This window comes from Heterocephalus glaber, unplaced genomic scaffold (assembly GCF_053883595.1).
Source record: "Heterocephalus glaber isolate CG9 unplaced genomic scaffold, H.glaber_assembly_v1.0 deba00001463, whole genome shotgun sequence".
Taxonomy (NCBI): Eukaryota; Metazoa; Chordata; class Mammalia; order Rodentia; family Bathyergidae; genus Heterocephalus; species Heterocephalus glaber.
The window spans coordinates 6,444,578-6,588,756 of NW_028258310.1; the positions used below are offsets into that span (position 1 = coordinate 6,444,578).

The 144,179-nt window shown below is 37.5% G+C and overlaps 1 long non-coding RNA gene across 1 annotated transcript; it reads right to left on the bottom strand.

Moving 5' to 3' along the window:
* Positions 1-48,886: 48,886 nt before the first annotated feature.
* LOC147826647 (uncharacterized) lies at positions 48,887-119,252 on the bottom strand. The gene is made up of 3 exons (XR_015438825.1): positions 116,926-119,252; positions 52,473-52,666; positions 48,887-51,258 (listed from the first exon to the last, which is right to left on the bottom strand). It is a non-coding gene; the product is annotated as an uncharacterized LOC147826647 (long non-coding RNA).
* Positions 119,253-144,179: the final 24,927 nt, after the last annotated feature.

Here is a 144,179-nt window from a genome sequence, read left to right on the forward strand (position 1 = left end):
CATGTCTCAGATGACCAGTGATGTTTATTTATTTTTTTCTTATGTTTATTTGCTATTTCTGCTTCCTTGAGAAATGTCTGTTCATTTCAGATGCCCATTTTTTTGGATTGAGTCTTTAAATTGGGGAGCTCTGATTTTTTTAAGTTCTTTATATATTATGGATAGTAGTCCTTTGTCTGAGGAACAGCAGGTGATAATTTTTTCCCACATTGTCGGTTGTCTCTTCATACTGTTGGTGGTTTCTCTTGCTGTTCAGCAGTTTTTTAATAAGAAGAGATCCCACTTGTTGATTGTTTGTGCTAGTTCACGTGCACCTCAGGTGCTGTTCATGAAATTGCTTTTGTGAAATAGGAAGAAAAGGTCCAAAGGGGACGGGGAAGTGTGTGTGTGTGGGGGGGGGATTGGGGAAAGGAAAGAAGAGAATGGAATTAACATCAGAAAATGAAAAAATGGAAACAAAGACTTTGTAAACAGGGAAGGATGGAAGGGTTGAAGGGAGGGCAGGGGAATGGGGAAAAATAAGAACCAAGATAGATCATGTCAAGGTACATATTTCCAATGATAAGGTCATTATATTGTATACCTGAAATGTACCAATAAAATTAATTTTAAAAAAAGAAAATCAATTGCCTATGATCTTCGCCTCCAGTTCTTTTTTTATGCTGTTAACAACAGTTCTCATGTGGGTCTTCCATACCCATACCACGCTAATTCAGTTCAGCCAGTCATTTCAAGTTGACCATCAGTTAATCCACACAATGGACTTTTCTAGTTTGATGACATCTAATTTCATTTGAAGTTGAGCAGTGCTCATCTAGTTTGCTTTAGCTTGGCTCCCCTCTTGTTTGAGCTACCCGAGATGCCCCCAATTTCATGTTCATGTATTCACTCATTCAAGACATACTTAATGAGTGCCACTGCTTTATGCACTGGGACTACAGCAATGAACACAACTAATAAAGCCCCTGACCTCATAACAATTACATTTATCATACTCTCCTGAGAAGCTGTACTTCCTGAAGCTGTATTTCCTGTACTACAGCATTGTTCTCTTGACTAGTTTTGAATCTTCATGTAAGCTCTTGTTTATGGAGACCCAACACCAGCTAGCTTTTTTAATAGAAGTTTGAGACATTCTTTAATTTATAGCACCCTTTAACAATTACCTGGTAGTCATTTGACACATAACCAAGACAACTAGATTATTCCATAGTCTTGGTTAGAAAAACACGGACACGTGAAAGAAAGGCCTTAATCCATTCAATAGAGGGAAGTATTCGCTGTATATCTCATTCAGTTTTTCTGTTGCTATAATAGAACTAGTTAGAGACTAGGTAATTAATAAAGAAAAAGCTCACAGTTCTGGAAGCAGAGAAGTCCAAGACCAGGTGACTGCATTTAATGAGGGCCTCATGCTGCTTCAACTCAGAGGAAGTAGAAATGGGCACATGCAAAAGACCATGAGCTTGAGGGATGTACTTGCTTTATAACAACCTACCCTTGAACCAGGTATGGAGGTATATGCTTGAATCTCAGGTACTCAGGCTGATGATGTGGGAGAATTATGAATTCAAGGTCAGCCTGGCAACATAGTAAGACCCCTGTGTCAATAAAAGAAAAAAACCACACTCCACTCTCATGGTGACTATTCCAGTTCTGTGCAAGCAAGAAGTCATTCATAAAAGAAAGTCATTAATCCATTCACAAGGGCTCCACTCTATAACCCAAACACCTCCCACTAGGCCCCACCTTCCAACACTATGGCACTGAGAAATTAAATTTTCAGCACATGAATTTGAATTTGGAGAATATACTCAAACCAGGACTATACATACCTTTCTCCCTCGTGTACTCTTCCATGGCATTTAACAGTGCTCTTCATACCAAAAGTTTTAATGTATTACATTTTATCAGCTAATAGACATTCTTGAGTATCATTTCTTATCCAGCATCCAACTAGACCATGCAGATTAGTAAATACAACCAATTTACTTTTTAAAAACTGGAAAAATAAAAATTATCAAAAGTACATATATAATCATATTTCCATGCTTCAGCCATCTTGACTTATCTTTATTCTAGCATAAATTCTGAATTGGAAGAAAGTCCATATTTCCTAGGTGAATGCAGCCAGGAAATAAATATATTGTCAAAACAACAATTACGAAAGAGTATTTCGTGACACTGCCCCCAGTCAGCCTTAGTTCTTCCCATTAAGTATGGGGATTTTCAAGCACCTTCTCTTTGGAATTCCACAAACTAATCTTAGTGAATACTATTAGTGCTCTTCTTCTGCCCATAGAGTGATATTTCCTCCTATGATGGACATCAAAGGCAGTAGCCATCACCAATGCCTAGTAATGACATAATGGCTTATGTTGACAGCATAGCGCTGTGGGTCAAAGCCACCAACAACTGAAACTGCCAGTCCCATTTCTAGCAAGGACACTGGAACTATTATATATTTATACCAAGGAGTAGTCTGAGTATTAAGGATTAATTTGAGGGGGTAGCCACAATGTCACTTTTCTCTAGTCCAAGATTTTCTTTCCAGGAATGAATTTTGTCCTTAAGACTCATGAATATAACTTATCCCTTACCTTCTCTGCAAATTTCAGACTCACTCACATGGAGCTCAATGCTGGTTCAACTTGGCTTAGGCTTATGCTAAAACTCTTGTTTTAAAGGTGTTCTAAGAAAACTAGTTTTGGAGTCAGATTAACCAGTGTACTTCCAGAATAACAATTATTTTTAAAAGTCACTTGATAATTTAAATTAGAAAAGGTCTATAAACCGAAAATTTAATTCATTAATCTACCCCACATGAATTCCTATCTTCAACATTTTCACTTCAGCTTTTAATTTTCAACAAGAGCCACATACATTTATTATTTTATTCACTCAATAGGTTATTTTTATTTATTTATTTATTTATTGGTACCTGGGATCGAACTAAGGACCTCTTGCTTGCCAGGCAGGCACTGTGCCACTGAGCTACATCTCAGGACCTCAATAGGGTAAATCTTAGCAAGTCTTTGAATTACAGCATTATGGCAAATTCAGCCCATTATGAAAGAGAAAGAAAAATCTTTGGTTCAGAGAAATGGTTCAGAGAAAAACCTTTGGCTCAAACTGAATTTTTTGCAGTTGCTAGGCATTTTGTTGCTGTTATGTTCAGCTTTTAATTAAAGCAACAAAAATAGGTCCTTTTGTGGTTTAGAGAGTAAAGGGGCTTTAGCTAAATAGTTAAGTTTGTAATCTTTTTTGGGGGGGATCGAACTCAGGACCTTCCACTTGTGAGGCAGGCGCCAGCACCACTGAGCTAAATCCCTAGGCCAAGACTGCAATCTTAAGCGGCATTCACAACTTTGTCTTTCCTTCACCCTGCTTAGTTATTATTTGGGTGTGTTCTGTTTTTTTCCTTAAGGTTATATTTTATAAGACATTTTTTTCTATTCAAATAAATGTTGAATTAAATACATTGGAAGATAGGATAAATTAATTAAGAAAATTAGTTGAAATGTATATCCCAGAGCCATGAAAAAGAAAACATGGGAATAGATGTAAAATGGAGCTGAGCATATTTCAACCATACAAACAAAAAAAAATAAGGGGTATACCTGGTCTTATAATATGAGATAAGTGATTTAGATGACCAATTCTGCATTTTCTTTTCAAAAAGATCTGTAATTTGTATGCCATGTTGATCTGAAATTTGGCTTTTTAAAACTAGACTTTATAGGCTCACAACATTTATATTCATATAAATATGCATGTATTCATATAGATTATATTCATACATACATATATTCATCTTTAGATAATGAAGTAATAAATATATACAGTAAAGGAAAAATAAATCTTGAAAAAGTAATGAAAAATTGCAATGCAAAGCTTTTTTGTTGATTATTTCAGGGTGAAGGAAAAGGTACTTTTTTCAGTATTGGGGATCAAATCCAAGGTCTTACGCATGATAGGCAAGTACTTTACCACTGAACTGGAAAGGGTAATTTTTGCTTCCTTCCTTATATCTTTCAACACTACATGATTTTCTGTAACAAAGAGATTTTGCATTAGAGGGAAGTTTTTTTTTAATTAAATTCTTTTATTGGTACATTGTAGGTATACAACACAATTACATTTCTCATTGGGAATTGTACCTTTACATAATACATCTTGGTTCTTATTTTTTCCCCATACCTACCCCTCCCTTCATGCCCTCCACCCTTCCCTATTTACAAAGACTTTATTTCCATTTTTTCCATTTCTCATCATTTTTCCTTCCCCTCTTTCCTTTCCCCAGCCCCTCCCACTACCCTACCCCTTTGGACTTTTTCTTCCTATTTTACATCTTTGATTATTCATTCTAATCAATGGTACATTTTAGGTATACAATATAATGACATTCATCATTGGAAATTTGCACCTTTACATAGTCTCTCTTGGTTCTTATTTTTCACCCTTGCCCAGCCCTTCCTTCAACCCCTCCATTCCTCCCTATTTACAAAGATTTTGTTCCTATTTTTCCATTTTCTCATATTAATCCCATCCCCTTCTATCCTTTCCTCTAGCCCTCCCACTTCCTTCCCCTTTGCCCCTTTTCTTTAGAGGGGAGTTTTTTAAAAAAGGAGGAGGAAGACAATACTTGCCCAGCCCACATGTGCTTTTGTCCCTTCCCTTTGGAAGAATGCTGCACTAACTAGCTCACTGAAAACTAGTTTACTTAAGCTCTGATTAAACAAGTGGTGACACTGTATTTCTGTGTCTTAAATGACACACACCTAAGTGCCAGGAATAATCATACAGACTATTCTGTTAGTCTTGTGCATTAACAAGTGCTACAAACAAGTGACACTTTCATTAGTCCCTTTTTAATCAATGGAAGGTGACAGTCATGGTGAGAATGTAGTAAGGAAAGTCTGGCTTTAATCTTGATTTTCTAAAAAGAAAGAGCCAGAATGCCAGAATGGATGAAAGTAAGTGGAAAGCAATATTCAAATGCAACAAATATCTTCCCCAGAATGTGGGGTTTGGGGTGGGCATTTCTGTGAGTAAAGATCTATATAGTGTATTTTTTCAGAACACTTTCATTTTTATTTAGTGTCCCATCTTTGAGTCCTTGGGTTCAGAATACTGCCTCGTGGTTCACTAGTTTAATCTCTCTGGCTCCAAATAGAAAGAGAATATGGATTCACTGAATTACTCTGGAAGGAGAAAAAAAATCTATGTTCAGGCCTTTTCTATGTAGATGTAAATAATAGGATAAAAGAGCAGAGAATGTATGGGATTATTTCAGTGGTTTACAGACATTAAGGAAAGTAAATTTGCAATTAGGTGATTAGCACAAGAGCCAGTGGTAATAAGCAATGTGTTCTTATTCCAAACATCTCTGTTACAAATTACTGCTAAAAGCTTCGCCCTACATTCTCTTTGTCTTTTGGCTGTGTGGTGATGATTTAAGGTAACTGCACAGAACTGCAGAATGCTGCATGTTATTTCATGCAAGCCATTTAGTTACTATGCCAGGTAACCTTAGAGGAAACCTTTTTAACTATATAAGAGAATAGCTTGCACTACCCAGCTGCATTCTCTCTGGTTAACCTTGAGCTATTGGTTCATTTCTGAAGTTTTCATTTGCTCCAAGTTGTGCTTTGCCAGTTGCCAAGGGCTGAATGCTCCTGCAGCTTGAGGCACCAGCATACAGAGATGTTCTCTCCAGTCTTTCCATGCTAGGTACAAAGAGTTTAGCTGCAATTGCTGCTTGGATCCACCTGATTCTTGTTAGCAATGCTCCCAAGATTCTGCTCTTCCCAGATTCTATGAAGAAAGTAAAAAGTATAATTATTGATGACTCAGCTCACACTAAGGAATAAACTAAACAGAGATTTCTTAGCTAATTTAACCAAATGTATGCATGCATACATATAGTCAATGTAAGGAATGAACAATTTGGAACTATTCTCTTTCAACATTCAAATTTTTCCTCATAAGAGAATGGTGACTCATTTAGCTAAATGTAGCTAAGAATGGTGTAGCCACTGTGGTCTTTCTTGTACCTTATTTCATCATCCTGGTTTACATATTATCTGTTGATATTCCTGTTTTTATGTAGTTCCACTACCTACTTTAGTATGTATCAAAGCTGTTCTTTCCTTTAACAAGTCTGACATGCTAATTAGTACTGCATAGTCAGTATCTTTGATAGAAACTGTTCAAAATTCAATTTCCAAATATACATAATGAATTGTGTTTATTGTTGCAGCTATCATTGTTCCTAATTTGTCATGGTATAAATCCTGAAACATAGGAAAAGACACTCTTCTTTCCCAAGTCCTCTAAAAATACTTGTTTCTATAATGACACTCCCCCCCACCCTGTGTCCTAGCTTTTGACAGTATGAGAGTGACTGACTTCCAGGCTGAAAGCTCCTGTGAAGGAGAAACCAGATCCTGTTGTGAAGAAATTGGATCACCTTATCTAGTGTTTTCTCTTGCTACAGATACTAGAAGCTCAATGGTTAACACTTTCATGACTGCTGTTAGGTGTAGAAAAAGTCATGATGTTTTGTATAACCCCCATGAGGTTTGGAAGCATGATCAGTGATAAAAAGTATAAGTGGAATTTTTAAATCAACATTTAAAAATATTTTATTTGAAAATTGCACTTTAAAAGTTCATGAGATTACACACAATATTTAACGTTACAGAGAACTTTTAGGTTGCCACTAAAATTCCAAAAATTTTCAATACTTCTTTCTTTCTTGAGAGCCTTCTGTGTACTAAGCATGCACTCTACCACTGAGTTACACCCCAACCTTTTCTAAAGATCTGGTATTAAAAGCAGTAAAATGTTTTAAAATATCTGCTCACTTGCTAAAGTTTGATGCTTATTCTTACCACAACCAGGACAGTGCTATGATAGTAGAACTCTTCGTGATTATGAACTATTAGTTACAATCTCAACTGGTATCATGATGGAAGAAATAATGACCTCAGAAATTTATCTTTGTTGAATTAAATCCAGTTTGCCTCACCAATCAAATCTTTTGAATCATGGAATCACAGTTGATGGAAAAACTGGGGTCATCACTCTAGTCCAGCAACAAAATAGTCATTATCTCCATACCTTGCATTTCATTCCAACTAAAAATGTCTTTATTATTCCCTCCTACTCTTTTACTCAGCTGTCATAAAAGGCTTCTAAATATGATTTCATCCTTTTTATTCTCTTTTGTTGGGCTGAATACTCTCCATTCTTTTTCAGTTGTTCTACAGCAGTGGTTCTACAAATGTTTCTGAAAAAACGCTATCAGAATTATCTAGAATGTACTGAAAAATCAGATTTGGAGGCTCCATCCCATAGCTATTGAATCAAAAATATTAAGTACTGCTACCTGTAGCAAGTCCTTCAGGTAATTCTGATACAAAAGATTCATCTCAAATGCTACAATATAAAATTATTCCTGATCTCTTTCCCCACTAAAACCTCAGAACACTGTGTACCATCCCTTAGCATTTACCTTCTCTATTTTGCCTTATTGCTATGTGTATATTCATTAATTTCCCCCCTCTCACCCTTGCTAAACCATTAATACTTTGCAAGAAAGAACTTCACTCAGTAATTTTCAAATAGGAAGCAGGGCTGACTACATTTGAATCAAAGAATCTGTGGGTCTCAAGTTATTAGAGACTAAAGAATTACAGATAGAAAACTTTATTTTTAATATTGATTAAAAACTTCCATTCTGGAAAATTCAGTAGCAACATGGATTAACTGATTTAAGTTCTTAACTGAAAGCAGAGTTTCAAGAAATGCAAAGAAGCTGAATCTACATCCTTAAAGCCATCTTTTCATTTTTGATCCTGTATTATGAAAAAAGTTTTAAACATAACCCTCTAAATACATAATGATGGATGTGGAATGTAAATAAAATAAATACATAAAGCTGATTTCTCTATAAAAGGATTTCCTATTTCATCTGCTTACAAAAGATATATACAAGGTTATTTATGTTTCCATTGCTTAAATAAGTTTGAACTTGGAAATGAAGTCAAGTTTGACTCATTAAATTGAAAATCCAGTAAAAACAACACTTAGTTTCTATTCTTCCTGAGTCCATGAAGTTTGTCATATCCAAAAGAATAACATGAATACTAATTTTTAAAACATCATTTATTACTAATAATTGCATATTAGTACTAATAAGAAATTTTGTAAAAGTAGAAAAAAAGGAACTAGTAGCTAGACTTTGTCAAATCATGTGATATATATATATATATCAATGAGATCATCATGAACAAAAACCACTTTTTGATTAATTGAATACTTGATATCATCCAACTTATAGTTGGCAGTAGTTGAGCACAAGCCTTATTTTCAAGCAGTGTACAATTTAGGTGTGACTTTCCAGTGATGTCAACTATTGTCGTTGGATTTCTCTTGAGCTAATGGTTTGCCTCTACAACCTATTTTACTTGAAGGCAACTTTAACTTCTCCACAATTTTAATAAATTGATACAGGGCCTGAACTCATAGACAATCACAAGCTACAATACTTCTTAGCATGTGTATAAAAAATTGTTGATTTTCTCCTTTTGGCAGAGATTCATGTACTGCAGCCATATCAGAAAAGCCAATGGCTTATGAAGCAAAATAACAGTTAAAGATGATTTAAAGACCCTCCCGTTTACTTAACTTTTTCACAATCCTAGTATCTACCTGTTTTCTTCACTGAGAAAAACGTTAGTGACAGAATGCTAAAGAGACAGTTGCCTAGTAGATAAAAGTCCAAGGAATGTAGCTTCTGAAAGGTATTTTGTTTCCTACAAAGGTCCTCAGCTTTGAGGATTACTACTAGAAATATCAGTACAGAGGCTTCTTATAGAAATTCTAAAAGACACCTAAAATGCTTTGGGAAAACCCTACTTGCTGTGGCTGGATAAGGAACAAGATGACAGCAGAGATTTCAGTGACACCCTATACATGAGTCACAGAATGAACAATAAGTGCAAAAAATTCCATTCACTTGCTAGTTAAATTATTCTGATTCTATAACTCCATGGTATGTGCGATCAGTAGTTTTAAAAAGAAGATCATCATCATGAAATAAAAAGAAGAGTTTTTATTTTGGAAAGGGCTCTAGAGAAAGTGCAAGCATGATTGCAGAAATTAAAGATTATAAAAGCAAGCAGGCATGAACCTTGAAAACATGGTAAGTGAAGTGAGTCAAGCCTGAAACAAAAGGACAATTATTATGGGATTTCATTTGTCTGAGGCCTAGAATGAACAAATTCATAGAGAATTTCAGGACCTAAGGAAGGAATAGAATAAGAAATCATTCTCAATGGGTAGAGTTTTTGTTTGTTATTACAGAAGCTAGAAATGGATAGCACAATAATATAAATGCACTTAATACCACCTAACTGCACACTTTCAAAAGATTAGCCAGGTAAGCTTTATGTTATGTACATGTTACCTGAATTTAAAAAAGCATACACTAAAAACAAACAAAAACAGCAAGTAGAGAGACTCTGTGATGGAAAAGTGACTGATGTTAACATGTCACAGCACTGCAGAAGAGAAAAAAAGACTCTCATAAGAATAAATAAAATCATATTACCATAGATGAAAACATAAGACCAAATAATAAAACAGAAAGCCAGCTAGCACTGAGTAGCGATATTTCTGAGAAGAGAGGCGCTAATAAGTAGGAGTGATTATATTATCCTATCCATTCACAGTGCTTTTATTGAAGTTAGTGTGTTTGGCAGGTTACCATCCTTACCTATGAAGAAGAAAAGCAAGGTAAAGGATGGCCTGCTACTAATACACATCTGGCTGGAAAGGATAACTAAATCTTTACCACAAATTTCAGAGATACTAAGGTGAACCACAGAGGGTAAAGTTGAATTTAAAGCATAATAGGCAGGAAGGAGAGGACAACACAAGAAAATTTGACCCTATAAGGTAAGGACCAGCCCTTGAGATTCTAAGCTTGCCATCTGAGATCTTTAAAAACATTTTAAATAATCAGTCTCTAGCAGTGAGAAGTGATTAGTGAATGTATTCCAGGATCACAGCAAAGGATCCAGTTGTGTTAGTGACTATAAAAAATGCCTGTACTACAGCTATTCTTCACAGGTGATACCCAGACTTGTAGCAACAGTGTTTGCAGGGGACAAGCTACAAATGCACATACCTGGGCCCCACCCATACCTATAAAACCAGAAATCCTGGGGTTTCAGGAGGTGTCCCATTTTTAACAAACCTTCTAAATGACCCTGGCACTAGCTAAAGTTTGAGAGTCCCCAGTTTGGTAGAATTAGTAGAGAGGTAGTTAGTAAGGACCCAAGGTGATTAGCCAGACTTCGTTGGCTCTAGGGAACCACAGGCAGGCCTCTTGCTAGAGGCAGTGCTGGGGAAGGTAGGGACAGCCCTGAAGCCCTCCCCACCAGGGAGGATATTATTCTCCTTTTCCAGGAGGGTTTCTTCTGTGGCTCAGGGGAACTGCTGGTCTGTTGCCTGTGTTAGGAAACCAGTACTGTAGGGAACTCTGGAAGTGATTCTGTTCAGGAGACAGTGTGGAGACTCTTCTTGCTTTCAGAGTGTGTAGCTTCCACACCTTTCCTCGCTCTTCTGCTTACTGGGACCATAGCTCCAATGTATGCTGTTGATTCCTTCAAATCTTTCAGAATTTATATTCATATATCACTACTGCCAAGACCTTTCAAGTTAGCCCTAACTGGTAGCACTATCCAAGTATTTCTATAAGAAAAGTTGGAAGTTAAGGGAGTCTCATTAAAAGTATTTTCTTTCTTTTTTGGTTAAAACTATCCTTATTTTTTTTTCTGTGAAGGAATACCTGGGAACAAGGACCATGTGTAAGCTGGTGATAAAACTCTGTCCATATTTATGCTATGGTTATGAACACCTCCCCACACTTTAACACCTTACCAAATTTTGCCTTTTTCTCTTTTTTTGGTACTAGGGATAGAACTCAGGACGTTCTGCTTGCAAGGCAGGCGGGGTGCCACTGAGCTAAATCCCCGGCCCCAAATTTTACCATTTTAAAAATCCATGTGCATACATTTCTTTTATAATATTGTCATTGTCAATATTAACATGTTTCCTTTATTTAAAAAGCATTAGTTTTCTCTGGCTAATTAATTCCACATCTGTAAGTTCCTCTACCTTCTACCTTCCTATTTCTTGTCCAGGTATACAGGCAACAGTCACAAGGCACAAGGTCCAGCACCTTTTCTTCATTCAGGGCCTACTTTCCAAGCCATTACTTTTTAACCTCCTGAACTATAGTCTTATTACTTGTCTGATAGTTCACACCAGTTTCTAGTTTCTAACTTGGCATTGGTATTATTTCTTTGGTACTAGCCCCTTGCTTTAGTTTGCCCTGTTGAATTATGTCTCCTTCTAGAAGCCCCAGATAACAATTGCACAGGATCCAGAAAACAGCAGATCAAGGTAGCATTTGCATTGCTCTTTCCAAAGAGAACAATTCAAATGGACTCATATTTAGTTATCACACTTAAAAAGTGGTTAGAGGTTTTCCATACAGTTTAAGTAATGGTTCCTGCAAGAATAAACACACACATTCATTCTATACCAGTACCTGCTAATGCCTAAACTGAATATGACCTACGCCAGCGAACTAGCCAAGAACCAGTGATTATTGAATTTATTTCTACTGAGAAAGACAGTGAATAAAACACTAATTAGATTTTTAAGGTTTACAGAACTATCAAGTCATTAAAATTTAGAAAGGAGAGGGCCGAGGATTTAGCTCAGTGGTTTTGCCGCCTGCTGTGCAAGCGCAAGGACCTGAGTTCGATCCCCAGTATCAAAAAAAAAAATTTAGAAAGAAGAAAACATTTCTAAAACTTTGATGGAAAGCAACATTGTTTTTTGAGGACTGAAACAAATGCTTATGTTTTATTCATGCTGGAAGTACTGGCTTTGTCTTTAATATTAAAATAAGCATAATTTTGTGACCTCTGAAAATTCTTTTTTTTCATCAAGTTTATTGGTACATTTTAGATATATAATATGATGACATTTATCATTGGGAATTTACACATTTACATGAGATGTCTTGGTTCCTATTTTTTCCCCATCCCCCTGCCCTCCCTTCAATTCCCCCATTCCTCCCTATTTACAAAGACTTTGCTTCCCTTTTTCCTTTTCTCATTTTTTTTTTCAAAAATTAATTTTCACTGGTACATTTTAGGTATACAATATAATGACATTCATCATGGGAAATTTGCACCTTTACCTAATCTCTCTTGGTTCTAATTTTTCCCCCATTCCCCTGCTCTCCCTTCAACAACTCCATCCCTCCCTATATACAAAGACTTTGTTTCCATTTTTTCATTTTCTCATATTAATTCCATTTGCTTTTCCTTTGCTCCACCCCTCCCACTTCCCCTTCCCCTCTGCCCCTTTTCTTCCTATTTCACATTATCTAGTATACCTTTTAGCCCTTCTTTGCACTTTCAGTTTCTCACACCAGAGAAACTATTTGGTATTTATACATGTGTGTCCTATTTATTTCACTTAAGAGAATCACCTCCATGTGCATCCACTTAGCTATAAATGTCTCTAATTTCTCATTTTTTATGGCTGAGTAGTACTCCATTTTATTAAAAAAAACACATTTTCTTTATCCAGTCTCCAGTTGATGGGCATTTGGGCTGTTTCCAAGTTTTAGCTATCACAAACTGTGCTGCTATAAACATGGGCACACATATATCACTGTGCTATGATTCTTTTAATTCTTTGAGGAAGATCTCCAGCAGTGGAATAGCCAGATCAAATGGGACTTCCAGTCCTAGTTCTTTGAGGTATCTCCATACTGATTTCCACAGTGGTTGTACCAGTCTACACTCCCACCAGCAGTGGAGCAGAGTTCCTCTTTCTCCACAGCCCTTCTAGCATTTGTTATTGGTTGATTTCATGATAGCAGCCATTCTTTCTGGGGTGAGATGGAATCTCAGCGTTGTTTTCATTTGCATCTCTTGAATGGCCAGTGATGTTGAACATTTTTTCATGTACTTATTTGCTATTTCTACTTCTTTGTGCGAGAAACGTCTGCTCATTTCAGATGCCCATTTTTGGATTGGGTCTTTAAATTTGGGAGGTCTGATCTTTTTAAGTTCTTTATAGATTCGAGATACTAGGCCTTTGTCTGAGGAACAGCAGGTGAAGGTTTTTCCCACATGGTTGTCTCTTCATGCTGTTGGTGGTTTCTCTTGCTGTACAGAAGCTTTTTAATAAAAAGAGACCCCACTTTTGTATTCTTTGTGTAAATTCATGGTCAACTGAGGATTTGTTCATAAAATCTTTTGCTACACTAGTATCTTCCAGAGTTCTACCTAACCTCTATTCCAGCTGGTTTACTGTTTCTGTCTTAATATTTAGACCTTTAATCCATTTCAATTTTAGTTTAGCGTATAGTGAGAAAAATAGGTCATTTTAATCTTTGGCAAGTTGAAACTCAATTTTTCCAACATCATTTATTAAAGAAGCTATTTTTCTTCCAGTGAGGGTGTTTGGCTCCTTTGTCAAAGATGAGGTGGCTGAGTGTCTGGAGTTGTTTCTGCATCTTCTAATCTGTTCCACTGGTCCTCAGGTCTGTTTCTTTGCCAGTACCATGCTGTTTTTATCACAGAAGCTTTGTAGTATAGTTGCAAGTCAAGGGTTGGGATACCCCCTGCCATTTCTCTGTTGTCTAGAATTGCTTTTGCTATTCTAGGTCTCTTCTTGTTCCAAATGAATTTTTGGATTGTCTTCTCAAGGTCCATGAAGTATGCTGCTGGGATTTCAATTGGGATTGCATTGAATCTATATAGCAATTTTGAAAGTACGGTCATTTTCACTACATTGATCCTTCCTACCTAGGAGCAAGCGATGTCTTTCCATTTTCTGATATCATCTTCAATCTCTCTTTTCAGAGTGCTATAGTTTTCAGAGAAGAGGTCTTTGATTTCTTTCATTAGGTTGATTCCTAGGTATTTCAGTTTTTTGGATGCTATTGTGAAAGGAATTATTTGCCCTATTTCTCTCTCAGTGAGTATGTTGTTCATGTAGAGGAAAGCTATTGATTTTTGTGTGTTGACTTTGTATCCAACTACTTTACTGAATTTGGTTATTAGGTCTAGTTTTTGGGTGGAGTTCTTGGAGTCTTCTATATAGAGTATCATGTCACCTGCAAATAATGACAATTTGACTTCTTCATTTCCTATCTTTATTCCTTTTATTTCTTTCTCTTGTCTAATTGCCATGGCCAATGTTTCCAAAACTGTATTGAACAGGAGTGGCAATAGTGGACATCCTTGTCTTGTTCCTGATTTTAGTGTGTAGGATTTCAGTTCTTGACCATTTAAACTGATATTGGCTGTTGGTTTTTCATAGATGGTTTTTATGAGATTGAGGTAGAGACTATTCCACTCTTTTGTAGGTTTTTATCATAAATGCATGCTGGATTTTGTTGAACACTTTTTCTGCACCTATTGAGATGGTCATCTGATTTTTGTCCTTGGCTCTATTAATATACTGTATTACATTTATTGTATGCAACATATTGTTGGATCTTGCTTCTTGACCCATTCTGTCAGTCTATTTCTTTTGATTGGTGAGTTGAGACCATTAACATTGATGGTTATAACTGATATGTATTGAGTCATCATTGTCATGACTTATTTTTTTGTCTGATCCTCTACCTTTGCTTTTAATTTCTTGTCATGCCTGGCAGAATAATTCTGCTGGGCTTCCTGGGGTTGTGATCCCCATTGTCTTTTCCTAGGATTTTGCCTAAAATTTTTTGGAGTGCTGGTTTGGTATTCATGAAGTTCCTAAGGTGCTCTTTGTCATGAAAATATCTTATTTCCCCATCAATTTTGAAAGATAGTTTTGCAGGGTACATCAATCTGGGTTGAAGGTTGTTTTCCTTTAGGGCTTGAAATACTTCAATCCAAGCTGTTCTTGGTTTGAGGGGTTTTTTTTATTAAATTATTTTATTGGTACATTCTAGGTATACAACACAATTACATTTCTCATTGGGAATTGTACCTTTACATAATGCATCTTGGTTCTTATTTTTTCCCCATTCCTACCCCTCCCTTAATGCCCTGCACCCTTCCCTATTTAAAAAGACTTTATTTCCATTTTTTCCATTTCTCAGCATTTTTCCTTTCATTTCTTTCCTTTCCCCTGCCCCTCCCACTACCCCTACCCCTTTGGACCTTTTCTTCCTATTTTGCATTATCGATTATTCATTCTAATCATTGGTACATTTTAGGTATACAATATAATGACATTCATCATTGGAAATCTGCACCTTTACATAGTCTCTCTTGGTTTTTATGTTTCACTCTTGCCTAGCCCTCCCTTCAACCCTTCCATTTCTCCCTATTTACAAAGATTTTGTTCCTTTTTTTCCATTTTCTCATATTAATCCTATTCCCTTCTATCCTTTCCCCTAGCCCTCCCACTTCCTTCCCCTTTGCCCCTTTTCTTCCTATTTCACATTACCTATTATACATTTTAGTCCTGACTTACACTTTCAGTTTCTCACACCAGAGAAACTATTTGGTATTTATACATGTGTGTCCTATTTATTTCACTTAAGAGTATTGCCTCAATGTGCATTCATTTAGCTATAAATGTCTCTAATTTCTCATTTTTTATGGCTGAGTAGTACTCCATTTTATTAAAAAAACACATTTTCTTTATCCAGTTTCCAGTTGATGGGCATTTGGGCTGTTTCCAAGTTTTAGCTATTACAAACTGTGCTGCTATGAACATGGGTGCACATATATCACTATGGTATGATTCTTTTAATTCTTTGAGGAAGATACCCAGCAGGGGAATAGTGGGGACAAATGGAACTTCCAGTCCTAGTTCTTTGAGGTATCTCCATACTGATTTCCACAGTGCTTGCACCAGTCTACACTCCCACCAGCAGTGGAGCAGGGTTCCTCTTTCCCCACAGTCCCGCCAGCATTTGTTATTGGTTGATTTCATGATAGTAGCCATTCTTTCTGGTGTGAAGAGGAATCTCAGCGTTGTTTTCATTTGCATCTCTCAAATGACCAGTGATGTTGAACATTTTTTCATGTATTTATTTGCTATTTCTACTTCTTTGTCTGAGAAATGTCTGTTCTTTTCAGATGCCTATTTTTGGATTGGGTCTTTAAATTTGGGAGGTCTGATCTTTTTAAGTTCTTTATAGATTCTAGATAGTAGACCTCTGTCTGAGGAACAGCAGGTGAAGATTTTTTCCCACATTGTGGGTTGTCTCTTCACACTGCTGGTGGTTTCTCTTGCTGTGCAGAAGCCTTTTAATAAGAAGAGATCCCACTTGTTGATTGTTTGTGCTAGGTCACGGGAAACTGAGGTTTTGTTCATAAAATCTTTTCCAACACCAGTGTCTTCAAGGGTTCTACCTAACCTCTGTTCCAACTGGTTCAGAGTTTCTATTTTAATATTTAGATCTTTAATCCATTTTGATTTTAATTTAGTGCATAGTGAGAGTTATAGGTCTAATTTTAATCTTTGGCAAGTTGAAGCCCAATTTTTCCAGCACCATTTATTAAAGAGGCTATCTTTCCTCCAGTGAGGGTGTTTGGCTCCTTTGTCAAAGATGAGATGGCTGAGTGTGTCTGGGGTTGTTTCTGCATCTTCTAATCTGTTCCACTGGTCCTCAGGTCTGTTTCTTTGCCAGTACCATGCTGTTTTTATCACAGTAGCTTTGTAGTAGAGTTGCAGGTTGGGGATTGTGATACCCCTGCCATGTCTCTGTTACTCAGAACTGCTTTTGCTATTCTGGGTCTCTTCTTGTTCCAAATGAATTTTTGGATTCTTTTCTCAAGGTCCATGAAGTATGCTGCTGGGATCTCAATTGAAATTGCATTGAATCTACATAGCAGTTTTGGAAGTATGGCCATTTTCACTATATTAATCCTTCCTACCCAGGAGCAGGGGATGTCTGTCCATTTTCTGATATCATCTTCAATCTCTCTTTTCAGAGTGCCATAGTTTTCAGAGAAGAGGTCTTTGATTTCTTTCATTAGGTTGATTCCTAGGTATTTCAATTTTTTGGATGCTACTGTGAAAGGAATTCTCTGCCCTATTTCTCTCTCAGTGAGTCTGTCATTTGTGTAGAGGAAAGCTATTCATTTTTGTGTGTTGACCTTCTAACCAGCTACTTGACTGAATTTGGTTATTAAGTCTAGAAGACTTTTGGTGGAGTTCTTGGGGTCTTCTATGTAGAGTATTATGTCATCTGCAAATAATGACAATTTGACTTCTTCATTTCCTATCTTTATTCCTTTTATTTCTTTCTCTTGTCTAATTGCCATGGCTAATGTTTCCAGAACTATATTGAACAAGAGTGGTGATAGTGGACATCCTTGTCATGTTCCTGATTTAAGTGTGAAGGATTTCAGTTTTTGACCATTTAGTATGATATTGGCTGTTGGTTTTTCATAGATGGCTTCTATCAGTTTGAGGTAGAGACTATCTATTCCAATTTTTTGTAGGGTTTTTATCATAAATGCATGTTGGTTTTTGTCAAATGCTTTTTCTGCATCTATGGAGATAATCATATGGTTTTTGTCCTTGGCTCTATTGATATAGTGTATTACATTGATTGATTTGGGTATATTGAACAATCGCTGCATCTCTGGGACGAATCTGACTTGATCAGGGTGTATGATCTTCTTGATGATCTTCTGCATTCTGTTTGCCATTACCTTATTAAGGATTTTTGCATCTATGTTCATAAGTGAGATTGGCCTGTAGTTCTCCTTTTCGGTTGGATTTTTCTCTGCTTTGGGGATGAAGGTGATGCTTGCTTCCAGGAATGAATTTGGGAGGATTGCTTCCCTTTCAATTTCATTAAAGAGTTTAAACAGTAGTGGCAGCAGTTCCTCTCTAAATGTCTTGTAGAATTCAGCAGTGAAGCCATCAGGGCCTGGGCTTTTCTTAGGTGATAAGTTTTTAATTACATTTTCAATTTCATTGGCTGATATTGGGTTGTTCAGAATTTTTAGGTCTTCTTCGTTCAACTTTGGTAATTCATAGGTATCTAGAAATCTGTCCATTTCTTCTGTGTTGTCCATCTTATTGGCGTGTAGGTTCTCGAAGTAGGTATTGATGAACTTCTGGATTTCTGCTGGGTCAGTTGTAATTTCACCCTTTTCATTCCTAATTGCATGGATTTGGGCCTTTTCTTTCCTTTTTCTGACAAGGTTGGCTAAAGGTTTGTCAATTTTGTTGATTCTTTTGAAGAACCAACTCTTGGCTTCATTGATTTTTTGTATCATTCTCTTAGTCTCCATTGCATTGATTTCTCCTCTGATCTTTATAATTTCCTCCCTTGTAAGAGCTCTGAGGTTATCCCGCTCTTCTTTTTCTAGAAGCTTGAGATTCAGCATCAGGTTGTTTAATTGGGCTCATTCTGTTTTCCTAATATGTGTATTCACTGCTATGAATTTCCCTCATAAGACTGCTTTCATTGTGTCCCATAGATTCTGATATGTTGTATTGTCATTGTCATTTAATTGAAGGAACTGTCTGATTTCTTCTTTCATTTCCTCTGTGACCCATTGGTTATTCAGAAGTGTGTTCTTCAATTTGCACGTGTTTATGAAATTTTTTAGTTTCTTTTGCTATGGATCTCCCATTTCATCACACTAGGGTCTGATAATATACAGGGGATAACTTCAATTCCTTTGCACTTACTTAAACATGTTCTGTGTGTGAGTATTTGGTCTATTTTGGAGAATGACCCATGTGCAGCTGAGAAGAATGTGTATTCTGATTTTGTGGGGTGGAAGAAGCTGTAAACATCTGTTCAGTTCATTTGTTCAAGAGTTCAATTGAGTTCTAGTATTTCATTACTTATTTTTAGTCTAGTTAATCTATCTATTTGTGACAGTGGGGAGTTGAGGTCCCCCACTACAATTGTATTAGTGCATATATGACTTTTCATGTCTGTTAGTATTTGTTTTATATAGTTGGGTGCACTAGTGTTTGGTGCATAGATATTTATGATTGTCATCTCTTCCTCTTGGATTCTTCCCTTTACAAGGATGTAGTGTCCTTCTTCATCTCTCTTAATTAGTGTTGGTTTGAAATCTACTTGATCTGCCAAGAGGGTAGCTACTCCTGCTTTTTTGGGGGTTCCTGTTGCATGGAGTATTGTTTTCCACCCTTTAACTTTCAGTCTATGAGTTTCCTTTTGAATTAAGTGTGTTTCTTGTATTCAGCATATTGTTGGATTTTGCTTCTTGACCCATTCTAACAGTCTATTTCTTTTGAGTGGTGAATTGAGACCATTAACATTGATGGTTATAACTGAAACGTATTGACTTGTCATTGCCATGACTTTTTCTTTTTGTTGGGTTCTCCCCTTTTGCATTTAATTTCTTGTCATGCCAGATGGGTTCATTCTGCTTTGGTTCCTGGGGTTGTGATTCTCAATGTCTCTTCCTAGGATATTTTGTAAAATTCCTTGGAGTGCTGGTTTGGTATTCATGAAGTTCCTCAGGTGTTCTTTGTCATGAAAGTATCTTATTTCTCCATCAATTTTGAAAGATAGTTTTGTAGGGTACATCAATCTGGGTTGGAGGCTCTTTTCTTTTAGGGCTTGGAATACATCACTCCAAGCTCTTCTTGCCTTGATGGTTTGTGTTGAGAAGTCTGCTGTGATTCTGATGGGCTTTCCTTTGTATGTGATTTGTTTCTTTTCTCTAACTGCTTGTAGAACTTTGTTCTCCTGTTGAGTTTCTGGAATCTTAACAATTATATGCCTGTGTGTAGATTTTTTTTTTTGAACAAGGCTAGTTGGAGTTCTATATGCCTCACTTATCTGTATGTCAAGTTCTTTTCCCCTCCTTGGGAAGTTTTCTGCTATCACTTCTGTGAACAGTTTTTGTATGTCATCTCCACTCTCTCCTGTTTCTTCATTGAATCCAGTCAGTGTTGTGTTATTCTTCTTTGCATCATCTAGCAGCTGCTGGATTGATTTCTCATGGGCCCTTACAATTTTAAAGCAATTTTTCTTTTCCTGGTCCCTCATTGCAATCTTATCTTCTATAGCTGAAATTCTGTCCTCACATTGGCTCCTTCTGCTGTGTAGACTTTCTAATTCTTTTTTTTTTTTGTACTGGGAATCAAACTCAGGTCCTTATGCTTGCGAGGCAGGTGGTAAAACCACTGAGCTAAATCCCCAGCCTGCTATGTAGACTTTCAATGGAGTTTTTCATGTCCTGGAAATCTATTTGCATCTGTTTTATGGATTCCATTTGTTTCCTATGTTGGGATTCCATCATGTTCCTGAGCTCCTCCCTAGATTTATTAATCATGTCTTGCACTAGGAGCACAATTTCTCCTGTTATCTAAGAAATTATTTCTTATTTCATTTTTTCCAGATCCCCTTTTGTTGCCAGTTCAGTAGGTCCAGGTGGTTGAGTATCAGTGTATTCCATCTCATTTCCCTTTGGGGTTGCTGCAGGTGATCTGGAAGTCTGGTTTTGAGACTTATGTACATGATTTCTCATTTCAAATGGGGGGGGGCCTGTTGGCGCCTGCACTGAGTACCTCCTCTGAGCTGGGAGAGGTGGGACAGGGGCCGGGAGCAGCAGTAGGGATGGTGGCCCAAAAGCCCTTTCCTGTGGGTTGGGAGCAGCGGGAGGGATGGTGGCCAGGTAGCCCCTTCCTCTGGTCCAGGAGCAGTGTGATAGTGGCTCAGAAGCCCCTACCTCTAGCCCGGGAGCGGTGGGAGGGATGGTAGCCCAGAAGCTCCTTCCTCTGCACCAGGAGTGGTGGGACAGTAGGTGGCCCAAAATCCCTTTCCTCTGGGCTGGAAGCAGCAGGTGGGATGGTGGCTGGGAAGCCTCTTCCTCTGGGCCAGGAGCAGTGGGATTGTGGCTCAGAAGCCCCTACCTCTGGGCCAGGAGCAGCAGGACTCAGCACCATGGTCTGGTGGTCCTGTGTCCTCTGTGTCTTTGTAGTGTGGAAGCAGGTGGCTGTGCAGAGGAGCATGGGGGAGGGTCCAGTGGATTGTTGCCAGGGCACAGGCTGATTCAGCGTGTTCCACGTGACTCGGAACCTTGGTAGGGTGTCCGCAGACCTGCCTGTCTGCAGCGGGCTGATTCGGCGTGTTCTGCGTGATTCCAGGTTTGTGTTGAGAAGTCTGTTGTGATTCTGATGGGCTTTCCTTTGTATGTGATTTGTTTCTTTAACTGTTTGTAGAATTTTGTTCTTCTGTTGGGTTACTGGAATCTTAACAATTATATGCCTATGTGTAGCTATTTTTTGATCAAGGCTATTTGGAGTCCTATATGCCTCACTTATCTGTATGTCAAGTTCTTTTCCCCTGCTTCGGAAATTTTCTGCCATCACTTCTGTGAACAATTTTTGTATGTCATCTGCACTCTCTCCTGTTTCTTCTTTGACTCCAATCAGTCTTACGTTATTCTTTGCATTTTCTAGCCGCTGCTGGGTTGCTGTCTTATGGTGCCTCATTATTTTAAAGAAATTTTTCTTTTCCTGGTCACTAATTGCAATCTTATCTTCTATATCTGAAATTCTGTCCTCACATTGGCTCATTCTACTGCATAAACTTTCTGTGGACCTCCTCTATTTTTTAAATCTGTGTCTGCTCCAGATTTATTCATCATATCTTGCAGTATGGACACAATCTCTGCTGTTATCTGAGAAATTATTTCTGATTTCATTTTTTCCAGATCCACTTTTGTTGCCAGTTCATGGAGTCCAGGTGGTTGACTATCAGATTATTCCATCTTGTTTCCCTTTGGGGTTCCTGTAGGTGATCTGGAAGTCTGGTTTTGAGACTTGTTTACTTTTCTTCTCATTTCAGCAGATGCAGCCTGCTGTGCCTTTGTTGAGGCAAGATTTTGCTCACCCAGTGGTCTTCAATTCTCAGCAAGCCACCAAGCAGCCTTTTCTCTGCTGTTTGCAAGTACGTTAATTCCTGAATGGTGGCTTTCTGGATCCCTGAGCTGACCTTTTGTCCGGGTGTGCTTCTGGCTGTGGCCTGTGCACACTTAGGATGGCATCAAGTTGTGCCTCTGGCTAGGGCCTCTATGTAGCTGTTGTGTGGGAGGGCCTTTGGCTGGGGGCTGTGCATCCCAGTTCCTGTTGTATGAACAGGCTTCTGGCTAGGGTCTCACGCACTTACTGATGGTATTGGGGTGAACCTCTGGCTGTTGCTTGTGTGCCTGTGCAGGTCTTTTCCAGGTGGGCCCTTGGCTTGGGCCATTGTACTCGAGCCTTTGGGTTTGGAGGGGAGCCCTGGCTGGGATCTGCTTGCAGCCCCACTGCTCTGGTCCACCCCACTGCTCCCCCAACTAAGATGGTCTGATGTGCCTTTATTGCAGAGATTTTCTTCACTTTTCCAGTGGGCTTCAGTTTTCATCAAGGAGCCTCAGAGAGTCCCTGTTTCTGTTGTTCACTTCTGCTCTATCTTCTGGAGCTCAGAACAATGTCCTTTATGACCCCTGGAACTCTGGGGTGTGGATCCAGGTAATGGCTCAGCACAGCCACAGTGGGGGGAGGAGGTGCTGCTGGCACCTGAGAGACTCACCTCCTGGGCACTGGAGGGGAGTCTGCTCCTCAGCACTTGGGGGTGGTGGTACAATGGCACAAGAGGCTCACCTCCTCAGTACTGGGATGGGGGCTCTTCTCATATTTTTTCCTTCCCCTTCTTTCCTTTCCCCTACCCCTTCCAGTTCCCCTTCCCCTTTAGACCTTTTCTTCATATTTCACATTATCTGTTACACATTTTGATCCTTATTTACACTTTCAATTTCTCACAACAGAGAAACTATTCAGTATTTACACATGTGTGTCCTATTTATTTCATTTAAGAATGTGGCTTCAATGTGGATCCATTTAGCTATAAATGTCTCTAGTTTCTTATTTTTTTATGGGTGAGTAGTACTCCATTTTATATAAAAAAAAACCAAAACCCACATCTTTATCCAGTCTCCAGCTGATGGGCAATTGGGGTGTTTCCATGTTTTAGCATTTACAAACTGTGCCACTATAAACACGGGTGTGCATATATTACTGTGGTATCGTCCCAAAAGAATTAAAAGCAACCTTATTTTTTTAAGTCATTAAAATATGCATTGACTCATAGTCACAGTTTCAAAGAAATAATGTAGCCTGAATAAAGAGGATAAGCTGATGAGCCAAATGGAAAATTTAATACATTTTGCTTTCCTTCCTATTTTGTTTTAATTAAACCTTCCTGGAATCTATGTTTGTGGAAGAACTAAAAGTTGTATTTACAACAGGGATATTTTTTCTGTCCCCATTACTGAGGGTATGAGTCATTACTCTAGCTCTGTATATCAATAACAGTACCAAAGTTTGTGAGAACTGATCAACTCAATGCTAATGATAATGACAGAAAAACAATAATAATGACTGGGAATGTTAGATAATCTGCAGTAACCACATAAATCCACGTCAAAGCCACACACACAATCAAATTTTATTTATGTTCACACAAATCAAATATAGTCCAGAAGCGCTCCTAAGAAGAGTTCCTTTGATAGTGACTCGAGGATCCAAGCTCTTTGCATATTTTAGCCACTTCATTACCAAGGTTATTGCTTTAGAGATAGAAAGAAGGAAATTAGGAAAAACATCATTTTGGCCTATAAATGCCACTTTCCTGTCAGATTTCATTGACCAGAGCTAGTCACATGACTAACCTAACAGCAAGGTAGTTTATAAGGTATGGAAGTGCACAAAAAATTTAGTAAGTTCTAAGAGCCTTTCCCATAAGCAGTAATGATTTCTTGATCCACGTTACCTGTACTCCAAGCTCTGCACTAATTAATTTACATATGTTACCTCCAATCTTCAAAACAACCTTTCAACATGTGTTAATTTCATTATAAATAAGTAAACCAAAGCTCACAAAATAACTCATTTATATGTAATTATCTGATTCTCTCAGAAACCTTCAAAGGCATGTATAATTCCAACTTGTAATTGAGGCTCATAAACATAATCCAAATGACAAATGGCAAAAGTGGGATTTGAACTATAAAAGGAGCCCATCTGCTTGATTTTCCCACATGCTGTGTACCAAGCACTAGGGGTGTTGTAGTCAGAAGGATTCATCAAGAAAATACATTAAATAGAGGACACATAACATAAGGTTATTTTATTAATTCCCCAAAAAGAGTCAAATGCAAAGGAGTGCAAGAGATTAACAGCACACTAGAAGCCCAAAGGAGGACCTAGATCCCAGAAGTTTCCCACACAAGTCTAGCTGAAGGCCTAGAGTCCAAGGCAATCTCAAGTCCAGCCAGTGCCCTAGAGCCCACTGCAATGTCGCATGCTTGTTGGTATTGAGGATCTGCACCTAGAAGGCCCAAAGGTCAGTGGTGGAAGCCAGAAAATCTACACTGGTGAGATGGAGAATTTCTGCCACCAAGCTGAGGGATCTACATTGGAGCCAGGAAGTGATGCTCATGGTGAAGATCAGAGATCCCCTGATGAAAACAGCAGCCATTCCCAGCAACAGTGAGGCCCTGAGCTTCTCCTCTGATGAGAACATCCTAGTTTGCATCAGGAAAACCATCTGCAGCAAGCTTCTCCTAGCGAATCAACAGTTAAAGATCTTCCCATCCAGTTCTCTTTTTATGGCTATTGGTAACAATCTTCAGGTGGATCCTCCATGTCCAGACCATGCTGATTCAGTTCAGTTGGGTGTTACAAGTTGACCATTTGTCAATCCACCACAAGGGGATACAACAACCAAGATGAAACATGGAGAGGGGGAAGGAAAGGGGTCTATTTCTTGATTCAGGATCTACTCCCAAATCATTCAGTATAACATACTACTTCTCAACCTCCTAAACTATGGTCTTATCACTTCTTTAACCCTCTGATGTCTCAAGGAGGTAATCTTACCTGGACCAGGGATAGAAAAAACAGTATTTCCAAAAAAAAAAAACCAGGCACTTGATCAGAATTAGGTTTTCTGTAAAGCTAATTTAGCTTAAAGTCTAGAATCTAAAAGCATTTTCCAAAAGACCATGGAATAAACCCTGTTATAAATAAAGAATATGATATTTCTTTAAAATATGAAAAGCTCAAGACCATTTCAATAGCAGTTAGTTAAGATTACTGTCTCTTTCCACTCCTGTGCCCTGACTGCCTATTACCTTTTGGTAGTGGTAATGGTAAACTGTAGGTATTTTAAGTTTCCACTAAGGGGAAACTGAATAGAATATATATTTAGTACAGTTTTAATGAGATATACTTATGTGACTCACAGTCTCTTCCTTGTGTAAGCCATTGCTAGCAATCTTGTGTAAGGAATGGCTGTCAGGGGTGACCCTGCTGTCCCCTGGGCTGACATGCTTGGCATCATGAATGTGCAGAATGAGGGTGTGTGCTGTGATATGAACATGCCCATGGCATCCAGCCACAGAAATATGTTGGTGAAGATGGAAACAAAGAGAGGCAGATGCTCATCAGTGGAAAACTCTCCCAGTCATCAGATGTGTAAAATTGCAAGTAAATGACACAGTTTCCATAAACGTAGTTCTGCTTCTGTCAGGAACAAACTCAGTGATGCAGCATGTACAATTAGAAATCCAACATAATTTTTATGGCAACTGTATGAAATCAAATAGCATACATCCAAAAATATTAGGAAAGAGGCAGTCTAACTTCATCAATTTAAGTTAATGTGTGGTGTTTGTCAGTCCTTTTAAATCTGTGAGTATGTGATTTTTTTTTTCTAGAAATATATCACCATCATAACACTTTCTATTCTTTTCCTTTAAGAATCAGCTAGGACCCACCCTTGTGTTGGCACAAACTGGCAGGTAAAAAATTGCCCTTCTAACTGACCTACGAGAACTTCAGTTGATGTAACATCTGAAAACCATTTTAAAAAGAGAAACAGTAAAGGATCTAGATGCCAATAACATGGTTAGTTCCCATGCCGGTCATTTCAAAGCAAAATAAGTTTTTGATATTTTAAATTATTCATTGAAGAAGATAAGTATTTAATCAACAAAGATATGGGGATTTGAAACAACACTGCCAAAGATAAAGAACAGAGTCTCCAGATTGTTAATAGTTATATCTCCATGCAGATTACATTTATCAGTCATGAGTACTATCCAACATTAAAGGTTGCCTGTGGCTCATCTAGGCCAGAGAATAAAGGTCCTTGGGTAAAAGCACCTTTATAAAAGTAAGAAATGTCCCTATGATCCACTTTGCATAAAATGAAACAATCTCAACTCTCTAGAGAGAATTCAAATTTCTAACTGGCACAAAGTGAAATCACCCTTTTGTTAATGGATATACAATACCTTTAATCACCAAGATACAAAAAGAAATTGGATAGTGCCCAGAAAAAAAGATGCTAACTATGTGAAATTTAATAAATAATGTTAATGCTTATGCTCAATAAATTGCTGGCAGGTTTTTAAAAAAATGTTGCTACAGTTGAGATTTTGAAAACTTCTCCTTGGGAAACAGAAATAGCATTTCTCATATTGAATGCTTTTAGCATGAAGAAGAAAATGAGACCAAAATAATATACTGTGCTTATCACTTTTTATCAGACTACCTCAAAACATTTTACAGAATTTAACTTGGTAACCCTTAAATTCTAGATAATTCTGAAATAGTACCATTGTACCTTAGTTGGGCCACTTATAGTTTAGGGAAATAAACTAATTTGTTGAAGGTAAGTAATAAATAAAGTATAAAAATAAAAGGAAGAAGGGAGGAATGTAGAAATTTGAATCATATGCACAAATTCCCAGACTAATGCAGTCCAGGTAGAAAATGTACTATTCTGTCTCTTATGGATACACCAAGTCATTGTTTTCAATAAACTAATATAATTCCACAGATTTGGGCAGGGAGGGGAGTAGGTGCTGGTACTGAACCCAATGTATGCTAGGCATGCTAGGAAAATGCTCAACCACACTTTTTTATTTTAGTTTCAGAACAGGGTCTTGCTAAGTTGCCCAGACTACCCTCAAACTTATGATCATCTTATCTCAGCCTCCTGAGTAGCTTGGCCCATAGAAACATTTAATGATCAATCTGAGAATCATTTAAGTGAATCTAATTCTATTCCCATGTTCTACATATATCAGACAATTTTGAAGAATTTGAAGATTCCCACAAAGTACAGAAACACAAATCAATGGAGAATGTGGTTTTGGCAGAAAAATCTTCTCATATAAAAATAGTTCTGCTCACACTTTGTACCTCCTCCAAACTTGAGTTCACTCAAATTCTGAGAAATCAGAAAAAATAACATACACATTTTTTAATTGGTGTGTGTGTGTGTGTGTGTGTGTGTGTGTGTGTTAAATATCATCTAGTTGCTTGGTCAGCTTACTTGTTCTATAGACCCTAGATGTTTGAATAATTTGTCTGAAAGAATCATTTAGTTAGCAGCAGAGCTAGGGACCGGAAACCAGATCTTATCCTTACTACTATAGGATCATCATATATCACCACTGCTTCTTCCCAATCTTCTGCCCACTCCCAAAAGAAAATAAAATTTTCAGTGGATGATGACACTGAAAAATTGTTTAAAATTATGTTATTTAGAATTTCTAAGAGTTTAATTTTTTTAAAAAATTCCTGTTAAACAAGATAAACTCAATAGTACCCAAGGACAGGCATCGAGAATGTTATTTGGCTTTTGAGGTTGAGAATGGTGACACCAAAGTGGTAAAAGAAAGAGGAAACTATACTCAGTAACCCTAGTGTGAGCCACATGCTGGATGTGGACAAAAAGGAAATGAAAAGCTTTGAAATGCAGCTATCCCACTTCCTACTCTTTCCAGCTAAACCCAATTATCTTTCCACCAGGATCCAACACATGTATGGTGATATGTGGAAACAAGGTGAGCTCATAACCCATGGGAATAGAGAGTCCAGCATTCCCAGAACAGCACCCTGAAAGTTTGGTAAGTGTGGAAGAAGCCCCACTGATGGAAAAACCCACATCAGAGAGAAAAAAGAAAGCCAAAAACTAACACAGATACCTGACTGCCATTTATTAATAATGACAGCAGAAAAAAATTCAGGATCTAAAATGAGTCTAACTGGAAAATGTCTTTATTCATCAGACATCAAGGAACTCTTTTGTAAAAATGGAAGATACTGGCACCAAAACTCATAATTGATAAAGGTTAACTAAAAGCAGATACTATGTGATATGAGAATATAGAGAAAGGAGCGCCTAATTCTGCAGGTCTTGATGTTTTACCAAAAGAAATCTCCCATCTGAAGTCTGGGCATGACAAAGCTAGTGTCATACAATGGAAAGAAGACTTCTTTTCTTATTCTGTCTTTATATATTTCTACTACTGCAGTATTAACATTTTAAATTGAATATTTAAATAACCATTATGATATGAACCACATTATTGGGAAGGCCAGGCTCAGTAGATAACCTTAAATAAGGTGATTGATTACTGCCTTGTTCTAGATAATTTGGTTTTGTGGTATATCCTTCTTCACCAAGGTATTAAGGTCTGGTTTGAATTAAATCTGTAGCATACTCAGATCTGTGAGGGTAACTGGAAGGACTTGTTTGCAGCCAATGGCCAAAAAGCTTTTTTGGTAGTACACAGTGTATTCACTTAACTGTTTATTTATTTGATGACCATTTATTGACCCCATTTACCTGATGCCAAGTATGGTGTTAAGCATAGATATAAAACATAATGAAGTTTTAAGGCTTACCTTTGCCAATATTTATATTCCAGTGGGTCATGATAGTTAACTCCTCTGAGCCTCTGTTCCTCTTAGGTTTACTATAAGAACTAAATGAAGTAATATATAAAATATCCAATAAATTATGGTTTCTAAATAACAGTCTCTGTGCTTGAGTATATTGGCTTGAAAATATAAATGTATATAAATAACTAAAATGCAATATATTTGCCACAAAAGAGTAGATACCATGTAACATTAGAATACAGAATGCCAATTCTTTTCACATTGGGGCTGGGAGGAAGTCATCAATAGATGATCAGAGAGAAAGTGACTTTAAAAGATGAGTATAAAGGGGCAAGGAGAGACATACAGAAAAGCTAAGATTGAATCCATCAGGACTTTGGAGAGTAAGAAACCCTCTCAATACAGCAGAAAAGTTTATCCCATCCCCTCTTGCTAGAAAGTCTGATATTCTTGGAATCTGGAGTTTTTCTCAGGTGCAGAACATTCCAGCTTCACCTCCCACCCCTAACACACACACACACACACACACACACACACACACACACACACTCACTAGCCCTAATGGCATTTCTTCCCACTCCCAAAAGCATGCACTATGCCTCTAAGGCAACAATTTATGAAAAGAAGAGGGAAAAATCAGCAAATGAGTCATAGAGGAAGTGGAGGGGGAAACTACTGGATAAAAGCAGAGTTAAAAAATAAAATACTTAGGGTAGCATAATACACTCAGTGTACTTAGGACTTGATATGAACTGCTGTGAGAGGCATGGCAGGTGCTACAGCTGGTAAAAAGAATTTATCAATCGTCAAAGGATATACAAAAGTTAAGAGTTTATTGATACATGGTAAGAGAGCAGTGGGCAAGTCCAAGAGAATACTGAGCCATCAAGTTGAAAGGCTGAGATTGTTATATTTGATTGTAATATGAAAGGGGATCTGGAAGAGTCTTCCAGGAATGCTTTCAGCAGGTCATGGTGGTTCTATTTTCCATTCATCTCAATTCAGGAAAGCCAGGTGTTGTTTGAAGACTGACATAATGTTTTATTCAACAAGGTCCACTGGTCTTAGTGTTGCTAGAAACAGTCCTTCTGGGTAAAATTAACTGACAAATGTGTATAGGCTAATTAGGATTAGTGATCAAGGGAATCATAATAAAATACATATAAGTTATATATAATTGTATTTGAAAGGGCTTTTTGATATACTGAGATGGAGAAAAGAAAAGTGGTTAGATCATCTAGGGATGCCTCTTGAGAGCAGCTTACAAGGTGGAAAGTTAATGTTTTACTACAGCTTCCATTCAGCTACAGTGCAGGCTTTAAAGAAACAATGGTAAAATAACCAAGATTCCTCATTTGCATCCTATTAGTTTTCTGGTAGCAAAAACCTACTGGTAGAAATCTAATCACCAAAGTGTTGGAGCGGCTATTTCTTCTAACATGTAAGTAAAGTGTTTCTGCAGTGACATAACAATAAATATATCACTAATGAAGCAATGACCTAGTGTAGAGATGGCTAACAGAAGATACTTTTGCCCACTCCTCTCCTTCCCCACCCAGGCAGACATAATAAATAAATTATGACATACTTTCCCATTGAGCATGGACACAACCTCAGAATCTTGGTTTTCACTGCCATCCCTCAAATAGTAACTTTATACAGAATTTCTAAAAGCACAACAAAGAACATGGGTGTATTGTACTGACAGAAAGAGTAGGGCTGCAGTCTTATTAGTGTGATTAGGAGAATCAAACAAACAAAGTTCAGTTTGTTTCTATACATTTAGTGTGAAACAGCTGAGACACTGTTGAATATTGTGGATTGATTTCCTTTATATTTGTGCCAACTCCTTTCTAGCATGCAGAAATTGGAAAGCTAAGAAAATAGGGACAAATGTACTTCTTGATCTATTTAAATTCAGGGTTTCAGATTTTTTTTTGTATTAAATTCTTTTATTGGTACATTGTAGGTATACAACACAATTACATTTCTCATTGGGAATTGTACCTTTATATAATGCATCTTGGTTCTTATTTTTTCCCCATTCCTAGCCCTCCCTTCACACCCTCCACCCTTCCCTATTTACAAAGACTTTATTTCCCTTTTTTCCATTTCTCATCATTTTTTCCTTTCCCTTCTTTCCTTTCCCTTGTGCCTCCCACTACCCCTACCCCTTTGGACCTTTTATTCCTATTTTACATTATCGATTATTCATTCTAATAATTGGTACATTTTAGGTATACAATATAATGACATTCATCATTGGAAATTTGCACCTTTACATAGTCTCTCTTGGTTGTTTTTTCACCCTTGCCCAGCCCTCCCTTCAACCCCTCCAGTCCCCCCTATTTACAAAAATTTTGTTCCTGTTTTTCCATTTTCTCATATTAATCCCGTTCCCTTCTATCCTTTCCCTTAGCCCTCCCACTTCCTTCCCCTTTGCCCCTTTTCTTCCTATTTCACATGACCTATTATACATTTAGTCCTTATTTACACTTTCAGTTTCTCACACCAGAGAAACTGTTCAGTATTTACACATCTGTGTCCTATTTATTTCACTTAAGAGTATTGCCTCAATGTGCATCCACTTAGCTATAAATGTCTCTAATTTCTCATTTTTTATGGCTGAGTAGTACTCCATTTTATAAAAAAAAACACATTTTCTTTATCCAGTCTCCAGTTGATGGGCATTTGGGCTGTTTCCAAGTTTTAGCTATTACAAACTGTGCTGCTATGAACATGGGCGCACATATAACACTGTGGTATGATTCTTTTAATTCTTTGGGGAAGATCCCCAGCAGTGGAATAGCAGGGTCAAATGGGATTTCCAGTCCTAGTTCTTTGAGGTATCTCCATACTGATTTCCACAGTGGTTGCACCAGTCTACACTCCCACCAGCAGTGGAGCAGGGTTCCTCTTTCCCCACAGCCCCACCAGCATTTGTTATTGGTTGATTTCATGATAGCAGCCATTCTTTCTGGAGTGAAGTGGAATCTCAGTGTTGTTTTCATTTGCATCTCTCGAGGGTTTCAGATTTTGATTTAGAAGGACTCACATGGAGAGAAAGGCAGGACTTCTATCACTGGGATCCTCTTGATCCAGGGACTTCCTGGCCCTGGTGGGGAAGGCTGTTGCAGCTCACCTGGAGGCTAGTTCTGGAATGAGGTTTAGGGAGTCAATCCTAGAAAGTCACCCTTAGTCTGTTTCTTCAGTTTCTTCCTCAATGATTTCACAAACCTTTTAATAGCCAAATATCTTTTTACTTAGGCTAGACTCTACTGCCTACAATTTAACCCTGACTTATGGTAAAGGTATGAAAAAATTTACTTTGAATCATATTAACAAAAAAACCTGTCAAAAGTAGTTCTAAAACACAAATTTTTTAATGAGAGCTCATATTTGTGTAGCTTTAGCTATTAACTCTATGAAAATGAATTCTAAATTTACATTTGTACCACTAAATTTTGACCTTTTCTCAGACCATTTTCTGGACTTCTACACCTGGATATTTCACCATTACCAGGAATTCATATATCAATAATTTCATTTTTCTCCTTTTCTTTCATAACCCTGATCACCTGGGCTCAAAATCTCTGCATAATTTCACTCTTTTCTCCTTAACTAAGGCCTAACAATTATTCTTTTACATAATCTCTTTTCAACACTGTTCCATTGCCACCATTATCCATCTAGCTCAGGCCTTGTTCATCTCATGCTTACACGGTGATAATATTCTATCTGACTTCCCTGTTTTCAGGATTTTCCAACCCCTTTTGCCCTCCAATTTATTCTAGTATGACAACCAGATTAGTACTTCTAAAAATCATTCTCATTTAATGCTTTCAAGAGACTTCCAATGCCTTAAATATAAGATGCAAACAACTTAACTTGATGCTCAGGATTTCCACAATTTGATTTCCAACTATCTATCTAAGATGATTTCTCACTACTTCCCCTCTTAAACCAACACTACAGCAAACTACAGGCAAACTAGCCTCTGCATTACATTTTCTTACACACAATTTTGAGAAACTATATCTTATATATAATTTTTCCTTCCTGCATATTGCCCTTTCTTGCTTTTCTGCATTTCACATAATGTTACCTAGCAAAACCATAATTACTCCCCTATTACTAGGGAAGGGGAGGGCTTCAGGAACTATCTAAATGAAATAGAAAAGGATTCACTAAATGAAGAAAACAGCATTTTAGATTTTTTGATTGTTTTAACCAGTTGACTATTGTAAGACGGGGGCCCTTACCAAACGCTCCGAGGAGCTGACTGTAGTGAAGCACACCCAGGAATCCCAGCGGTGCCTCCAGAATGTAAGACCAAGAGCCTTACCAAACGCTCCGAGGAGCTGACTGCAGCAAAGAACACCCGGGAAGGAACACACCAGACAAGTTGGAAAGTAAAACAGACCTTTATTAGTCTGGCCAGATGGCACTCCCAAAGCAAAATAACTTAGAGAGGCAGCTGGCTCAGAGTCTGAGGCTGTTTTTATAGGGGGTTGAGGGGGAAGTCAACATATAGAATTAAAGAAAAGGGGACAAAGGTTAGTGGTCGACTGTAATGTATTGATGGTCAGCAGACATTTGCAGCTTGTTCTAAAATTTGTGGTGTCTGGAACATCAGTTCTGGGCAAACAAGGAGTTGAGTAGTTTACTTTGGGACTTTAGGTCTGTTACAGATTTTTATCTAGTGTCCCAAAACTAACAAGCATCTTTATCCATTAACTCACGTTTAATCACAATGGGGCTGGAGAAAAGGAACAAAGGTTAAGCAGTCCCACACTATCAGACAAGACATAAGATTACTTAAATTCTGGGGGAGTTGCAACCTATTGTTAGTCATATAGCTTTCCAGGTAGAATATACAGTTCAAATGGGTTGAAGGTATCAAATTTATACACATTGGATGACAAATAGTACAACTGGCCTGTAGAATTTACTGTTTTGGGTGACTATAATTGTGAATAAGTCCAGACAAGAACTGGTTAACTTTAGCCAAGGCATCCAAGCCAAGTAGTCATCACAAGATAGTTGAAACTCTCTATTACCACCTTATATTTTCTCTGTGACAATTTCAGAATCTGCATGAAGACTACATTATTAATTTTATCAATATCATCAGATGAACTGGATGGAATCCTTTTATTTTCCTTCATCCTCTGTCCTGCTCTGTAGTGGACTGCAGTAGCAGGAAAAAGGATTTCTTCCCATATGTAGCATCTTGACACAAATTACCTCTCTCTGCCCTGTCACTACTCTAGTCAAGGGCTCTGGCACATCTGAAGTTTTGCTTACTGATAATGATCTCCTGTTTATATTGTTCAACCTGTTTGCTATGTCTATATCACATAAGGGATAGATGTGTAAGGCTTCAAGTGCCATTTTTAGTTCCCCTATCAATTTTTACTTGTCAAAACCTGAGAAGCTTCCATAAATTTCATGTCAACAAGCTTTTCCACAATGGTGAATCTTGGTGTTTGTCTTTGTCCTATCTTCACATCCAGCATATTCAGAGCATAGCATGCAACACCAGGTGAATATATTCTCCATTTTAATTAGATATGATTCACCCAACTTAAAATGTATTTTCCTATTAATTGCAACAATGATTTGAAGACTGGATCTTATTTTCATAACCAGTTTTCATGTTTTAAGTCTTACACTCATCCAAAGTCACAGAACTTAATTGGAAAAAGTGAATGACAATTTTTGTATGCCTTAAATCTGTCAGTTTTTCTTGCCCAAACACACTTCCAAAACCATTCATTTTCCAATTAATGGACTCAACAAATCTTTTACACTTTCCATCTCAACTGATGTACAAGGCCAAAACAAGCCATAGGCCACAACAAATCTGTATAAAGTCACATGAGAATCACAAGTCCCATTTTTTTATCCAAAAGATTAGTGTTCACACAATACTTAATTTACTCTGTGATGAAGCATAATTCTTCCCAGGTCAGTTTTTTACCTTGCCTGTGTTTGTTTCCTTCTCTGTCTGTACTCTTTACTCTCCTTTCATAGAAGCATATATTGGTTCTTGGAGAATTCATTGTTGTTTTCAGGAGTGTGTGTGCTTTTTCTTCTCTAAGAAAGTCTAGACTGTTACACATTTCTCAGTATGAAGAGGTTCACATATGGTTACGTCTTAAAATAGATTTTCATCTCCTTTTCCTTTTATCATAGTCCTCCACTTTTATTCTCCTGACTCATGATTTAATTTTTTCCACCTTGTTTCAGTCCTGTATATCCTGGTTTTCTTACTTGCCCAATTTTTTAGAGCTTTTGATGTTTCCACCCCCCACCCCCATTCCCCAGACTGCTTTACACTCTGCTTCAGTTAGACTGCATTTAGTTCCCACTTGTCTGGTTCTTGCCTCAGGCAAGAAGATAAACAGATCACATTCTCTGACTTCCCCTAAGCTTCATTTCTCTTCCTCCCAGGACTGGAATCTGAAATGGAATTCTCATACTCTGTGACTCTTCATAACTCCATTGGTTTACAAAATGGTTAGTCACACATTTCCCTGCCAAAGAAACAGATGCCTGCTCTGGAAATTTCCCCATTGAACTTCATTCACTGTTTTAGAAGGCTTAGCCCATTTAAACTTAGGAGTAAGATTTGCCTTGGGACCCTTCATCTGTGTAAAACACTCTTCTCTTTCATTTTGTGAACTATAATGATTAAGAGCTTGGATTTCATCATTCACTGGGCCTGGCTAGGTACCCCTTTTATGTGGGAGGAACCTATGCCTCTTCTTCAAGACCTCTTCTCTGTTATTCTTATTTATGTAGTTGTCTGCTTAACATCTGAATTCTTAACACTGACCATCACCCTTCAATTTTCCACTTGTCACTCAAAATATGTATAGCAGACAGTAGTTTTCACAATCACTATACCAATATTCAGCAGTATATGGAGAGCAGCAGAGGCAAATGAGAATGACAATGTACTTTGTAGGCAGGTGCTCCAAATGCAGTTGGGGTGACAGTCTGTAGGCATTGTGCAATGCAAATGAAGCATGGGCTGCAGAAAATCATAAATATCCTTGTTCATGCCAGAACCTCCTGGGCAACAGAACCACAGGAGACCTCTCAGTGGAAAAGGCTGCTTGGCTTCAGATCTAATAACCTGAACACATGCAGCCAATTAGTCCCAGGCTATGGGCTCTAGGGCTTGTTTTTGGTCACCTTGCAATAGGATTGCTTTTCTCCTGTGATCCTTTGCAACCCTGCACCACTGGGCCATCCATGTGCTCCCCTTCTTCAGGAAATATCAAGTCTCTCTTCTCCTGCCCCAAACTATACCATATTAAACAATTTTTCTACTGATCATTTAGCAACTTTTTGTACCTTCTTATAAATGCTTTTTGTATTTGTTATGGAAATCAGAAATAGAAAAAGTAAAAATATCCTAGGACAAAAGAGAACTAAAATCTAATCTTGACACTGCTACTGTCTGGCATTTATCTTGAGTTAGGCACATTGCTGGTTTTCTTTCTTCAGCTGTTGAATAAGGCAGCCGTTTGCATTAGGGTTTGATTTTTTTTTTTACTCTTTCCTAGGGTAGACAGTTTAGCATAGAATTTTAAAAACTAGGACTACAATCTTTTAATTGGCAATAAAAACAATTTTTTAATGGAATGGAGTACATAAGAGAACATTGCACAGAACAAAAGTATTGCTCTACAAACTTTATGGCCACATATGTACCTATGAATTGAGTTGAGTGTTAACATACTTTATGTTGTGGATAGAAATAAAAAATGTTTTTAAAACCCTACCCTCCAAATATAGAGAGGAGAAGCAACCTGATGGTTGCACAGGGATGAGAGTAGCAAGGGGAAATGACTGTAAATACACCTAAATTATCTGGGGTATGGAAATGCTCTAAAATCAGATTGTGGTAGAGGTTGTATAAATCTGTAAATATACTAAAATTAATAAAATTGTGCATTTAAAATAGGAAAGTTTATGATATATAAACTATATCTAAATTAATCTACTTAAAAATATAACAAAAGGCTTCTCTAGAAGATCACTGAATTGCTTCACAGCATCTATGGGCCTTCCAAAATTATATATAATTTTTTTTCCTAGGTAGTGGTGCTATAGCTTTTCAAAGGGATCCAAGAACTATAGATTTTTAGGAACCATTCATCATTCAGTTTTCTATTAGCACTAAAATTTTGTGATTCTAAAATTTAAATTTTATTTTATTTCCTCAAAATTAATGATAAATAATTTTGCTTCCCAAGTATTGTAAGAGTCTTTATTTATCTAACATCTGAGTGGCCTGAATCACACTGCCCACTCAGGGGTACACTGCCTGGCCTCCCAGGCCTTCTTCTTATACAAGTATATAAATTATACAATATAAAAATGAATAAATACAAAAAAATAGTAATAGCATAATAAAATAATAAATTAAAATAAAATATAAATTATATAAGTACATAAAGTATACAAGTATATAATTGTATATATTACAGCCTTATTTTTAAAATCACAGACATGTTTACAATTCATTTGCCAATTTCATATTTTAATGATATTTGTGCCTGGGGTTGTTGCTGTGACATTACCTGGGCATATGGCTCAAGAGCCTTTGGAACTGGCTTCTGGGAAAGGGAAGAGTTAGGAAAAATTTGGAGATGCTGCCTGAAGAGGTAGAGCTGGAATGCCTTAGGGTGTTCTGTATGGGATATTCTGGTCAGAGCTCAGAAGACCAGAAAGCCAGTAAAGACCAGGATCAGGAGGTTTCTGATGGAAAGGTTTTCTGATGGCTTGGCTGTTGGACTCCAAACAATATGTGTTATGGCTTGGAAGAAAGTTTGTCTACATTTTCTTCATGTCCAGAGACTTTGCCTGAGACTGAGATTAAGGGCAGTGTACTAATTAATCTTGCAGAAGAAATTTCAAGGCAGTCTAATGTTGAGGCAGTGGCATGGCTACTGCTGGGGGCTTGTATCTGGCTTTACATTGAGAACCAAAAGCAAAGAGCCCAGCAGAATGATTTAAAACATTTTGAGCTTGGCCAGAAAGGAAATTCCAATAGAGCTGTGGACTGCAAAGATAGAGCAGAGGAGACCTTGATTGCTGAAAAGGAACAAGAGAAAAGATGGCCTGAAGGCACCACAAAAAGCAGTAGGACTCCACCCTTTGCAGCCTAAAAATTGCAAAAGTGAAAGACTGCTTTGAGAAGAGAGCCCCAGAGCACCTTTTTTTCTGAATGGCAGTGGCCTAGGGAAGTTTGTTCCTTGGGATTTGGTTCTTAGACACTGGACACCTACAGCCAACAGAGAAGGAGGCCTGGCTGCTGCTCCAGCTGGTAGCAGACCTTGGCATCATCCATGTGGCACTAGTTTTAGGTGCATGCAAAATGGAAGAGTTGTGGGATCAGGAAGGCTTTCACCCAGATTTCAGAAGAAGGCCTGGGAGGCCAGACAGTGTGGTCCTGAGGAGAGGGCAGTATGTGAAATTCTGAGTGTGAGGCCAAAGGTGCAGTGGAGACCCCAGAAATTTGGAGAGGCCAGGAGCATGGATCATTTGAGGAAAACTGCGAGGAGGGAGCAGAACTGGTCCAAGAGAGAAGCTATGGGAGCTACAACCATCTGCAGTGCCATAGGGGTATAACCACCCAAGCAAGCCCTTTGGAATTCACAGCTTGCCACAGATTGCTGGGGAGGTTGGAAGTGGAAATGTGTGATTTAATGTTTTCCCTGCTGGATTTTGGACTTGCTTTGGTCCCATTCCTTTGTATCTCCATTTGTAACTTTTGGAATGGAAATGTCTATCTTGTACCATTGAATGTTCGAAGTATTCAATTTTCTCTTCATTTGTACAGGGGCTTGCAGCTAAGAGTTTGCCTTAAATCTCAGAGGAGACTTTGCACTTGGACTTTTCAGCAATACTGAAACTGTTAGGACTCTGACAACTCTAGGAGATGAACTAAATTCTTTTTTTACATAAAGAGGTACGCATGAGTCTTTGGAGGGCCAGACATGGAATGTTATGGCTTGTGTTTAAGCCATAACAAAGCCTCATGCTTTTTCAGAGGTGGCTGAATCTAGAGTGTGTGATTGTCTCATGGTAGGGCTAGGCCCAAGGGCACTAGGATTAAGGGCATAAGTGCTACTTGCTCTAAGAAGTCTGAATAAGATAAAAGGGACAGAAAGATGCTGTTAAGGTCCCTTGTTGCTTTGCTACTTTGTGTGCATTATATTTTTTTCTCCTCTGTGATACCTATTTGCCATCCCTGCTTTACAGCCAGCTGATTATGGACTGAAACCTCTACAAACTGTGAGGTAAATAAACCTTTCCCCTTTAACTTTGGGCATCAGGTATTTTTTCTCAGCAATGAGAGAAAAGTAACTAAGACAGTGCCTCTAATTTTTTTCTCATCTTGATGATCCACAATTCCAGACGTAGTAGAGTTCACATATCCTCCAGAATCATTTCATTCATATACAAAACTTTTGGTAGCAAAGATAAAGAAGAATCGAGAGCTCCTTGATTCTTGGCTCACAATGTGAGAAAAGGCTTGAGTCTATGGAGGTGAGGTGATACTAGGGGATCCTGAAGCACTCTAGAAAAAAATCCACCACTGGGGGTGGAGTACTGGATCCTGTGTGCTGTGGCAGCTGGTAAGTGACTCCATTCCAAATGTACCTAGGAGATGATGATTGACTGGACATCATTTTGGGATGGGGAAGCTGAATCTCAGACTTGGAACAGCCTTGGGTTGGCTCTATCTCTAGGCTACCAGTGTCTGGGTGAGGCACAGCCCTGGCAGATGTCCAGGGTTAAAGAGCCGAGATCAAGCTGGCAAGAAACACCCATAGTGTTGTGCACTGAACAACTCAGGTCATGGGCCCAAAGCCAGAGACCAAGATCAGCCTGAACTCCCATAAAGTTGAAACAGGACCCTGTCCTATGCCTACTGCAGGCTGACTGAGATCATACAATACGGATCTGGGCTCTGTCTGCCTCCTTTGTCTACCTGTGACAGAAGAGACACACTCTGAAGTGGACACTACACAAAACTGTAGACCACAGAAGATAACCACAGGCTTGAAATAAGAGAAATCATTCTCTCTCTCTCTCTCTCTCTCTCTCTCTCTCTGTTTTCTGTTCATATATTCTTGTTTATTTATGAGTGGGAACATAAACATTGAGTTTTTTGGTTTTGTTTGGTTCTTGTTTTTGTTTCCCTCCTATATTCTTCATAAGTCTCCAAAAGCTTAGGTAATCTTTCTATATCCTTCAACATTGCTTCTAATCCCTTTTCTTCTTTTTTCTCTATTGTTTCCCTCCAATCTTTTAAAATTTTCTCACCAAAGGGTAAAATCATTCTATTGAGGGGATATTTAATGTATATTTCCGGTTTATTTTTATATTTTGTTATATAGCTATAAATCTTGTTCATATGATTAAAGGTGGCAAATTAATAGTTACAACAGTTTGTCATTTTCTAGGCTGTGGTAGATCTTATTGTAATTTCTGACTACTATTTTAGCCAAGGTGACATAGGTGTTCTAATCAGTTGTTCTTCCTTGTATGCCAAGTCTGAGATTGTGTGAGGGTCATAAACAATACTATGGGCCAATGGCAAAGAACCAGCAGCTAGGCTAAATAGGCAGAAACTTCTCATCCCTAATAAAGTGAAGACATAGGATCTTGTGACAGACTCAAAAGTCAAAATCCTACTACAGCTAGAAGACATCTCTGAGACGTAGTCACTCCCGAAGGAGTCCTTGATACTAGTAATAAAGCTACCTAATAAAAGCAATTTACAAACATCAATGGAGAAAATGAATTTTTAAAAAATGGAAAATGACTGCCTTGCAAGCTCAAGGACCTGAGTTCAATCCACAGTACAAAAAAAAAAGAAAAAAAAAATGGAAAATGAGAAGACTGGCAAACCCAGGGACAAACCCAGGGACAGTGAGCTGGAACAATCAAAAGCCACCCACCTGAAATCTCTGAAATGGTAAGAGCAAAAGTAACAAAGCAGAAGAATGAGGCTCTAGAAAAAAACAAAACAAACGAGAAATAATTTCTTAGACAACTAAAGAGATAATGACCATAATAAAGGACATGGTTAGTCAAGACAGAATAGATATCAATAAAAAAAATAGAGTTTAAGAAATTGATGAAAACCATGAATGTCCAACATAGGAAAGAAATGGAATCTATGAAACAGATTGAGACAGATATCTAGAAGATTAAAAATTCTATTAAAAGTAAATGCAGCAGAATAAACCAATGTGAGGACAGAATATCAGATCTAGAAAACAAGTTTGCAGATAGTGATCATCAAATGAAAGACTTCTTAAAAATAACAAGGGACCATGAAAAATCAGTCTAAAAGCTACTAGGTGCTCCAAAGAAGAATAACATAAGATTGATCAGAATCAATGAAAAATCAGATGGCACAAAGGACATAAAAAACCTGTTCACAGAAGTAATGGTAGAAAACTTTCCAAGCATGGAAAAAGAATTTGACATACTGATAAATGAGGTACACAGAACTCCAATTAGCCATAATAAAAAAACTAAAACAAGGCATATAATAGTGAAGATTCCAAATAGGGAGGGGTGGAGGGGTTAGAGGGAGAGCAGGGGAATGGGGAAAAAATAAGAACCAAAATATGTCATGTACAGGTACAAATTCCCAATGATGAATATCATCATAATGTATACCTAAAATTTACCAATAAACTTAATGAGTAAAAAAAACAAACAAACAAAAAATAGTGAAGATTCCAGAAATTCAACACAAGAGGAGAATATTAAAACTGTTTGAGAAAAGAAACAAATCACCTATAAAGGAAAACCCATCAGAACCACAGCAGACTTCACAACACAAACCCTTAAGTCAAGGAGAACTTGGAGTAAAGTATTTCAAGCCCTGAAAGAAAATCCTCTCCAACCCAGATTTATGTACCTTAGCAAATTATCTTTCAAAATAGAAGATCAGAAACAACTCCATACACACTCAGCCACCTTATCTTTGACAAAGGGGCCAAACACTTTCACTGGAAGAAAGATAGCCTCTTTAATAAATGGTACTGGGAAAACTGGCTTTCCACATGCCAAAGGTTAAATCTAGCCCTGTATCTTTCACCATGCACTAAACTAAAATTGAATTGGATCAAAAATCTGAATATTAAAACAGAAACACTAAATCTGCTGGAGGACAGAATATGTAGAGCTCTTGAAAGCATAGGTGTAGGCAAAGACTTTATGAACAAAGTCCTGATTGTGTAGGAAATATCATAAAGAATCAACAACTGAGATCTCATCACATTAAAAAGCTTTTGCACAGCCAAAGAAACCACCAACAAAGTGAAAAGATAACCCACAGAATGAGAAAAACTTTTTGCCAGCTGTTCTTCAAAGGACTAATATCTAGCATATATGAAGAATTCAAAAAATCAGACCGCCAAAATTTAAAGACCCAATCAAAAAATGAGAATCTGAAATGAATAGACACTTCTCAGATGAAGAAGTACAGACAGCAAATCAACATATTAAAAAAATTTTCAACAGCACTGGTAATTTGAGAGATGCAAATTAAAACAACGAGATTCCATCTCACTCCAGAAAGAATTGATATTATCAAGATATCAACCAATAACAAATGTTTGCAAGATTGTGGGGGAAAAGGAACCCTTCTCCACTCTTAGTGTGCGTGTAGATTGGTACAACCACTGTGGAAATAAGTGTGGAGATTCCTCAAAAAACCAAAACTAGGGCCCAGGATTTAGCTCAGTGATTTCGCCACCTGCTGCGCAAGCACAAGGACCCAAGTTTGATCCTGGTACCAAAACAAAACAAAACAACAGCAACAACAAAAGCCCAAAGCTAGACATTCCATTTGACCCAGCTATTCCCATTCTTGGGATCTTTCTGAAAGAATTAAAAGCATCATACCAGAGTGTTATATGCATACCCCTATTTGTAGCAGCAAATTCGAAATAGCTAAATATTAGAAACAGCTCAAATGTCAATCAATGGATGACTGGATAAAGATTTGATTTTAATTAATACAATGGAGTTCTACTTTGCCATAAAGAAGGATAAACTTGAGACATTTCTAGGTAAATGGATGCATCTTGAGACCATATTATTATGTGAAATAACTCAGACATATGTGTTTAAACATCAGATTGTTTCTTTAGTGTGTAAAACTGAAAGTGTAAATAAGGATGAGAATGTATAATAGATATTGCAAAATAGGTAGAAAATGTTCAAATAGGAAGGGGTATAAGGGAAGGAAAGGGGAAGTGCAAGGAATGAGAAAAGAAAATGAATAGAAGCAAAAATTTAAAAGAAGAAGAATCAAGTGTATAATAATGTTTTCCAGAATCTAGGGAGGGTTTGGGAGAAGAGTATGTGGAGAAAAGACAGTGAATGTGTATAGGAGCGCAGCTGGATAGGAAGGCTAGCTTTTAATGTTCCATATAACATAGTAGGATAACTATGGCTGACAATTAGATACTGCAAAATAGGCAGTAGGGAGGGTTTTGAACATTAACAACACAAATAAGTCATAAATGTTTGAAGTGATGGACATGGCAATTACTATGATCTTATCCTTTCACATTGTTATGAATTGAAATATCACTGTACCCCATAAATATGTACAGTAATTATGTGTCAGTTAAAAATGAATATATATTTTAGGGAAAAAAGAGATATAAAAGGACCTTTAGGAAAAGATAAATAGAAAAACTGAGAGTTTTAAAACAAACTAGCAATTTGGAAATGGGGAAAAAGCATTTCTGTAAGAGGGATAGTTACATGAGAGGCTGTGCTGAGTTGTGTGTGGTCATTGAACTATTAGCCAACCACACAAGATTATGAATTCCTTGATTGACAAGGAACATATTTAATTTAACTAACTGTTAAAAAGAAGGCCGTATACACTGATAAGTATTTGTTAAATTGCAATGTTAGGATACCTTGTGAAATAGGTTGATAATAAAAGAGTAGATACAATCTACATGTCCATCGAGAAGGTACCGGGTAAATAAACTGTTTCTTTCAAATAGTTTTACTAGTGAAGTATACTTATGTATGCTTATAGAAAATGTTTTTTAGTGGGCCAGGGATTTAGCTCAGTGGTTCCGGCATCTGACTTGCAAGCTCAAGGTCCCGAGTTCGATCCCTGGTACCTAATAAAAAAAAAAAAAAAAAGAAAAGAAAAGAAAGAAAATGTTCTCTAAAATATACTATCAATCAAAAAAGCAAGGTGTGGAATTTTCTTCTTTTTTTTTTTTGGTACTGGGGATCGAACTCGGGTCCTTCCGCTTGTGAGGCAGGCGGTGGAACCATTGAACTAAATCCCTGGCCCTGGAATTTTCTTATTTATGTAAAAATAAATGCAGAAATTTTATATATAGCATTTCTGGAAGAATACAGATTATTTATTATTTGTTCTATGGTATGTTAACTCAGTTTGTCTTTGACACTATTATTGTTGTTAATAGGGAGTATGAATACTATAGGTAGGAAGGAGAATTGCCTTCACTGTATGCATATATTTTTTATTCTTGTGAATATTTTAATTTATAATTTCATTAATTTTTCACTGAAAATCTTTTAAAAATAATATTACAGGGGCCGGAGATTTAGCTCAGTGGTTTCGCCGCCTGCTGCACAAGCGCAAGGACCCAAGTTCGATCTCTGGTACCCCCCCAAAATAATAATAATAATAATAATAACATTACAGAGAGCAACTCAGCATCATCTTGCATTCACCTCTTTCACATGCCTTATCCCATTTAATTTAAATATTTAATATAAATAAAAAATATAATATAAAGAAAAAAATCCTATGGATGAAGAAACTGAAGCTCACAGACCACAAGTAACTTACACAAGGTCACATAGCTAGATAGTAAATAACATATCAAATACTTAATTCAAATCCTTGAGCTTCACATCCATTGATAATTTTTTTCATGGCTCCATGCACCAAGTCCATATCAATATAAAACCATAGTACACATTAATACAGTTTAATTTCGTGCTTAGGTATGTTGCTTTTGCTATAATTGAGATCAAACTTAAAAGAACCTCATAATATTTTTCATAAGTTTCTTGAACCTTAGGTCCCAACTTCTTTATTTACCAGCCTTTTGTTTCTGGCTCTAATAGTAGAGGCTGCATCTCTGTACCAATTTTTGTATCTAGTTTATACATTAGTCTTATTCCCACAGCTATGATAAGCCCTTGAACTCCTAACCTACCAACTTGGATCTCCCTAGCTACACTTATCATTCCCCTCCAATAACTTCTATTCTGTCTTTTTTCACTGACCTTTTATTTCTACCCAACTCCATTTCTTTTTTTCCTTCAGATATTATGTTATCTCCCCTTTATTCTCTACAACTGCCCATCTTCCCATTCACTCTAAACCCCTCAAAATTCTGAGAGGCAGGAGGATTACAAGCTCAAGCACAGCCTGGGTAACTTAGCAACTTAGCAAGCCCTTGTTTCAAAATAAAAATAAAATAAAAAAGGGCTATGGATGTAGCTCAGTGCAAAAGCACTGGGTTCAGTCCCAAGTACCAGGAAAACAACACATACACGTATACCTCAAAACAATAGATTTCTGCTAAGAGGACAGTACCTCCAGTGAACTTGACTTTCCCTTTCTACAGTAAGCTGAAAATATCCCCTAATGTTATAAAACTCTAGGATTTAATGTCAAAGAGTTAATATATTTTTTTAAAGTCTCCTTGTGCTGTATTAGAATTCACACACATACACACATAAAAACTAACCGGTGTCCATATACCTTAATTATGTGATAACTGCCTGTTGGTATGCCAAAGAATATATTCTATGCTCAAATTCTATTTATAAATTACTGTTATGAGAATTTTCAGACACCCGTTCTACTTAGCAGCTGGAATATCTAAGAATAATAGTGCTTTAAAATAGCAGATAAGGGAACCATGATAATATTTTAAATAGGAACATGAGTTAATATAAAAGCCTGGTTCTGATTCTTTCATTACTATCTTAATAGAAATGTATTGGAATCCAAGATATACACGCTTGACTCCAAGTAAAGCCACATGGAGAGAAAAGTAAATTTAGCTCAACATAAGTGAGAAGAAAAGTTTTTTCACCACCTCTTCTCTTCTACACTTTGATTGAAGTTCTAGGAATGAAGTAATAATGGGACTAGGTCTGGTAAAAACCCCACTGGAATGGAGAAGTGAAATTTTTAGATTAATTTTATTAGTGCATTTTAGGTATACAATATAATGACATACATCATTGGAAATTTATACCTTTACATAATCTCTCTTGGTTCTTATTTTTTCCCCATTCCCCTGCCCTCCCTTCAACCCCTCCATCCCTCCCTATTTACAAAGACTTTGTTTCCATTTTTTCATTTTCTCATATTAATTCCATTCCCTTCTTTCCTTACCCCTACTCCCCCCCCCACTTCACCTGCCCCTTTGCCCCTTTTCTTCCTATTTCACATTATCTATTATATGTTTTAGTCCTTATTTACACTTTCAGTTTCTCACACCAAAGAAACTATTTGGTATTTACACATGTGTGCCCTATTTATTTCACTTAAGAGTATCACCTCAATGTGCATCCATTTAGCTATAAATGTCTCTAATTTCTCAATTTTTATGGCTGAATAGTACTCTATTTTATTTTTAAAAATGCATTTTCTTTATCTAGTCTCCAGCTGATAGCAATTGGGCTGTTTCCAAGTTTTAGCTATTACAAACTGTTCTGCTATGAACATGGGTGCACATATATCACTGTGGTATGATTCTTTTAATTCTTTGGGGAAGATACCCAGCAGGGGAATAGCTGGGTCAAATGGGACCTCTAATACTAGTTTTGTGAGGTATTTCTATACTGATTTCCACAGTGGTTGCACAGGTCTATACTTCAACCAACAGTGGAGAAGGGTTCCTTTTTCCCCATATCCCCACCAGCATTTGTTATTGGTTGATTTCATGATAGCAGCCAGTCTTTCTGGGGTGAGGTGGAATCTCAGCATTGTTTTCATTTGCATCTCTCAGATGACCAGTGATGTTGAAGATTTTGTCATATGTTTATTTGCTATTTCTGCTTCTTGTCTGAGAAATGTCTGTTCATTTCAGATGCCCATGTTTGGATTAGGTCTTTAAATCGGGTAAGTCTGATTTTTTTAAGTTATTTATATATTCTAGATAATAGACCTTTGAGGAAAAAACAGCATGGTACTGGCAAAGAAACAGGCATGAGGACCAGTAGAACAGATTAGAAGATGCAGAAATAACTCCAGACACACTCATCTACCTCATCTTCAACAAAGGAGCCAAACACCCTCACTGGAGGAAAGATAGCTTCTTTAATAAATGGTGCTGGAAAAATTGGGTTTCAATTTGCCAAAGATTAAAACTAGACCTATATTTCTCACCATGCACTAAACTAATATCAAAATAGATTAAAGATCTAAATATTAAGACAGAAATACTAAACCAGCTGGAACAGAGGTTAGGTAGAAGTCTTGAAGACACTGGTGTAGCAAAAGATTTCATGAAAAAAACCTCAGTTGCACATGAACTAGCACAAAGAATCAAAAAGTGGGATCTCTTCTTATTAAAAAGCTTCTGCACAGCAAAACCACCAATAGCATGAAGAGGCAACCCACAATGTGGAAAAAAAATTTTACCAGCTGGAGAAGTGAAATTTTGAGAAACTCAGGTGCCAATGAATTTTTTTTTTGGTACTGGGGATTGAACTCAGGACCTTGCACTTGCAAGGAAGGCACAGTGCCACTGAGCTAAATCCATAGCCCCCTAATGATTGTTTTGACATGGAAGTACTCTTCAGAGATTTTTCTCTTTGGTCCAACTCTGGTTCTCTGCTTTTACAGAGCAGGAAACTGGTACTCAGAGAGTAAAAGTGAAAGGCCTGATGTGGATTCTAAAGATTATGAAAGGAATCATAATAAGGAGTTTCAAAATAATATAACATGTGGGTCAGGAATTTAGTTCAGTGGCACCATGCCTGCCTCCCAAGTGCAAGGTCCTGAGTTCAATCCCCAGTACAAAAAAAAGAAAGAAATATCTGTCTAATCTCTCTATTAGAGATAGATAGATAGATAGATATAGATAGATAGAAAGACAGAGATTTTTTTCTTTTTCTTTTTTTTTGTACCAGAGATTGAACTCAGGGCCATACACACACACACACACACACACACACACACACACACACACACACACACATATACACATATATATACACATATATATCTTGTATTTCTTAAAGAGCCTTGGTTGGGTATAAAGCATAATTGGCCTAAATGAGCTTGGTAACCCATCTTTTTTTAGTAGATACTCATTTAGTAATAGGCATGTAACCAGTATCAGTCAAAAAGATATGGTGAAATTTTCCATGGGGAATGATCTTTTGAATGGATTTTGATCCCTCATAAAAAAGAGAAACAGTAAGGAGTACTACATCTTCTCTAGATGTGCATGCAATAGTTTGAGGATGCAATTCCTGGAGCTGTGACAATGGTACTGAAATCTTCTAAAACAAGCCTTAGAATGAAAAATCAAGCAGCAAAATACAGCCCCTCTGAGACCTGGAATCTGGACACCTGGAAAAATAACAACTTGGCAAAGAGAAAAAAAGAAGTAGGTCTCTGGGAACTGGGAGGGAACTGAAAGGAAAACTAGAAACAACAGAAAACCTGGAGAAACCAAAACAATAGAGAGAAAAGAGTGAAGCAGTATGAAAGCTCACCCTGGCTCCTGGGGAGGGGAACTTGTCTCCACCGACCCAAGATAAGCCCCCAGGGTTGGGAGCCCCAGGGAGAAACAATAGAATGGGCTGAGATATCTAGTTCAAAGAAAAGCCTGGGACTATTGTAATCTGCAAAAACATGGGGTTTTACTCAGAAAGTGACTCCTTCTGCATAGCATGCTACAGTTGGAGAAGAAATCTAGTGGAGTGTGCACCATATTCCCAGTGTTTAATCAGGCACTATTTCAGGAAGGGTTTACAGTGGACCCTTGACTTATAAACTCAATTAGTTCACGAGTGCCGGTTGTAACTCAAGTTTATTGTAAGTCAAGACTGTTTTTACCATAAGATATAATGGAAATACCCACAATGCATTCTGAACCTCCCAAAGTATCCCTTAAATAACCTTTTCATAATAAAAAAAAAGGTTGCCAGAAACACCAATAATTTTCATAATATAGTCACCATATAAAATGTGCCTAATTTACCAGAAACAACAATTTCATACTATACTCACCATTCAAGTTGACGTCTGGCTTGCAGGAAGGGAGGATGAAATGGAAGGTGGTTATTGTTTGGAAGGAGAGTCCCTTTCCATAAGAACATCAGGAATCTGGCTCCCTGGTGTTCTTTCTCTCCTTGGAAGAGTCTAGCCCACTAGGACCTGCTTCTGGCTCACTAGGTCTCAACATTTTCAGAACTAAAAATGGGTCTAAGGTTGTCAATTTCTGTCTTTTAACACTGTTTTATAGTATGATATGACATTGTCATTAAGCAAGTGAGTGAATGCAACAATTGGCTTTTTTTCTGTCTGCATGGGTCTTCTCTAAAATGTTTGTAGCTCTGTCCATTTTTTCAGAATTTCCTTTATTTCAAAGAACTTTGCTGCACTGATTGTTGATATTACCCCTCCTCTTCAGAGAGCTCCTCAGCTGGCATTCTCTGTTGCTCAGTCAGAAGTTGCTGAAATTCCCCTGTAGACACTCCTCTGAGTGTTCCTCAACATCACCACTGTCTTTAGTCTTATTTTCCCACCATTCTGTGTTCCCTTTAGCCTCATTGTAGAACCTCTGTCCTAGGCAGGTCAGTGTCCTTCTTGTATGTGGTATTTCTTTCCCTTTCAGGTGAGGGATCACCTTCTGGTGATGGTGGTTTTCAGGAACCACAGGTTACTTTTTCCTAGAGAGGGTTTTATGTCTTTGTTCTCTATGTTTTTTCCCAGAGTATAAGTTTTGTTTTCAGCAGGGTCCCATTCTCCAGTTTCCCATGGCCATTGGCCTCCCATCAGGGAGTTCCCACACACACATAGCATGAAGTACAAGTGTGCTATGCTCTCTGCTAAACCCATGCAGAGGTTTTGAGTTACTGAGGGAATCTGTGGCAGGGGCCAGGTCATTTCCTCATAAAAGGAATGAAAGACTCAGAAACTGGAGGTGGCTGGGGTATAAGTGAGCCTCCTAATGTGGATCAATGCTCCCAGGTCATACCCCTTCCGTAAATTTGAAGTCCAAAGTCTTTGCCTTCTTCCCATCCTAGGTCTTAGGTGTCCAAGATATTAACAGTGACTATATTGCATGTCCCAAGTGTGCAGGAATGTGGGGTCTTCCGTCTCTTTAAGGAAGACCCCCAACTGCCAAGTGGCCCATTTTACACATGACCAATAAGGGCAGCCATATATGCCCCTCTCTGTAATCGTGCACTGATTCCATGGGCTACTTGTCCATACTATACTCACTTATCATTATATACTTATCATTACTGTTATAGTCTTTTTCCCATCCTAGGCTCCTGTATGCTGTATAGGGGAATTTGGGTTCCCCATGTATGGTGGGGAGCATATCTTATTAGCCTCAGCAGTGGAATTAACAGCCATACAGGCATCAACATATAAGGTTACTGGTTCCTCAGGTTTTGATCTGGTTTTATCAGGAGACCCAGTTGACCTCCGCACCTAGACATAGAAGTCAAATTCCCAAGTGGTCCCGATCTCTGGGTTGAAGGGAGTTGCCATCCTTTGGCTTACAGATCTTATAAGTAGTCAGGTTGTGGCCACAAATCCCAATAATTTCCCCATCACAAATACAGTAGGTGTTTTGCACAGTCATAATGGAGTTCCCCATCCAGGTGACGTGCAGGCAAGGGTCACAGTTATTAGTCGTCCCTGCTGGCATTGCTCCTGGTTGCACATGTTGTTCCTGGTGCAGAGATGAGAAACCCTAATAAAAGCAACTGACACCAGCAAAACATTCTAGCCACAAGAGGTAGGTGAGAGCCACATTTCCAGTCAGCTAGGGCAGTCTCCACAAGGGGTACAGTAAAAAGCAAGGATAGAGACCCAAGTGCAGTTAAGAACATTACAACTAGTCACAAAGATATGTGGTCCTTCCATCAGTGGCATCCTCCGGCTTCTGCCATATGTAGACTAGTCAGCCCCTGAAGTGACTAGAGCAGGGCTGATGTCTTCCAATGGCACTAAAATGGTTCCCCTTTGAGTCAAGATGATTTTGGTGTCACAGTGAGGATCTCTGGAACACCTCCACTCTGGGGTCACTGACTTCTTTACCTAACTATTGTGGATCCATGTGGAGATGGTCAAAATGACTGTTAAAAGTTCCCTCCATCCAGGCTTAAGACTCTCCTGACGCCAGTCCTTTACCCAAATTGAATCTCCTGGAGAGAGAGGGTGAAGAAGACCAGATGTGTTAATGGTAGCCCTTTCCAGTGCCCAAGAAGCTATCTTTTAGGAGACCTTTCCTAACTTAGTTCATTGTTTTTCTAGGAAAGTTTCCCCTAATTCAGCCATAGTGTGTGCTCGTGTCCTCAGGACAGGAGGTGATCTGGCAAACAGAATCTCGTCAGGTGTATATCCTGTACTCTTGTAGGGGGCTACATGTCCAGAGGAGCACAATGGGTAAGACCTGGACCCAGGTGAGCACTGCTTCTTGACAAAGTTTTCCTGTCCCTATTTTTAGGGTTCTATTTATCCTTTCCACCTTTCCCAAGCTTTGGGGCTGATAGGCTGCATGCAAATTCCAATAAATTTCAAATGCTCTCATCACCCCTTGGACTACTGATGCCACAAAAGCAGGGCCATTGTCTGATCCTATGCTTAAGGGAAATCCATAGTGGGGAATGATTTCTTGTAGCACTCTGTCACTTCTTGGGCTTTCTCAGTTTTGCAAGGAAAAGCCTCTACCTAGCTGGAGTAAGTATAGACCATATCCAAGAGGTAACAGAAGCCTCCAAAGTTGGGCAGTTCTGTGAAATCAACCTGTATGTCTTCAAAAGGCACTGTCCCTATCCTTGGACCCCTGTTGGAATTCCTGGTGCAGTTTTGGGGTTGTGCTGGGTACAAATGATACAGCACTGGACAACTTATTTTGTCAGGGTCGTTATCTGGGAAACATAGAAGTAATGGGTGAGAAGAATCGCTAATTTTTCTCTTCCTAGATGGGTGGTCTCATATATAGCTTGTAATAGTTGAGGCCCCAAGTGGAATGACACTACAATCTGGCTATCTGGGAATCAGTATCATCTGTCTTCTCCCTTGGCTCCCCTTTCTCAGGATACTCATTAGATTTCCTCTGATGTGTACACTGGCTTTTAATTTTTTTTCCCCAGGGGATCAAGGGAAGGAGAATAGGATCTGGCCTAAAACTTGTGGCCTTGGCCTCCTGGTCAGCTCTGCCATTACCTAATTGTTCCTTGGACCTTCCTTTCTGATGTCCCCTGCAGTGGACAACTGCATCTTCCTTAGAGGCCTAGACTGCTTCTAGGAGCCAAAGTGTGTATTGGAGGTATTTGATTTTTTTTTTCCTCCTGCTGTAAGTAATGGTCTTTTTCTGTAGAGAGCCCTGTGTACATGTAAAGTCAGAAAGACTTACCTTGACTGTGTACCTTAAACATGTAGACATTTAATCTTTTTCCTTTTCCAAACTCCAATGCACAAGTTAAGGTGATCAGCTTGGCTCTTTGTGCTGAAGTCCCTTGGAGCAGTGGTTGGGATTCCACAACTTTTTTCAAGGTCATAACTGCATAGCCGGCTCTTTGTCTTCTGGTTTCATCTACATGGCTGTTTCTGTGTACAAAGAACTCTATGACTCGCTGTTGAAGAGGTTGGTCATGGAGATTTGGATGACTGGAATAGACCCACTCTATGACTTCTTCACAATCCTGTAGGGGCCCATCAGTCTGGGGAAAGAGGGTGGCTGGGTTTAGGTTGAGACCTCCACCCTAATTTGAGTGTTCCTGAAGAATGGACTCTGGTATTGGGTTAGGCACTAGTTACCATTCATAAGTGTAACTACAGTATGTGGGATTTACATTCATAGGTCTTGGCCTAGAGTCAGTTTGTCAGCCTCCTTGGTGAAAAGCCTGCTCAGTTCAGGAAGGCCCAGTACTAGGGTTTCCTGGAGCCTTTCCTTTAGGGCTTTGAAAGAAGACTGTTGCTTCTTTTCCAAGTTAAAGGGATCCTTTTCTCCCCCTATTTGTGGCCTCTACAGGGGCTTAGCTAGGATGACATAATTGGGGATCTGTATTGTACAGAAACCCGATGCTCCCCAAAACTCTGGTAATTGTCTCCAAGTCTTGGGTCAGGGAATAATATTCTGTATCACTGCCTTCTGAGCTTCCCCTAATTTTTTTTCTCCCTTGCCCAGGCAGAATCCCAGGTATTTTACTTCCATGCAGCACAGTTGCATTTTCCTCCAGGACACCTTATATCCCTTCTGACATAGGTATCCAAGCAGTTCTTCAGTGTCCTTCCTACAACCTTCTTAGTCCCTGCAGCAGAGCATTGAAGTAGTTAATCAGCAGGGTCATCTAGTTTGGATTGTTGGGGTCTCAGTTCAGGTCCTCTGCAGAGAGCTGGTCCTTTGCCCAATTGAATGGATTGAGGGTATGTGCCAGGGCCTATTCTTCTAATTCACCTGGTAGTGGTAGCTAGGACATACTGGTGTTCCTCTGTACTAAACAATGTGATCAGGAGCTGGCAACAGTCTGGACAGGTGGTTTGTAAGTCTGGGAGATGGACTGGACCAGGTCAATGAGGGCCTGTGGTCTTTCAGTGTAAGAGAATATGGTGCTTCCAATTTAACAAGTTGATTATAGTGAAGGTCTGGTAAATGAAGAGCAAAGTCCTGGGTCACCTCACAGTCAGCTTCAACAGTTGTTTGCCCTTTTATCTCTCTCAAGGGGAGCTAAAACCCCAATTCTGGGGAGTTCCAACCTGAGGAGGCTTTGGTCACCATGGAAGCAGGGGACACAGTAGGCAAGAGGAATTTGGGATGGAACAGACCTGACTGAGTATGTTGTGGGGTTGGAACAGGGGGTGCCTTCAAGGCTGTAGCTGGCACAGGGGCCATCTCAGGGCTGAAGAGGCCTGGCTCTGGAGGTGCCAAAGGTCTTGGAGCTGGGGATGAATCTGTTGCCTATAAGGGGGAAGTTGGTCTGAGAGCAGGATGCTTAATACATCTAAGGCCAAATCAAGGTTGCCCTCGAAAATGGGTGGGCTTTTGATAAGTCTCTGGCTATTTGGATGGGCTGCCATGGCAACCAAAACTCATGAAATTGGCTCCCTCAGCCAAGGTGGTGGGCAGAGGACTAACTGTAGCCAGGAATCTATATATGGAAATTGGTTCAGGTATCTAGGACTCTCTGTGTTGGGATTCCCCCACCACAGCTTGTCACACTTGCAAGACAAATGATTTTTCAAATGAGCCCTGTGGGGGCCATCCAACCTGAAATGATGGCCAGTATGTCTCACAAAGGGTTCTGAACTTCCTCGGAGTGAGTTTCTGACCATAATTTGCAGTATAACTTCTGGAAATTTTTTATCATAATTTTAGTGGAGTGTTTTTACTATGGCTCTTGCCCTTGGTTCTACCTCCCACAGAAATAGACAATAAACAAAACACCAAATGCTTTGTCCATCACCAGCTAGTCTCCTCACAGAGATATTTCAGGCCCCTCTTTGCATTGGCAGGTCAGTGATCCTGGTTATACTGCAGTGCTGCCCTAAGCCATATGAGGTGGCCCTGGAACCATGGTTCAGAACTCTACACTTGCTTCGGCCTTGTCCACCCAGATGGGAGTCTGGAATGTGACATCTGACTCATTTACATGCAAGCACTGACTGAAACAAGCCAAGACTTCTACTTGCCAACATCAGCCTAAAGTGCACTCTGGCAGTGCAAAAGACCAGCTTGAAACTGTGCTGAGCATGCTATAAAATATAATTGAATTGGCTTATGAATTGGCTATTGATTAAAATTATGAGTCTGTCCTAGGCCTAGGTGACTTGCTAAATGAGCCTTTGGTTGGCATACAGAAACAAAAATCTATGCCAATGGTCATAATTGAGATTTCAATAATCAGTGAGATTGTGATGTCTCTGATAGCAGTATGACACTAAAGCTGAGGCTTTATGACCCTTGTGCAGCCATTCTCCCAGATCAAACATTAGCTAAAGATAACACAGGTAGTTTATTAAAACCTTTCCTTCACAGGAATGCATTGTTTGTCCCTTTTTACAAGCCCAGCTCTCATCAATACCTTGGTCCACTGTTCCTTACATCTGCGTTTACACCTCCTGCTATGTTGTGTAAACAATAAGTACCGAGATGTCTGGAGCTTGTGGTCTTAGCTACGATGAGGTATGATCAGGTCTTGACCCCCCCATTTATGCAAACCTTTATCTCCTGTATTATTATTCTTTCATCCTCTGCTGTACCCTCAGTATGCTGGTTGGGCAGGCCCTGATATGGCAACTTGTCAAGGAACACTTAGGGTGATTAGCCCTCTCTGAGGATCCCTCCTTGGGTGTTCTCTCTAAAATGGGGCCTCTCGACCTTACCATGATTCAGATATCTGCCAAATGGCATTTGGTCCTTTTCATGTAAGCCCTCCTTGGGCAGCCAACTGGGCTACCCGGGCCGGTCATATGGGGAGACCTCCCACATGAGAGAAAATATTCTGTAACTGCACATTCAGCAGGAGCTCACTGTCCAGCTGGTCCAGCCCCCTTGTTCCACCCAAGGCAGAAGGAATCAGTCATGAGTGACTATGTCAGATCCCAAAGCCTCATGGCCAGCTCACCAAATGAACCATGAAACTGTGGGATACTCGGGCAAAACACTTGGACACACAGGAAGGACAAGAAGTAGCTTTATTGCTAGCAGCTCAGTAAGAGACTCCTGTAACTTCAAGAGACCCAGAAGTGATTTTGCTTTCATTTTTATATTCTTATTTATACTCATTTTTATACAGGGCTTTTTCTCATTGGAGGGGAAATAGTAGATGGTTACACAAGCAGAACAGCAGTTAAAGGAGCAGGAAATTTTGGTGGCCTCAAGAAGTTCTGGTGGGACTTTCTAAGACCATTATGCTCTGGTAACATTATATTATGGCTGTGGTCATGGCCACTGAATGCCTTTCCCAACAGAGGGGTGGTTTCTTCTTTCAAAACCACCCCTTACTTGCATGAAATGTCTCACTATTTTCATTCATTGATGGATTATCCTTTACAAGATCTGTATTTATAGTCCTAGCTTTTTCACAAATTATAGACTCAGGCTATAACCTGCTATCTGTCTTTCATTTATCCACATTAATAATAGCCTTTCTACCTCATCTAATACTATAGATCATAACTTAATAATTTGAGTAGCATCATTAGCAATACTAGCTTCCTTATACAAATCTTTTCTCTGTAAGACTGTTGAGATGGTGGATTGCAACTTGCTGCATGTATTAGCAAGGTTGGTCACACAAACACCACTCTCATAGTTCTCCACAATTTCCTCCTTTTTTATTGTGATTGCTTTCTTTACCTTCCCTCTCCTCCTTAGCTTCTTTTCTAGGTTTTTGGGGGCATTGTTTCAGCAGTAATCATAGCAACTGTATGAAGCACAGACTCAAATCATATCCACAAACATGTGCATCTGGGCTCAGACTGATGCTTACATATGCTTAGATACATTTTTCTGGCATCATGAGTCTTTGTTTACAACCATACAAGCAGTTGGCAACTGAGTCTTAACTCAAGACTTTAGTCATAAGTTAAAACTAAAAGTCCAGTTGTAACCCAAGTAGCCCATATGTGAGTCCCGTCATAACTTGAGGGTCCACTGAATTTAAGACTGAGCCACAGAGCAACTTCAAAATAACTTTATTTCAAGGTTTCTAGTGTTGCTTGCCCACAGTGACTGAGAAACAGCCATGGGAAACAGTTGAGGAGATGATGCAGATTAGGCATAGATCTCTTGAGAAATTTAAGCTCAGAATATGGGGACCTACCCTCAATGGTGAGAATCCAGGTCTGGCATGTATGGCTTTCACAAATGCCTGGGCCTGAAAGTGCTAGAATTAAGTATAGTGGTCTGCTTAACACTTGCTCTGCTGCCTACATCCAGCAAAGATCACAGGTCTGATTGCTTTCCCCATCTACCAATGTGAACAAGAATATACCTTGGCTTAGATAGTTGCCACAGCCTGGGGTGAACAGACAGAGAGCCCTCTGAAACAGTACGGTAACTCACAAATTCACAGGCTGTAAAGCTAGGCAGAGAAAATTATGACTTGCTGGGTTCCAAAACTGGATTCTGGAAAGAAACCACTCATTGAAAAATACAGAAGATTTTTGTTTCTTTCTTTTTCCTCCTTCTTCATTGGTTATTTTTCTTTTTTGGGGGGGTGTCTTTTCCTCCCCCTTTTTTTCTTTTAGTTTCTTCTTTTTAAATTCTTATTCTTTCTTTTATTCTCTTTCATTTTCATCTTTGTTTTTTGTGTTATGTTTATCTAATTCTATTAATTTACTTTTACTTCTTAATAGGACCCTTTATCTTGTTTCTCTCATCTTCCATTGCTTAATTTTTGAAATTTTTTTCTTTCATTCTCCTGTTAGTGACCCTTCTATCTTTATTATTACAATAATACATTAGTTCACAAATGCTTCTGTTCACAAACAATTCAGTTCTCAAACAAAAGTATTTGACAAAATTTTGCTTCTTTTCACAAACTTCATATCAGGTGACAAACACAACCACAGCTATCTTCCCCACACAAATACAAATGCAACTATCTTCTACAAAATCATAAAATAAATTAAGTTCATGAGGTACCACCATATAAATATTAAACTTATTAATCTTTGGGTAGTAGTTAACTCTATGCTAATACTGTTAAAATCTTTTCTATTATTAGTGGAGGTGTAGTTGTTGGATTTAGTAGACACTGTATGTCAATATTTGGTTTGTCTTAGTGTTTATACTATAATTATTGATCTCTTTTCAAGGCTAAGGGTGGTATATTATTGGTTTATGCTATGTCAATATCCAGTTTGTCTTTGATGCTATTATTGTTGCTGATTTAGTTACTTTTGCCAAGGTGGCATACATATTACTATACATTCTATACATACAACTATATACACTATACATATTATCAGATCATAGTGCAATGAACCCAGAAATCAAAGGCAAAAATAACCCACAGAAATTATACAACTGCATGGAAATTAAACAATACTATCTTTAATAATCAATGGGTCACAGAAGAAATCAAGGAAGAAACTGGTTCTGATAAGTTAAAAATAATACTGGTAAAATATACCAGAACCTATGGGACACAAAGAAAGCAGCCTTAAAAAGGAAGCTTACAGCTGTGAATAACCACTTCAGAAAAACGGAGCAACCTCAAATAAGTAAACTGATGATGCAAAACAATCTTAGAAAGATTAGAAAAACAAAACAATCCAAATACAAAGATAGTACAAGGAAGGAAATTATGAAAATCTGAGCAGAAATTAAAGAAATCGAGACTAGAAAAAATACAAAGATCCATGAATTGAAGAGCAGTTCCTCTGAATAAATGAAATACACAAACCTTTAGGCAATCTTACTCCCCTCCAAAAGGACCCAAATCAATGCAATTAGAAATGAAAAAGGGGAAATCACAACTAATACTGCCAAAATCCAGAAGATTATTAGTAACTACTTTGAGAACCTGTACTCAAATATATCAGAGAATCCAGAAGAAATGAATAGATTTCTAGATATATATATGAATTACCAACATGGAAACAAGAAAATATAAAATATCCTAAATAATCCAACAAAATTGAGTTTAAAAAAAAAACAAACTATCAACTAAGAAAAGCCCAGGTTCCAAAGGATTCACCACTAAATTCTGTAAGGAATTCAGGGAAGACCTAATGTCAACACTCCTCAAACTGTTTAATGAAATTGAAAGGAAAGGAGGACTCCCAAAGTCATTCCTGGAGGCCAGCATAACTCAGATTCCAAAATCAGAAAAGGACCCAATCCAGTATTACCCTGACTCCAAAACTAGAAAAAGACTAAAAAAGAGAGAGAATTACCAGCAAATTTCTTTAATGAACACAGACACAAAAATCCTCAACAAGATACTAGCAGAAAGAGTGCTACAAATCATCAAAAATCATCCATCATGACCAAGCAGGCTTCATCCCAGGAAGCATAGATAGTTTAACACATGTAGATTAATAAATGTAATACATTACACAAACAGAAGGAACAAATATCATACTATCATATTAACAAATGCAGAAAAATACCTTTAACAAAATCCAGCATCCATTCATGACAAAAAAAAAAAAACCTGAAGAGAATAGGTATAGAAAGACCTTATTTCAACCTGATAAAAGTCATTTACAATAAACTAATGTCCAACATCATATTAAATGGGGAAAAGTTGAAAGCTTTCCCTTTAAGATCAGGAACAAGACAAGGGTGCCAACTATCACCATTCTTGTTCAACACAGTATTTAAAATACTAGCCAGAGCAATCAGACAAGACAAAAATATAAGAGATGTCTATAGGAAAGGAAGATGCCAAATTATCATTATTTGCAGATGACATTATCCTTTATATAGAAGACCCAAAAACTTCCACCAAGACTCCTAGTATTCATAATCATAATTAGTAGCATAGCAGGATACAAAATCAACACACAAAAATCTATAGCATTCCTGTACAGCAATAATGAACTCACTGAGAAAGAGATTAGGAAAACAATACCATTCTCAATAGTATCAAGAAAAATTACTTGGAAATTAATGTCACCAAGGAAGTGAAAGACCTCTACAATAAAATCTATAGTATATGAAAAAGGAGATCAAAGAGGACACCAGAAAATAGAAAGATATCCCCTATTCTTGAATAGGCAGAGCCAATATTTCCAAAATGGCCATACTTCTAAATATTTCCAAAATGGCCATACTTCTAAATGTTATACAGATTTAATGCAATGCCAGTCAAAATACCAGTAGCATTCCTCACAGAACTGGAGAAAACAATCCTACAATACACATGGAATAAAAAGAGAGCAAGAATAGCAAGAGCAATCCTGGACAATAAGATTAAAGCAGAAAACATCAAAATTCTAGATATCAAGTTATAAAGCTACAGTGATAAAAAGAGGATGGTGTTGGCAACAAACAAACAAAAACACAATTAGGTGGATCAGTGAAGTAGAACAGGATGCAGAAACAAACCCAGACACATTTAGCCATCTGATCTTTGACAAAGGGACCAAAAACATGCTGAAGGAAATACAGCATCTAACAAACGGTACTGGGAAAACTAGCTATTCACATGCAGAAGATTGAATCTAGACCCATATCTCTCACTATGTACTAAACTAAAATGAAAATGGTCAAAGATCTAAATGATAAAACAGAAACAATACTCTAGAAGGTAAAATAGGTAAAACTCTTAAAGACATGGGCATAGGCAAAGACTTTCTGAACAGAACCCCAGCTGCATAAGAAATATACTAAGAATCAATGAATGGGATCATATCAAATTAAATAATTTCTGCACAGCAAAGGAAACAAGCAACAGAGTGAAGAGACAACATACAGAATGGGAAAAGAATTTTGTCACCTATTAGTCCTCAGAGGACTAATATCTAGAATATATAAAGAACTAAAAAAAGAAAAACTCAAAATAATAGACCCAACCAAAAACTGGGCCACTGAAATAGACACTTCTCAGAAGGCGAAATACAAATGGCCAATTAATACATGAAAAAATACTGAACATCTTTCACCATTCAACAAATACAAATTAAAGCAACATTGAAATTCCACCATACTCCAGAAAGAATGCCCCCTCATCATGAAATTAAATAATAGCAAATGCTAGAGAGACTTCAGGGAAAAAGGAGTCCTTCTACATTGTTGGTGGGAATGTAAATTAGTACAACCACTATGGAAATCAGTGTGGTGATTTCTCAAAATACTAAAACTAGAAATTCCACTCGAGTCAGCTACTCCCTTTTTTAGATATCCTTACAAAAGTTAAAGACATCATATTACAGTGATACATGCAGACCTATGTTTATCACAGCACAGCTTGTAATAACTAAATCTTGAAAGGAGCTTAAATGTTCATTAACAGATTAATGGATTAAGAAAATGTGGTGCTTATACACAATGGAGTACTACGCTGCATAAATAAAGATAACTCGAGTTATTTGTAGAAAAATTGACACATTTTGAGACCATAATGTTAAGTGAAATAAAGCAGACACACAGCCTTAAATATTGCATGGTTTCTCTTACACAAGAAATCCAAAATATAAATAAGAAATAAAATAAAGATAGGAAATATGAAGATAGATCTTTTGGAAAAGTGAGGGGTACCAAGAGATGGAGGGAGTAGGGAGGAAGGGTAGAGGAAGGGGATAGAAAAAAGAATTAAGAATACATATATATGTACCAACTCCTCAGGAGGAATGTAATCATTATGCACTATAAAATGGTGTCAATAAAAATAAAAATTAAAAAAAGAATGAAAATCAACCCACTGCAGATGGAATAGGGAAAAAATCCAAAGAGCAGTTGTCACCAATGACACTGTTGAACAGCTACACCCAACTAGAAATAATTATTTTTAGAGTTTTTGTGAGATAATTAAAGTCACAAAAATGAAATTGATAATACTGATAGTCAAATATTATGTGATTTATCATCAAATGAATTCTTATCTTCTTCTTTTTTTTTTTGTGGTACCAGGGATCAAACTCAGGACCTTGAGCTTGCAAGGCAGGCGTGAAGCCACTGAGCTAAATCCCCTGGCCTGAATTCCTATCTTCTATAGGACCAAACAAATCAAGCCTATGACAACACAATACATTTGTATTAGACAATAGGCTATTTTAAAAACAAGAAATGTGGCTATGGGGTTTTGCTATTTGAAGTAATAGAAACCAGTACAGTCTAGAAAAAAAAAAAAGACCTCAGAATGTTGTTTGGAAACATAAATTACAGAGAAACCGAGATAATGTTTCACAATTTCTTTAAAAGTGGAGGAATTTTCTTTTTTTTTTTTTTTGAGACAGGGTCTCACTGTGTAACTCAGGCTGGTCTTGGACTCACTATGTAGTTCAAACTGGCCTTGAACTCACAGCAATTCTCCTGCCTCAGCCTCCCGAATGCTGGGATTACTGGTGTACACCACAATATCCAGTGAAATGTTCTTTCTTTTTTTTTTTTTTGGTACCAGGGATCGAACTCAGGACCTTGCACTTGCAAGACAGGCACGGTGCCACTGTGCTAAATCCCTGGCCCATCAATGAAATTTTCATTCTTTTTTTTTTTTTTTTGTATGGGGGATCGAATTCAGGATCTTGCACCTGCAAGGCAGGCGGGGGAACCATTGAGCTAAATCCTTAGCCCATGAAATTTTCATTCTTAAGAATCACAGAAAATGAAAAAAAATTCACACAAAGATTCCTAGCAGCATTATTCATACTATCCCCAAACTGGAAAAAACTCAAATTTACTTCATTTGGTTAATAACTAAACAAAATGGTAGAATACTATTTATAATAAAAAGGAATAAGATATTGATTATGCTGCAATATAGATGAAAAATTACATAATGCTAAGTGACAGAAATGAAAGGCTACTAGAATATGTAGTTTTAAATTTACACAAATTGTGCAGAAGAGGAAAATAGAGACAGGAAAAGACTAGTGATTAGCTGGGGCTGGAAGTAGGAATGGGGATAGAATTTCCCTATTTTGCACAGAAAAAGCTCAAGGGAATTTTGGACAGTGACTAAAATATTTTCAAACTGAATTATGGAAAAGGTGAACAATTTTATAAATTTATTTAAAATGAATCAAGAAATTGCAATGGAAACTACGGCATATAAATTATACTTCAATAAATCTGTTAGATATAAAAATGTCTTGACCTATTGAAATATATTGTCACCCAGTCAAGGATTTGATCAGACAACACTTTGTCTAGTACCATATCAGAGGGTATAAAAATGTGAAGATATTTACTTCAGGTGGGGTAAGAGACATTGTTCTGACCGAAAAAATGTTATAGTGAAATGCAAAGTGAATGAAGCAGAGAAAAAGAATACTATCAAGAATACAAAGAAAGAAGCAATCGAGAGCTGGAATTTAGAGAAGACATATTCTGAAGATGTAGAATTTCATCTGCACTTGGAATAAAGGAAGAATCTGGGCCTGAACTACAAATTGTTTTTGCATATCCTTGCACTGGAAAAAAATTATAGAAGGAAAATGAATGATGTCAAAGGTTAAGTGTTTTAGTTTGTGTTTAGAGAGGGCAATGTAGTTTTTTATTTAAGGTTTAACATTTTTTAATACAATATTTTAAAGATCTTGATGCCAACATTCAAATTTTCCACCTAAAAATCTAATAATTTTTTATAAAATAAGAATAATCATGGGGTGGGGTGTAGCTCAGTGCTAGAGCATGTTCAATCCTCAGCAACCTCCTCCACCCCCAAAAAAGAATAAACACTTTCAGAAATTCTTTTATTATTTTCTTTAATTTAAACATGAGTCCAATTAACTCTTGCTGTACAGATTTAAATCAATTACACATTTTTTAAATTACTTAATTACATTTTAAGGTATAAATTCAATAGATTTGATTTTTTGCAAGCATTTCAAGTGTTTACATAGGCTCACTTCCAAACCAAACAAGTAAAGCCTTTCTCAGCTCCTAAATAAATCCTCTATACGTAATAAATTATATCTATAAAAATGTGAATCATTATTCTTAAATATTCCCAAACTTATTTTAATAATTTTTAATTGTATTATACTTTTTTACTTGAGTCACACATCTAAACCAAATGCATAATTCAAGTGGAAATCACTTGTGTAATTTTTCATTAAAAAAAATATATACACATTATTTCTCAGTGGTAGAGCACTTGCCCAGCAATCAGGAGGCCCTGGTCTTGACCCTCAACACCAGCAAAACATAAAATAAAAGTTTAAGTACCATAGGTTTGATTCATTTCTTTGCATCACGTATAATCTTAAACCATCTTGAGTATCAAGGTATTTACTTAATTAGTGACGATTTATCATCTTATGTAGAAGGAAGTTACAAAATCAAAGTCCTAGTATCTGAACAGTTTTTTGTTCAGAAATTTAAAACTATAAAGTGAGGCTTGAGATTTATACTTCCATGACTCTACTGGGATTATGCATCTTTTTTATATATAAACTGTATCAACAAGCCCATGCAGCTTGCAAAACAATTTTAATCACCTAACTAGAATACCTAAAATTCTGTATCTTCATCCTGATTGCAATTAACTTCTTTCAGGCTTTGATTTGGTCTCATTTGCTTCTTTACTGCCTGACAGGATTTTGCAAACTTTTTATATTCTTTTAGTCCTAATTGGAACTTGCATGCCTTTCATACTTTGGTCTGGCTCTAAACAGGACCTGTATTCTTTTAAATGACACATTTCACTTTGCAGAGGATCTGGCCCACAGGGTCCTGTCTTTCAACAGCATTCTCTTGACAAGAAACTGGTGACAAAGAAGTCTGTGAGGTCATAACGATAATGCCGAGGTCATAACGATAATGCCTAGGTCATGGCAAGTTCAACATGGAAGTCAATGAACAGCATTGGAAGGTTCAGAATGGTAGTCAGGCACAGAACAGTTCAAAGGGGATTAAGGAAGACTTCAATGATTGGGTTTCAGTTGCCTGAGAGGGAATGAGTAGCAAAGACAGTTATGGTAGCTCTGTTCAAAGTCACGATGGTAAAACACAGGGTAACACCATGTCAACGTGTGGAAAATGTTCAGGGAAGGTGAACACGTGGCAAAGTTAGGGAGTAAAAGATTCAAAGTAGATGAGCCTAAAGTTTACTAATTTAAAGGCATTAAAGTTAATGGTAAAGGTAAGGAAAGCTTGGATCCCAGAGCTGCAGCCATCTAGTAGAGAAAATCTCATGGCAAAAAAAATTCCCTTTTCAAATAACATTATGGACAATCCAGGGATATAAAGCACCAGGCCAGCTGCTCCTTTATTTCAAGTAAAAATTTACACATCAAAAATTCCAGTTGAAGCTGGGTATGGTGGCGCACGCCTGTAATCCCAGCACTCAGAAGGCTGAGGCAGGAGGATTACCATGAGTTTGGGGGCAGCCTGGGCAGTATAGTGAGTTCAAGGCCAGCCTGGACTACACAGGAAGACTCTGTCTCAAAAAAACTGGAAAAAAAATTCCAGTTGATAACAAGAACCGAAACGATATGGTCCCTTTAGGATGTGGATGTGAATAGTGTCCTTGTTAATATGAAGGCAATCAAACAAAAATGTTAAAATGTTTCTTGCTTTTTGAAAATATAAAAAATTTTTTTTTGGTACTGGGGATCGAACTCAGAACCTTGGGCTTGCGAGGCAGGTAGCAGCACCTTTGAGCTAATCCCCAGCCCTGAAAATATAAATGTTTTGTCGTAGAATGTATACATTACACAGGACCTTAAACTAACCCAATATCACTCATTTATTACATACATACCTTTTAACAAAGCCTTCAAGTGACATAAAAAAGAACTGATATAATAAAATGAAGGTAGAGTTGTTAAATGGATGACAAGTAGTATGAATAATTTAACAGAAGCAAAGAATTTTAGTACCCACACATTGATGCATTTTCAAAGCTAGGAGATCCTTGTCTGTTGTCTGTAAAATCTCTCAAGTTATACTAGTCAAAACCCACCCAGCAATGGAATGAACATTTAGCACTTTAATCTTAGATAATGAATTCATTAAAGAATTTGATGATGGTTTACTAAATAATTTGCATTTACTTGCTCATTACAGCTGTACTATGGCAAAAAAAAAAAATCTAGCTGCCTTAAAACTAAATGTGATACCTTTGCTAACAAAGAGGGATCATGTAACTTAAAAGCAAGACTAAATATCAGCTGGCTAACACTGAATCTTTTTACTATTTTGACTTCTGTCCTTTATTAATGAATTCAGCATTGTTTTTAAGAAAGAATAAAAAACAATTTTTCTCTGGTTCCTTTTCCAAAAGCATATGATTAAATCATTACCATGTTTATAACTTGTGAATATTGCACATAAAATATAATATTTACCAATTGAGAGTATATAGCTTACAAGTACTGAGAATTATAAAAACAAAAACAGCTAATCAATGTCAATTCAGGCATGGTTTTGAACCATGTTTTGTGTACAAGTTTGAGTTTTCTGCTGATTCAATTTTCCTTTCTTGTCTACATTTCTCAAAACCACAAAGACTTACATTATTTATCATTGCTCAGTTTATAATTTCAAGCTAAACATGATTCAGAATGTCCTCAACTATTATCCCTCCACAGCTTTTAGTTACCTAAAGGCTACCTGTCCCTAGCATTTATATCACTAAGCTAAAGTCAAGCAAGTATGATCCTACATTTCGATAATTTCTCAGAATAATGACAGCTGTTGGATAATCTGTCTGAAGTACTTGCTTTTGTATATAAAGCAGGTGCTCCTTAAATTACAGATTTTCCTTTCCTTATTTGTATTCATTTACCAGCTGATAAAACTATACTCCATCTTCTAAATAATTTGCAATTTTCTTTGTGAAATTATAAAATCAATGTAAATCAGCTAAGAATTGAGAAAATGGCAACAAAAACCCTTAGATAAATTAAATGAATTGTTTGGTTTCTGATGCATAGTTCTGATTTAGGTCAACTTTTATGTAACTGCTTTTATTTGAGGATCAAAGAGTATTCCATACGAACTGATGATAGGATTTGAGTGAAATCCATAAAAATTTGAAACTGCTGTAAATGATGTTAAATATATTAACTATACAACATAGATAGCAACATTTACTACAGACAAAGGATGAATGCTCTGCAGCTAAAACTAACCAAGACATATTTTGTGAAAGATAGCCAGACTGCTCCCTTGAGATGTTTCAGTGCCTGTGTGGCAGCTGGTAGAGAAAGGTCAGCCTTAGCTGCACCATCAATCAATGGTATAGAGGCAGAGTGAGTGGGCCTGGGAGGTCGGGGAGAGACTTTGTAAGAATAAGAGTGGCTTCTGAGAATGTAAATTAATGGTTTCTAAACAAGAAAAACAGCACTATGGGCTACAAGAATGGCTAATGTCCAAATTTTGCCTTATAGACATAGCTAAGATATAGCTCATCTTGTAATGATTTTATTTCTACAGTTGCTAATGTCTGAATAAAGATTCTTACAATGCCAAATTTCTTCTTTACAATTTTAAGCACTGGTAGATTCAGAGGACATACTAAGAGGTTTGCAAAGCAAATACACATGCTTGCACACACACACTCTCACAAACATACACAAATATTGTTTTAGTAATGAATTTGCAGACTTTCTCAAAACTTATTCTATGCATAACTCTGGGTTATAATTACCAGTTCTACATTGAAATCATCATTAAATATAAATAATCATACTCAATCTAAACATTCATTTCAGAGAGATGATATTCATAGTTACTATTTATTTTAACCCATAGGGCACAATGCCAATTTTTTTTTATAAAGGCATATTGTTGTGGGTGTATATAACCACATTTATTCTTTGGAATATTTCAACTGATGAATTATTAATTTTAATTTTACAATTTCTATTATATTAAACAATGATAAAAATAAAGTATTGAGGGTTAGGGATTTAGCTCAGTGGCACCATGCCTGTCTCACAAGCACAAGGTCCTGAGTTCAATCCCCAGTACCAAAAAAAAGTACTGAATTTTAAAGATTTATTGTTTACAAAAAGCATCAAAATTTTCAGCATCGACTGTTTTTTGGTGTACAAAATCTAAAAACTAACCACAGAAATAAATTCCTATATGAACTACAATGAAAATACCAATAAACTCTACAACAAAAATAATCTTTGTTTCAATTGTCACACTCAAGACAGTCTTCACACATGACAACTGCAATTTCTATACACACATCTCACACTGACAGCACATGTGCTTTCTTTCTTTTCCTCTGTGGCATGACATTCTTGTCACCTCTCTTGTCTTCTTGCTTTGTCAGGAGCTTCTTACTATACGGTACAATGTGCACTTAGCAGGAAAATAAGATATAAATAAAATAAAATATCAATTATGTAATGTGTGCTTAGAATAGACATCAACATTTTCACATCAGCTGTTTACTTACAAAACCTAAAAGATAACATCAGAAATAAAAACCTACATGAACTATAATGTAAATACAAACAAAAAGTCTATCACCAAAATAATCTTTGCCTCAACTGTCACACCCAAGGCAGTCTTCACACATGTTCCATACATAAGTGTCACTTACACTGATAGCACATGTTTCATTTTCCTGTCCTTTTTTATAGGTCATAGTTGACATCTTCTTGGTTTTCCTGTTGTTGTAGTAGGTCTTTGTGATGCTGCACCTGCCTGTTCACCTGTCAGCTCACCAATGTGCTTCACAATTTTTTGTGTGCTGTTCCCTGAGCAGAAACATTTTGTTTTTCCTCTGCTATAAATGATCTCTTATGAGTTCCAGGCCTAATCTGTCTCAATTTCTTCATGGTACTTTGTACTTGTTTTTTTCTTCATAAACTATTGAATTATTTATGCCACACGTGTTTAGGATCAAGTGAAACACAGCCAATGGGCAGTGCTTTGTGTTTCAAGTGAAATCATATTTGCTGCAAACTCACCAAGAACATCTACTCTGCCTTTAGTTTTCTTGTAGAAAGTTTCCATCTCAGGCTTCCATTCTGTCAAGGTTTCCCTATCAATATTTCCATCATGGTGGAATGTTGACATCAGCAGTACAAGTTTGTTTTACTTTGCCATATACAAGGCAAATGTTTTATCTTTATGAAATCCAAAGATTGTACTATACAATTCTGTTTTGAAACTGAAACATTTCACTTGGAATGTCTGCTTCGTTCCTATGTATAGTCCCTACACTTGTGCTCTGTTAGGACAAAGATTCTTCATGGCACATAGTAAATATTTGTGTAGAACATCAAATAGGTGGCTATAATTATAGTTTTCTTGATCAAGGTTAGAAAAGTATCAACTACAACACATATTCCAGCAGTTATTTTAATCAAGTCTGAAAAATCACAGGACAGCCATCACTACAATCAGTTGTCATCTAGGCCTTGGGTACAAATTTGCTTAAGCAGGTTCTTAATTCTCTTGGACATGAGAAAAAGAAACAACTGAAAAGAATCAACACTTCCTTATAGTGGCTTATATAAATTCTTGAAAGTTGGCCATCTTCCTTTACTAGGAACACAAAATAAAGCAACTGATGAATTTCTACTAATCCTGCTACCGCCACAATGAAAATAAAATTGATCCTAAATTTTCTGTTGTTGCTTGAAAAAAAATCTTCCAGAACAACTATTTTCTTGCTCTTTTTTTTCTGTATTATTGACAGCCCTGTACATTGTAGGCAAGTATTCTACCTCTGAGTTAGATTTTCAGCCCTACTTTTACATATTTTATTTTGAAAGAGGGTCTAAGTTACCCAGGTTGACTTCAAACTTGTGATCTTCCTACTCTAACCTCCCGAGTAGCTGGAATTAGGTGTGTATCATCATGCTTGGCCAATATTCCTTTAAATATATATAATCAGGGCAACTAAATCCTAGAGTTTTTCTTAAATTTACAAACATAATCAACATATGATAGCTATATGCTGTCTGGCTCTTTTGTGTTCTAATTTTGAATATATACCCCTCACACTGAGAATAAAATGTTATCATTGAAGCATTTCTTCTAATATCTTAACATTAAAGTATTATTTATTTTTCAAAATTACTTTTCTTGTAAATTGTAAGGTAGCAAAAAGGAAGATGGACCAAGAATTAGGAGACTTATGTTCAATTTCTGCCTTTAACTTTAATTTGTAGTGTGATCTTGGGTATCCAGGGATATAATATGCATCAACCAAATGTTTTGTATTTTTAAGGCTAGATTTGTTTCTATTGAAAATTGGGGATGCTATTGAGGGCTCAAGACTGTTAACTTTGATTACAGACTTAATTATGCTCAATTCCTTCTCATGATCCTTTGTTTCAATTTTACCTCCTGACAGAGAATTCACTTTACTATCTCTTCCACTATTCCATTATTGAATGATTTGCAGGTGAGTGGTGGCATGTGGGAGAAATAATGATTTACTTCTCTCACATGGAAGTCCAAATGTAGCTATATGTAATTGTCATGTAATGCATTATGATAACTGAATTACTTGGTCATACCCAGCTATAGGAGAAGCTAAGAAAAATAGCATTTAGCACTGATTTGGGGCAACCATGTGACTAAATGAATACCATGCGTTTATTAACATAGACTAAGTAGAAAATAGATTTGGAAGAACAACCAGAAGTTACTATAATATTCTACTCCATACATTTTTTTGTTTAGACAGGTTCTCACTATGTAGCTCAGGCTGGCATTGAATTTGCTATCCTCCTAAATCAGTCTCCCTAGTGCTGAGATTGTAGGCATATACCACCATATCCTGCCATTTTGCACATTTTAACACTATTATTGGTAATCAAATCAGTTGTGCCTGGGTTAATCTCATTTTGAGCCTCACCCCTACTATTATCATTACTAGTTTTCAACTATTCCATTACACTACATGTAGAGAAAGTAAACTAGGATCAAAGACACTATAAGAAGAAAAAGTAAAACATCTAAGCAACAGGTTATAAGACATGCTCATAGTATATTTTAGAAATGATGGAAAGAATGCCATGGGTTTCAAGACAGAGAAATCTCTTGTTTAAATTAATTTATGTTAGTTATTTATTAAATGCTTGCCTCTGAACTTTTTTAGTGACTTGCTGCAGTTTCTCAGACTAATTTGAAGTATTAAAGAAAAAGGGCTCAGTCACAAACTTAGTTTTGTTTAGGAAATCTAAAGCCTGGTCAGTTTATTATCACACCATAACATTTCAAGGTGCTTCACAAAAGATGTATAATTACTTATCAATTGTAATGCAATCTGTGGTTCCAAGATAAGGATTGAAAGCAGAAGGAAACAAGTGAGCCATTACAACTACAGTATTGGATTCTATTTTTGATAAGAGTATCAGGGAATTTTGCCCGCCTTTAGTTCTAGCTGCTTATGTGAATATGTACAAAGAATGTAGGTGTGGTTAATAAAACAGAAGAAGCTATTTTAACACTTCTTCAGAATATTTTGCATGTACTTTAAAATTATGTATTCATTCACTACAATGTGATCTTCAAATAATTATATAAATTTTTTATTTAAAAAGACAACTCTTCCTATTTTTGCTAAAATAAATTCCTGATTTAGCATCCTCTAAACTCCTATCTATACCCATTCCATATAGTATGATTTAAAATCATCTATAATGATGTAGATGATTCCATGCATGTCAAGTAATTAGAAAAATCACTGCTGAACCTTGATTTGTTTAGCTTCCAAGTAATTTTCTAATGATTTGCTTTTTAAGTACTATCACTGTTAAATATTATTTGTTTTGAGATTGTGGCCCATTAATATTGGCTGATAGATGCTGTATATCTATATTCTTCCTTAAGTACCAAAAATAAGGTGGTGGGAAGGGGAAAAAAGCTTTTCTGATATGAATACATTGCTCAAATTATGTGTATTATTTAAAAAGAAAAGGGAACATGACTCAGGACTCTAAGTTAAATCTAATATTGTTCATACTGAACTTGCAGGTGCAAGTTGATATACATTCCACCCGCTGGAAGCATTTTCCTCTAGTAGATAAGCTGCTAACATTTTTTTAATTGGGCATCTCCTAAGGAAATACAGCATGGCATCAGTACCAACTGTATGTGTAAATACATCATACCAGCAAACCATAGAATATAAATTATGCATCTTCATTCATGTAGTGTCTACAAATTTGTAACAATGGCCAGGGATAAAAAAGATGACATGGTATATAATAAAACAATAAAAATATTCTATCAAAAATAAATAAAATTATCTATAATGAATCTTTCAGTATTTAAATGTTTTTCTTTTCCTTTCAGGCCAGGATTATTGGGGATATGGTTACTAACATGTCCAAGTTTCTGGGCTTTGTGTAGCACTTACAGAAAAAGTGTATAAGGATATACCTTTTTTTCCTTCAAAATTCTAACCTTTTCTGACTTATAGTGTCCTACAAAAGAATCAGACTCTGATTCACATCCTTCTCCTGGCTGTTAAGCTCATTTGCTACTACTGACATATTAGTCTTCCTGGCCTTTGTACACTTTGACTTAACTTTCTAAGTCTTTCATGAACATACACAAAAACCTGAAGGTATGCCTTGAACAATATGATTCACAGGCAGAATGGCAAACTTGTGTGGGATTTCCAAAGGCAATGTCCTGTGATAATTTAAATTTAATTTCAAAATGAAGATCTCTATTAGCATATACCAAATAAACCTGACAAATATGGCTTATTAGAAGTTACAGTAATATAATGCTAAATTTAAAACTCAGTGGTCAACATTTTTTCTTTGATGGTAATACCAGTTCCACTGGCTAATATATATCAAGTGCTTACTATGTATGGTATTATACCTTGTATCTAAATGTCCCTGCCAAAGCCTCATACGGTCATAGGTGGGGCTTTTCAGAGGTGGCTGGATCTAGGGTGTGTGATGGGACTAAAGGTGTAATGCTGGGATTGGGTGGTGCTGGAATTAAGGGTGTGAAACTGGGATTAACTGTGCATGATTACTAAATTAGTCCACTGATTGGTTCAGAACTATGAATGGGAACACTGCAGATGACTATATGAATTAGTTAAATGTTGTGTAACATTCGATCCTTCTAACAATCATTTACCATTTTTCAAAAGTCTTTGGATTGACTGGATAGTTCTGCTCATCTAAACTAGCCTTAGATAATCTCAGGTGGGCTTCTTATCTGTTTGGTCAGCTTGTGGGTCACCTGGGACTGGTTATTAGGTTGACTTTGGCTGGAGTATATAGTTATTCCTTTATACCTCCAGCAAACTAAGCATGAACTCAGGGAAAGGATGTGTGGATAAAAAGTGTTATATGTATGCAATGATTTGGATCATGAATGGACCTCAAGTCCCCACACTGACTGTTTGGTTCTAGCCTGTGGCACTATTGGTAGTGAAACCTTTAGGAAGTGGGACCTACAAGAATGAAATTAGGTCTTGGGGGTTATACCCTCAATGGTGATATTAGGAACCTAGACCTCCTCACTTATCTCTCTTTTGTTTCCCAACCAACATGAAGTGAGGAACTCCGTCTGCAATGTGCTCCACTGTGATATACTGTCTTGCCAAACGCTCAAAATCAATGGGCCAATTGACTGTAGACTGAAACCTCTAAAACTGTGGACCAAACAAACCTTTCTACTTTCTAAATTGACCACTTCACATATTTGTTTTTGTAACAAAAAGATGACTTACACCATATGCAAGGGTTTTTGTGATCTAAGGCTTGAAATTCATGCTTTGCCACTTTTGCCAAGTCCTAAGGCCAGACCATATTCAAGTAATATTCAAGGGACATTAAGTTTCACTTCCTAATGGGAAGAGCTCCAAAGTCACCTTGTGAAGAGGGAAGCATTTATAAGAAGGAAAGTGAAGCCTTGGAGCCAGTTATACAATCCACCAGCTGTAATATCCCAGCGATAGGGTTCCATGACTCATACTTGTTGTCTTATAGCACATTTTTCATTTATTTTTTGTTTCCTCAATTGGGTTTCTAATATTTGCCATCATAAGAATCATGATTATGTTTTTATGGGATCTGAGAATAGCAGAGACATCATCTTACCCTTATAGAGAATGGCATAAGAAGAAACCAGACCTATGATATGGTGGTTCAAGGACACTGGATGGGGGTGTGTGTGTGTGTGTTAAGATCTAGTCAAGAAAACAAAAATCAAGTTAAATATGACAACTGGAGGAAATTTAATTTAAAGCTTTGGTTAAAAAAGTAATACAAGAGAGAAAACAGCAAAGAGTGTGTTAATTGATGAAAAACAAGGGTTAATTGGTGAAAAACAAGAAGGGTGATAACCCAAGAATAGAACCTTCCAACACTCTGGGTTGGGGTTCACAGCCCTATACCTTCCCCTGTGCTGATGAAGACGCTATTACAGTCTGTTCTAGTCTGCTGATGAGGTGTCATCCCAGCCAGGGATGAAACTTTGGCAATACTGTCACCTCAGCAAAAGCCATCTTTGCTGCCCAAGACAGTCAGAAATTGAAAGGCATAGGTAAATCCCTTCTTCCAACCTTCTGCTTTCCAGTACCCTGCCAGTGGCTTTTAGCAGCTCTAATCATAAGCCTCCTGGCAAGGGGTCTGAGAACAATAACTTGAAGACTTTCTGACCTGTATAATGTTAACAGAGCAAAGAAAAGTAGGAGCACAGTTAAAAACAGACAGCAAAATAACTGGCACAAAGAAGTTAGCAACAAAATTTAAGTCACTTAGAGGGTTGTTAAAATATTCTATAGACAAGATAAAGTAAAAAAAAAAAAAAAAAAAAAAAAGCTGAGCAACCTCCCATTAAGAAAACATGCAGGGCCGGGGATTTAGCTCAGTGGCACCACACCTGCCTTGCAAACACAAGGTCCTGAGTTCAATCCCCAGTAGCGCCCCCCAAAGAAAAGAAGAAGAAGAAGGAGAAAGAGAAGGAGAAGGAAAAGGAGGAGAAGGAGAAGGAGAAGAAGACGACGACGACAACATGCACAGTTGGACAATGAGGGAGTTAATAGTACTTTGTATTAAAAAGAGACCAGAGGGCCTATACCTTAATGTGTGGACCATACAATGTCCCTTGTAATCTAACAAAACCCTAGAGTGAAGAAAGAAAGTCTGAAAATGCAAATTGACCTTTTTCCTCAATCCAGTAAAGGGAACTTGGAGGAGATTAAATTTTATCTAGAGAAAGAGAAGTATATAACATTTCTTACAATCAGGGTATTTGAGTTAAAGTTATATACCATACAGAGTGGCGGAGTTCCAAGAAGGCTCGGAATGTCATACAACATAAGATGGAAAAGAAACCCTATGGATTTAATGATGTGCTCAATAGTTGTACAACTGTTACCCAGCCAGGTATACAGACCATATTATCACCACATATTTTGCTGCTGAGTGCTTCAACATGTTTGTGATAGGGTCTCTTATTCCATTAGTAGTGTTGTTGGCAGCTTATTTAATTTATCTTTTGAGATAGGGTATGGCCATGTAGTTCAGGTTGTCCTTGAACTCACTATGCTCCCCACATTGGCCTCAAACTTGTAGCAATCCTCCTGCCTCAGCCTCATGAGTGCGGGGATTATAAGTGTATGCTACCATGCTTGGCTTAGCAGTTTATTTTTTAATTGTGTAATTAATACATGCATATATTTTTATCGCAACAGCTTAAATAGTACGCATATGACTAAAACTTGAACATGGAAAGTCCCCCTTTGCCATCTCTTACTGTAATTAAGATCCTCCTCAGAGTAACCAGAGTTAGGAGTTGAGACTGTTAGGAAACAAGAACCTTGAACTTGTACCTTTTTTGAAACTTGGCCAATTGAAATCCCAATGGAGATAAAAGCCTACAAAACCATCAAAGGAGTGAAATGGTTTTTATCACTTGTTTGTTTTCCAGTTACTGGATGTACTTTTAGGGCAGGCTGCTTTTTTTATTTGAAAACTTGAATAAACCCAAATAAACTTCTGTGGTATACATGTATTAGTTTTCTGTGTGTGTGCTCTAGTTGGATAATTTCTTAAATAATTGAGATTGTCCCAGGGCTGGGGATATAGCTTAGTGGTAGAGCACTTCCCTTGCACGCACAAGGCCCTACGTTTGACCCCCAGCACTGCAAAAAAAGAAAGAAAAAGAAAAATTCCCATAGGATAGAAATAAAAGAATGCATATTACATTTCATATTGAATCAATGTCTACTTGGCTTTTGCTTATTTGATTGTTTTTGAAGAGCATGTGCAAACATTCTTTTTTTAATATCATAAATTAAAGTACAATTTCTACTCATTTGTGATCTGATTACCAGTAACTATGGCATTTGGTGGGTACTGATAATTTAGTATTTTTTTTATCATCACTACTGGGGCTTGATTTATCCGTGCTTAGTAATAAAATGATAGGACTCTAATTGGAGAAACTGTCCCAGATTCTGTTGTCACACAGTCAGTGGCCTTTGAGTATCTAGAATTTTGTAGAGGAGTCACAGGAATAAAAAGGAAAACATATGTGTCTTCTATTTGCTCTAGGAAGGAACTATATCCACAGAATCCTAAAGTTGGACCTTCTTACTTAAGTACATATAGGGTGGTCAAATATCTAATTTCACAAGAAGAGTTCTCAAGTTTAGATATTTGTGACAAACAGCAGAGGAATGAGACCACCCAAACCGGAGAGTGGAAGGCAACAAGGCACAGACTTTATTCACCTGGGTGCAGGCTGACTGAGGGTGACAGGGACATCAGTGGCAAACAAAGAAAAAGCAGGGAGTTTTGTATGGAATTGGAAAGGGGTCTGGAACGTTTGTCATATGTAAGGGTCAGAGCAAATACTTGTGGTCAGGGTCCATGAAGCAGTCAAGGCAGATGTATGGATGTTATCAGGTAACTTGGTACTGGGAAGATGTTGTGCTGTACTTTGTAATCTTATCTCTTTTGTATAACATCCCATTCTGTTTTCTGTCCACCCAGAGATGGCACAGCCTGTATCTGTTGTGTGTTTTGCTGAGGGCTGCGATTTTTTTTGTATCTGCTAAAACTGTATCTTAGAATTAAAGAATATATTCATTAACCAGGTCATGCATGGCCAGATCAAGCCTGACAATATTGTCAGGCCATTTTTCTTGAAAAATAAAGTTTAAAAAGAGAATTTATATAGTAAATAAGTTGTATCATATGTAAAATATATCTCAGTAAACCTTTTTTTTTTTTAAGAAAGGGGGGATAGGCCATGTAGGTGACAATATAGAAAAATAAAACATAATACCCTAAAATCTCTAAGTATTTGTGAGTAAATTAATAAATAAATGAATGATAGCTTGAATATGAAAAGACATTCAAACAACCTGCTTCTTTTTTATAGTAGTGAAGGTTGAACCTAGTGTGTCATGCACGCTAGCTAAGCACCCTACCACTGGGCTACATCCCTAGACTTTCAAACTGTTTTGTTTTGTTTCTTAAATAAGCACAAAATATGTACTTATTTAACTTAAGATTAAGATGTTAAAAATCTGATGAACCCCAAACCCTGAACATTAGCAATGTATGAAGAAAGTAGACTTTATATATTATAAAACTACAATTGATTTGTAACAGTGTCATGAATACCAAGATTAAAAAAAAACCGAAAAGAATCAGACTTGTAGAGATACAAATATAGATCAAGTTATAATAGCAAATATTATGACCTAAAAATGGTATATATGGTAGCTATCTTGCAAGATGACCCCCAAAGATTCCTGGAGCCTGGATTTTACACACTATGTAATTTCCTCCCACATTATATTATAATTAGTCTGCATGACCTATAGAATATTGCAAGAATAATGATTTGTCACCCTAAGGCTAAGTCATTAAAAAACAGTGTAGCTTCTACTCCATCCCCCTACCCTGTAGGGAAGCAAGCAGCCCTATGGAGAGGCCCTATAATAAGAAAGTAAGACCTCCTGCTAAGACCTATCTGAGTGAGCTTAGAAACAGATCCCTCAGTTCAGTCAAGCCTTCAGAGGACTGAGGTCCCATATAACTGAACTGCAACTTCATGAGAGACTCCGAGCTGGAATCACTCAAAAAACAACTCCTAGGTTTCCTGATCATCAGAATCCATGTACAGTGATAAATATTTGTAGTGTTAAGCTACTAATTTGTAGGGTAATTTGTGTCACAGCTATAGATAAGTATGGAGAGCTCATGGTCATTTGTAACATTGCAGATATTCTAAGAAAACACAGGAATTAGGAAATTCTGTAAGATCTAGTTTGTCTTGGGCTTTCCATCCTATTAACTCTTTCCTCTTCAAGTTTTCAACATGCTTGACTAGAATATTTTACTCTCTGTGGGAATGTATTTATAACAGTATAATGAAAAGTCCATAGAAAATTATGTGAGAAGCATGATTTTGCATCTATGTAAATCTAGATGAGGGCATCTAATTTTAAGACCTTTCAACATCATAGAATTTTCTTATTTTGTTATAATTTTAATAGATTTCCAGTTGAGTCAAACTAGAGTGCTTTTGGAGGACGGTATCTCCTTTGTAGATATATAGTTAAAAAAAATGGGGAGGCATTGTAGTCCAGTGTCAGATAAAATGAATTCACTCTTAGAAAACACTATTCTCATGAAGGAAAGAACTAAAAGGAATTTTCTTTCTTTTATTGGTTTAACAATGCCAATTTATTGCAACAAATATCTCTAATTGAAAATGGATGTGATGAGTGATGAGAATGAGATGGTATTTACAGATTGACTTCCCAACCCCTTCTTTCCTTCTGAACAGCTCCTTCCCACCATTTCTGTGGTTTGTGGGACCAAGGGATATTAGCCATTAGCCTCAGTTGATTGTCAAGGTGGAATATGTACTAATCTTAAAAATCAGGGATGCTGAGTATATGAAGTGGCAAAAACAAAAAGACTGGGACTGACTTTGTTTTTCTCAGGATGGCTGGATTTATGACACTGAAACTTAGGTGCTGTGTGTGACCATGTTTCATTTACATAGTAAGAAGTAGAAGAAACCTGTTGGGTGAGAGAATGAGTCAGAAGTGCAGAGACAAACGTACATAGGATTCAAGAGATTGTTTCCAGTTTTGTCCTTGTGTATAGGTTCCTGAAGATATTCCTGTGTTCCAACAAATTTCTCATGTTTTTTTCAGTTTGAGGTTTATGTTGCTTCAGAGTTCTACCTAATACAGGGATAATTAGTGATAAAACCTAAAGAAATTGGGAAAGATTTAACTATAAAACCATTCATCACAGCAAATGAAAACTAAACAATGGATTAGTATATCCCTTATGTGCTCAGTATAAATCATGTTGTAGGAGAATATTAAAGTAGGATTATATGTGTACAATGGACTTTAGTAAAAAAATCAAGTTTGGGAAGGTTATATCCTATATGATCCTATTTATGATTTTAATTATATACAGGCATACAAAATGATGACATCATATAACCTAAAATGTCAATAGTGATTCCTTTTGAATGCTGCAATTGCAAAAATGTCTTATTTCTTCTTTTCTCAAAAAAGAAATCTCTTATCAACAAGGAATTGCACTTTTGTGCATTTTCACACCAAAATTAAAATTAAAATAATAAGCAGAATAATTGTTGGTTCACAAGTCAGCAAAAGTGAAAGTTGTAAAAGTTAAAAAGTGAGAACTCAGTGGTACTAACTTAATATCAACTGAAGCCAGATAGCACAATGCTCATGAAAATGTAAAACAAGAAAAAAAGCCTCCTACAAATGAATTATAATTTGATTTTCAGTTATATTGCATAGATAAATGATAGGCTAGTAATAAATAATTAGATAAATAAGATGTGGATTGCAAAACTCATTCATTCTCTGTGGTCACTAGTTACTGTCTCAAATTGCCCTCATATAGTAACTATATAATCCACAATGTAAATCCAACAGACAACAAACATACCTTAGAGAGAGGATGTAGGCTAAAATCTACCCACAGTGTGATTTACATTTAAAGCAGATGATTGGAAACAAAAAGAAAATATTCAATGAAAAAGTAGAAATTGATCAGACTATTGAAAACATCTTGGCAAAAAGATGATCTAACCTATGACTCACTCAAATGTACTTTGAAAAAATCAAGCTCCTTCTTTAAATGCCTACTTGGCATCTCACCCTTTCTAACCTATTTTATACCAAACAACTTCAAACACAAGTTGGAGTTGGCAATATTTCAGAAATGCTTTTGAACAGTACAAAAACCTTTTTTTGGAAACTAGGATTAGCTTACCACAAATATGGGTATGTAAAAGTAGGCACTGAGTTGTGCAATATTTATTCAAGCAGAATTCTTCCAATATTTTCTGGAAGAGAGATACCTTTCAATAATGTCATTCTGTGGACCAACATCTTAGAGAAAGTGCTTATGAGTGTTAAAAAATGAGTGTTCTTAGCTATTAAAAATGTATAAATGTGTAGAGATAAATATCAGATTTCCTATGTACTGAGTGACTAATTTCAATGAAGTTTATTTGAAAGTAAAGTAAACTCAGCATTTTTATATGAAAGCTCTCTCCACTAGCTTTTTCCCATTTTTTAAAACCCTGAAAAAATTACTATACTTTGGTCTACAAGCTTCTAACTTCTCCCCTTCAGCTCATGCCTTGAAAGCTTGTCACTCTTCTAGAATGAACTACCTCCCTCTACATTCATCTGTACAGTGAATCATCTGCATTATCGTCTCCATCTCTTTACTACCATCTTGCGCTCTTTTGGTCTGATCTCTAATTTGATGGTGGAATTGAACTATATGTTCTCTCCACTCATCATTACACATAGCACTAAATTCTTCTATTTTTCTGAGTGCTGAGGAGCTGCCCTTTCTTTTTTCTCCTGACTCCTGAAATTTGTTCACTGTAATTCAATCTATACCTCACTGGTCATCTCTTCATAAAGTCTTCTTTTTGAAAAATCATTCACTCTCAAGATTTCAACTTTCACTTAATTCCTGTATCTTAGATCCAACTGACAAACTTATCTTTAAGTTATGGCCTCATCTAGAATAGAACACATCATCTGGCCTTCCAAGTTGACTGTTGTTTTTCTTCATTGTTTAATTACTGAATTCTTTCACCATCTCTTTCCCTATAGTATTGTAATTACTGTTCTTGGGTCATGGCTCTGTTAGCACATTGCTTTACCCCAGACCCTTGTCTGACACTGGGTCTCTTAAGACATAGGACTGTATACTGGTAGTTTGTTTGGGCAGTACCCCAAGAAATATGATGGAGAGCCTGAGGGAATGGGAAAAAAGAAGAGAGAATGAATTCAAATATGTCTTACGAAAACCACTGTGGGTAACTAGTGCTTTGTCTCACCAGAATCTTATAATGAGCCTTATGAAATCCATCTCAGAATGTACACCAGGGAAATGAAAAATATTTATTTATAAGCCCTGTCTCCAATTGATTATAGACCATCCTACTGACAATAACCCACTGAATTTCTTGATTGCTCATGCACAAGTCTGTGCAATTCTGCTAGCCTCCACTATGACGTTAGCTATACTCTCCAGAATGTGGTAAGTAGAAAGTTTTGAGCTTAGATGAGTGTAGTCCAGTTGTATCTACAAGATGCTGCTCCAAACCTACTTTGGCAGCTACTAGAGTAAGACATGGCACAAAGAGGTCTTGAGTATACTGGAAAATGCATATGCTATACCTTGTTAGTTTGCTGTATGTGTCTCTTCAATGTCTCAGTGACATATATTTATTCAGCAGAATTAAAGTACTTGCTAAATAAACAAGTGTGTCAGTCATTCACATTTAATTTTCTCATGATGTTAAAAGCTTAACTCTTTCCAATTCTATTTTCCCAATAAATTAATTCACTTTATAAAATTTGTGCCATGTACAGTATTCACCTCTCTGGAATTTTCCCAAGAACTACCAATATCCTTCATCTCTGTTCCTAATATTAATGTCAAAGCACTCCCCCAACCTTTATTAAAGATTGTATTTTGAATTGTTTTCTATAATAGTGCTGTTATCTGATTTTCCTTTAGAGCATGGAAAAATCTATGTAGGAAATCTGACCAGTTTAGCACTAGCTAAAGTAAGTTGACTATGTAAGGTTGAGACATTAGACTCATTAGCCCTCCCAGTGAAGCCAACTGAGCTAAACTTACAGACATGTTTTGAAATAATCTTCCACCCATAGATGAAGATCTGATTTTTCCAGTAACCTATGTTTGATTTTCATTACTTTTACTTATCTTTACATCCTACAGCTTGGATAAACATTTTTTTTCATTCTCTTTAATCTATTCAATCAACATGGGTTGGAAGACGTTAGCAATTCCTATTAAGTTCAAATTAAATGATGACACTCAAACTATGCTTATGCCCTATTTGCAAATAATGTTTATTTTTAGAGTGTTCTAAAAAAAGAAAGAGAAAAATAAAGAATGAGAAAGCAAATTCACTTTTTCCTTTAAGTGCAATATAGTATCTACAGAGTTTATCAAGCTCTTTACTTTCTCATCAGGGGTTTTCAAATGCCAAAGATAAAGTTAGCAGAATACTTCCATTAAAGGAAAATTTGAGAAGTTATTTTGACTTGAAATTAATGTCCTTAATGTTTTCAAAGTCACTAAGAGAAAAGTTGCAGAATGTACTTGTTCATTTGACAAATATCCAGTAAGCATTCTATCTGAAAAGAGCATATAAGGGTTTTGTGTCACTTAAAATAGTTTATTTTCCTACTTATACAAAATTAAAAATTCTCTCTGTAAAACAGAGAATTTGGAAACCATGAAGCACCTGTTATCACATCACTCAAAGAAACAATATGAACCACAGATGGATGTATCCATTGTACCTTTGGTGGAATCCTCTTAAAAATGCTTTCATGGGAATAAAATGGAACTTCAAAAAATTAGAGTCTTTATTCTGGAAGACTTCCCTTTTATCATTCAAGAATTGACACAAATTATTTCCTAATAAAAATGTTTAGGAGGTTAAATATTATTTATAGTTCAATATCCCCCACAACTGCCCATTATAAAGTGAGAAATTCAGAGTATTTACCCACATTAACTCTTTCTGATCATAAGCAGTTGTTCACCAAACTTGAATAGAGTTTCTCTGTGTTCACAAGATGATAAACTTGGGTATTTAACTAGAAATGAAATTTGGAAGCACAGGCAAGGAGAATCTACACTAAATCCTGGTTACTAAAAATCAGGAATGTGGTATCATTTGGAGTATCTATGAAGTATGATTGAAAAATATAGTCATTGTTTAATCCCCCTCAAAATACTTTCCCTCACTTGGCACACACTTACCCTATCAGTCTTGCCACTTTCTGATGCAGTTCTGGAAGTCCTCTTTTGTCTCTTTAGTTGCACTGTCTTGGCTGTCTTGAGGTCCAGACTCAATGTGAAATGTTTATCTTTCATTGTCATTTTGACTTTGAGGAAGACAGAGAAGTTGCACAGTGTCAGAGCCAGTAAATAACGTAGATGAGGATGCACCATGTGTTTTTAGGAGCTTTCCTTGATGGCACTCAACAGCAGCATCCACTGCAATTTTTGATCATGCTTCATAATGACATTCATGAAAGAGGACTTCTAGAACTGCTTCAGAAATTGGTAACAAAGACAGCATAAATGTATTCAAAGCAAGGGGATGGTATGTTTAGAGAGATTGATGGCAATGTATCTTACTGTAATAATTTTTTAAACATTTAAACATTTGGTGTATATTGGTTTTTTTTGGGGGGGGGGGTTGGTACCAGGGATCAAACTCGGGACCTTGAGCTTGTGAGGCAGGCGGCGGAACCACTGAGCTAAATCCCTGGCCCTGGTGTATATTTTGATCACAGTTTATATGGTAAAAAGTGTCAAATTCTCTGCACTCCTTTGATTCACTTTGCCAGACAATAAAATTAAAATTTAAAGATCTTAATCAGCTTTATTTTTTATTCTAGAATCAGGTAACACTTCATCACATAAAACAGGATGATTTATCTTATAAGCTGAGCAAAGGAGTTGGATTTAAAAGCAGAAACCGGTATAAAAAGCAGACATAAGGGTCAGGGATTTAGCCCAGTGGCACTGCACCTGCCTCACAAGCACAAAGTCCTGAGTTCAATCCCCAGTACAAAAAAAAAAAAAAAAAGTAGACATCAAGCCAGAGTTGTGGGCTATGCTGTTGGGTGGCTATGGAGCGACTGGTGCCCAGCAAAGTGACAGCCCCAGACGCATCGGGACTGGACCCACAGGTGGCAGAGACCATGGGCTTCACGGGGTTTGGGAAAAAAGGTCACACATTTGACTTGGAAGCAGTGTTTGAGCAAACTTGAAGAACAGCTGTGGAAAGAAGTTGGAAAACACTGGAACCAAGAGAAAAAGAGGAAGAAATGAACAGAGAGAAACAAGACAAAATGAAGATACTGAACCAACACTGTCAGTCTCATATGTGGTCAGAGATTGCTTGAAGTCATCATCCAAAGATACAAGCGGCAGTAAAAGTGAAGACAGTTCTGATTCTTCTGATGATGAGTTAATTGGCCCTCTTTTACCCCCTAAAATGGTAGGAGAACCGCTTAATCTGGAGGAAGACATCCTGGTCCTTTATCTCCACCTCTTTCTGAAAAGGAGGAAGAGGAAGAAGAGGAGGAGGAGGAGGAGGAGGAGGAGGAGGAGAAATCACAGAATGCTATGGAAGCATAAACTGCCATGGAACCATGAGGAAGATGTCCAGGAGACAGCAATACTGATTATGCCCAAAGCAGGCTGTAAGCAGTACAGGCTGTAAAGAGTAAACCCCACAATCGCCTTGTTTATGGAAGTGAATCGGGCCAAAGTCTACGTGCAGAGATCAGAGTAACTTGCAACCAAATTCTGTTCCCACAATTAAAACCTTCTTAACTAGAAGGACAATGTTCTAATCATAACCATATATTTTGTTTATTGTGTTCCTAATTTGAGAATGCTTTGTTTTGTCTTTTAGGAGCCTTGCTTACATTAATTTCCATAGAAACCACAGGACTTTGCATCCTTGCATGTAGTACTGCCCTTGCACAAAGCTTGCCTTTACCCCAATTGATTACTAATAAAAATCAGTGGCTTGGACTGGCCAGAGCTTTTGTCCGTTGCACTGGCATTGGTTGTCCTGGTGCCCCATTAAAAAAAAAAAAGCAGAGGGCCGGGGATTTACCTCAGTGGTTTTGTCGCCTGCTGCACAAGCACAAGGACCCGAATTCAATCCCCAGTACCAAAAAAAAAAAAAAAAAAATCAATAAAAAAAGGCAGACATCAGATTGGTCATTTTAAAGTTAATTTTCTATAAATCATTGTTAGTAGTATGGGCATTTTACAATATTAATTCCATTGATCTATGAACATAGGAGATGTTTCCATCTTCTAAAATCTTCTTCAATTTCTTTCTTCAGGGTTCTGTAATTTTCATTGTAGGAAATCTTCACTTCCATGGTTATGTTTATTCCTAGATTTTTGTTTTAGCCATTGTGAAAGAAACTGCCTTCCTGATTTCTTTCTCAGTGGGTTCATTACAGGTATACAGAAAGCTATTGGTTTTTGTATGTTGATTTTGTATCCTGACACTTTGCTGAATGTCTTTATGAGAAGTCTTCTAAAAGTCTTCTGGTGGAGTTATAAGGGTCTTCAAAGATCCTGCAAATATGGATAATTTGACTTCTTTCCTATTTGCATCCCTTTCATTTCTTTCTCTTGCCTAGTTACTCTAGTTAAAATATTTCAATATAGTTCTATATTAAAAGGAGTGTTGAGAGTGAACATCCTTGTCGCATTCCTGATTTTAGAGGAAAGACTTTCAGTTTTTCCACATTCAGCATGATGTTGGCTTCAGGTATGTTGTATATAGCCTTTATTATATCAAGGTAAGATATTTCTATACCTAGTTCCTTCAGGACTTTTAAGATGAAGAGAGTTGGATTTTGTTAAAGGCTTTTTTTTTTCCCAGCATCTATTGAGGTGACCATAGGGTTTTTGTCCTTGATTCTACTTATGTGGTAATGACATTTCTTGATTTGTGTGTGTTGAAATATGTTTGCAAAAATTTTATGGAGGAATTTTGCATCTATCTTGAACTAGAAAAAGATCCTAAAATTCATATGGAAGCACAAAAGATCCAGGATAGCAAAAGAAATCCTTAATTTTTATTATTTTTATTTTGGTACTAGGATTCAAATCCAGGGGCACTCTACCACTAAGCTACCTCCTCAGCCCTTTTTATTTTCTACTTCGAGACAAGGTCTCACTAAACTGCCCAGGTGGAACTCAAACTTTTGATCCTCCTGCTCAGCCTTCTTCAGTTGTGGGATTACATGCCTGAGCCACTACACCTGGCTTGTTTTGGTTTTTGTTTTTAGAGAAAAAGGTCTTACTGTGTAGTCTGGGCTAGGCTCAAACTTACTGTGTAGCTCAGGTGCCTACTTTTTTTTTTTTGGTACCGAGGATCAAACTCGGGACCTTGCATTGTGAGGCAGGCAGCAGAACCACTGAGCTAAATCCCTGGCCCTGAATCTAGGTGCCTACTTTAATATGAATATTTTTCTCCTTTTATGTACAGTATCAAAAGGGACAGCCTAATAAATCTATAAGAAAGACTGCCTTTCTCCCCTCTCCATCGTTGTACCCTCAGTTTAGGACTTAAAACAACCATTTCCAATTCCCTTCAGAGTGAGAAGATAGGTCCCATCTCCATGTTTATCAAACTAAATTCCTTTTGCCCTTAAGGAAATGAAACCAGCTTAAACGAAACCAGATAAAGAAGAGAACAGGTATTTTGAATTGATTGAAAAAGAAGTAAAAGGTCCAGCAGGAGGGGTTTGGAGGGAGCAGAGTGGTGCTACTTATTGAAATGTACAAGGCAGAGACTCAGATTTGGAGGTCCTGGAGAATCAAGAGTTGTGTGGCTAACTGATGACTGCGATAACAGTCCCTGAGTCCCTGGCACTAATTTATTTAGCTGAACTTCTGCTGTGTCCTGGTTTTCATTCTTCTCTGATATTACAAGAGAAATAAGAGTCCTGCCAAGCTTTTGCTGGGCTGTGTTGTTGGGCATCACGTTTTCCTGCAGCAGCAGGACAACAGACAGGCCAATAGGAATAAGTCATTTAGGTATTATTTCTGGTCAGTCTTCCAAGACCTGCTATCTTCATATCCTGGAGTCCATGAAGTCCTTTTACATCAAATCCTATGCACTAAGATAATGAATGATCAGATATTCAGAAGTCAGGCTTCTTCATGACTTCTGTGACTTGCAGACATTTCACTTTGTCCCAGTGAGTTCTGAGAGGACCAGTTTTTCAAGGTGAGCAGAGATTTTTGAAAATGTTCATCTGTTAAGCAGAGGAAATAAGGTCCTATGGGGGAAATGGTCATTGTATAATACATAACACTAAAAATAATCATCAGGTTCCTTAAGATCACATAAGCAAGAAAACATGTTAATTACCTTCAGCAGTTTTAAATATTGAAAACACTCCTTTTTTCATATTAAAAAATTATTAGTACATGTTTACAGTGTATAGTGATTATATTAATTGTGGGGAATTGGTACATGTACATAACATAGCTCAATATTTTTCCTCTTTTTTAACCCATTTTTTAAGTTTTTTCTTTTTGTCAGCATCAGATTTATTTATTTATAAGTCTTTATCAAGTTAATTATGATAAACACAGGTTAACAGCTATGTAATAGGTCAAAAAACATGTAAAACATATAAAACAATTACATTGATCAAGGTACACTTAGATACATTGGCCATGCTGGATTACAAGATTATAATAACTTTTCTCTCTCTTTGTTTCCCTATTGTCAGTCTTTTATTTTGCATTTTATTTATATATTTTTTCATATAAGAGAAACAATGTGATATTTAAGCCTATGTGTCTGATTTGGTTAATTTAACATTAATGGTCTCAAGGTGCACCCATTTTCCTACAAATCACTCAAGTTTATCCTTCTTTATGTCACAGTAGTATTAGTTTGTTTATAAATACCATATTTTCTTTAAACATTTGTTGAGGGACAAACAGGATGCTTCCAAGATTTAGCCATAAATAATTGTGCTGCTATAAACATGGGTATGCATGTATCACCATCATATGATGTCTCTGACTCTTTTGGGAAGATACCTAGAAGGGGAATAGCTATGTCAAACAGAATTTCTAGTTTTAGTTTTTTGAGGAATCTCCATACTGATTTCCATAGTGGTTGGACCAGTTTACAATCTCACCAACACGAAGAAAGGGTGTTTTGTTTTTTGTTTTTTGTTTTTTCTCACAGCCTCTCCAGCATTTGTTATTTGATTTCTTGAAGAGGGCAATTCTTTCTGGAGTGAGATGGAATCCCAGCATTGTTTTAATTTGAATTTTTCAAATAGCCAGTGATGCTGACCATTTTTTCATATATTTATTTGCTGCTTGTAGTTTACCTGAGAAGTGTCTATTCATTTCACATGGCCATTTTTTGATTGTTTAAACTTGGGGGGGGGGTCTGATTTTTTTGAGTTCTTTATATATTCTAGATATTAGTCCTTTGTCTCAGGAGTAGCTGGCAAAAAAAATTTCCCATTGTGTAGGTTGTCCCTTCACTGTTGATGGTTTCCTTTGTTGTACAGAAACTTTTTAATTTGATGTGATCCCATTCACTGATTCTTAGCATTATTTCCTGTGTAACAGGGCTTCTGTTCAGAAAGTCTTTGCCTATGCCTATGTCTTCAAGAGTTTTACAAATTTTGCCTTCCAGCAGATCAAATGTTTCTGTTTTAATATTTAGATCTTTGATCCATTTTGATTTTAGTTTTGTAATTGTGAAAAATATAGGTTTAGGTTCAATGTTCGGCACGTGGATAGCCAGTTTTCCCAGAACCATTTATTAAAGGTTATCATTCCTCCAGTGAAAGGATTTGGCCCTTTTGTAGCTGAATCTCCCTGGAGTTGTTTCTGAATCCTTTTTTCTTTTCTATTGATTCACAAGTCTGTTTTTTTCCAATACTATGTTGTTTTTAATCACTGTAGCTTTGTAGTACAACTTAAAGTCCAGGATTGTAATGCCCCCTGCCTTGCTCTTATTAACCAGAATTGCTTTTGATATTCTACATTCTGGTTCCACATGAATTTTAAGTTTGCTTTCTCTGGTTCCATGGGGAATACTATTAGTATTTTGATTGGAACTTGTTAAATCTGTATATGGAAGTATGGCCATTTTGACTATGTTTTCATTCTTCCTATCCAGGAACAGGGGATATCTTTCCATTTTCTGATGTCTTCTTCAATCTCCTTTTTCAGAGTACTGTAGTTTTCATTGTAGATTTCTTTTACTAAGTATTTCATTTTTCTTCATGCTATTGTGAAAGGTATTGTTTCCTTAATTTCTCTTTTTGTGAATATATTGGTGTATAGGAATGCTATTGAGTTTGGAGTGTTGACTTTATAACCTGTTATGCTACTGAATTTGGTTATTAGTTCTAGGTGGAGTTTTTGGCATCTTCTACTTAGAGGATCACATTATTTGCTAATGATAACTTTTTCCTTTCCTATTCATATTCCTTTTCTTTCCTTCTGATTGTTCTGGCTAATGTTTGGAGTACAATAATGAACAGTAGTGGTGATATCAGAAATCCTTGTCTTATTCCTGATTTTAGAGGGAAAACTTTCAGCTTCTCTCCATTTAATATGATGTTAGCCTTTGGCTTGTAATAGATAACTTTTATCAGATTGAGATAAAGACTTTCTATACCTATTTTCTTCAGGGTTTTTTTTTAAATCATGAATGAATATTGGGTTTTGTCAAACGCTTTTTCTGCATCTACTGAGAACATCATGATTTTTGTCCTTGTTTCTGTATTATATTTATTGACTTTTGTATGTTGAATCATCCCTGCATCCTTGGAATAAATCCTATTTGGTCATGTTGTATGATTTTTCTTGATGATTGAGTGTATTATGTTTGCTAGTATCTTAACGAAGATTTTTGCATCTATGTTTATTAGAGATGGTCTTGTAGTTCTTTTTTGATTGGGTCCTTTTCTAGTTTAGGAATCAGGGTAATGCTTGCTTCTGGGAATGACTTTGGGAGTACTGCTTCCTTTTTGATTTCATTAAAGAGTTTGAAGACTACTGGCAAAAAGCTCCTGGATCATTTTGGCTATTATTTCCAGTATCTGTTTAGTTATATCTTCTGTGATCCTGCTGGGCATCTTTTTGGTGTGTTTTCTAACTTCTGTTATCCTTTTGAGTAACTCGGGTGTGTTGCTTATGCTATTCACCCCCTTGATTAGCTTCAGGGTAGTTGGGAGCTTTTGGAGGTATTTGGTTCCCTTGTCTTCTCCTGTTCCTATTGTTTTGTGCTGAGGTTTGTGGATACTTATAGTTTAAAGATTTTATTGCTAGTACAGAGATTTCTTTAATTTGTTTTTCAGTGATACACTGTGGGCATGACTAACTATAGTCCTTTGCATCTCCCCCAAAATACGACAACCTTGGTTAATTTGGGAGTGGAGGATACCATAAAATTAGCCCAACACCAAGTTCTTGGGAATGTACTGTAATTTTGCAAATGTTACAAAGACAGTAATCTGAGTGTTGGCTTACAAAGAAATGGCAACAATTATGTGACCCTTATAATATCAAGAAAATCAGCTACAGTAGTATCATCCAAAACAAATTGGATATTAATATACCAGAAGAACCAATTATTAATCACACTTCACCATAGGAAAAAAAATCCACTATTATGATGTAAAGATTAAGAAAACCCACACATTTACAGTTAATATGTACTAAATGTGACAGCAATGTCTGTGCTATCTAATGCTTTCTAAAATTCAACGGTAATTTTATAAACTATCTAAAGATTAATAAAGCTTTATGGTTATACTATTAAAGATACAGGGGTTTGGAAACGGGGGAAGGTGAAAAGTAAAATCTGAAACCTTAAACTATATGATACGAGGAGGAGAGAGAAGTGGTACAAAGGAACTTTTGGGGGAGTTGAAGAATGTTTATAGAATTAGATAAAAGTAAGAAAAAAACTGATGAGATTTTTAAGATAAAAGGAAATGAGGGAGAAACAGAAATTATATGAGGAGTAAAAATAAGAAAAAAATTAGTGGGAGAAAAATTAAAAGGGAAAACAGGAAAAAATACAGAAAAAAGAGAAGTAAAGAGAGATAAGAAGCAAGGAAAAGAGAAAGAAAAAATCTCCACCCCAATAAACAGGTGAAGGAGAAAGGAGGAAAGGAGAGAAGAAACAAAGAAAAAAATGAAAATAAAACAAGCAAAATGAACAGACAAACACACACACACACACACACACACAAAAGAAAAATTTCTCTATGATTCTGAATGTGTGGTTTTCTTCCACAATATACAATTTGGGCAAAATGTCAACACATGTCCCTGCTTGTGCTGGTAGATAAAGAAGGCAGTCAAAACTCAGATCCAGTAGGATTAGAGTGAGAGCACCAGTACCACAACTTTCAAATCCAGAGCAACTTAGGCTGAACCTGGCCTCTGGCTATAGAGGAAAAGCCTGTGTCCTTTACTCAAACACATCTAAGAGTCTCTTTCTAGTCCACTCCCTGAATAGCCTTTCTCCCATGGGTGTTTCTCACCTAGTCACTGTGGGAATATAACACTGGGAGGCCTGAAAGAAAGTCATACTGTGGGTACATAAGTTCCAGGTTTGAACAGTCAACCCTTCCCAGAATGGTGTCAGACCAAGAGCTCTCTCCAGGGATATGGTGGGTGCTTGGACTGCAGTCACCCACCAGCTGTTGCTTTTTGAAGGACCCATGGTCAGAGGAGAATTCTATATTCTCCCTGTAGATCATAGCACTTGCCAGTTCATTCCACCACTGTGTTTATCCCTAAAGCCCTGTGGATCCCCAGCTTTCACTTTGTCTCTGTAGATTCAGAATCCATTTCCTGTGAGCCATGAACCAGGTGTTGGACACAAAGTAGAGACTGTCCCTTCCCTTCTCCGCATTGTGTTCTATCTCTTCAATTTCTCTGTAGATTTTAATTTTCCTGTCAGGTACTTTCTGGTTTCTGGGGATCTAATTCTCTCTTTTTTTCTTCCTCAAGTTGTTATTTTCCAGTGTCTGGATTTTTAATCTTGGAGAGGCTATGTTGTCGCTTACCACTGCACAATTTTTTCCTAGGCTCCTTTAAGTAACATACCTCAAAGCTTGAAAAAGTCCACTCTTTCAAAATAAGCCTTAAAATTAGAAAGTATAAAGTTAGAGTCGTTATGTGTACATTTGAATTGTACAGTTAACCACTATGATGATTCAGGCTAATTGACTCCTTAACCCTTCGATTACCTTGGCAGTTTAAAAAAATTAGTGCTTCCTATCTGAATTATCCAAGTAATTATGGTTGTAGACCTGAGCTATTGTCTTTTTATTGTAAATGATGTTCTAATTTGGATTGACACACTTTTAGATGTCATTTGAAGGTTCAACTTCTCTACAAGATAAATTTAAGAAGGAAGTCTTATAGAATCCCTTCTATTGTAACAGCTGCCAATAAATCAGGAAAAACATTTATATCCAGCCTTTAAAACTGTATTCTATTCTCATATGCATAGTCACAATTCTAATTTTCTAGCCTGAAAGCATTTACTCAAATGAGGGCATAAGTGGTTTGAAAATAATTTAACAACTTGTTTAACTGAAAATACTGAAATTATTTATAATAATCACATTTCTCAATGCTGCCAAACTAGTTTTTTCTTATGCATTTTGCCAGATATTTGATCAGATAAATGTATGTTGACCTTATTTTTATTCAAGTATCAGTGAGAGGTTCTCAGCTCTAAAATTCACTCTTCTTGGTGGCCCATGAATTTTGAACTTACTATCCTGCAAGGAATGGCATTCAATATTTTCTTCTTTAGCACCTTAGTCTCTGAATTCAAAATTAAATAATGCTTTTATGGCAAAAGATCAACTCAAGTGTTCTTAAATGCACTTTAGGACTTCCAGGAAGATGGCAGAACAGTAAACTGCAGCAAATCAGCCTCTCCAAGATTTGGAATTCAGACACTGGAATATAACAACTTGGGGAAGAAAAGGAGAGAGAAGGATCCCCAAGACCCAGGGAGGATCTGAAGGGAGAACTGGAGCCCACAGGGAAAGTGAAGTGACAGACCTCAACACAGAAAAAGGAGCTGGCAACACACAAAAAGGAGTTGCACTTTTTCCCTGACTCTTTGCTTGTGGCATGAGGCTTGACTCTACAGAAACACAGTGAGGGCAGGGAACTTCAGAGGCCTCCAAGGAGAAATGCACCAGTGGAATGGAGCAGTGGATGCTGTGAACTACAACAGCTGGTGAGTGATGCCAGTCCAAGTGTCCCCAGAAAGGGTGTTTGGTCAGATGCCATTTTAGGGAGGGACTAACTGAACCTGGGACTCAGAGCAGCCATGGGTTGGCTTTATCTCGGAGCTCCCAGTGACTGGGTGAGGCACAACTATGGGAGACATCCAGGGTCAGGGAGCCAAGGTCAGGCCAGAAAGAGACACCCAGAGTGTTGCAGGCTGAAAAACTCAGGCCTTAACTCCATAATCAGAGGCCTGAATCAGCCTGAACTTCTGTGGAGTTGAAAGCAGCAGAATCACCATCCTAACCTAAGCTTACTGTAGGTTTACTGGGATCATTCAGCATGGATCTGGGCTCTGTCTGCTTCCTTTGTACACCAGTGACAGTGGAGACACATCCATAAAACTGTAGACCTCAGAAGATAACCACAGAGAAATCACAGAGAAATCTCTTTATTTTTCTTTGCTTTTTAAAAATTTTTTTCTTGTTTTTGTTTTTTCATGAGTGTGAATATTGTTTTTAGGGTTTTTTTTGGTTGTTGTTTTTTCCTTTTATCTTTCTCTCCTGTCTTCTTCACCAGTTTCACAAAGCTTTGGTAATCTTCCTTTGTCCTTCACCCTTGCTTTTAATATTTTTATCTTCTTTTATTTCTCTATTTTTTCCTGTTATCCCTTTTAAACTTTCTCCCTTGAGGGTAAAATCTTTCTACTGAGGGATATTAACTGTACAGCATACCTCCACAAAGCTGCAGTTCAGAGTTCATGGCCTCAGTCATTCACAGATTCTTCCTTGGAACCTAACTCCTTGGAACCTAACTCCTTAGAACCTAACCTAACTGTTCACGGAAACTCCCAATTTCATGGAAACCACAAATACCCTCCACAATTTTTTTTTTTTTTGGTATAAGGTATCAAACTCAGGACCTTGTGCTTGCCAGGAAGGTGCAGTGTCACTGAGCTACATCCCCAGGCCCCTCCATAATTTATTTTTTTGGCAAGTTTGCAACTAGCTAATCTGAGAGGATTATTCAGTTCTCCTTGCTGCTAACTGGCTGCTGCCCTGTAACCCATCTCCAGCAGATGCACCAGCATTCCCGCATCATTACAGGATGCTGTACTGTGTGTACTTGAGTGTTCTTGGTTTTGTTCCTCTTAAAGCCCTAAGATCCCTAAGATCCTGCCAAAATGTCCTGCACCTTCTACTTATTAATACACCATTTTATTAAATTACATAACTACAGGAGACATAGGATATATAGGGTTTAAACTATAAAAATAGGCATTTATAGGCATTTTTCTGACCATATCTGAAATTTGTGGGTTTTCACAATTTGTGGGTGCTCTAGGGATGTAAAATTTTGGGGGGTCCACTGTATATAATTTTCTGATTTATTTTAGATTTTGGTATATAACTATAAATCTTGTACCTATGTTCTACGGTGGCAAATTAACAGTTACCATCATTTATCATTTTCTAGACTGTGCTTGATACTATTGTTATTACTGATTGTACTACTTTAGCCAAGGTGATACAGTTATGATCAGCTGTTCTTCCTTGTATGCTAATACCAAGATTGTCTGAGAGTCATAAACAATACCATAGTCCAGTACCAAAAAACTGTGTGCTAGGCCAAATAGGCAGCAACTTCTCAACCCTAATAAATTAAAGAGGCAGGATCTTGGGATAGTCTAAAAAGACAAAAGCCAGCTACACCTGTAAGACATTTTTGAAAAGTTGTCATTTCCTAAAAAAGTCTCAATACTGGTAATAAAGCTACCTACCATAAGCAATTTATAAGCATCAATGCAAGAAGCAAATGTTAGAAATTAGAAAGATGCAACCTGAGACCTCCAATTTGCCTAAGGTAAATCCAGGAGGTATTGAGATGGGAGAAATCAAAAGCTATCCCAGCTGAACTTTCTGAAATGGTAGTAGTGGAAGGACCAAAGCAGATGAATGAGTCTCTAGAAAAAAATGTATCAGAAACAATTTCTCAGATAACTAAAGAGATGATGGCCATAATGAAGGACTTGGTTAGTGAATTCAGAGTAGATGCAATAAAAAAAAAAAATAGAGGAGCTTAGGAAGGTGATGGAAACCATAAATGCCCAGCATAGAAAAGAAGTGGGTTCCATGAAACAGACTGAAACAGATATCCAGGAGATTAAAATTCTATTGAAAGTATACACACCACAATCACCCAATGCGAGGACAAAATATCAGATCTAGAAGATAGGTTTGTGGTTAGTGATCATCAAATGTAAGACTTAAAAATAGCAAGTGATCATGAAAAATGAATCCAACAGCTGCTAAATGATGCAATGAATAACATAAGATTAAATAGAGTCAATGAAAAATCAGAACATAGCATAAAGGACATAAAAAAACCTATTCACAGAAGTAATAGGGAAAAACTTCACAGGCATGGAAAAAGAATTTGACATACAGATAAGTGAAGCATACAAAACTCCAATTAGCCATGATCACACACACACACAAAAACTACATCAAGGCATATAATAGACAAGATTCCATAAATTCAAACAAGAACAAAATATTAAAAGCTGTTAGAGAAAAGAAACAAATCACCTATAAAGGAAAGGCCATCAGAATCACAGCAGACTTCTCAACACAAACCCTTAAGTCAAGGAGAGTTTAGAGTGAAGTGTTTCAAGTCCTAAAAGAAAATCTCCAGCCCAGATTGATGCACCCTAAAAAACTATCTTTCAAAATTGAAGGAGAAATAAGATGCTTACATGATAAAGAACACCTAAAGAAATTCATGACCACCAAATCAGCACTCCAAAATGTTCTGAAAGATGTCCTACAAAAAGACAACAGACAACAGTTCCAAGAATCCCATTAGAAATAATACAAAGAATTAACAATTGGTATCTCATCATATTGAAAAGCTTTTGCACAGCAAAACAAACCACCAATAGACTGAAGAGATAACCCACAGAGTGGGAAATTTTTTTCACCAGTTACTCTTCATTTCAAGGACTAACACCTAGAATATACAAAGAACTAAAAACAAAAATCAGACTCCTTAAGTTTAAAGACTCAATCCAGAAATGGACATCTGAAATCAATAGACACTTCTCAGGTGAAGAAATATAAACAGCAAATAAATATATGAAAAAAGGTTGAACATCACTGGTCATTTCAGAAATTCAAATTAAAACAACATTGACATTCCATCTCACTCCAGAAAGAAGGGCTATCATCAAGAAATTAACCAATAACAAATGTTGGCCAAGGCTGTGTGGGAAAAGGAACCCTTTTCTACTGTTGGTAGTAGTGTAAATTGGCAAAACAATATGAAAATCAGTATGGAGATTCCGTAGAAAACTAAAACTAGAGGTTCCATTTGACTCAGCTATTCCCCTCCTAGGTATCTTCCTGAAAGAGTTAAAAGCACCATACCACAGTGATATATGCAAATTCATGTTTATAGCAGCCCTATTTATAGTAGCTAAATCTTGAAAATAGCTCAAATGGCCATCAACAGATGTATGGATAAAGAAAATGTGGTTTTTATATACAATGGAATAATACTCTGCCATAAAGAAGAAAACTCCAGACATTTTTACATAAATGGATGCATGTTGAGATCATACTTTTTTTTCATTAAGTTTATTGGTACATTTTAGGTATAAAATACAGTTACATTCATCATTGGGATCTTGTACCTTTACATGATGTATCTTAGTTCTTATTTTTTCCCCATTTCCCTGTCCTCCCTTCACCCCTTCTACCCTTCCCTATTTACAGACTTTGTTTCCATTTTTTCCTTTTCTCATATTTTTTTCCCTTCTTTCCTTTCCCCTACCCTTCCCACTTCCCCTGCTCCTTTAGACCTTTTCTTCCTATTTCACATTATCAATTATACTGTTTGAACCTTATTTACACTTTAAGTTTTTCACACCAGAGAAACCATTCCATATTTACACATTTGTGTCCTATTTATGTCACTTAAGAGTATGGCCTCAATGTGCATCCATTTAGCTATAAATGTTGAGATCATACTTTTAAGTGAAATAAATTGGACACATGTTTAAATATCACATTGTTTCTCTTGGGTGAGAAAACAAAAAGTTAAATAAGGACCAAAATGGATGATAGATACTGAGAAGTAGGAAGAAAATTTTCAAATGGGAAGGGGAACAAGAAGGGAGAGAGGGATAAGGGAAGAAAGGGAAAAGGAAAAAAAGAAGAAAAAATGGAAATAAAGCTTTTGGAAATAAAGAGGGAAGAAGGGTTAAAGGGAGAGGAGGAGAATGGGGGAGAAAAGGATTAGGAAAAATTATATACAGGTACAAATTCCCTATGATAAATATGATCAGTAAGTATACCAAAAGTATACCAATAATATTAATTTACTAATAAATAAGATGCACTTTTATGGGCTGGGAATACAGCTCAAACTCAATGGTAGAGCACTTGCCTTGCATGCATGAGGCACTGGGTTCAATACCCAGCACTGTTACAGTTGAATGGGTCAATAATAGTTCAGTCTTGTGTAAAACAAGGAAAGAATTGCCAAGCCTGGATTCAATAAGTACTAATTAGCTACATTTATGAAGATCATGAAAAAGGTAGCAGCAATAGGAAATGGGAAAAAAGGAGGCCAATAACTCAGGCTTTCAGAATTTAAAGGTCAGGCATCTCTGGCTTTGGGTGCCCCCCACTGAATCTTCCTTGGCACCAGTGGTCTGCTTACCTAGGGCACGGAAATCTCTTAAGCTTTTGTTATGCTATTTTTTAATCTTTCTTCAGATAATGGAAGCAGGAATAACTACAGGGTGCTGTTTACAGTTAAATGGAGGGAAGGGAGTGAGCATCTGACCTCTTTTGTTTCTAACTATACAAGCACCATAATTTTTCTTAAAAAATCATTTTCATAAATAAAACACAGTATTTAATTTTAGTAACTAGTAAATTATATTTATATCATGTTTTGTACTAAGACATTTATTGAAAAGAATAATGGCAATTACTAATACAAAATGTAAGATTAATAAACATATTCATGTTCCACTGCATATGTATAGAGAATGCCCAAAATATTTTTATCATAGGTAATTGTTTTCCCAAACAAAGTAAATTGGATATTTGTCTGGTGATTTCAGGCAGAAAAAACATAGGCAGATTATATATTTCAAGAAGTCACAGATGCCCTACTGAGGTCGTGAGTCACGCGGAACACGCCGAATCAGCCCGCTGCAAACAGGCAGCCACCTGGTTCCACACTACAAAGACGCAGAGGACACCGGACCACCAGAACGCGGTACTGAGTCCCGCTGCTCCCGGCCCAGAGGTAGGGGCTTCTGGGCCACCATCCCACTGCTCCTGGTCCAGAGGAAGGGGCTTCCCAGCTACCATCCCTCCCGCTGCTCCCAGCCCACAGGAAAGGGCTTTTGGGACAGCATCCCTACTGCTGCTCCCGGCCCCTGTCCCACCTATCCTAGCTCAGAGGAGGTAATCAGTGCAGGCACGAACAATCCCCCAACAGTCGAAAAGAGAAAACATGTACATAAGTCTCAAAACCAGACTTCCAGATAACCTACAGCAACCCCAAAGGGAAATGAGATGGAACACTATGATACACAACCACCTGGACCAACTGAACTGGCAACAAAAGGGGATCTGGAAAAAATGAAATTGGAAATGATTTCTCAGATAACAGGAGAAATTGTGCTCCTAGTGCAAGACATGATTAATAAATCTAGAGGAGCTAAGGAACATGATGGAATCCCAACATAAGAAACAAATGGAATCCATAAAACAGATGCAAATAGATTTCCAGGAGATGACAAACTCCATTGAAAGTCTACACAGCAGAATGAGCGAATGTGAGGACAGAATTTCAGACACAGAAGATAAGATTGCAATTAAAGACCAGGAAAAGAAAAATTACTTCAAAATTATAAGGAAACTTGAGAAATCAATCCAGCAGCTGCTAGATGATGCAAAGAAGAATAACATAAGACTGATTGGGCTCAATGAAGAAACAGGAGAGAGTGCGGATGACATAAAAAAAGTCTTCACAGAAATAATGGCAGAAAACTTCTAAAGCAGGGGAAAAGAACTTGACATACACATAAGTGAGGCATATAGGACTCCAAATAGCCTTGATCAAAAAAAACCTACACATAGGCATATAATTGTTAAGATCCCAGAAACTCAAAAGAAGAACAAAGTTCCACAAGCAGTTAGAGGAAAAAAAACAAATCAAATACAAAAGGAAAGCCCATCAGAATCACAACAGACTTCTCAACACAAACCATCAAGGCAAGAAGAACTTGGAGTGACATATTCCAAGCCCTAAAAGAAAACAGCCTCCAACCTAGATTGATGTACCCTGCAAAACTATCTTTCAAAATGGATGGAGAAATAAGATACTTTCATGACAAAGAACACATTAGGAACTTCGTAATTACCAAAACAGCACTCCAAAGAATTTTATACAACATCCCAGGAACAGACATTGAGGATCAAAACCCCAGGAAGCAAAGCAGAATGAACCCATCTGGCATGACAAGAAATTAAATGTAAAGGGGGAGAACCCAACAAAAAGAAAAAGTCATGGCAATGACAAGTCAACACATTTCAGTTATAACCATCAACGTTAATGGTCTCAATTCACCACTCAAAAGAAATAGACTGTTAGAATGGGTCAAGAAGCAAAATCCAACAATATGCTGCATATAAGAAACACACTTCATTCAAAAGGAAACTCATAGACTGAAAGTTAAAGGGTGGAAAACAATACTCCATGCAACAGGAACCCAAAAAAAAAAGCAGGACTAGCTATCCTCTTTGCAGATCAAGTAGATTTCAAATGAATACTGATTAAGAGAGATAAAGAAGGACACCACATCCTTGTAAAGGGAACAATCCAACAGGAAGAGATGAAAATCATAAATATCTATGCACCAAACACTAGTGCACCCAACTATATAAAACAAGTACTAACGGACATGAAAAGTCATATATGCAGTAATACAAATGTAGTGGGGGACCTCAACACCTCACTGTCACAAATAGATAGATCAACTAGACAAAAAATAAGTAATGAAATACTACAACTCAATCAAACTCTTGAACAAATGAACTTAACAGATGTTTACAGAGTCTTCCACCCCACAAAATCAGAATACACATTCTTCTCAGCTGCACATGGATTAATCTCCAAAATAGACCACATACTCACACACAGAACATGTTTAAGTAAGTGCAAAGGAAATGAAGTTATCCCCTGTATATTATCAGACCATAGTGGGATAAAACTGAAGATCCATAGCAAAAGAAACTCCAAAAATTTCATAAACACGTGGATATTGAACAACACACTTCTGAATAACCAATGGGTCACAGAGGAAATTAAAGAAGAAATCAGACAGTTCCTTCAATTAAATGACAATGACAATACAACATATCGGAGTGTATGGGACACAATGAAGGCAGTCTTAGGAGGGAAATTCATAGCAGTGAATATGCATATTAGGAAAACAGAACGAGCCCACTTAAAGAACCTGATGCTGAAATTCAACCTTCTAGAAAAAGAAGAGGAGAACAACCCCAGACCTGATTCAAGGGATGAAATTATAAAGATCAGAGGAGAAATCAATGCAATGGAGACTAAGAGAACGATACAAAAAAAATCAATGAAGCCAAGAGTTGGTTCTTCAAAAGAATCAACAACATTGACAAACCCTTAGCCAACCTTATCAGAAAAAGGAAAGAAAAGGCCCAAATCCATGCAATTAGGAATGAAAAGCATGAAATTACAACAGACCCAGCAGAAATACAGAGGATCATCAATACCTACTTCCAGAACCTATACCCCAAGAAGATGGACAACACAGAAGAAATGGACAGATTGCTAGATACATATGAATTACCAAAGTTGAATGAAGAAGACCTAAAAATTCTGAACAACCCAATATCAACCAATGAAATTGAAAATGTAATTACAAATTTACCCACTAAGAAAAGACCGGGCCCTGATGGCCTCACTGCTGAATTCTACAAGACATTTAGAGAGGAACTACTGCCACTACTGTTTAAACTCTTCAATGACATTGAAAGGGAAGCAATACTCCCAAATTCATTCCTGAAAGCAAGCATCACCTTGATCCCCAAAGCAGAGAAAGACCAAACCGAAAAGAAGAACTATAGGCCAATCTCACTTATGAACATAGATGCAAAAATCCTTAATAAGATACTGCCAAATAGAATGCAGAAGATCATCAAGAAGATCATACACCCTGACCAAGTGAGATTCATCCCAGGAGGCAGGAATGGTTCAACATACACAAATCAATCAATGTAATACACTATAACAATAGAGCCAAGGACAAAAACCATACGATCATCTCAATAGATGCAGAAAAGGCATTTGACAAAATCCAACATGCCTTTATGATAAAAACGCTAAAAAAAATTGGAATAGACAATCTCTACCTCAATCTGACAAAAGCTATCTATGAAAGGCCAACAGCCAATATCATACTAAATGGTCAAAAACTGAAATCCTTCACACTAAAATCAGGAACAAGACAAGGATGTCCACTATCACCACTCTTGTTCAATATAGTTCTGGAAACATTAGCCATGGCAATTAGACAAGAGAAAGAAATAAAAGGAATAAAGATAAGTAATGAAGAAGTCAAATTGTCATTATTGGCAGATGACATGATACTCTATATAGAAGACCCCAAGAACTCCACCAAAAGTCTTCTAGACTTAATAACCAAATTCAGTCAAGTAGCTGGTTACAAGGTCAACACACAAAAATCAATAGCTTTCCTCTACTCAAACAACAGACTCACTGAAAGAGAAATAGGGCAAAGAATTCCTTTCACAATAGCATCCAAAAAACTGATATACCTAGGAATCAACCTAACGAAAGAAATCAAAGACCTCTTCTCTGAAAACTATGGCACTCTGAAAAGAGAGATTGAAGATGATATCAGAAAATGGACAGACATCCCCTGCTCCTGGGTAGGAAGGATTAATATAGTGAAAATGACCATACTTCCAAAACTGCTATATGGATTTAATGCAATTCCAATTGAGATCCCAGCAGCATACTTCATGGACCTTGAGAAAAGAATCCAAAAATTCATTTGGAACAAGAAGAGACCCAGAATAGCAAAAGTAATTCTAGGTAACAGAGACATGGCAGGGGGTATCACAATCCCCAACCTGCAACTATACTACAAAGCTACTGTGATAAAAACAGCATGGTACTGGCAAAGAAACAGACCTGAGAACCAGTGGAACAGATTACAAGATGCAGAAACAAGGCCAGACACACTCAGCCATCTCATCTTTGATAAAGGAGCCAAACACCCTCACTGGAGGAAAGACAGCCTCTTCAATAAATGGTGCTGGAAAAACTGGGCTTCAACTTGCCAAAGATTAAAACTAGACCTATATCTCTCATCATGCACTAAACTAAAATCAAAATGGATTAAAGATCTAAGTATTAAAATAGAAACTCTGAACCAGTTGGAACAGAGGTTAGGTAGAACTCTTGAAGACATCGGTGTAGGAAAAGATTTTATGAACAAAACCTCAATTGCCCATGAACTAGTACAAACAATCAACAAGTGGGATCTTGGGTCAGGGATTTAGCTCAGTGGTTTTGCTGCCTGCTGTGCAAGCAAAAGGACCCAAGTTTAATCCCTGGTAACCAAAAAAAAAAAAAAAAAACCAAGTGGGATCTCTTATTAAAAGGCTTCTGCACAGCAAGAGAAACCACCAGCAGTGTGAAGAGACAATCCACAATGTGGGAAAAAATCTTCACCTGCTCTTCCTCAGACAAAGGTCTACTATCTCAAATCCAAGAGGAAGAGATGACAATCATAAATATCTATGCACCAAACACTAGTGCACCCAACTATATAAAACAAATACTAACAGACATGAAAAGTCATATATGCACTAATACAATTGTAGTGGGGGACCTCAACTCCCCACTGTCACAAATAGATAGATCAACTAGACTAAAAATAAGTAACGAAATACTAGAACTCAATTGAACTCTTGAACAAATGAACTGAACAGATGTTTACAGCTTCTTCCACCCCACAAAATCAGAATACACATTCTTCTCAGCTGCACATGGGTCATTCTCCAAAATAGACCAAATACTCACACACAGAACATGTTTAAGTAAGTGCAAAGGAATTGAAGTTATCCCCTGTATATTATCAGACCCTAGTGTGATGAAATGGGAGATCCATAGCAAAAGAAACTAAAAAATTTCATAAACACGTGCAAATTGAAGAACACACTTCTGAATAACCAATGGGTCACAGAGGAAATGAAAGAAGAAATCAGACAGTTCCTTCAATTAAATGACAATGACAATACAACATATCAGAATCTATGGGACACAATGAAAGCAGTCTTATGAGGGAAATTCATAGCAGTGAATACACATATTAGGAAAACAGAATGAGCCCAATTAAACAACCTGATGCTGAATCTCAAGCTTCTAGAAAAAGAAGAGCGGGATAACCTCAGAGCTCTTACAAGGGAGGAAATTATAAAGATCAGAGGAGAAATCAATGCAATGGAGACTAAGAGAATGATACAAAAAATCAATGAAGCCAAGAGTTGGTTCTTCAAAAGAATCAACAAAATTGACAAACCTTTAGCCAACCTTGTCAGAAAAAGGAAAGAAAAGGCCCAAATCCATGCAATTAGGAATGAAAAGGGTGAAATTACAACTGACCCAGCAGAAATCCAGAAGTTCATCAATACCTACTTCGAGAACCTACACGCCAATAAGATGGACAACACAGAAGAAATGGACAGATTTCTAGATACCTATGAATTACCAAAGTTGAACGAAGAAGACCTAAAAATTCTGAACAACCCAATATCAGCCAATGAAATTGAAAATGTAATTAAAAACTTATCACCTAAGAAAAGCCCAGGCCCTGATGGCTTCACTGCTGAATTCTACAAGACATTTAGAGAGGAACTGCTGCCACTACTGTTTAAACTCTTTAATGAAATTGAAAGGGAAGCAATCCTCCCAAATTCATTCCTGGAAGCAAGCATCACCTTCATCCCCAAAGCAGAGAAAAATCCAACCGAAAAAGAGAACTACAGGCCAATCTCACTTATGAACATAGATGCAAAAATCCTTAATAAGGTAATGGCAAACAGAATGCAGAAGATCATCAAGAAGATCATACACCCTGATCAAGTCAGATTCGTCCCAGAGATGCAGCGATTGTTCAATATACCCAAATCAATCAATGTAATACACTATATCAATAGAGCCAAGGACAAAAACCATATGATTATCTCCATAGATGCAGAAAAAGCATTTGACAAAAACCAACATGCATTTATGATAAAAACCCTACAAAAAATTGGAATAGATAGTCTCTACCTCAAACTGATAGAAGCCATCTATGAAAAACCAACAGCCAATATCATACTAAATGGTCAAAAACTGAAATCCTTCACACTTAAATCAGGAACATGACAAGGATGTCCACTATCACCACTCTTGTTCAATATAGTTCTGGAAACATTAGCCATGGCAATTAGACAAGAGAAAGAAATAAAAGGAATAAAGATAGGAAATGAAGAAGTCAAATTGTCATTATTTGCAGATGACATAATACTCTACATAGAAGACCCCAAGAACTCCACCAAAAGTCTTCTAGACTTAATAACCAAATTCAGTCAAGTAGCTGGTTACAAGGTCAACACACAAAAATCAATAGCTTTCCTCTACACAAATGACAGACTCACTGAGAGAGAAATAGGGCAGAGAATTCCTTTCACAATAGCATCCAAAAAATTGAAATACCTAGGAATCAACCTAATGAAAGAAATCAAAGACCTCTTCTCTGAAAACTATGGCACTCTGAAAAGAGAGATTGAAGATGATATCAGAAAATGGACAGACATCCCCTGCTCCTGGGTAGGAAGGATTAATATAGTGAAAATGGCCATACTTCCAAAACTGCTATGTAGATTCAATGCAATTTCAATTGAGATCCCAGCAGCATACTTCATGGACCTTGAGAAAAGAATCCAAAAATTCATTTGGAACAAGAAGAGACCCAGAATAGCAAAAGCAGTTCTGAGTAACAGAGACATGGCAGGGGTATCACAATCCCCAACCTGCAACTCTACTACAAAGCTACTGTGATAAAAACAGCATGGTACTGGCAAAGAAACAGACCTGAGGACCAGTGGAACAGATTAGAAGATGCAGAAACAACCCCAGACACACTCAGCCATCTCATCTTTGACAAAGGAGCCAAACACCCTCACTGGAGGAAAGATAGCCTCTTTAATAAATGGTGCTGGAAAAATTGGGCTTCAACTTGCCAAAGATTAAAATTAGACCTATAACTCTCACTATGCACTAAATTAAAATCAAAATGGATTAAAGATCTAAATATTAAAATAGAAACTCTGAACCAGTTGGAACAGAGGTTAGGTAGAACCCTTGAAGACACTGGTGTTGGAAAAGATTTTATGAACAAAACCTCAGTTTCCCGTGACCTAGCACAAACAATCAACAAGTGGGATCTCTTCTTATTAAAAGGCTTCTGCACAGCAAGAGAAACCACCAGCAGTGTGAAGAGACAACCCACAATGTGGGAAAAAATCTTCACCTGCTGTTCCTCAGACAGAGGTCTACTATCTAGAATCTATAAAGAACTTAAAAAGATCAGACCTCCCAAATTTAAAGACCCAATCCAAAAATAGGCATCTGAAAAGAACAGACATTTCTCAGACAAAGAAGTAGAAATAGCAAATAAATACATGAAAAAATGTTCAACATCACTGGTCATTTGAGAGATGCAAATGAAAACAACGCTGAGATTCCTCTTCACACCAGAAAGAATGGCTACTATCATGAAATCAACCAATAACAAATGCTGGCGGGACTGTGGGGAAAGAGGAACCCTGCTCCACTGCTGGTGGGAGTGTAGACTGGTGCAAGCACTGTGGAAATCAGTATGGAGATACCTCAAAGAACTAGGACTGGAAGTTCCATTTGTCCCCACTATTCCCCTGCTGGGTATCTTCCTCAAAGAATTAAAAGAATCATACCATAGTGATATATGTGCACCCATGTTCATAGCAGCACAGTTTGTAATAGCTAAAACTTGGAAACAGCCCAAATGCCCATCAACTGGAAACTGGATAAAGAAAATGTGTTTTTTTAATAAAATGGAGTACTACTCAGCCATAAAAAATGAGAAATTAGAGACATTTATAGCTAAATGAATGCACATTGAGGCAATACTCTTAAGTGAAATAAATAGGACACACATGTATAAATACCAAATAGTTTCTCTGGTGTGAGAAACTGAAAGTGTAAGTCAGGACTAAAATGTATAATAGGTAATGTGAAATAGGAAGAAAAGGGGCAAAGGGGAAGGAAGTGGGAGGGGTAGGGGAAAGGATAGAAGGGAATAGGATTAATATGAGAAAATGGAAAAAAAGGAACAAAATCTTTGTAAATAGGGAGAAATGGAAGGGTTGAAGGGAGGGCTAGGCAAGAGTGAAATATAAAAACCAAGAGAGACTATGTAAAGGTGCAGATTTCCAATGATGAATGTCATTATATTGTATACCTAAAATGTACCAATGATTAGAATGAATAATCGATAATGCAAAATAGGAAGAAAAGGTCCAAAGGGGTAGGGGTAGTGGGAGGGGCAGGGGAAAGGAAAGAAATGAAAGGAAAAATGCTGAGAAATGGAAAAAATGGAAATAAAGTCTTTTTAAATAGGGAAGGGTGCAGGGCATTAAGGGAGGGGTAGGAATGGGGAAAAAATAAGAACCAAGATGCATTATGTAAAGGTACAATTCCCAATGAGAAATGTAATTGTTGTATACCTAGAATGTACCAATAAAATAATTTAATAAAAAAAAACCCCTCAAACCAAGAACAGCTTGGATTGAAGTATTTCAAGCCCTAAAGGAAAACAACCTTCAACCCAGATTGATGTACCCTGCAAAACTATCTTTCAAAATTGATGGGGAAATAAGATATTTTCATGACAAAGAGCACCTTAGGAACTTCATGAATACCAAACCAGCACTCCAAAAAATTTTAGGCAAAATCCTAGGAAAAGACAATGGGGATCACAACCCCAGGAAGCCCAGCAGAATTATTCTGCCAGGCATGACAAGAAATTAAAAGCAAAGGTAGAGGATCAGACAAAAAAATAAGTCATGACAATGATGACTCAATACATATCAGTTATAACCATCAATGTTAATGGTCTCAACTCACCAATCAAAAGAAATAGACTGACAGAATGGGTCAAGAAGCAAGATCCAACAATATGTTGCATACAATAAATGTAATACAGTATATTAATAGAGCCAAGGACAAAAATCAGATGACCATCTCAATAGGTGCAGAAAAAGTGTTCAACAAAATCCAGCATGCATTTATGATAAAAACCTACAAAAGAGTGGAATAGTCTCTACCTCAATCTCATAAAAACCATCTATGAAAAACCAACAGCCAATATCAGTTTAAATGGTCAAGAACTGAAATCCTACACACTAAAATCAGGAACAAGACAAGGATGTCCACTATTGCCACTCCTGTTCAATACAGTTTTGGAAACATTGGCCATGGCAATTAGACAAGAGAAAGAAATAAAAGGAATAAAGATAGGAAATGAAGAAGTCAAATTGTCATTATTTGCAGGTGACATGATACTCTATATAGAAGACTCCAAGAACTCCACCCAAAAACTAGACCTAATAACCAAATTCAGTAAAGTAGTTGGATACAAAGTCAACACACAAAAATCAATAGCTTTCCTCTACATGAACAACATACTCACTGAGAGAGAAATAGGGCAAATAATTCCTTTCACAATAGCATCCAAAAAACTGAAATACCTAGGAATCAACCTAATGAAAGAAATCAAAGACCTCTTCTCTGAAAACTATAGCACTCTGAAAAGAGAGATTGAAGATGATATCAGAAAATGGAAAGACATCGCTTGCTCCTAGGTAGGAAGGATCAATGTAGTGAAAATGACCGTACTTTCAAAATTGCTATATAGATTCAATGCAATCCCAATTGAAATCCCAGCAGCATACTTCATGGACCTTGAGAAGACAATCCAAAAATTCATTTGGAACAAGAAGAGACCTAGAATAGCAAAAGCAATTCTAGACAACAGAGAAATGGCAGGGGGTATCCCAACCCTTGACTTGCAACTATACTACAAAGCTTCTGTGATAAAAACAGCATGGTACTGGCAAAGAAACAGACCTGAGGACCAGTGGAACAGATTAGAAGATGCAGAAACAACTCCAGACACTCAGCCACCTCATCTTTGACAAAGGAGCCAAACACCCTCACTGGAAGAAAAATAGCTTCTTTAATAAATGATGTTGGAAAAATTGAGTTTCAACTTGCCAAAGATTAAAATGACCTATTTTTCTCACTATACGCTAAACTAAAATTGAAATGGATTAAAGGTCTAAATATTAAGACAGAAACAGTAAACCAGCTGGAATAGAGGTTAGGTAGAACTCTGGAAGATACTAGTGTAGCAAAAGATTTTATGAACAAATCCTCAGTTGACCATGAATTTACACAAAGAATACAAAAGTGGGGTCTCTTTTTATTAAAAAGCTTCTGTACAGCAAGAGAAACCACCAACAGCATGAAGAGACAACCATGTGGGAAAAACCTTCACCTGCTGTTCCTCAGACAAAGGCCTAGTATCTCGAATCTATAAAGAACTTAAAAAGATCAGACCTCCCAAATTTAAAGACCCAATCCAAAAATGGGCATCTGAAATGAGCAGACGTTTCTCGCACAAAGAAGTAGAAATAGCAAATAAGTACATGAAAAAATGTTCAACATCACTGGCCATTCAAGAGATGCAAATGAAAACAACGCTGAGATTCCATCTCACCCCAGAAAGAATGGCTGCTATCATGAAATCAACCAATAACAAATGCTAGAAGGGCTGTGGAGAAAGAGGAACTCTGCTCCACTGCTGGTGGGAGTGTAGACTGGTACAACCACTGTGGAAATCAGTATGGAGATACCTCAAAGAACTAGGACTGGAAGTCCCATTTGATCTGGCTATTCCACTGCTGGAGATCTTCCTCAAAGAATTAAAAGAATCATAGCACAGTGATATATGTGTGCCCATGTTTATAGCAGCACAGTTTGTGATAGCTAAAACTTGGAAACAGCCCAAATGCCCATCAACTGGAGACTGGATAAAGAAAATGTGTTTTTTTAATAAAATGGAGTACTACTCAGCCATAAAAAATGAGAAATTAGAGACATTTATAGCTAAGTGGATGCACATGGAGGTGATTCTCTTAAGTGAAATAAATAGGACACACATGTATAAATACCAAATAGTTTCTCTGGTGTGAGAAACTGAAAGTGTAAATAAGGACTAAAATGTATAATAAGTAATGTGAAATAGGAAGAAAAGGGGCAAAGGGGAAGGAAATGGGAGGGCTAGGGGAAAGGATAGAAGGGAATGGGATTAATATGAGAAAATGGAAAAATAGGAACAAAATCTTTGTAAATAGGGAGGAATGGAGGGGTTGAAGGCAGGGCTGGGCAAGGGTGAAAAATAAGAACCAAGAGAGATTATGTAAAGGTGCAAATTTCCAATGAGGAATGTCATTATATTGTATACCTAAAATGTACCAATGATTAGAATGAATAATCGATAATGCAAAATAGGAAGAAAAGGTCCAAAGGGGTAGGAGTAGTGGGAGGGGCAGGGGAAAGGAAAGAAGGGAAAGGAAAAATGCTGAGAAATGGAAAAAATGGAAATAAAGTCTTTGTAAATAGGGAAGGGTGGAGGGGGTGGAGGGCTTGGAATGGGGAGAAAATAAGAACCAAGATGCATTATGTAAAGGTACAATTCCCAATGAGAAATGTAATTGTGTGTATACCTACAATGTACCAATAAAAGAATTTAACAACAACAACAACAAAAAGAAGTCACATACCTAGTACAAGCAAAAATCCTAATATTCAAATTATAGGAGTCCATTTGAGCTGCTATAATAAAGTAGAATAAACTAAGCAGATTGTAGACAACAGAATTTCATTCTTCATATTCTGGTTGATGCAAGTCCAGGATCAGGGTGCCAGCATGGTCAGTTCTGGTAAAAGTGCTCTTCTGGATTGCAGACAGTCAACTTTTCATGGCATCCTCACATGGTGGAAAGAGAAGTAGAGAGCTGTCTGCCCTTTTGTAAGAACACTAATCCCATTCATGAAGGCTTTACCTTCTAAAGGCCCCACCTTCAAATACTTAAATTATTAGGACTTCGCTCATTCCAGCTATCGAACCTTCATGTTAAAATCCTCAAATTATTAGGACTTTGCTCATTTCAGCTATAGAAACTTCATCTTAAAATCCATGACATTATCAAACAGCAAAAACCATGATATCCACTGACAAGATATATTTTTTCCCCATTAACTTTATTGGTACATTTTAGGTATACAATACAGTTACATTCATCATTGGGATCTTGTACCATTACATGAGTCTCTTGGTTCTTATTTTTTATCCCCTTCCCTTGCCCTTCCTTCACCCCCTACACCCTTCCCTATTTGCAAAGACCTTGTTTCCATTTTTTTCTCTTCTCATATTTTTTCCTTTCCCTTTTTTCCCTTCCCCTACCCCTCCCAACTCCCCTGCTCTTTTAGACCTTTTCTTCCTGTTACACAATATCAGTTATACATTTTTTAAATTACAATATTAAGATCTAGGAGACATTACCACAGATTTTACAGAATTTAAAAGGATATAGAAAGCATATTTCAAAAATCGTTTTTGAAATAAATTTGACAACTTCTAAGAAGTAACTTAGAAGACAAATTAATGAAACTAACTCTGGAGGAAATATAAAATTTGAATAGCACCTATTAAAGAAAGTATATTCCTAGCTTGAAAACCTACCTATATGACAACAGCAGGCTCATAAACATTTTAACGGATAAATTATACCAAACAATTAAAGCAGAAAAAAGAAGGAACACGTCTCCCCTCATTTTAGGAAATCAACATTGTGCTAATCCTAAAATTGGATAAAGATAATAGAAGAAAAAAGTATGAACATAGATAGAAATTTGTTTAACAAAACAAACTCTTAGAAGTCAGATATGGCAGTATGTAGAAAGTGGTTTTGTTATAGAGATGGCAGTGTTGGTTCAGCATTGGAAGCTCCACCCCCAAAAGGCATCATTTTAACAGAGGAAAGGAGAAAGCCATATGATCCTGTCACTAGTTGGAGAAAGAGTATTGGACTAAATTCTACAGCTGTTCATGGTAAAAGCTATCAGCAGACTAGAAGTAGAACAGAACCTTCTCAACAGATCAAAGACATGTACTCCTTACTTCCAACAAAAACTCCTTCTATGAATGGAGACAATACAATGCTTTCTCCCTAAAGTGGGGAACAAGGGCATATATGCCTACTCTTCATCTGTCCATTAGACTTTGAAACATAGGCCTAAACCAAAATAGTCTGGCAATAAAATGACACAACTAGGATAGGATTGGCATGGCAGAAGCAAAATCTTTATATGTAGATGAAATGATCATCTACAGAGAAAATACTAAGAAATCTCTAGGAGCCCCTAGAACTTGTACTTGAATTTAGCAGGATTAGAAAACACAAGGTATATATAAAAATTCAGGTCTGTGTATACTTGCTATAAATGAAGAACTGCATATTGAAATTTAAAAGTTATGTAGGAGTACAAAGGACCCAGAAAAGCCAAAAACAAAAACAAAAATAGTGTTGGAAGACATTTAGCACCCAATTTTAAGACTTCTTCTAAAGCTACAGTAATCAAGGCAGTGTTGGTGTAAGGAAAGACATATAGATTATTAGAATAAAACAGAGAATCTAGAAATAGAACCACACATATATGGTCCACTGAGTTTTGAAAGATTATTTAACATTAGTATTTTATAGAATATAAACTCAATTCAAGAGCCAAGGAAGAGATAGTGTCTTCAGCAAACGGTACTAGAACACCTGGTATCTGCATATAAAAAATTAACTTCAACCCTTTTTTTCCATACATGAAAATAACTTGAAGGGATCTATGAACCTAAATAAGAAAGCCTAAAAGTATAAAACTTTAAGAAGAAATTATAAGGGAAAATATTTATGAATTTAGGGTAGGCAAGAACTACCTAGGATACAAAAACCATGATGTATAAAAGAAAAAAAATTGATGAGAATCCATTAAAATTTAGAACTTTAAATGACATCATTAAAATGAAAAGTAATCCTTAAACAGACCATATTTACAATCCATATAACCTATGAGCAGAATATATAAAGAATTCTTAGAGCTCATTAATAGACAACCCCATTAAAATGTAGACATAAGAAGATGATAAATAGCCAGTATAGCATAAGGAATGGTGTGCAATTCTAGAATCAGAAAAATACTAATCAGTACAATAATAAGATTGAATTATGCACTCGTTAGGGAGATGAAGTCAAAAGTTTTAAAAGCCTTGTCATGACTTTTTCTTTTTGTTGGATTCTCCCCCTTTGTGTTTAATTTGTCACGACCAATGGATGCATTCTGCTGAGTTTCCTGGGGTTGTGATCCTCATTGTCTTTTCCTAGAGTATTGTCTAAAATTTTTTGGAGTGCTGATTTGGTATTCATGAAGTTCCTGAGGTGCTCTTTATCATGAAACCATCTTATTTCTCCATGAATTTTGAAAGCTAGTTTTGCAGGGTATATCAATCTGGGTTGGAGGCTGTTTTCCTTTAGGGCTTGAAATACATCACTCCAAGCTCTTCTTGCCTTGAGGGTTTGCATTGAGAAGTCTGCTGTGATTCTGATGGGCTTTCCTTTGCATGTGATTTGTTTCTTTTCTCTCACTGCTTGTAGAATTTTGTTCTTCTGTTAGATTTCTGGAATCCTAACTATTACATGCCTATGTGCAGATTTTTTTTGATGAAGGCTAGTTGGAGTCCTATATGCCTCACTTATCTGTATGTCAAGTTCTTTTCCCCTCCTTGGGAAGTTTTCTGCCATCACTTCTGTGAACAGTTTTTTTATGTCGTCTGTACTCACTCCTCTTTCTGCATTGACTCCAATCAGTCTTATGTTATTCTTCTTTGCATCGTCTAGCAGCTGCTGGATTGATTTCTCATGTTCCTATACAATTTTGAAGCAATTTTTCTTTTCCTGGTCACTAATTGCAACCTTATCTTCTATATGTGAAATTCTATCCTCACATTGGTTCATTCTGCTGTGCAGACTTTCGATGGAGTTTTTAATCTCTTGGAAATCTGTTTGTATCTGTTTTATGGATTCCATTTGTTTCCTATGTTGGGATTCCATCATGTTCCTCAGATCCTCTATTTTTTTATCTGTGTCCTCTCTAGATTTATTAATCATGTCTTGCACCATGAGCAAAATCTTTGCTGTTATCTGAGTAATTATTTCTGATTTCATTTTTCCCAGATCCTCTTTTCTTGCCAGCTCAGAGTCCAGGTGGTTGAGTATCAGACTGTTCCATCTCATTTCCATTTGGGGTTGCTATAGGTGATCTGGAAGTCTGTTTTTGAGGCTTCTTTATGTGTCTTCTCATTTCCACCAGGTGTGTGGGTGCTTCTGGGCTCAACTGCTGTGCCCTAGGAGCTTGGGATGGCAGCAGGGGAGCTTCCTTCTGGGTGCTGGGACCGGCTGGGCTTCACGGCCCTAGGAGCCTGGGATGGAGGTGGGGAGCTTCCTTCTGGGTGCTGGAACCAACTGAGCTTCTCTGTCCTAGGAGCCTGGGATGGAGGCGGGGAGCTTCCTTCTGGGTGCTGGGACTGGCTGAACTTCACTGCCCTAGGAGCCTGGGATGGATCAAGATACATTTTTTTCCACTGACCCATAGTGGTTCTTTAAATGTTAAGCATTTATAAATGGATGATATCAGAGGGTTATAAAAACAAAGATGTAACTTCAATTTCTTCCCTGATGGGCAAGAAGTCAGGTGGGATGAAGAGATGATATAGGTTTAAAATAAAAAAGCCAGGAGTGGTAGTACACGCCTGTATTTCCAACACTTGGGAGGCTGCAGCAGGAAGATCACTACAAGTTCAAGGCCAACATGGGCTACACAGTGAGTTCAAGGCCACCTTGAACTCCATAGCGAGATCCTGTCTCAAAAACAAAACAAAATAAAGCAAAGCCAAACAAAATACCTGGAATGATGTATTGTTCATGGGAAGCAAGGAGGAATTTTGAAAAGGTAATAAGAGATCTTAGCAGATGTTAAATTTCTTAAATTACTCAAATTATGCATTACTACAATGAATTCTAAGTCAGGAAGAAATTAATATGGAAAAATTAGATTGAAGATTTAATTGATTCTGAACAAAGTGATGAATCAATAATTAGTTATATGGGAAATGTTGATGCAGTAATATAAGCAGACTGGCTGAGATCTAGTGTGTCAGTCTATGTTAAGAACTAAAAATCACTGTAATTTCCCATCTGTTACTGATGTCAATGTAGAAAAACTAATTTTGAAATATCAGTAATAAAGAGTATTGTGCTGGGCCAGGGATTTAGCTCAGTGGCACCGCGCCTGCCTCACAAACACAAGGTCCTGAGTTCGATCCCTGATACCAAAAAAAAAAAAAAAAAAGAGTACTGTGCTGAGAACTTCCCCAGTCTACCTCAATTATTCTCACAGCAATCTGTTTGGATCCTCTTGCACTCTAGTGTTGGTATGAAGATTATTTTAAACTAAAGACACTTGGGATTCAACAGATGCAAAAAATGCCTTTTCAGAGCTTCTTTTATCTAACTAAAGACAGAATTACTTGGAGTGAGGCTGTCATAAATCTGTCTAGGGGAATTTTACTAGCCAGAAGGTAGGGAAGCCCAATGGCACCTGCATAAAGAAACTTTACCACAAACTGTACGTCTCCTTTGTTAACCTAAACACTGACTTGCTTTTCCCATAGAAGCCTCTTTCACCTCGATGTAAACCCCCAATTTTAGCTATCTGGACAGTCCCCTTTTTTTCTGTGCTCCTATGTAAAAAAAAAAATGTTTTTTTTCTTGCCAGTTTCTTTTGTCCATTTAAATCACAGACCCCTAAGAAATAAATTTAAGAAGGTAGAGGAAAGTTATTTTCTCTCAAACAAGCCATATAAGGTAAATAATATCATCTTCATTATAGACATGAGAAAACTTAGACTTATAGAATCTAGGAAATTTGCCCAAGTTCACTGAACCAGAGGATCAAAGATTCAAATGTAAGGCTATACTGTACCAGAGTCTATGCCAGTATCACTTCATTAAATTGATCACAGAGGCTCTAATAGCCACGATTAATGTCAGATCTTAAAAGACATTCTTCTAGGACTGCAAGTATAATTCAGTGGAAGGGCATGTGCTTATCATGCTCGAAGCCTGGGTTTGATCCCCACCACTGCAAAACAAAACAAAACACTACCATATGCTCTCTTAATGCTGATTGTTTTGATATTTATAAGGAGGAACATTGGGTCATGCAAGTTTCACCCAAATTATTTGATAAAAATAAAGATAAATAAAGCATTTAGCTTTTTAAAAATTTCCTTCACAAACCAGTTTCTAAGGTTGGTATTTAATTCAATGGAAAAAATTTTTTTACATACGATTGAAAACCTGACTCAAGGTAAAAGAATCCAGCTTAGGTTAAGATTTGTAGTTTGTCAGAAGTCAGTAATGAGGAAGCTGAGCAGACAATACACAAGATGTAGGCTAATCAGAGATCAGTGCCTCTGAACAATGAGAAATGCTCCAACTTTGATTAACAGAAGAAACAGCCCCTGATCAGCCCTCACTGGCAGTCCCAAAGGAAGAGAGCTAACCAGGCTCATAGAGAATCAGTTGCAGCTCTGAGGAAGATAAGGGGTGGGGGAGAAGCTGAGGTGGGGAAAGAAAGGGAAATGAGTAGGGGATACAAAGGAAGAAAGTCCCTGTGACAGATACAGGAAAGCAAGTAGCTTGTAAAGCACTAGAGTAGGTAGCATCAGAAAGCTGGCTGTGTTAAAGAAGCTAGTATAAATATTACTACTTCCCTCCAGGGGAAACAATTGGGATGAACTAACATAGCTAGAGCTCCAGGGCTTTTTTTTTTTTTTTAGAAAAGGGGTCTCACTATGTTGCTAAGGCTGACCTCAAATTTGTGATCCTTTCACCTGAGCCCTTCCAAGTAGCTGGCATTACAGGTATGTACAACCATGCTTAGCACTTACAAGACTTTTTTTTTTTTGATACTCGGGATCGAACTCAGGACCTTGTGCTTGCAAGGCAGGCGGTGGTGCCACTAAGCTAAATCCCTGGTCCATCCAGGACATTCTTGGGCAAAAAAACATCCAGACACAGAACAATAAATAGAGTAACTGGATCTCCCCTTCCCCCCTCTCTCTCAGTAATGAGGATTGAATCCAGGACCTAAATAACGTGCTAGGCAAGTGCTTCAGTACTGATACCACTAACCCTTTTAATCTTTTATTTTGAGACAGAATATTGCTAAATTGCCCAGGCTGGCCTTAAATTTTCAGGCCTCCTGCTTCAATTTTCCAAGTGGCTAGGATTAGCAGGCTTGTACCACCATATCTGGCTATTTTTGTTTTTAAAATTCTAAAAAATGGAACCTGAGGAGTGTAGTTCAGTGTTAGAGTGCTTGCCTAGCATGCATAAGGCCTGGGTTCTATCCCCAGCACCCCCCACCCCCACCCCGGGAGAAATCTACAAAATGGCATATATTTCCCAAGGGTACATATGACTGTCCCTCTGTATATGTACATTTAAAAACTGGAATTATACCATGAAAGCAAACAAAGATACCCAAATGAGAATAATCAGAGGCTATAATCTTACTTTTGGCAGAGACTCAAAGGCAGTCAGAGGAGCGGTGAAAAGAAGCTCTATAGTAAAAACGAGAGATGACTTCAGATATGTTATGATTTGAAATTGTTGGCATGGGAAGCTGGATGAGGGCTAACTAAAAGTGAAGCATCTCACATGATTGGTTTGGGAGCCATATTTGGCTTTCTCTGGTTAGTCCTGAGTTGGAAACTGATAGTCTCTGACCAAGCTCTGACATCTCTAGACCAACTGCTTCAGAGCTTGTGGTTTGGCTTACCAGGATGGCTGCTGCAGCTTTGTGTTAAGAGTTCTGTTGACATACATAACCCACCCATTATCTACTTAAACATCTACATTCCCAATATCCACCAAAATGATATTAGTGGTTTCCATTTGTAAGAAAGGAGGCTATATAGTCAACAAAGGCAAAATTATTTGTAACAATTATTTTTACTTGTATAATTTTGTAAAATTCTGAAGCAAACTGGCAGAAAGGTGGCAGTTATCATTCATAATCCTCACAATAACACTTCAAGATATCTTGGGAGCAATGCTACATAATTCTAGGGAAAAATCATTTGAGTAGGCCTAGTTCTCCTGCCTACAGACCAGCTACGACATTCCAGATATAACTGCATTTTGGCCTGGGGTCTGAACTGAGACCTCAGTGATCCCTGGATGCTGTAATGCTCCAGAACAAGACCACACCTGTGGGAGATGCCAGAGAGGAACCAAAGCTTCATCTGCATAGTTCATTGTGCTTAGATTTCCTCGGCCCCCACCCAGTCTTTTGTTACACCTTGTTTATCCCAATGTGAAGTACTGAAATCTACATATTTATTTGTTACATTTGTTTCTCCTGATGTACTAAATAAAAGGTGCTGCAAGTTAGGTGTTCTTGTCTTTGCTGCCAGAGCAGCACTGATCAGACCCAAAGCTCAGCTTTTTCAGTCTCATTTTTCTACCTTTCCTGTAATTCGCCGTGTGCTGCCGTGGCTCACAGGAGACTAGGACTTACTGCAGAGGTTCTGGTAACGTCCCCTTCCCCTGTTCCCTACAAAGATAGGTCGTATTCTTTTCTTTTTTGGGGCGGGGAGGCGTACCGGGCATTGAACTCAGGACCTTCTGCTTTCAAGGCAGGTGGGCAGAACCACTGAGCTAAATCCCCGGTCCTGATAGGTCATATTCTTATTTTACAGTTGAAGAAAGTGAGACACTAAGAAACCAACCCAAGGGCACACAATTGATAAATAGCAGACAAAAGTTAAGTGCAGGTTTATCTATTTTATCCTAATCATTACTTTTGCTCATGCTGCCACTGTTTATAGAAGTATAGTTATGGCTAACATTAAAAGAGACAATGGTGGGGCTGAGGATTTAGCTCAGTGGCACAGTGCCTGCCTTGAAAACAGAAGGTCCTGAGTTCAATCCCCAGTACCAAAAAAAGAAAAGAAAAGAAAAGAGAAAATGGCTATTTGCACTGCTTGCAAAGGTTAGCAGAAGACACATTGGATTAGGACAACATTAATGCCTATCTACTCATATGCTATTAGTACTCAGAAATGGCTACAGCCAGCTGGCCTACAATCCCAACACCCTGGGAGGCTAAGACAGGAGGATTGCAGGTTGATGAGACACTATCTAAAAAAATTTAAAAAGGGTTGGATGTACCTCAGTGTGAAGGCCCTTTGCAAATTAACTCATCCAAAGTTATTACAGTTCTGCCTGAACTGTTATGTCTGATTTTTTTGTACTTCCAGAGGGGAGCTTTTGCTTTATAACTGAGAAAGTACTGTACCATGAAACTTCCGTGGATCTATACGAGAATTTCTTCTCAGAGTACCAAAACCTATTACCTATATTGCTGATGAAATGGTGTTTGCTAATTTCTTATCTAGAAGATGCCACAGAATCCATTTCTTGTGCACTTAAAACAGGTTATAAACCAGTTGACTATTTTTCTTTTCTTCTTTTGGTCCCAGGGATCAAACTCAGGACCTTGTGCTTGCAAGGCAGGTGGCAGAATCACTGAGCTAAATCCCTGGCCTAAACTAAACCTTTTTTTTAGGTGGGGGGGGGGGGACTGAGGATCAAACTCGTGTCCTTATGCTTGTGCAGCAGGTAGCGAAATCACTGAAGTAAATCCCCGGCCCCCTTGTTGACTATTTTTCATGTGTTCATGTAGCTAACTTAACTTTTTTTTTGTACTGGGGATCGAACTCAACACCTTGTGCTTGCCAGGCAGGTGCTGTGCTGCTGAGCTGCATTCCCAGCCCTAGCTAAATAAACTTTGATTATCTTGATTATCTTATAAAACTTGATAATATTATAAAACTTAGAAAAGTTTTATACTTACCTTTGGCTTCAGAAGTGCAAACCAGTATTCAAACTCTCTTAAATCTTTAATTGGAATCACAATAGCTGACCTGTGAATTTGTTAAAGCAATTTTTACATTAGCTAACTGTCAACCTCATAAGAGAAAGCAGACTAATACCTGTAAATATTTTTCCTATTTCTCTGCCCTGAATATTACTTCAGTGATTTACACAGTAACCCAATGCTTCTCAATATTGAAAACAGCATATTAAAATCATCGGGAGAGCTTAAAAATCAGTATCAATGACTTCCCCTCTCCTTATGCAATTTTGTTATAATTGATAGGGTCACTGCATCAGTAGTTTTTAAAAGCCTATCAAGTGATTCTAACAGGCAGCTTGTATTGAAAAGTGCTGCTGTGAGGCATGGTGGCATACACTTTCAATCCTGATTACTCAGGAGATTGAGGTGGGAAGAATAAAAAATTCAAGGCCAGCCTAAGTAATTTAGGGAGACTATCCAAATAAAATTTTAAAAAGGCTGGAGGTAGAACACTTGCCTAGCATATGTGAAGCCCTGGTTTCAACTCCCAGTACTTACAGAGGAAAACAGGAGACAAAGGAAAGGAAAAATAGAGAAGAAAAGCACTGCTGAAGATTAAGATGCTTAAAATGAAAATAATTTTATGATGCAATCTTCAATCTGTGTGCTAGGATACTGTCCTTTGGGAAATCATTTTCCTCTATGCTATGAGGGCCTGGTGAGGCTAACTCTGTTCCTACCCACTCATCACTAGTCCAAGAGGTGTGCACAAACCCTTAAAACGATCAGTTCAGACACAGACATATGATTTGGGCAGAGCCCAGTGAAGACCTCTTTGAGAAGTTCCTGCCAACAAATGCGAAGGAAATCCTCTTCTATGACTATAAGCTGGAAAGGCAGTATCAGGAATATCTGATGATGGTTTTTGTTGGTTTGTTTTGTTTTTTGTCTGCACAGAGGAATTGTTCACCAGAAGAAAAATAATGCTAGCATACAAATAAAAACAGGCTGGCCATGATGGTGCTCTCTGTTAGTCCTAGCTACTCAGCAGTCAGAAGAAGGAGGATCACTTCAGGTTAGGAATTCAAGACTAGCCTAGGACAACATAGCAAGAACCTATCTCAAGTTAAAAAAAAAAAAAGATTGCAAAAACTAAAGAGAAATAGAATCTAGAGTTGGAGAAAGAGACTTAATTTTTATTTAATAAGTATTAATTATACATGCCAGCTAGGAATAGAAAACTGATATTGAGCTCCTCGATCCCTCATTATAGTTTCTGTTAGATATGAGTTTGTGTGCATGTTTTTTGTTGTTGCTGCTGTTGACCTTTCTTTTTTTTTTTTAGTACTGGGAATTTCAGGGACTGCTTAACTGTATCCCCAACTCTAAAATTTTGAGTCAGATCTTGCTAAGTTACCCAGGCTGGCCTTGAAATTGCCATCCTCCTGCCTTGGCCTTCAGAGTAGCTGGAATTACAGATGTGCACCAACATGCCTAGTGAGTTTTTGTTGTATGTTTTATACAACCAGCTTAAGCTATTTCATGCTAGTTTGAGTTCTGTTTGCACAACTTGCAACCAAGTGTCCTAATGTAATCAGAATTTAACTTTTAAATATCAGAGCTAATTTTTGAAATGGAATGGCGTGCTTCCTCCTCCTGTCTTCTAAACCATGCTTTAAACAGTTTTTGTGTGAATTGTAGCATAGACAGAAACACTTCTCATGGAACCATCACTTTACCCATGAAATACAATTTTAACAGTAACTCAGAGACTGGCTTGCATTGTCTACCAATCACTAACCTGTCTGTACTCACCAAAGGTAACTGACCACTGTCCTTTTTTGGTAATCAGTTCCTTACATTTCCTTATATCTTTACCACTTAAAGATGCATGCCTAAACACAAGAAATTTTTCCCTTCTTTTCAATTTTACATGATGAAAATCATGTGTATATATATATAATGTCTGGCTTCTTATAACATGTTTGTGATTCATATTCTTGCATATAGCTATAGTTCATTCCTTTTCTTTCCTGTAGAACATTCTACTGTATGAATGTAACTGTTGCTAGACATGGGAATTGTTTCCAACTTTTGGGTATTATGAACAACACTGCTGTGGACATGCTTGTATATAACTATTAGTACACATTTGCAAGCATTTGTGCTGAGTACATAGCTAGCAACAGAATAACAGATCATAAAATATAATTATAGTCAATTTAATAAATACTGCCAGACCGGTTCTCAAAGTGGTCATAACAAGGTATATTCTGCCTACCAATAGAAAAAAGTGTTCTTTCTCTGTATATCTTCATCAAAACTCTCTAGATGTAGGGCTGGGGATTTAGCTCAGTGGTTTCGCTGCCTGCTGCACAAGCTCAAGGACCCGAGTTCAATCCCCGGTACCGCAAAAAAAAAAAAAAAGCCACAAAAGAAAAAAAAAACTCTCTAGATGTGTATGTAACAGGTTTTCCTTTTGGTTTTAATCCAAATTAACATGATTACTAGTGACATTAAGTATCTTTTTATGTTTATTGTTCAAGTGTATATCTCTTTTGTGACATGCCTACCAAATCTTTTGCCTGTTTTTCTGTTATTTCTTCATTTCCATATTTGTCTGTAGGGACAGTTTCTGTGTATATGGATATAAACATTTTATTACGCGTACTTCAAAATCTATTTTCCCAGTTTGCCTTGATGTTTCTCCCTTAATGGAATATTTTTTTGAAGTTCTAAATTTTAATGTCTAACAGTCTTTGCCTTCACAATTTTTTCCTATTCAAGAATTCACTTTCTACCATGAGTTCATAAAATTCTTCTTTTTCTCTTTGTTTTGAGACAGGGTCTTACTATATAGTTCAGGCTAGCTTCAATTCATTATGTAGCCCAGGTTGGCTTTGAACTTCAGCAATCCTCCTGCCTCAGCATCCTGAGTACTAAGATTACAGGCATGTGCCATAATGCTTGGCAAAATTATTCTTTATTATGTTCTGAAAGGTTTGTTGTGATTCTCACATTTAAATTTAATATTCAACTGAGATGACATTGGTGTGTAATGTGAGGCAACTAACATTTATTTTCCATGTGGAAATCCCATTGCAAAGTATCATACGATGAGAAGACCCTTCTTTCTCCACTATATTACAACAGTATACTTTTTGTAAATCAAGTGCACATGTATGGATGGGTTCCTAGGACCTCAAATCTATTAGATAGGTCTATTTTGTGCCAATATGTTACAGTCTTAATCACAATGGCATCATAGTAAGTCAAGGTATTTAGTCAAACAAGTCCTTTCACCTTATTCTTCAGGTGTAGCTTTGTTATTCTTAGCCTTTTGCATTTGCATATATATTTTAGAATCAGCTTATCATTTCTCCCACTTCCCATCTTCTTTAGGCTTCCCCTAAAAAAAGATTGATAGCTATTTTTGTTGGAATTATATTGAATAAATCAATTCAAGAATTAATTTTTCATAATACAGTAGACCCTTAACTTATGAACTCCATCAGTTCCCAAGGGCTGGTTGTAACTCAAGTTGGTTGTAAATCAATACAGCTGAGATCTGGATGTTTACCTGGGTAACAAGAGGCGGATGAATTTTCCATTAACCTAACTAATCCAAGTTGTTCATATATGAGACCGGTCATAACTTGAAGGTCCACTGTATTGTCTTCCAATCTATGGACATGATATATCAATATTTCTTTTAATGAAATTTTATAGCTTTCTGCATGGAAAGTTTGAACATCTTTAGTTAGATTTCATGGCTGTTTTTTTTTTTTTTGGTACTGGGGATCGAACTCGGGTCCTTGTGCTTGCAAGGCAGGCAGTGAAACCACTGAGCTAAATCCCCAGCCATATTTCATGGTATTTTTAAATGGTATTTTAATTGGTATGTTTTAAATGGTGTTTTAAAAATTATCTTCCTGGGCTGGGGATTTAGCTCAGTGGTTCCACTGCCTGCCTCGCAAGCACAAGGTCTCAAGTTCGATCCCCACTACCAAAAAAAAATTATCTTCCTGATTTTTGCCAGTATCTAGAAATATAATTGAGTATTACATATCAGTCTTGTTTCCAACAAATTATAAAGTCACTTGGGTTTTCTCCAAATCACAATCACACTGACGAGCTGGAGATGTGGCTCAATGGTAGACAGCTTGCCTACTATGCTCTCAGTTCACCATACACTGAACCATTTATATACAAAGGATCTTGTCACAATGACACCTTTTTAAATTATTCATTTCAAATAACTTTTTTGCTTCTATTTTAATACATTAGCAAGGACTTCCAACACAATGTTGAATAAAAGTAGCAACAGCCTTATCGCATTTCCTATTTCAAAAAGAAACCCTTCAATACAGTATTTTAAGAATAATGTTTAAGTATGCTTGCTGTGGGTTATTTTTATAGATATTTTATGTAATTTATGATGTTTTAGTCACAAATGTTGAAGATCTTTTCTGCAATGACTGAATTATACAATTATTTTCCTTTATCCTGTTAATGTGATGTTATAGGGATTATCTTTATTTCTCTTCATTTATTTTTGTACTTTATATATTTTTATGGTACTGGCATCAAACCCAGGGCCTTGCACATGCTAGACCTTTAATTCATGAAATAAATCCATTTTAGTATGCATAATCCTTTGCGTTAATATTTACATTATGATATCCTATGAATATGCCCAATTTATGTCAATTAAAATCTATCAATAAAATTTCTATATTACCTATGTGTAACTTTAACTTTTAATTTCTTTCTTATCTTCCAGTTGGGTTTAAGTATTAAGATTATGCTGGTCTCAGAAAACAAGTTGAATAATGTTCTCTTTTTTTCTTTTTTGAAAGAGCCTGCCTAACATTGATGTATTACATCTTTAAATGGATCCTGGCCCTACAGTTTTCCAGTCAGTGAGTGTAGTATCTATATATGGCCACTAGGTCAAGTTCGCAAATCCTATTCAAATCTACTCTTGCTGATTACACACACACACACAATTTTAAAATCTGCTTGTTCTGCTACTGAGAATTGTGATGAAATCTATTATGATTTTGGATTTGATTCTTCTTGTAGTTACACTATTTCATGCATTATATATCTTGATGCTATATATATTAGATACTGTCAGAGCTCAGAGAACTGTACCTCCCAAAATCTGGTTTTTTTCCTTTTTTGACATGCTGAGGAATCTGATGAAAAGGGAAAGGATTCCTGTAATTCCCTTATCTGCCTTAAAGCCAGCCTGCAGAAGGGCATAAATTTTCTCCCATCACCACCTGAAATCCCTTTATCTATCTCAGAAAAGAATGATCATTCACAATCCCTCAAAATTGTTTACACTTCTTCTCCTAGCCTATAGCAAAAACTATATAAGCTTCAGAATGATGCTGGATTAGAGATGCTCATGTTCCTATGATCCTCTGACTCCTCTGGTATATCAATACACTTGTATGGCTTTTCTGCTATTTAATATTTGTCAGTTTATTCCAGTGAAACTTCAGAGCACAACAGAAATTTCCTTTTATTCCCATACATACACATATTTCATATTTTCATGGTGGATTAAAACTTTTTTTTTCTCGTGCTAAGGACTGAAACCAGGGGCTACTGAGCTACATCTCTAGCTCTTTATTCCTTGTTTTAAGAAAAGGTCTTGCTAAGTTTCCCAAATTGGATCAAACATGCAATCCTCCTGCCACAGGGTCTTGAGTAGCTGGGATTACAGTTGTGTACTACCAGGCCCAGATGAGTTAACACTTTTATCATTATGAAGTATATATTTTATTTCTATAAATGCTTTTACTTTTAAGTTTATTTTACCTATTTATATGAGTTCATCATCCCTTTGATTGTTTGCACATTTTATATCTTTTTTACTTTTAATCTTTTTTGCACCCTCATAATTTACATATACTTATAGTCTGGGGGTAAAACTCAAGGGTAGAGCATGGGTTAAGGATGCACAAGGTCCTGGGTTCAATCCTCAGCACTCCATAAATAATAAGAAAATAAACGTGCTTGTGAATAGAACAACATTGATTTTGTTGTCTAGTGAAGTATTTACTTCTTTCCCATTTAATGCAATTATTGATATATTTGTGTTTCAATTTACCATTTTATGAAGTCCTTTCTATTTATCTTATCTTTTCTTTCTTGTTCTCTTTTCAACTAGAATTTTTATTGCCTTTTGCCCTATAAATTGTCATGGAAGTTATATATACTTTTTCTCTTCTTTTAATAGTCTTCTTAAAGATTAGAACACATATTTTTAACTCATCCAAGTCTACTATTATTTAACTGATCACTTTCTTCCCAAAGAACTCAAGGTCCTTAGAAAATTCTTTTAACACCTTTCTGAGTTAAATGTCATTTTTCTCATGTATTTTAATTCTCACTGTACTTAACCTCAAAACATTATTACTTGTAGAACTGGGGCTTGAACTCAGGACCTTGTGCCTGCTAGGCAAGTACCTTACCACTAAGCCACATCCCCAGTGCTTTATTAAAATTTTATTTTGAAACAGGGTTTTACTATGTTGTCGAGGCTGGGCTTGAACTTTTTTGTTGTTGTTGTTTTTGGTCCCGGGGATCGAACTCGGGACCTTGCGCTTGCTAGGCAGGCGCTGGAACCACTGAGCTAAATCTCCGGCCCTAGGCTTGAACTTTTTGATCCTTCTGCCTTAGCACCCCAAGTGACACCATACCTGCACATTATTATTGTTTAATACTGTCAATATATTTGTCTCCCATATTTACTTTCATTGTTGTTATTTCCTTTCTATATCTTCAACCTTATACCTGAGACTAGTTTATATCTTATATAGGACACCTTTTAGTACTTCCTTAAGCTCAGCTTTGATAGTGATGAATTCTCTCAACTTATTTCTGAAAATGTCATTTTAAAAGGATACTTTCATTGGGTCTATACCTTTCCTTTTTTGTAGAGGGCCTCATAGGTACCAGGAAAGAGCTCTATTCTCAGCCATAGTCCTCTATCCACTGACCTATGATTCTACTTTTGGAGTTATTTTCCTTCAACATTTTGAAGATGGTATCACACTGTTTCCAGATTTATTTATTTTTAATAAGAAGTCAGCTCTTGGAAAGCAGTTTTTAGTTCTTAAACAGATAAACAGAATTATCCTATGATCTGGCAATTCTACTCCTAGGTATATACTCAAAAGAACTGAAAACAGGGATTCCATCAGATACTTGCACATCAATGTTCATAACAGCATTATTCATCACATTTGAAAAATGAAAACAACCTAAGTGTCCAACAAAAGGTGAACAGGGAGAGGCTAGGAATGTACTTCAGTGGTACAACACTTGTCTAAGCATGCACAAGGCCTTGGAATCAACCTCTAGAAAGAACACAAAGAAAGAAAGAAAAGAACAGGTAAATAAAATATTTATATACATACTATGAAATATTATTCTGCCACAAAAAGGAATGAAATTCTGATAAATGCTACATGAATTTTGAAAACATTATGCTAAATGAAATAAACTGGTCACAAAAGACAAATATTGTATAATATCACTTACATTAAATATTGAGAATATGCCGATTTATAAAAAAGGAAAATAGAATACAGGTTACCAGAAACTGAGGGAAGGATGGAATGGGGCATTATTGTCCAATGACATGATGATGAAAAGTCCTGAACATAGTGATAATAGTTGTACAACACTGTAAATGTGTTGTCACTAAACTGCATACTTAAAAGTAGTAAATTGTATGTAATATATAATCACAGTAAAAACATCAACTCTTTTATTGTTGCCTTTTTTAATGTAACTTTTTTCCTACATGGTCTAAATTTTTTTCAGCATTTATGTATACATATCATGTCCTGAAACAGGTCTTTTATTTATCTGACTTTCAGTTTGTAGGCACTTTCAAACTAGGGTTTTATCTTAACAAAAGTTCTCAGTCATTATCTCTTTAAATTTTGCTTTTGCCCCACTTTTCTTCTCTGTCTTTGAGAATTTGCAAACATTTTATACCTTCTCACTAGATTTCCTATGTGTCTTACCCTCTCATTTATTTCCCATTCTTTTATCTAAAATTTATTATAGATACTTGCTTTAATTTTACTAAAATTATAGATACTTTAATTTTACTAATTCTGTCTTCAGTGTATCTTAATTTTCTATGCTTCATTTTGCATATTTTCTTCTGATCTATATTTCACTTCAATAATTTTCTCCATAATGTATCCATCTATTAGATACTTATCATACTTCCAAATCTAGAAGTTCCATTTTTTGAAATATTATATGAAAATATCAATCTTGTATTTTATATTCCCCAAAAATAATAAGTATAATCTGATATGTGTATAACTCCAATATGTAAGGCTCCCATGTATCAGTCTCTACTACCTTTTCCAATTATTTATTATAATATATATTATGTATATGTACATATATAAGATATACATATCAAGACATATGGTGAACATTTAAATTTTAAAAATGTATACAGTAAAAGACACATTGTCATTACTCCCTCTCAAAATATTCCCTGTCTTTGACCACATTTATCTTATTGTTTTTGCTACTTCCTGAAGGAGTTCTGGGAGTCTTCTTTTGTGTCTTTGTGAGTGTGATCAAAATATGGTGAATGCTGCTTCTAAGTGTCATCCAACAGAAAGGTAAGCTCCTAAAAACATTACAATGTATTCTCATGCACCTTATTCACAAGATCTGGCACTGTGCAACTTTTGGCTCAACTTGGGCTCCAAAGTCAAAATGATCATGAAAGGTAAACGTTTTATTTATTTTTGTTTTTGTTTTGTTGATTTTTGAGACAGAGTCTCACTATGTAGTTCAGGCTGCCTTTGAACTATGTAGCCCAAGGTGACCTTGAACTCATAGAGATCTTACTGCCCCAGCCTCCCCAGTGTTGTGATTACAGGGCTGAGCCACCATGCTCAGCAGAAAGATAAACATTTTGAATTAATTCAGGACATCTAGGCAGCCATGACAGCACAACTAAAGACACTCATGAATGAAGACTTCCAGAATTGCTTCAGAAAGTGTGAAGAACAATGAATAAGTGTGATTGAAGCAATGGGGAAGTATTTTGAGAATTAATTGTAATGTGTTCTTAATTATAATGTTTTAAAAAATGTAAACATTAACCATAAGTATGTCCTTGCTGTATTGCCTTCATATGCAAAATTGCTATAGAAATGATTTGAGGCATAGGATGTTATTTTAAGAATGGTTTAGGGGTCCAGCCTGCCACTCCCAGCCCAGAGGAAGGGGCTTCCAATTTTAGTATATGTGCTGCCGAAGCAGGCACAAGGAAAGGGCTTCCTAGCCACCATCCCTCCCACTGCAACCAGCCCAGAGGAAGGGGCTTCCAGGCCACTGTCCATCCCACCACACCTGGACCAGAGGAAGGGGCTTCTGAGTCATTGTCCCACTGCTCCCAGTTCAGAGGAATGGGCTTCTGGGCCACCAACCATCCTGATGCTCCTGCCCCAGAGGAAGGGGCTTCCTAACTGCCATCCGTCCCACTGCTCCTGGCCCAGAGGAAGGGGCTTCTGGGCTAACATCCATCCCACTGCTCCCAGCCCAGAGGAAAGGGCTTCTGAGAAACTGTCCCACCACTCCCAGCTCAGAGGAGGTGAGCCACTAGGGTGCCAACAGCAATGCCCCCCTCCCCCAGGTTGAAATGAGAAGACATGTACACAAGTCTCAAAATCAGACTTCCAGATCACCTACAGCAGCCTCAAAGGGAAATGAGATGGAACATTCTGATACTCAACCATCTGGAGGCCCTGAGGATCTGGGAAAAAATGAAATCAGAAATAATTTCTCAGATAACAGCCCATAGTGCAAGACATGATTAATAAATCTAGAGAGGAGCTCAGGAACATGATGGAATCTCAACATTTGAAGCAAATGGAATCCATAAAACACATGCAAATAGATTTCCAGGAGATGAAAAACTCCATTGAAAGTCTACACAGCAGAATGAGCCAATGTGAGGACAGAATTTCAGATACAGAAGAGAAGATTGCAATTAGGGACCTGGAAAAGAAGAAAGTGCAACAAAATTGTAAGGGACCAGGAGAAATCAATCCAGCAGCTGCTACACGATGCAAAGAAGAATAACATAAGACAGACTGGAGTCCAAGAAGAAACAGGAGAGTGTGCAGATGACAAAAAAAAAACTGTTCACAGAAGTAATGGCAGAAAACTTCCTGAGCAGGGGAAAAGAATTTGACATACAGATAAGTGAGGCATATAGGACTCCAAATAGCCTTGATCAAAAAAAAACAAAAAACAAAAAAAAAAACTACACACAGGCATATAATTCTTAAGGTCTAGAAACTCAAGAGAAGAACAGAGTTCTACAAGCAGTTAGAGAAAAGAAACAAATCACATACAAAGGAAAGACCATCAGAATCACACCAGACTTCTCAACACAAACCATCTAGGCAAGAAGAGCTTGAGTGACATGTTCCAAGCCTTAAAGGAAAAAAGTTTCCAACCCAGATTGATGTACCCTGCAAAACTATCTTCCAAAATTGATGGAGAAATAAGATAGTACATGACAAAGAGAAATAAGATAGTTTCATGACAAAGAGCACCTTAGGAACTTTGTGAATACCAAAACAGCACTCCAAAGAATTTTTCACAATATCATAGGAACAGACATTGAGGATCACAACCCCTGGAAGCAAAGCAGAATGAACCCATCTGGCATGACAAGAAATTAAATGTAAAGGGGGAGAACCCAACAAAAAGAAAAAGTCAGGGCAATGACAAGTCAATACGTTTCAGTTATAATCATCAATGGTAATGGTCTCAATTCACCAATCAAAAGAAATAGACTGGCAGAATGGGTCAAGAAGCAAAATCCAACAATATGCTGCATACAAGAAACACACTTAATTCAAAAGGAAACTCATAGACTGACCATTGCACAGTGAAATTGGAGATCCATAGCAAAAAAAACTCAAAAAATTTCATAAACATGTGGAAAATGAACAACACACTTCTGAATAACCAATGGGTCACAGAGGAAATTAAACAAGGAATCAGACAGTTCCTTCAATTAAATGACAATACAACATGTCAGAATCTATGGGACACAATGAAAGCAGTATTATGAAGGAAATTTATAGAAATGAATACACATATTAGGAAAACAGAATGAGCCCAATTAAACAACCTGATGCTGAACCTCAAGCTTCTAGAAAAAGAAGAGCAGGACAAACTCAAAGCTCATACAAGGGAGGAAATTATAAAGATCAGAGGAGAAATCAATGCAATGGAAACTAAGAGAATGATACAAAAAATAAATGAAGCCAAGAGTCGGTTCTTCCAAAGAATAAACAAAATTGACAAACTCTTGGGCAACCTTGTCAGCAAAAGGAAAGAAAAGGCCCAAATCCATGCAATTAGGAATGAAAAGGGTGAAATTACAACAGACCCAGCAGAAATACAGAGGATCATCAATACCTACTTCCAGAACATATTAGCCAATAAGCTGGAAAGCACAGAAGAAATGGATGGATTCCTAGATACATAAGAATTACCAAAGTTGAATGAAGACCTAAAATTTCTAAACAACCCAATATTAACCAATGAAATTGAAAATGTAATTAAACACTTACCAATTAAGAAAAGCCTGGGAGCTGATGGCTTCACTGCTGAATTCTACAAGACATTTAGAGAAGAAATACTGCCACTACTGTTTAAATTCTTCAATGAAATTGAAAGGGAAGCAATACTCCCAAATTCATTCCTGGAAGCAAGCCGGGGATTTAGCTCAGTGCTTCTGTCACCTGCCTTGCAAGTGCAAGGACCCGAGTTCGATCGCCGGTACCAAAAAAAACCCATTTCATTCCTGAAAGCAAGCATCACCTTGATCCCCAAAGCAGAAAAAAACCCAACTGAAAAAGAGAACTATAGGCCAATCTCACTAATGAACATAGACACAAAAATCCTTAATAAGACACTGGCAAATAGAATGCAGAAGATCATCAAGATCATACACCCTGATCAAGTGGGATTCATCCCAGGGATGCAGGGATGGCTCAACATATGCAAATCAATCAATGTAATACACTATAGAAATAGAGCCAAGGACAAAAACCATATGATTATCTCCATAGATACAGAAAAAGCATTTGACAAAATCCAACATGCATTTATGATAAAAACTCTACAAAAAATTTGAATAGATGGTCTCTACCTCAAACTGAAAAGAGCCATCCATGAAAACCCAATAGCCAGTATCATACTAAATGGATAAAAACTGAAATGCTTCACACTAAAATCAGGAACAAGAGAAGGATGTGCACAATCGCCACTCCTGTTCAATATAGTTTTGGAAACAGCAGCCATGGCAATTAGACAAGAGAAAGAAATAAAAGGAATAAAGATAGGAAATGAAGAAGTCAAATTGTCATTATTTGCAGATGACATGATACTCTATATAGTAGACCCCAAGAATGCCATCAAAAGTCTTCTAGACTTAATAATCAAATTCAGTAGAGTAGCTGGATAGAAAGTCAACACAGCAAAATCAATAGCTTTCCTCTACACGAACAACAGACTCACTGAGACACAAATAGGGCAAAGAATTCCTTTCACAATAGCATCCAAAAAACTGAAATACCAAGGAATCAACCTAACAAAAGAAATCAAAGACCTCTTCTCTGAAAACTATAGCACTCTGAAAAGAGAAATCAAAGATGATACAGAAAATGGACAGACATAACCTGCTCCTGGGTAGGAAGGATCAATATAGTGCAAATGGCCATACTTCCAAAACTGCTATACAGATTCAAGGCAATTCCAATTGAGATCCCAGCAGCATACTTCACAGACCTTGAGAAAACAATCCAAAAATTCATTTGGAACAAGAAGAGACCCAGAACAGCAAAAGCAATTCTAGGTAACAGATACATGGCAGGGTGTATCACAATCCCCAACTTGAAACTATACTACAAAGCTACTGTGATTATAAACAGCATGGTACTGGCAAAGAAACAGACCTGACAACCAGTGGAACAGATTAGAAGATGCAGAAACAACTCCAGACACACTCAAGCCACCTCATGTTTTTCTTTTTTTTCCTTTTTTTTTTTTGGTGCCACAGATTGAACTCGGGTCCTTCCGCTTGGGAGGCAGGTGGTGGAACCACTGAGCTAAATCCCTGGCCCTCAGCCACCTCATCTTTGACAAAGGAGCCAAACACCCTCACTGGGTGAAAGATACCCTCTTTAATAAATGGTGCTAGAAAAATTTCAACTTGCCAAAGATTAAAATTAGACCTATATCTCTCACCATGCACTAAACTAAAATTGAAATGGATTAAAGATCTAAATATTAAAACAGAAACACTGATCTGGCTGGAACAGAGGTTAGGTAGAATTCTGGAAGACACTGGTGTAGGAAAAGATTTTATGAACAAAACCTCAGTTGCCCGTGAACTAGCACAAACAATCAACAAATGGGATCTCTTCTTATTAAAAAGCTTCTGCACAGCAAGAGAAACCACCAGCAGTGTGAAGAGACAACCCACAATGTGGGAAAAAATCTTTACCTGCTCTTCCTCAGACAAAGGTCTACTATCTCAAATCTATAAAGAACTTAAAAAGATCAGACCTCCCAAATTTAAAGATCCAGTCCAAAAATGGGCATCTGAAATGAACAGACATTTCTCAGGCAAAGAAGTAGAAATAGCAAAGAAATATATGAAAAAATGCTCAACATCACTGGTCATTGGAGAGATGCAAGTAAAACCAATGCTGAGATTCCACCTCACCCCAGAAAGCATGGTTGTTATCATGAAATCAACCAGTAACAAATCCTAGTGGGGCTTTTGGAAAGAGGAACACTGCTTCACTGCTGCTGGGAGTGTTGAGTGCTTCAATCACTGTGGAAATCAGTATGGAGGTACCTCAAAGAACTAGGACTAGAAGTCCCATTTGACCTAGCTATTCCCCTGCTGGGGATCTTTACCAAAGAATTAAAAGAATTGTACCACACTGATATATGTGCACTCATGTTCATAGCAGCACAATTAGTGATAGCTAAAACTTGGAAGCAACCCAATTGTCCATCAACTAGAGAGTGGATAAAGAAAATGTGGTTTTTTAATAAAATGGAGTATTAGTGACCCATGAAGAATGAGAAACTAGAGACGTTTATAGCTAAATGAATGCACATTGAGGTGATACTCTTAAGTGAATTAAATAGGGCACACATTGTTGCAGAAATCTCGGAAAGAAATACACAGAGACACAGAATTTGGATAAAATAATAAAATTTCTCCCAATCGGGTGGGAACGCCAGAAACCAGTCTGGTCAGTATGGGGGGGGGCACCTTGTTCAGCATTTCCCTTTTTATATGCTTTTTAGCCATTATCTCATCCTTAGTGGTCTTTGATATGTAAATACAATTCCATTTCCTATTTACAAGTCATAGACACAAGATAGGCCATATACATTGTAAATTCACCCTGGCATGGTAACTTTGTTAGGTTAATGAAGTTACTGTTAGAGTCAGATAATCCTCACCTTAAACAAGCAGTTACAGGAAAAGCAAACCTTAAAAGAGCACATTACTTATTTTGCTTCTACAACTATCTTAATATTCAATCTATTAAGTTATCTAAAAGCTTTCTGTATCAACATGTGTAAATACGGAATAGTTTTTCTAGTGTGAGAAACTGAAAATGTAAATAAGGACTAAAAGGTAGAATAGATAATGTGAAACAGGAAGAAAATGGGTAAGGGGTAAGGGGAAGTGGGAGGGATAGGGGAAAAGAAAGCCAGGAATGGAATATGAGAAAAAGAAAAAATAGAAACAATGTCTTTGTAGATAGGGAGGGGTGGAGGGGTTGAAAGGAGGGCAGGGGAGTGGGGTACAAATAAGAACCAAGAGAGATTATGTAAAGGTGCAAATTTCTAATGATGAATGTTATTACATTGTGTACCTTAAATGTACCAATAAAATTAATTTTAAAAAATAAATTCCAGTACCATAGTATAACTAGTTTGTTTTCCTCTCTCAAAAAACTGTTGGCAAATACTTGAACACAGGGTAAAGAACCCTAAATGAAACATTATGTGAGATAAAAGCACTTAAGAAAACAATGTGTCATTATCCATGGAAGGTAAACATACGTACCCTAAAAACCAGCAATACCTTCCTATATACATACCCTATTAAAAACATATTCACCATGACACTTGTACAAATATGTTCTTGGCAACTGCGTTCACAATAGCAAAAAGAAAAGCTAATCTGGGGCTGGAAGAGCTGAAGGTGCAGCTCTCAGTGGTAGAGTGTAAGGCTCTAGGTTTGATTCTCAGCACTACAAACAAACAAGTAAAAGCTTAACCTGTAAACCATCAAAATACTCATTGTTGGGAGCAATGCTACATAATTTTAGGGAAAAATCATTTGATTAGGCCTAGCTCTCCTGCCTACAGGCCAGCTATGGCATTTCCAGACAGGATTCTATCTTTTTTTCCCCTCCATTAACTTTATTGGTACATTTTAGGTATACAATACCGTTACATTCATCATTGGGATCTTGTACCATTACGTGAGTCTCTTGGTTCTTATTTTTTATCCCCTTCCCTTGCCCTTCCTTCACCCCCTACACCCTTCCCTATTTGCAAAGACCTTGTTTCCATTTTTTTCTCTTCTCATATTTTTTCCTTTCCCTTTTTTCCCTTCCCCTACCCCTCCCAACTCCCCTGCTCTTTTAGACCTTTTCTTCCTGTTACACAATATCAGTTATACATTTTTTAAATTACAATATTAAGATCTAGGAGACATTACCACAGATTTTACAGAATTTAAAAGGATATAGAAAGCATATTTCAAAAATCGTTTTTGAAATAAATTTGACAACTTCTAAGAAGTAACTTAGAAGACAAATTAATGAAACTAACTCTGGAGGAAATATAAAATTTGAATAGCACCTATTAAAGAAAGTATATTCCTAGCTTGAAAACCTACCTATATGACAACAGCAGGCTCATAAACATTTTAACGGATAAATTATACCAAACAATTAAAGCAGAAAAAAGAAGGAACACGTCTCCCCTCATTTTAGGAAATCAACATTGTGCTAATCCTAAAATTGGATAAAGATAATAGAAGAAAAAAGTATGAACATAGATAGAAATTTGTTTAACAAAACAAACTCTTAGAAGTCAGATATGGCAGTATGTAGAAAGTGGTTTTGTTATAGAGATGGCAGTGTTGGTTCAGCATTGGAAGCTCCACCCCCAAAAGGCATCATTTTAACAGAGGAAAGGAGAAAGCCATATGATCCTGTCACTAGTTGGAGAAAGAGTACTGGACTAAATTCTACAGCTGTTCATGGTAAAAGCTATCAGCAGACTAGAAGTAGAACAGAACCTTCTCAATAGATCAAAGACATGTACTCCTTACTTCCAACAAAAACTCCTTCTATGAATGGAGACAATACAATGCTTTCTCCCTAAAGTGGGGAACAAGGGCAGATATGCCTACTCTTCATCTGTCCATTAGACTTTGAAACATAGGCCTAAACCAAAATAGTCTGGCAATAAAATGACACAACTAGGATAGGATTGGCATGGCAGAAGCAAAATCTTTATATGTAGATGAAATGATCATCTACAGAGAAAATACTAAGAAATCTCTAGGAGCCCCTAGAACTTGTTCTTGAATTTAACAGGATTAGAAAACACAAGGTATATATAAAAATTCAGGTCTGTGTATACTTGCTATAAATGAAGAACTGGATATTGAAATTTAAAAGTTATGTAGGAGTACAAAGGACCCAGAAAAGCCAAAAACAAAAACAAAAACAGTGTTGGAAGACGTTTAGCACCCAATTTTAAGAGTTCTTCTAAAGCTACAGTCATCAAGGCAGTGTTGGTGTAAGGAAAGACATATAGATCATTAGAATAAAACAGAGAACCTAGAAATAGAACCACACATATATGGTCCACTCAGTTTTGAAAGATTATTTAACATTAGCATTTTATAGAATATAAACTCGATTCAAGAGCCGAGGAAGAGATAGTGTCTTCAGCAAATGGCAGTAGAACACTTGGTATCCATATATAAAAAACTCACCTCAACCCTTTTTTTCCATACATGAAAATAACTTGAAGGGATCTATGAACCTAAATAAGAAAGCCTAAAAGTATAAAACTTTAAGAAGAAATTATAAGGGAAAATATTTATGAATTCAGGGTAGGCAAGACCTAGGATAAAAAAACATGATGTATAAAAGAAAAAAATTGATAAATGAGATTCCATCAAAATTTAGAACTTTAAATGACATCATTAAAATGAAAAGTAGTCCTTAAACAGACCATATTTACAATCCATATAACCTATGAGCAGAATATATAAAGAATTCTTAGAGCTCATTAATAGACAACCCCATTAAAATGTAGACATAAGAAGATGATAAATAGCCAGTATAGCACAAGGAATGGTGTGCAACTCTAGAATCAGAAAAATACTAATCAGTACAATAATAAGATTGAATTATGCACTCGTTAGGGAGATGAAGTCAAAAGTTTTAAAAGCCTTGTCATGACTTTTTCTTTTTGTTGGATTCTCCCCCTTTGCGTTTTATTTGTCATGACCAATGGATTCATTCTGCTGGGTTTCCTGGGGTTTCCTCATTGTCTTTTCCTAGGGTATTGTCTAAAAGTTTTTGGAGTGCCGGTTTAGTATTCATGAAGTTCCTGAGGTGCTCTTTATCATGAAAGTATCTTATTTCTCCATCAATTTTGAAAGCTGGTTTTGCAGGGCACATCAATCTGGGTTGGAGGCTGTTTTCCTTTAGGGCTTGAAATACATCACTCCAAGCTCTTCTTGCCTTGAGGGTTTGCATTGAGAAGTCTGCTGGGATTCTGATGGGTTTTCCTTTGTATGTGATTTGTTTCTTTTCTCCCACTGCTTGCAGAATTTTGTTCTGTTGGATTTCTGGAATCCTATTTTATGCCTATATGTAGATTTTTTTTTTGATTAAGGCTAGCTGGAATCCTATATGCCTCACTTATCTGTATGTCAAGTTCTTTTCCCCTCCTCGGGAAGTTTTCTGCCATCACTTCTGTGAACAGTTTTTTTATGTCATCTGCACTCTCTCCTGTTTCTTCATTGACTCCAATCAGTCTTATGTTATTCTTCTTTGCATCGTCTAGCAGCTGCTGGATTGATTTCTCATGTTCCCTTACAATTTTAAAGCAATTTTTCTTTTCCTGGTCACTAATTGCAACCTTATCTTCTATATGTGAAATTCTATCCTCACATTGGTTCATTCTGCTGCGCAGACTTTCGATGGAGTTTTTCATCTCTTGGAAATCTGTTTGTATCTGTTTTATGGATTCCATTTGTTTCCTATGTTGGGATTCCATCATGTTCCTCGGATCCTCTATTTTTTATCTGTGTCCTCTCTAGATTTATTAATCATGTCTTGCACCATGAGCAAAATCTTTGCTGTTATCTGAGTAATTATTTCTGATTTCATTTTTCCCAGATCCTCTTTTGTTGCCAGTTCAGAGAGTCCAGGTGGTTGAGTATCAGAGTGTTCCATCTCATTTCCCTTTGGGGTTGCTGTAAGTGATCCAGAAGTCTGTTTTTGAGGCTTGTTTATGTCTTCTCATGTCTATTGGTGGGGGGTGCTTCTGGCACCCACGTGGCTCACCTTCTCTGCCCTAGGAGCTTGGGATAGCAGTGGGGGAGCTTCCTTCCGGGTGCTGGGACCAGCTGAGCTTCACTGCCCTAGGAGCCTGGGATGGTAGTGGGGGAGTTTCCTTCTGGGTGTTGGGATTGTCTCACCCTCTCTAGGATTCCATCTTGGCCTCAGGTAACAACTGAGACCTCAATGATCCCTGATGCTGTGATGCTCCAGGGCAAGACCACACCTGAGGGAGACACCCTGGGAGGAACCAAATCTTCATCTGCATAGCTCCTCCTTGATCTAGGAATTCCAGCCACTCCAATTATCTGTTACATTTGTTTCTCCCTATGTATGGAATAAAAGGTGTGGCAAACTCAGGGGCTTTTCTCTTTGCTGCCCAGAGCAGCACTGATCAGGCCCAAAGCTCAGATTCTCCAAGTCTCATTTTTTCTATCTTTCCTGTATAATAAGTTAATTCACCTTGTGCTGCTGTGGCTTTCAGGAGACTAGGACTTACTGCAGATGTTCTAGTAACGTCCCCTTTCCCTGTTCTCTACAACTCATTAATAATAAAATGGTTACATTAATTTAGGTATGTATATCCATCCATACAAGATAGTGAAATATCAGGAAAATAAATGCACTACAACAAATACACAATATGAATCAACTGCATAAACGTGCTAAAGACACAAAAGAAACATGCATTATGAATCTATTTATATAATGTTTCTGCATATATACACAGTAAAATCAAGGAAATAACTATCATAAACTCCCTGGAGTGGAGGAAAAGTGTGGTAGAGCACATGTGGAGGCTTTGGGATCCTGCCAATGTTGTTATTTCAAGACGTAGCTACTGACTCACACAGGTGTTTGCTATATAATCATAATCAAAATGCACGTGTTTGTTCTAAAGGCTTCTTGATAAATACATTATATATCATAAGAAACAAAATAGGGAAGATGATGTATCTCAGTGCCAGAGCATGTGACTGTCCTCGGTTTGATCCTTAGTATCACAAAAAGAAAAACAAATAAAAAACAAAACCAAACAACAAAATAAATTACACACACATAAAACCCCTATACCATTCTGCATTAAATCAGTAGTTCACACAAACTAACATTCTACAATTTCAAGGAATATGTTAAGTTTCAAAGAGTTATTCTTAGTCTTGCAGAATGAATACTAAGGTTTGGGTATTTATAATCCAAAAATAAAGAACAGAGAGGCTAAATATAGAACTATGTCTAAATCATGATAAAGATCAGTACCAATTTCAAGAACAGATTTTATATTTAGATTAGAAGATGGAATTTCTAATTATGTTTTGATAGGTCTCCCACTACCTCAGCAGCTATTATGGATAGTAGCTGCCCTCTTCCTATTGTGCCTTACCCCCTCCCCTGTGTGATGTCATGTCAAGATGGTTGCTCCCACCAAAGAACAAACCCTTCTTCCCAGCATGCCCCTGGTCCCACCTAGAGTAACCTAATACTCGCTCACCTCCTACCACCTAGGGATGTCATCCCCTCCTCCACTCCCTAATCACTACCTCACTCAACCCCGCCTCAGCCCCTACAAGTCCCACCCCAGTCTCTATAAAAGACTCTCCCTGTCCCACCCATATGGCTTTTGTCTCTTTGTTCAGAGACAGCCCAGCAGATCTAGTCCCCTAATAAATGCTTGTTGTGGCCTGGTCTGGTCTTGGTCTTCGGCCTTTTACCTGACATTTCTGGTGCCGTGACTTGGATGGTAGATGGTCCATTAATGGATGATCCCCCATGGGACGGGGTTGATTGGCCTTTTTGGCCATCTCCATTGGATGAACCCTATCTGCCGTTGCCAGGATGCCGGGGCTTTCTACCTTTCCCATTGCTGATGCTACACATCCACACCAGTCACCAATTTCTGGGTAAGTAGGCAGTTCAGCCTCCCTCTCATTGGGTTCTCTGTCTCATTCTCTCTCCCTCTGGGGACTTCTCAGAAATCCAAGCACTTGGTCAGAGAATCCTCCACGGCCACTGGGCCCAGGACCGTGCCCCTGGGAGACGTATCACTGGCCCACCTCCTGTCATTCTCTCCCTCTGGGAGACTCACTTGGAGATTGTCAAAGGAGACAAGGACACTTCTCCCCTTTGTCCTTCTCCCCGGGAGCTGCCTCCTCCTCACCGGCTCTAACATGGGGGCCCAACAATCCAAACCCCCTCCCTCAATGCCTCTGGGCTGCCTCCTGGCACAACTCAAACCCCTCGGATTGTTCGGACCAGACTTTAAGCCAAAAAAACTTGTTTTCTATTGTAATCAGGTTTGGCCTCAGTATAAATTAGATAATGGGTTTCCATGTCCTGAAAATGGCATTTTTGATTTTAATATACTGCACAATTTACACAACTTCTGTCAGCACAACGGCAAATGGTCAGAAATCCCCTACATACAAGCCTTTTTCTGCCTATGCTCTCGACCCTCCGTCAAACCTGTTCTCAAGTACTCTTAGCCCGAACTTCACAGTCCACCCTTCCCAATTCCACTCTGATTCTGACTCATTTGATCCAGCTGATCACTCACCACTCGCACTTACCCCACCTTGTAACCCCCCAAACTCTTCTTCTGCCTTGTCCCATGCTTCTTCTCCCCCACCATCTTGTACTTCTCCTTTGTCTACTTCCACCTCACCAAATGGCCCTTCTCCCCCACCATGTTGTGACCCTCCTACACCATCTTGTACCTCTCCTTTGTCTCCTTCCACCTCACATGGCCCTTATCCGCCATCTTGTGACCCTCCTCCTCCACAATCTTGTTACCCTCCTTTACCTCCTCGTACCCCATCCCCACCACCTCACATCTCCCTGCCCCACACCCAATCTCACTACCTCATCCTTCCACCATCAGCCCTGGCCACACAGATGGCCCTCCAAGAGGTAGCCGGGACTGAGGGCATAGAGTACATGTTCCCTTCTCTTTCTCAAATTGAAAAATGCCTAGGCTCCTTTTTCTCTGACCCCAATGTTTATATCAAAGAATTTTGCTAAATTACTCAGTCTTATGATATGACCTGGTGAGATATTTATACAATTCTTTCAACTACCCTCTCCCCAGAGGAACACCAGAGGGTCTGGAGGGCAGTCCAGGCAGCAGTGGATGATTTTCATGCCACAGATCCAACTAAACTAGTGGGCACCCAGGCAGTGCCAGATACTCAACCTGATTGGACTTACCAGCATGGAGACCCAGGCAGAGATCTCCGAGACTATATGATTTTTTGTCTTGGAGAAGGCTTAAAGAGGATCTCACAAAAGACAGTTAATTTTGATAAAATTAGGGAAATAACTCAGGGACCCCAAGAAAATCCAGCACAGTTTCTATGTTGGCTGATGCTCTTCAAAAATATACCAAAATTGATTCCACCTCTCAGGCAGGCATGATTGTTATTAACACCCATTTTATTTCACAGTCTGCCCCTGACATCAGGAGAAAACTAAGAAGGGTCAAGGAGGGCCCCCAGGCCACACAAACCAAGCTCCTCAATGTTGCTTTTAACGTGTTCAATCACCGTGAGGAACAAGCAAAGCAACAAAAGGTGGCCAATTACCGGATGGTGGCAGCAGCCCTACAGGGTAAACCACCATCCTGCAAAAGGACATTTACTCATGATGGGCCTCCTGGGGCCTGCTTTAAGTGTAATCAGACTGGACACTGGGCTAAAGAATGTCCCAATCCCAAGCCACCACCTGGCCCTTGTCCCGACTGCAAACAGAAGCATCACTGGAGGGTTGACTGTCCCCTTCGCCAAAGAGGTAAGAGGCCATCCCCTCCTCAAACCCAGTCAGCAGGTGCAGAGATGTCTGTCAGAGCTCATCGGCCTGGCAACAGAGGATTGACGGTGCCCAGGGTCGTCTATAGCCCCCATGGCCATCTTCCTCAATGAGTCCAGGGTAACCGTCAACATCTCAGGTGGGCTTATTTCGTTTTTACTTGATACGGGGGCTACCTATTTGCCCTTACCACAGTACTCAGGCCCTACACATCCCTCCACAGTAACTATCGTGGGAGTTCAGGGAATACCCTCAAGCCCACTAAGTACACCACCCCTAGCTTGTTCTCTGCTGGGCAGTACATTTTCAAATAGTTTCTTGGTTATTCCTAGCTACCCTATGCCCATCTTAGGGAGAGATATTTTAACTAAATTCAGGGCTTCACTCACCCTTCACTCAGCCAATTCAGACCCTACTGGTATTCTGCTTCTCCTGCCTGCCCCCCCAAAACACTCAACTCCCAATCTAACTTCACCCTCTCCTAGGGAGCTTTATATTAACCCCTCAGTCTGGGACACCTCCACCCCTTCTGTGGCTAAACATCACCCTCCCATTCAGATCTCTCTCCAAGATATCACTCAATTTCCAAATGTTCCCCAATGCCCTTTAGCCTTAAAACATTTAAAAGGATTAAAGTCTGTAATTACAGTCTACTCGATAAAGGACTTCTCAGACCAACTCACTCCCCCTACAACACTCCTATCCTTCCAGTTTTAAAAACAAATGGTTCCTACCAATTAGTACAAGACTTAAGAGCCATCAATTCTGCTGTACTTCTTTTACACCCTGTTGTTCCCAACCCCTACACGTTATTGTCCCACATCCCCTCCTCTTCACGTTATTTCATGGTTCTAGACCTCAAAGATGCCTTTTTCACCATCCCCCTACACCCCAACTCACAAAATCTTTTTGCTTTCACATGGACTGACCCTGATACAGGACACTCTCAACAATTTACTTGGACAGTTCTTCCACAGGGTTTCCGGGATAGTCCACACCTCTTTGGACAGGCCTCGGCTACTGACCTCTTAAAATTAAACCTGTCTCCCTCTAAGCTACTCCAATATATAGATGATTTACTTTTGTGCAGCCCCACCTTGACACTCTCCCAGCAACACACAGCCTCATTACTTAATTTCTTATATAAAAAGGGGTACCAAGTCTCTAGTGACAAGGCCAAATTCTACCAACTCACAGTACAATACCTTGGGGTTAAGATCTCATATCAGCAACGAGAGATCACCTTGGACGGTAAACAACTCATTCGGGACCTCCCCATCCCCTCCTCCAAGGCTGAGATCCTGTCTTTCCTGGGGTTCACAGGCTTTCTCCACTTATGGATAGCATACTTCAGTCTACTTGCTAAACCCCTGTACGATGCTTCCAAGGGAGACCCAAATGAACCTATAAATAACTTCTATCAAGGGACCATTTCTCAAGCTTCAGGCTGCTATCCTCTCTGCCCCAGCACTGGCTCTCCCAGATCTTCAAAAGCCATTCATTCTGTATGTCACTGAACAAACAGGATTGGCTTTGGGAGTTCTGGGACAAAACATAGGATCACACTTTGTTCCAGTCGCCTACCTGTCTAAACAGCTTGATTACACAGTCCGAGGCTAGCCTACAGGTTTATGTGCTCTGGCGGCCGCTTCTCTCTTAGCTCAAGGAAGTTCCAAACTTACCTTTGGCCAACCAACGACAGTAAAGTCACCCCATCGCTTACAGGACTTACTCACTCATTATAGCCTCTCACACCTGCCCCCCTCTAGGCTACAGCTCTTCCATACCACTTTTATAGAAAACCCATCTTTCTCTCTTCAGTCCTGCCCCTCTCTTAACTCAGCCACTCTCCTTCCTGAGGCCATTCAGACACTCTCCCACTCATGCACAGAAACAATTGAAAACCTTCATCCCTCCCTCCCTAAAGTCTCCTCAGAGGCTATTTCGGATCCAGAATTCACATGGTTTATTGATGGCAGCTCAATTTCCACCCATGTGACCAGGCAGAAGAGGGCAGGATATGCAATAGTTTCTTTCACACAGACCACTGAGGCTAACACACTCCCACACAACACTACCTCTCAACAAGCAGAATTAATTGCACTCACCCAAGCTGTTACCTTACCTCACAACAGGCGAGGCAATATTTATATTGACTCCAAATATGCGTACCACATCCTACACTCTCATAATCCCACTTGGAGAGAAAGAGGCTTTATGACCACAAAAGGGACACCCATTATTAATGGCAGTCTAATACATGCCCTTCCCCAAGCAGCCACCCTCCCAACACAAGTGAGGGTCATTCATTGTAAAGGACATCAATCCCCTTCCTCTCCTATAGCTCAAGGAAACAACAGAGCAGATCAAACTGCCTACAACATAGCACAACAATGTGT